The sequence below is a fragment of the Mytilus galloprovincialis genome, chromosome 6 (assembly GCF_965363235.1).
Source record: "Mytilus galloprovincialis chromosome 6, xbMytGall1.hap1.1, whole genome shotgun sequence".
NCBI lineage: Eukaryota > Metazoa > Mollusca > Bivalvia > Mytilida > Mytilidae > Mytilus > Mytilus galloprovincialis.
This window is the reverse complement of record NC_134843.1, coordinates 9,480,264-9,593,653: the sequence shown is the minus strand read 5'-3', so window position 1 is coordinate 9,593,653 and position 113,390 is coordinate 9,480,264. Positions and strand designations below refer to the sequence as shown.

Sequence of the window (113,390 nt, the reverse complement as noted above, 5' to 3'; positions counted from 1 at the left end):
GTACCCTCTTCTTTAGCTTATTGGATGACCTTTGTGGAACTTGGTTTTATAATTGTGTCAATGTGAAATTCAAAGAAGTGCAGTAAGAATTAAAACTAAAAATGACGGAAAGTTCCCTTGTACACTGAGTAATTATGTGTTACTTTTGGATGAGCAAAAGAACTATATTGTTTCAAAAAATAAAAATTACTGAATCCAGAACGAAAAAACTTGGTTCATCCTGATGAGTGGCTGAAACTTGTCCTTGCCTTAAGTGTCCGGAGGCAAAGTCCGGACTTTGACCATGATCTTCCAATAAATGTTGGGACAAAGGAAAGGGACCAATGGACAAACAAGTACACTTATTACCTCCTCCTCTTTTCAAGCAGGGATTTAACAGATCTATCAAGTATCAAAATTGCTCTGTAAAGTTAACACAAGCAAGCTGTTTCATGTGTTCAATACGGTAACTATTCAAAACAAATCTTCCTCATGGTTAATTAAAATTTGACAGACTAGTAAAAAAACCTAACTAACACCTGTAAAATTTGGATGACAGACATCTACAAACAACATTTTAAATAAGTCTTCTCCACTTTTAATTGATTGCAGCAAAAATAACTACAAATTTGTATGGAAAATAAATCATGAGATGTGAGTAAGTATAAAATGGATTTCATATTTATTAAGAATTGTCACGAAATACATTCATCCTATTCAAAATACAGCTTATACACAATGAGCAGTTCACATCAAAATACACAATACTCAACAATATAAAAAATCTCATGCTCAGCACTTCAAAACAAATTTTACAAACAAAAAACATTCATGAAACAGCTAAAATTAACACTATTGTACTAGTTTGAACTATTACTGGTATTTGCCTTTTTTAATTATCATAAAGCCCATATACTGTTCCTTGACCTTTAAAATAAGTACTGTCTATTGAAATATGGTTAAGTACCCGGTAGTTGCTTTCTATAACAGCAATGAACACTTTAATAATTCAGATATCTCTTATATTCCTCCTTAGCACGAAAACGGCATATACTTTTGAAGGAGTACTTAAACTTTCATTCAAAACATAGTTTATATATCAGTCAATGAAATATTTTATCAATAAATGCAATAAATGCTTTTGCAAATCATGAAGTTGACATTTAAAGTCCATTGATAAATTACAAAAGTACACTTAATTGGAGAGTATTTTAACAAATCTGGCAATATAACGTGACATAATGTTTTCATTCATATATAATTTTTAATAAATATACTATAAACTTATATTTGCCTAGATACTGATCGTTAAACCTGAGAATGTTGTGGCTGGTGACGATAAATATACTGTCAGTTAGTCAGAGTCTGTGAAAAGGGAGATATATTTTGACATCACTTAAAGAGCAATTTACATACATTTTTTACTCCTGACACAAACTTAATCTGGAATTTCTGAAGGGAAAAAAATGATAAATATTTCAAAATAAATTTCGTTTTATAGTGTTAAATTTTTCAGCTTTTACAAAAGATGAAAAATAATTTTCTAAAAAATATTGTCAAATAAACTTTATGTTTATTATTTCATATTTTATTTGTCTTCTACATTTAGAAGTGTGATTGATTTTCAAGTGGAAGCAGGACAAATCACCCCACTGGCAAATCGTCTCACTTTTCACCAACTAGCCTCAAACTGGTTTACCAACTCGACCCACTTTGTAAAAATCGCCCCACTTGTGGTAAGGGTTAAATCCTGTTTATTTTTCACCTGTCAACTCACCCCACTTAATAAAAAAAAGGTATATGAATATTTATTAACCAACTAAGTACATTATTGCCAAAAATGACTGGTTATTAAAAATAACATATTTTCTGTAATGGCCCTGTTTTTCTGTAATGGCCCTGTTTTTTTCTGTAATGGCCCTGTTTTTTTGTAATGGCCCTGTTTTTCTGTAATGGCCCTGTTTTTTTCTGTAATGGCCCTGTATTAATGCCCGGTTTGTCTGTATAAAGCACAGTAAGGGTTTTTAATAAAGTTAATAAAATTAAGTTGTAAAGAGTATAATACTTTTTTGTATTTTATTTAATTTAGTAACCAGTAACCAACATTAAAGAACCATATATAGGGATCACTGTTCCTCCTGTTTTTCAACACATAACTTCTGTCATCTTAATATCTTGAATATTTGGTATATTAACACATACACTGTTATTCAGTTGGTTAATAAATGTATTAAGAAATGGGTGTTTTTATAATGGCTCTGTTATATGTCCTTGGTCAGTAATAATGGCCTCGGATGTCTGTAATGGCCCTCGGCGTTGCCTCGGGCCATTACAGACTTCCTCGACCATTATAACAGACCTTGGACATATAACAGGGCCATTATAAAAACACCCATTCATTAATACTATAATAATTTCCAGGTTTGCCAACTCGCCCCACTTAAAAAATGAAAATTTATTAAATTACTTTTATTGACTATGAGGTGGCATGACACAATTCATAAGGATTTTTCTATTTTTCATAAGTGGGGTGAGTTGGCAAGACTCCATTCATCAGGATTATTCTATTTTTCACAAGTGGGGCTAGTTGGCATTCAGGTCACAAAAATACTGTTAATCACTTCTTTATGCTTTATTTCAACAAAAAAAAACAGAACTACAAAATAGATATAAGAAGATGTGGTGTGAGTGCCAATGAGACAACTCTCCATCGAAGTCACAATTTGTAAAAGAAAAACCTTTATAGTTCAAAGTACATTCTTCAACACGGAGCCTTGGCTCACACCAAGTAAGCTATAAAGGGCCCCATAAATGACTAGCTTAAAACCATTCAAACGGGAAAAACCTGTTTATCTAAGGTTTTCTTAGATTTTGATCTTATTTATAAGTGGGACAGGATCATAGATATACAACGGGATTGCATCTTTTGCATTAACTGGGGAGAGTTGGCATTACTAAATTCATCAGGATTTATCTATTATTCACAAGTGGGGGCAAACCTTATTTCAGAGGAACATTAGCCCTTCATACTTTATCCAACCTGCATGTATTTTCAATGGGATTTTACCCTTTTTCCTAAGAGGGGCGAGTTGGTAAACAAAAGATGGCCAATTTTTCATTAAGTGGGGTGATATGCCAGTTGGGTGATTTGTCATAGATTCTTTTCAAGTAAATGCCATCTTTTTAAAGTTATTAAAAAAAGACAATATAATAGATAACAACATAAATGTAACATTTCCATATAAACACATAAACATTAATTATATATATTTATGCCATGGTAGTTTTTTTTGGTCTCAGATGATTAATATCATTATGAATAAAATTGAGAATGGAAATGGGGAATGTGTCAAAGAGACAACAACCCGACCATAGAACAGACAACAGCAGAAGAATTCTTGAAAGCGGTTTAACTTCCCATACTGTGGATTCATTTAAATTTCATGGGTACCAATTTTTTCCTGGATTAAGGAAAAATTTGTATTTTTATGTAAATGTGATTTCTTGGTTTTTAAAAAGTGCATACAATCCTATAGAAGATTAGTACTTCATCATTTTAATGTTTTGCTGGTTTGCACACAGGAAATCCACAAATATTGGTATCCCACGGCTAATAATCCATACACAGTATCTTATTTGGCAAATTTTGTGGCAAAACTATTTTGCAAGTTTTTTTTATCTTGTTCTTGTTACTTATTCTAAAGTTAAAGAAATATTTTAGGGATTTCATTTGAATTGCAAAATAAGCAAAAATATATGGGTTAGAAAAATAAGCCACTTTTTGTACAGTATTCAAAAGGCCAAAAAATTAAAGAAACTATGTGATTTATTCTTATTTGAGGGATAACAAGTTTTGTGGGTTATGTGGGTAAAGCTGTCAACCACAAATTTAAAAACTCGATGAAGTATAAAGTTTCTAAAGCCTTAAATGCCAAAACAAAAAATCAAATATCTATGAAAAAACAATCTTTCCACAATCCAAAGAAAAAAGTAGCCACAAAAAAAAATTGAATTGATCCATAGTTACTCAAACTGTTTCTGAACAAAACATCAATGTTCATAGTTCATGATCTGGTTCTATTAAAATTGGTTTTAAGTTTGAAATTATTTCTTTTCTTAAACAAAATAGTGATTTAATTAACTCATTAACCTATTATTTTTGTTTCAAAATCAAACTCTTTAGATATTTTTTCCTGATCATTCTTATCTTAAAAACAATAATGAAAACAAGACAATACTGTAAATTCAGAAATAATTGTGATGTTTTTATTCTTGCAATAATTTAAACTGGCATTTTAATTTTTTTATGTAAACTAAACAAGATTTTCTCAATATCACAAAAATTAAAATTGCATTTTAGTCTAAAATGACAAAATTGCAATAATAAATGCATGCAATAATTTCTGAATCTACAGTAGTATATATCACAAAATCTCTAAGATATACATATTGATAAAGGCACAAGACAAGCAGAATTAAATATTGCACTTGTTATAGACAGTTCAGTCCTGAAAAATATAGTTGTCATATGAATTGCCTTCTTTCTCAAATAACTCGAATATCTTTTGAAGAAGATTCAAAATATGTACCTCCCTTGGTTTGTACAGTACACAGAGAAAGATATATCTTGACTCATTCAGGTAGATGGAATCCATATAAGGGATGGTTCAATGTTCATTCAGCTTTTTCATGACCTTTCACTGCTTGAGGAGTTTCTATAGAAGCTTGCTCATCATAAGCTGAAAAAAATATGGCATTGTTTAAAAAATATCATTATTAATGTATTGACTTATGCAAAACCAAAATATTTAATAGATTGATTGCTATTTGTTTAATTGCGGAATTTGCCCACAATATTTGTATTGACTGAATTTACAACTTCAATAACGGCGAGTTCTTGACTATTGTTCAATACAACAGTAAGTCCATTAGTCAAAACTGTTCAAAAACAAGACACTATAGACACTGAAAGGTAAATATTGCTTTCATTTATCAGTGGGAAGTAAAATTAATAAATATTGCATTGAATACAGCATTGGTTGTAGTTGTTTCAACTACAATTCACGATAATGGGAGATAACTCCAATTTTTAAAGATGACTATAAATAATGCCATCATTTATATTTTTGGAACAGATATAAGATTCATGCATCTTGTAAAAGTTATATAACTTTCTTGACAAGTGTTGCATTATTTTGTGCCTTGAATATCTGAGCCCATATTACATTGATAAATTTCTAAAAATGTTCATGGATATGATGTATAGACTGTTACAATCTATGCACTATATTTTGTGTATAAAAAAAGGTAGTGATAAGCCTTGCAAGATAATAATTTAGATATCAAGTCAGTTACATAGGGTTTCGATTGCATTTCATGTAATCTTTACCCAAAAATGAGAATGAAAATGGGGAATATGTCAAAAAGACGACAACCCGACAAACGAGTAGAACACAGAGGAATGACACCAATAGGTCTGCAACACAGTGAGAAAATCATGCAAACAGAGGAGGGCCTCAGCTGGCCCCTAAATAAAAATGTGTACTAGTTAAGTGAAAATAGACTTATTCTTGCTGAGTCGTCTTGAAATTTGGATTGATTCATAAATTTATTGGTGTTTAATATCATAGACTATTTCATGGCAGTCAGTTTTTATTGGTTGGGGACGTCAAAGCAACTAATGAGCTCTGATAGGAAAACTAGCAACATGCTGGTTCGACCTCAAAACCTCACTGTGGCCCTGAGGCACTATTAACATTTTCTTATATTCATATGAAATGTGTGTTGAAAGTGAAATAATTTTATCAAAGTATCAGGAAGATGGACATAGACTAGAAAAATTTAACAAGGGGTCATTTTCCCTGTAATTTATATAAAATGTAAATATCCTGCTTAAATTTCATCTTTCAAAGAATAATCAGAATCAGGGACAAGTAAAATGTGGAAATAAAATCTTCAAATAGGAATGGGACTACACATAGCAAATTTGAAACAGTAAAATAAATCTCATATTGACAGTTGGTAATAAGTGTGTCTGATTGTATCTCCTACTTAGAATAAATATTGAATCTGACAAGAATGAGAAAATTTTCACTTTACTGACGAATTCACAATTAGCTTATACAATGATTACTCTATCATAGTAAATCATGACTTCATAGGGAGCAATTAACATGCAATTCAAAGGTCTTTTACAATTATCACAAATAAAATGTCAGATTTTTAAACTAGAGGCTCTAAAGAGCCTGTGTCGCTCACCTTGGTCCATGTGCATATTAAACAAGGACACAGATGGATTCATGACAAAATTGTGTTTTAGTGTTGGTGATGTGTTTGAAGATCTTACTTTATTGAACAATCTTGCTGCTTACAATTATCTCTATCTATAATGAAATTGATCCAGAATTGACAGTGGAAAATATTTTGTAAAAATTTATGAAAATTGTTACAAATTGACTATAAAGGACAATAACTCCTTAACGGGTCAATTGACAACTTTGGTCAAGTTGACTTATTTGTAGATCCTACTTTGCTGTACATTATTGCTATTTACAGTTTATCTTTGTCTATAATAATATTCAAGATAATAACCAAAAGCTGCAAAATTTTCTTAAAATAACCAATTCAGTGGCAGCAGTCCAACAACTAGTTGCCTGATTGGTCTGAAAATTTCAGGGCAGATAGATCTTGACCTAATGAACAATTTTATCCACAGCAGATTTTCTCTAAATACTTTGGTGTCAGAGAAATGAGCCAAAAACTGCATTTTACCCTATGTACTACTTTTAGCCATGTCCGCCATCTTGGTTCACGGGCGAGGTCATCAGACACATTTTTTGAACTAAATACCATAATGATGATTGTGGACAAGTTTGGTTAAATTTGTCTTAGTAGCTTCAGAAGAAGAAGATTTTTGTAAAAGATTATAAAAATTTAGAAAAAATCGTTAAAAATTGACTTTAAAGGGCAATTACTCCTTAAGGGGTCAATTGACCATTTTGGTCATTTTGCCTTATTTGTAGATCTTACTTTCCTGAACATCATTGCTGTTTACAAGTTATCTCTATCTATAATAATATTCAAGATAATAACCAAAAACGACAAAATTTCCTTAAAATTACCAATTTAGGGGCAGCATCCAAACAACGGGTTCTCCGATTCATCTGAAAATTTCAGGGCAGATAGATCTTGACCTTTTAAAACTATATACCCCAATGATGATTGTGGCCAAGTTTTGTTTAATTTGGCCCAGTTGTTTCAGAGGAGAAGATTTTTGTAAAAGTTAACTACGATGGACGACGGACGCAAAGTGATGAGAAAAGCTCAATTGGCCCTATGGGGCCAGGTGAGCTAAAAATTGACAGCATGTATAGAGATGAAGCATTTGTATATAAACTCTTGAGGATTTACTTCCATGGGTATTTAGTTGATCAACTTCTTAACAGGTTTCTGAGACAATCTCTAACTTTCAGTCATGGTCTTTCTGTGTGACATTATCAGATATGGTCAACTTTTTCCATGATGTCATACATGTAGTATGGTATGTTTTGTTTTGCTCCATTTTTAGTTTTCTTTGTAGTATTTAGTAGACTATTTTTTTGTCTATTAATATTTTTCTTTAAGACATGGTGTATTCTGATTTTATTTTTGGCCTTGGCATATTATGTTTCTCTTCTACTAAATATGTTTGATTGCCGGATTGGTATCTTTTTCACCCCCCTTTTTAACACAAGTTTTGCCAAATTTTAAAATGTTTGTGTCAATATACTACCAGGTGGAAGGTCATCTCTGTTCTCTAAAAGGTATCCATCTTCATCCTCATCTTCATCAAACTCATCTGCATTTTCATCATCAATGGGTTCCATACAGCACAAACTGTAGCAGACGATACTAATCACTACCGTAGGGAGGCAGAACATTAACAGGAACAGCCATCTGGATGACTGCCAAACACTCTGAAAAAAAGTGGCATTTTTATCATTTTTAGACAATTTAAGACAGTTGATTTATAGCTTGACAAATTCTCATTTTATGACAGCAAAAGTCCAGTAACTTTACAATGGTAATTTGAACAAGAATTAAAAAATCAAAAGGAAACCCAATGTTAACGTTGAATGTACCAATTTGGAATAGCACTTTTTTTTACCCAAGTAAAATCTAAATAATAATATTTAATGTTTTTAAGAACTGGACAAACCGATAGCAAACAATTCATTGAAATGTTTACTTTTTTACAAACAATGTTTTTAACTCTGTAAAGTCAAAAGTTATGATTTCTAAAATGAATAGCTATGTTGTCTTTCTGGAACCCAAAGTTGTGAAAATGGCTGAAGCAAATCTAAGCATCTTTTGTCAATAAAATGGAATTTTATACGACTGTCATACAAGTGAGAGGTTTAGCTAGCTTTAAAATCAGGTTTAATCCACCATTTTGTACATAAGAAAATGCCTGTAGCAAGTCAGGAATATGACAGTTGTTATCAATTCGTTTGATGTGTTTGAGCTTTTGAATTTGCACTTTGATTAGGGACTTTCAATTTAGAATTTTCCTCATAGTTCAGTTTTTTTGTGATTTTACTTTTTAAATATCTAAATCTGTGATACTTACTACTACCATGACAAGTAAATCATAAAATAATCTCTTGACTCTCATAAAGAAACCAGTTCTAAATCTGGGATACTTACCACTACCATGACAAGTAAATCATAAAATAATCTCTTGACTCTCATAAAGAAACCAGTTCCACCATAGGCCTGAAAGTACAATCAAAGCACTGTAAGTGCTATAGGCAGTTAAAAACAACAATAGTAATCAAATGTTTTGTATCAAAAAAACTTAAGGAGACAGATTTATATAGCAAATTTGCTTGTTTCTGAATTTTTAATATCAATTTCATTTGTATAATGTTGTTAAATGTTGATTTATCTGAATTAATATTGTTTAAACTAAAATCTCATATGCTGACGTTTTGAAATCTTTGTCATGCTAGTTGGATTCTTATGTCTATTTCCTATATTTGGATTGTCATGATGTCATCTGATGAGTAACTGACAATATTGTGTTTGTTAAAAACTCAAATTTTACTTTATTCCTTTGTCTGAGTTACCCAATTTTGTCAATCAGAAGTTGGACCAATAATATTTGAGTTCATTTTGTTCAGTTTTAGGTCATTTTTTTTAATAAATTTTAGGTATATTGCAGTATGTTGCTGTTTTTATCTTATTTGTTGGGTTAAGGGGTTAAGTCATATCTTTTACTACTTGCAAAAGTTTGATAGGAAAACAGTTTAAAAAGAGTTTAAAAAGAGTCAAATATGGATGCCAGATTGTACAAGTTTTTGAAAGAATTTTAAAACTACCAAAAACAAAAATTAACGAAGGAATTAAATTGGAACAGAAAATGACAAAAACATATCTGTATGTCATTTTGTAGTTTCATGAAATAATTGATCTTAAGCAATAATTTCTAGTAGTGTATGTACAATTCAATTGTCTGCATTTTCACACATGTAATGCATTGATTAAAAGGGGACTACCGTTTCATTTGTTAACATTTTGTGTACTGTAAGACAAATAAACATTTTTTCTTCTTTTTCTTCTTTTTTTTCTTTTATCTTTCTATGAAACTGAACATTAAAATTACAATGAAAGTGTTTGAATGCTATATTGATCAGGAAAGGATAAATTGAATAAATAAATCTTGCAGTGTCCTTGTTAACATTATTTTGACATCATGTAAACAACTTTAAATAAACTGTCCTTCATACACATGGTTCTTAAAGTCATATATCAAATTTAAAAAATATGATGCATATGTTTTTTTTTAAACTAAATAGATAGTTTTCATCATAAAACCTATGTACATATACTTTTTTTTCTGAAGATTTTTTTTGATTTGTCAATATTTAGTTATATTTCCGTATGCAAAGTGACTTTAGCATGACCCGTCTCGTAAAAATCCAGTGATCGCTATGTGCATGGGTCTCTCAATGAAATAAACTGATTATCTGATTGTACATGTTATACATGTGCTTAATTCCATGCTTCTTTGTTGATTGTTTACTATAGGGTGACAGTCGGTAAACTTCGGCTTCAAAACACGACAATTAATTAGCCGCCATATTTTCACATCATGTTACAGACATAGAGAAAATAAATTGACGATTATGCCATATGTTTGGGTAAAATATGATAAAATCATGCACAGAAGACTAAGTTTATGATAAATACATGCATTGGTTCAAGAATTGAATAAACATTATTTTTCACCAGTCACTCGTTTCATATAACTTTAATACACAACTGACTTCAATTAACATTAGTTGCATGCTCATATTAGCTTTTATAAAAAGCTGCCCACTTTTTACTTACATCTTCTTTACCATGTTTTATACTTTCCAAGTAAGCTGCTAGATTTTCTGTAGTGATGTTCTCCAGCTTAAATGGTGGCATGTAAAAATAATGTGTCTCCGGGTCAAGAATAAGCATAACTGGAGCAGCGGCAAAAGACAACATGATACTATTAATAGTCTCAGCATCAGGCATCCATAGAAACTGGAACCGGCTGTAATAAAATTTACAAAAGATGTTTTGTGATTTCTAATTATTTGTTGGATACAAATTATTGTGGATTTCATTGTTACAGGTTAATCACAAAAATGAAAGTTCAACAATTAACAAATTGTCTATAGTCTTGTATGTATAGAATTCAACAAAACCATAAAATTAAATACATGTATCCACAAACATGCAAGTCTTAAATACATGTATCCACCATACCTGTCAACTGACCCGTATTCTGCGGGTGTGACCCGAGATTTTCACAATTCTGAGGGATCACCCGGAACACCCGCCGGGTCATTGAAATAACCCGGGAATTCCGAAAATGACCCGATTTCACCCGTATTTCTTAGCCTTGAGATTGATTTCTTAAGTAATATTCCTTTGAAATACCGGCAAATTCGTAATTCTTCCATGAACAGGAAGTTCATCTAGCTATGTAAACTGTCAAATTAAGTGACCCATTAAGTGCATGGCTTCACTTGACAGCTTTGGTGTCAAACACACTGTTAATTAACACCAATTACCTTAGCTTTAGGTCGTAAATAAATTGCACAATGGTTTACAAACTTAACTAGAGTTACTTCCCCTTATTTGTCACCATTCAAAACTATTCCTTATATTTACATTTTATGGGTGAAAAAGATTAAATCATAAAAATATAAAATTCAAATACATATTGAAAAATAACTTTTCATTATTTTTATACCTTTATACAATTTTTTAAAAAAAAGTTGAAAATTATTTTTTACATTTATACTTCCTTTAACTGTATTACTATATTTTATCATAGTCTAATTTCCTTGTTAAATGAAAGATTTGATGGTTAAAGGCTACATAGTCAATAGTCTCAAACATTTTAAAAGAATTACAATAAATTCTAGTGTTTGATGATTGTAGTATTTTTTCTCAAAAAGTAAAGTACATAAGACTGAGTTACACAAATTTCTAAAATCTTTGAAAGTGCAATGAAATAATATTTAATAAGATTTAAAATGACTTAACAAAGTGAACATGCATTGATGTTTTGGTATCTTTGATATACGTTATAAGAAAATGTACCATAAATACTGAAATTCAGCTCGAAAAAGTTCGTACGCGTTATGACCTGAGATTTGATTCTTCAATGCAGGTCATGACCTGCATTTTCATCGTCACAGGTTGACAGGTATGATCCACAAACATGCAAGTCTTAAATACATGTATCCACAAACATGCAAGTCTTAAATACATGTATCCACAAACATGCAAGTCTTAAATACATGTATCCACAAACATGCAAGTCTTAAATACATGTATCCACAAACATGCAAGTCTTAAAAAATCTGATGATAAAGTTTGATGCCGGAACAATATATTTATGACTGCATGGTATGTGCAAAAGACTATAGTCATTTTTGAGTAACAGTTGGGAGAAATGAAAACCTAGACATAAAAAAAAATGATTTTGTGTCCACAACTGCAGTTGAGAAATTTCTCTTTCAGGCAGGTAAAATTTCATTGTTACTATCCTGAAAGGGGAAATTGTTAAGAAAAATATTTTTCCAATTGAGACCTAATCTATATACAATTTTCAATTCAATCATCATCAAGTCAAATACAGCTGTATGGAAAGCAGTTTTCGTTAACCTTTCCACCATAGCTTTAATTAAAAGTATTCTTCACTAGTATCTATACTATTAAACGAGAAGACCTCATTTTGTGTGTCACATCTCCTCCTTCCACAATAAATTGATCATGATAAAGGCATCTGGATATTGTTTCCATCATCAGACTGACTTTTTGTCATAGATAAGACTTCCAGTTTAAACTTGCAGAGACTTGGAGAGAGGACAATTATTTTCGCGTTTAACTACATGTATACTATGATTATACTACTATAATTATAGCAGTGATCTCCGTGGAGAAGAAGCTTGGAATTAATAGTTTATAGTAAATACACATTATTTATTATAGAAGTATATTCATAGTATACAGAAGGCTTCAGACCACATTGTTCATGGTCTTGGAATATAGTATGAAGCGGTGCAATTTTTAAAATTTAATATGACTTTTACCAAAAAATGCATTGTATCAAAGGGGAAGAATAATTGTGTTCTGAGGCCAGAAATGGAAAATAATGGAATTTAACAGAAAGGAAACAAATAATGGACTTTGGAAAAAAGGGAGGGTGCTTTTGATACCTTTTCTAATATTCTCCAGACATAAAATCTTTTACCAAAATTCATCCTACAACAGTTTACATGCTGTAAATGCCTGTGATTTTTCGGGTGTGTTCTAGTATGTATTATAAGACTAACCACATTTGTTGTTGTTTTAATTTACCTTATATATGAATATCATTCTGATTTCTATTTTACTGAAGTTGGTCTAGGAACAGCTAGATACTATAAATTTACAATGTTTTACTTCAATCAATATCTATAGAAAAATATGAGTTATTTCCCTTTTAGTGTTTGTTTTTACCTGTGGAACTTGTCTTTCTGATGTTTCGCCAGTATAGTTATGACATCTTTGATCCTGAAATGTAAAAATCATTATAAAAATACATTCAAATATAACTATTAATACAGTTCTTTATTCTTTGTAACAAAATTCTCATACAAGCAAGAAAACTTCAAAGCTTGCAAAAAATGGGTGTATCTATAAACAATGAAGTATATATGTAAAACAGTTGATGAATACTCAATTCTCTATAATAGAACATTCAAACAAAGATTGTTTTGAAGTTTATAGAGGGAAGAATTTGACATGCTTTAATTCATAACCAATATTTCATTAGAATTGGCATGCATGGTACATTGTATAAAGTACTATGAAGTAATTATTAGCACTATGCTTTATTTACTAGTGCTACAGAACAGCGCTGAGCTATGGAAAGGAATACCAAACCAATATTTCATCCATAAGCACTATACTATGTTAACTAGTGCTACACAGCAGAGCTTTGGAAAGGAACCAGATCAATATTATATCCATTAGCACTATACTTTATTTACTAGTGCTACAGAACAGAGCTATGGAAAGGAATACCAAACCAATATTTCACCCATTAGCACTATACTACATTAACTAGTCTTTCAATGTAAATATCAGTCAAGTATTTACCCTATTTTAAAACTCAAACAGTGATTAAGTAAAGTATCTTGAAGATGAATATCATAATGTCAAAATTACAGCATTAATATCTAGATCAATCCATTCATATTTTTATGTCATTTTAATCAGTTAACAAATAGTTTTTTCAAGTATGTGTGAATTGAAATATATGTTTATATTTTTTATTTTTGTGATAATAATCACTCAAATATAAATATAAACTGAGTAACCATTAAGTTCTAATTTGATTATGACCAGGCTTTATAGAAAGAATTCTGCTAAATAGCACAAGCTTCTTTCTAACACTTTAATAAGATTACACACATACAATATAATCATTTCCATTAGACATTATCAATTCTCCTCAATGAAGTCATCAAGTTTTCATGTAAGAATGTTGCAGGGGTGGATTACTAAATGCAATTCTTTGAGTCTCTAAGTGCTTGTTCATTCATTTGATATGCATTGAAAAATGTTAAGCTGTCCTTTGGGTTGGTATAAAATGTGGAAACAACACATGGGAAATATTTAGTACATATTGTAACATACTTTTCACAAATTAGACTCACATAAATACAAAAAGTAGCTTTTAATCAATTACAGCTCTTATGTCTCATATGTCATTCTATCAAAGCCTACATGATAGCAAACACATTTTTTTTAACTTTCAACAATTTTCAATAATTCAAACTTTGGTTATTTTTTGGTTTCTACATATATACACAAGTTATGCATTTGACTTTGATTTTGGACATTTTTGGGCAGAATGTTTTTAAATTCTTAAGGTCCTATAATACCAGTATGTAACTACTGTAGATTCATTATCATCAGTTGTATACCAAATTTTATGGTTTTCATGGGTACAATGAAATCACAAATTCATATTTTATAGACTTTGACAAAATCTCGAAATCACAAATTCACTGAAACTAAAAGGCAAGTTTATCTCATTCAAAAACAAGAATGTGTTCATAGTACACGAATGCCCCACTCGCACTATCATTTTCTATTTTCAGTGGACCGTGAAATTGGGGTCAAAACTTTAATTTGGAATTAAAATTAGAAAGATCATATCATAGGGAACATGTGTACTAAGTTTCAAGTTGATGTAACTTTAACTTCATCAAAAACTACCTTGACCAAAAACTTTAACCTGAACTTCGCACTATCATTTTCTATGTTCAGTGGACCATGAAATTGGGGTCAAAACTATAATTTGGCATTAAAATTAGAAAGATCATATCATGGGGAACAAGTGTACTAAGTTTCAAGTTGATTGGACTTCAACTTCTTCAAAAACTACCTTGACCAAAAACTTTAACCTGAAGCGGACGGACGAACAGAGGCACAGACGGATGGACGATCGGACGCACAGATCAGAAAACATAATGCCCCTCTACTATCGTAGGTGGGGCATAAAAATTGGTACCAACGAAAATAAATGAATCAACAGTACTCACATTTAAACAGTTAAAAGAAATATACACTTTTTTTTATTCCTTTATAAAGTAGTATATAACTTATCATCATTGTAGATACTACATCATATACTGGTCCTTTCTCAACAATATTAATATAACAAGGGTGCACACACTGAAATGTCTTGCCTTCTTTTCTAATCATTGATATTATGATGATAGTCCTAAATATAAAGCTTTATTACAACTGTCACATAAACTCAACATTAACCAAGAAAACGTTTTCCTATTACTTATAATAAGAGAGAATTTAACATTACAAAAAATTTTAACTTTTTTTTCTGGTAGTCACTGAACCATGAAAATGAGGTAAAGGACATTGGTCATGTGACTTTGATGGAAAGTTCGTAACATGAGGCATCTATATACAAAGTATGAAGCATCCAGGTCTTCCACCTTCTAAAATATAAAGCTTTTAAGAAGTTAGCTAACGCTGCCGCCAGATCACTATCCCTATGTCAAGCTTTCTGCAACAAAAGTTGCAGGCTAGACAAAAATCAACTTAAGGTTTGATTCATAATTTAGGCCCTGGCATAATGTATTCATATCAATCAATCACATCTAACTATTGGTACATTTCATATAAAACTAAAAAATAAAAAAACATGTAATGTAAATACAATTTTTAAAATCTTAAAGTGAAATGTTATGTAACTATGCTAATATTTGAATTAAATCTAGACATGTAATTTTTTTATATCATAATATGACAAGTTAGAAAGGATAATCTTTTATATCAAATAAAAATCCTCATTTTATTGTCTGCAGATTTGCATTTCAGGTAAATTGAAAATACAGAAGACCCATAAATCTCCTTAAATTACTGGTAATTGAGTTGTATGACAATATAACTAGAGTTAATTACAACCTTATTTACACTATAATGTTGTTACATATAAATTTTAAAAGACTTGTTTTTTTTTATTTTTTATATGCTATATATCGTAAAATTCGATCAATTTCTTAAAGACCCCATTCTAAATTTGTGATGCAAGTCATTCTGTATTAACCATGAAATCATGTTGTAATATCATGGAAGTCACTAAGATTAATACATAATTGTTTGATTTTTATCATTGAAAATTGGCCTAAACATGAATGACTGAATCTTCAAGAATCAATTAGATTTAGTAACAATTAACAACTTAGAAATGTAAAATTTCCTCTTGCACAGAGTATAACAATAAGACAGTAACATATATGATGCTACACCTGTCCAATTAGTCATATGCTTGATTTTGTATAAAAATGCTTTGAGCTTTAGATACATAAATTTAGTGTCTTTGCATTTTCACGTTTTTAACAATAAACGTCAGCTGTGATTAGTTAACCTCTAACAACTATTTGAGTATAGTATATTATTTAATTACAAAATCTACATAAAAATTAACATAATATTTCTTGTCAACAGTATCATATGTAATTCTTTCATAATAAAATCGCATGAAAAATTACTACATCATTTTCATCATTTTAGATGTTTGCACTTTCTTTCAAGCCCTACACGATAACTCAGCATACATGAATTTCCAATGAATAACATCTGTGATTATATTCTAGACATAATAATAAGGTTTTATAAAAAGTCAGACTACAGAAGCAATACTTTGCTGTCAAAGACTCAAGCAAATTTAACTACAACATCATGAGACAACAGGTTAAAACTGAGTTAGTTTTCTATCAGAATATTAAGCCTCCGGGTGAGCTCTCCCTCCCTCCCTTCATCATCACACACATATATATACAACTTGCTTCTTTAAATTACTTTGGTAAACTATGATACTTGTTGTAGCATCTTGAAGTGACGTTAACATGCAGTTTTTGGAAATGAGGTTTTTGTTATAACTAGTTAAATTACTAGTAGCTGTGTTCACAACATCCTCAGGAAACAAGGGACACATGAATTATTTGTTGTTACTTACTAAACTAGCTGTTTTCACAACATCCTTTGACAACTGGGAAAAATGAATTATTTGTTGTTATATACTTACTAAACTAGTGGTTTTCACAACATCCTTTGACAACTGGGAAAACTGGGGTATTTGTTGTAACTGTCTACAAAAAACTGTTCTCACAACAAAATAATACTGGAGAAAACATGGGTATTTTTGAGTGTTCAGTACTAAAATATTTGATTACTTGTTGCCCATGCCAATCATTCTTTTAAAGTTTATTTTTTTTTAATTCAATATAAACAAGAATGTGTCCATAGTACATGAATGCCCCACTCGCACTATCATTTTCTATGTTCAGTGGACCACGAAATTGGGGTCAAAACTATAATTTGGCATTAAAATTAGAAAGATCATATCATGGGGAACAAGTGTACTAAGTTTCAAGTTGATTGGACTTCAACTTCTTCAAAAACTACCTTGACCAAAGACTTTAACCTGAAGCGGACGGACGAACGGAGGCACAGACCAGAAAACATAATGCCCCTCTACTATCGTAGGTGGGGCATAAAAATAAAGAAGATCGATTGGTTGATTGATGTTTGCTTAATGTCCAGTGACAAACATTTCATGCAAATTCAGGAAAATATAGTTTGATTGTCAATGAGGCAAGTTTCTACTAAGAAACAATTGATGTAGATGCTAGCAACTTTTTAGTCTAATTATTTTCCTTATTTTCAAGGTGAGACAACTGTCCAACCGACCAAAATGACACAGAAGTTAACATCTATAGGTTAATAATGGCCTTCAACAATGAGCAAAACCCATATTGCAAAATCAGCTATTAAAAGCCTTGAAATTACCATAATAAGAAGACGACAGGGATAAAACACAGTAATAAATGAAATAGAAAAATAATATAATGGAATATGTAGACAGCTCTCTCACAAGCAAACACACCCTAATTGTAAATTATAAAGGCCTTTACCACAGGCATATACTCATTTATCATTTTAAATTCAATTATAATACTTGATGAAAAGTACCCTTTCTTGGGAAGCAACAATACCTAATATGGAATAAATTATGGTTGAATAAAAGCTTTGAATATATTTCAGTATAAGTTTCAGAAATCAAAACAGGAAATGACAGGTAAAATCTGATTTGAACATCACTATTCAGTAAATCTATCAGTTGTTTATTTTGACTGAATCTGTCTAGTACTTATGTAAATTATTAAACCAAATGACTTGTAACTGTCCTTCGTTTGTCATCATTTTGAAAATTTACAGAGTACACTGTAAGGAGAGAGAGCATAAAATCTAGATACAGATCAACCATTGATTACTACATATCAAACCAGGTGCTCCGCAGGGCGCACCTTTATACGACCGCAGAGGTCGATCCCTGAACAGTTGGGGCAGGTATGGACAAAACATTTAAGCGTGATACAGCTCTGAATTTAGATTGGGATCAAATTTTTGACATTATAGGGGCTTTTTACACAAAACAAATGTCAAGCCACTCCATCATCATCATCATCTCAATTCAAATTTTAAATGGACTTTGCAACCATAAACACTCATTTAAATACATCAGAAAATTATAAAAATAGAAAATGACATGATAGTCATGTCTGGCAAAATTTCCAACATACATTATCTAAAAACATTTTAGAAAAGATAAGGAAAAAAAGCTTCATCAGCAACATTTTATATTGGCAAATTTCCAATGAAGTTATTTACATAAAGTTATTGGCAAATAAAAATAGAAAATGACATCATAGTCATGTCTGGCAAATTTCCAACATATATTATCTAAAAATATTTTAGATAAGATAAGGAAAAAAAAACTTCATCAGCAACATTTTATATTGGCAAATTTCCAATGAAGTTATTTACATAAAGTTATTGGCAAATAAAAATAGAAAATGACATCATAGTCATGTCTGGCAAATGTCCAACACACATTATCTAAAAAACATTTTAGATACGATAAGGAAAAAAAGCTTCATCAGCAAAATTTTATATTGGCAAATTTCCAATGAAGTTATTTACATAAAGTTATTGGCAAATAAAAATAGAAAATGACATCATAGTCATGTCTGGCAAATTTCCAACATATATTATCAACTACTATTCTATACAAAGAAAGATAACTCCAATTGAAAATTAATTGCTATTGCACAATATTGTGCAATTAGATATTTCTTGCTATTGTGCAATACTGTGCAATTGAAAATTTCTTGCTATTGCACAATACTTGATATGGAATCCTGATTTGGACCAACTTGAAAACTGGACCCATAATCAAAAATCAAAGTACATGTTTAGATAAAGCATATCAAATAAGCCCAAGAATTTAATTTTTGTTAAAATCAAACTTAGTTTAATTTTGGACCCTTTGGACCTTAATGTAGACCAATTTGAAAACTGGACCAAAAATTAAGAATCTACATACACAGTTAGATTTGGCATATTAAAGAACCCATTTATTCAATTTTTGATGAAATCAATCAAAGTTTAATTTTGGACCCCCATTTGGACCAACTTGAAAACTAGGCCAATAATAAAAAATCTAAGTACATTTTTAAATTCAGCATATCAAAGAACCCCAAGGATTCAATTTTTGTTAAAATCAAACTAAGTTTAATTTTGGACCCTTTGGACCTTAATGTAGACCAATTTGAAAACGGGACCAAAAATTAAGAATCTACATACATAGTTAGATTTGGCATATCAAAGAACCCCAATTATTCAATTTTTGATGAAATCACACAAAGTTCAATTTTGGACCCTTTGGGCCCTTATTCCTAAACTGTTGGGACCAAAACTCCCAAAATCAAACACAACCTTCCTTTTATGGTCATAAACCTTGTGTTTAAATTTCATAGATTTCTATTTACTTATACTAAAGTTATTGTACGAAAACCAAGAATAATGCTTATTTGGGCCCTTTTTTGGCCCTTAATTCCAAAACTGTTGGAACCAAAACTCCCAAAGACAATCCCAACCGTCCTTTTGTGGTCATAAACCTTGTGTCAAAATTTCATAGATTTCTATTCACTTAAACTAAAGTTATAGTGCGAAAACCAAGAAAATGCTTATTTGGGCCCTTTTTGGCCCCTTATTCCTAAAATGTTGGGACCAAAACTCCCAAAATCAATCCCAACCTTCCTTTTGTGGTCATAAACCTTGTGTTAAAATTTCATTGATTTCTATTCACTTTTACTAAAGTTAGAGTGCGAAAACTAAAAGTATTTGGACGACGACGACGACGACGTAGGACGACGACGCCAACGTGATAGCAATATACGACCAAAAAATTAAAATTTTTGCGGTCGTATAAAAATGTTATGGATAATAATAAGGTTTAAACTTAAAATTTTAAAGGTTTGGCTACTAAAGTAACTCATCTAACAACAGCTATACGTACACACCACCCAAGAAAATTAACAGAATAGAATGCAGACATACTACATCTTAGCCAAACCAATTAACTAGAAAAAACTGTCATTCCAGAAGAAGCTGTTTTATGAAGACAATATAGTATTGTACCTCATGTTTAATTAGACTAATGGCTGTCAGAGGTCTACAAAGATATGTGTCTCATTCAACAAGTCTGTCATCTTCTATAACATCAGTAAAATTAAAACAGTTTTTGTTTGGTTACATCATCCACATTGCAGTTTAAATGTCTGAAGATAACCAAAAAAACATAATTAATTAATATCCAATTTTACTAAAATAGATACTCAACCTTGAAAAAAGATAACTGGTATGAATAAACAAGATGCTATAGCTGGCCATGGCCATATGTTGGACAAAGTCCGACAGATTTAATGATAATCTAGACACTCAAAAAGGTCCAGTCCAGACCAGTTTAGGTTATACACTTTGCCCTCAAAAGAACCTGATTTATTCATCTAATATTTTTACATAAATATTAGCTTAATCTGAATGAATCTTAAATATATGTTTTCCAGCAAGTGGTTGGTCTAACCACTGAAACCAGACACTTGTGCTGACAAAAGATTGGTGAAATGCTTTAGTTGTATTGCAGTCTCCATCCACAATTGTAATAAATCAGGCAACCTATCATAAACATTCTACCAGTGAAATTGTGGGTATAGTTGGGGAAGCTTTTTTGTAAGTGACATATGTTTCCCTACTTATTGACTGCAGAATTGAAAAAGGTTTTTTTATATGGTGATTTTACATTTTTTTGAAGACCTTATATTGACCTCAAAATGACCTTTGTGTCTTTCTTTATTGTGACGTTACACTATTGTTTCAGGTAAGGGTGAAGGTTGATACCTATTAAAACACCTAAACCTGCTGCATTTGTATGCACATGTCCTAAGTCAGGAACCTGATGTTCAGTGGTTGTCATTTGTTGGTGTGGTTCATTAATGTTTCTTGGCTCTCTTTTTTTTATATAGATTAGACGGTTGGTTTTCTGGGGCACTTTATAGCTTGCTGTTTGGTGTGAGATAAGACTCTGTGTTGAAGACTGTACTTTTACCTGGGCCTGGGCCATGATATTTGAATGTAATCATTAGCGTTCAGTGAGGGATAAAATTAAAGAATATCACGGCCCAGGCCATGTGTTAAGGTGGTACCCAACACTTGTACTAAAATTAATTTGGCTCGTTTAATTTTCATAAAATTTTGTCAAAGTAAATCCTTTAACAAAAATATAAAAAAAATCAAAAATTTTTAACCAACCGTTTTTTACACTGGTTATGTAGCAGTTTGACAAAAACCTATTTTGATCATTGAGAAGCTTAATATTCCTTTTACAATACAACATAATTAAAATGTTTAGCTGACTTTACAGAGTTATCTCCCTGTAGTGTTAGGTACCACCTTAATTAACAACACATCTATGGCTTCCATAAATTATTTTGATTCTTATACTAACATTAAACTAGAGGCTCTTAAGAGCTCTGTGTGCTCCCCTTGGTCTGTGTGCATACTAAACAAAAGACACAGCTGGATTAATGACAAAATTGTGTTTTGGTGATGGTGATGTGTTTGTAGATCTGACTTAAGTGAACATTCTTGCTACTTACAATTATCTCTATCTATATTGAACTTGGCCCATTAGTTACAGAGGAAAACATTTTGTTTAAATTTACAAAAATTTACAAAATTTATGAAAATTGTTAAAAAATTGACTGTAAAAGGCAATAACTCCTTAAGGGGTCAACTGACCATTTTGAGCATGCTGACTTATTTGTAGATCTTACTTTGTTGAACATTATTGCTGTGTACAGTTTATCTCTATCGATAATAATATTCAAGATAATAACCAAAAACAGCAAAATTTCTTAAAAAATTACAAATTCAGGGGCAGCAACCCAACAACCAGTTGTCTAATTCATCGGAAAATTTTAGGATGATAGATCTTGACTTGATTAACAATTTAACCCCATGTCAGATATTCTCTAAATGCTTTGGTTTCAGAGTTATAAGCCAAAATATATATTAACCCCTATGTTCTATTTTTAGCCATGGTGGCCATCTTGGTTGGTTGGCCAGGTTATTTTTTAAACTAGATACCCCAATGATGATTGTGGCCAAGTTTTGTTAAATTTGGCCCAGTAGTTTCAGAACAGAAGATTTTTGTAAATGTTAATGACGACGGACGCCAAGTGATGAGAAAAACTCACCTTAGGGCCAGGTGAGCTAATAAAAAATATACCTTCATGTGCTACTTTTTGAGTAAAATGAGGTCAAAATTTTGTATAGTTGCTCAAAATTCAGATTTCTGGCCGTAATTTAATATTATATTTCTCTTTCGAAAGAAAGACATAACTGTTTTGTTTTAAAAGATAAACACAAATTGTTTTTTTGTTAAATATATAGTTTGTAATTTCTGTATTTTATAATTAGTATCCTAAAAATTTATACATTTTTTTATTCAGAAATAACTCATATTTATCACATGTTCATGAATGTAGAAAAAACGTCATTTTTTGCTGTATATTTATCAAATTAAAAAAAATTCCACTATTTATGTTTTCATGAAAATTGGCACACATAATCAACCCACTTAAACAAACCAATTGGCATTTTAAAAAAGAGGGGTCCATGAACTCTTTTTCAAGTTAAATAAGTTTGAATGATAAAAATCAGTCGAAAACTGAATCTTTTCCCAATGAGTTTGATGTCGCGATAAAAACAATTTACGTTAGCAATGTCATTACCTCCCCTGTAACTGTATTGTATGCCCTTAAGGGGTCAACTGGACATTTTGGTCATGTTGACTTACTTGTAGATCTTACTTTGCTGAACATTATTGCTGTTTACAGTATATCTCTATCTATACTATTATTCAAGATAACCAAAAACGTCAATTTTCCTTAAAATTGCCAATTCAGGGGCAGCAACCCAACAACCAGTTGTCCCTTTTGTCTGAAAATTTCAGGGCAGATAGATCTTGACTTGATAAACAATTAAACCCCATGTCAGATTTGCTCTTAATGCTTCGGTTTCAGAGTTATAAGTCAAAATCTACATTTTACCCCATGTTCTATTTTTAGCCATGGTGGCCATATTGGTTGGTTGGTCAGGTCATCAGACAATTTTTTTTAAACTAGATACCCCAATAATGATTGTGGCCAAGTTTGGTTAAATTTGGCCCAGTAGTTTCAGAGGAGAAGATTTTTGTAAAAGTTAACTACGCCGGACGCCGGACGCCAAGTGATGAGAAAAGCTCACTTGGTCTTTAAGGCCAGGTGAGCTAAAAACTGAAGATAGGGGTATGCCATGTGTGTGGCTGTTCTATTTTACAGACTGTTAGATAAATGTACAAAAAATCTAATGAATCTGTAGCTTGCTTTTCTTAAATAACCTTTTTAACAGAATTGTGCCTGATATTCATATGATGAAGACATAATCTTTCAATCAGTTTAACTGAGGTCTGGAGCTGGCATGTCAGTTAACTGCTAGTAGTCTGTTGTTATTTATGCTAGTAGTCTGTTGTTATTTATGTATCATTGTGATTTTATTTACTTCCTTTTGTTACATCTTCTGACATCTGATAACATCAGATTGTTATGCGTTTATTTTTCTACATTGGTTAGAGGTATAGGGAGAGGGTTGAGATCTCATAAACATGTATAACCCCACCGCAATTTTGCGCCTGTCCTAAGTCAGGAGCCTCTGGCCTTTGTTAGTCTTGCATGATTTTTAATTTTAGTTTTTTGTGTATAATTGGAAGTTTAGTATAAGGTCCATTATCACTGTACTTAAATATACATATTTTTTAAGGGGCCAGCTGAAGGACACCTATGGGTGCGGGAGTTTCTCGCTACATTGAAAACCCATTGGTGGCCTTCAGCTGTTGTCTGCTCTATGGTCGGGTTGTTGTCGCTTTGACATATTCCCCATTTCCTTTCTCAATTTTATTTTAATTCTCAAACCCTGAACATTTGCCATTTTTTATTTCGATTTTTTTTTTGTAAGCAAATTCACCGTTGACATTTTGTAATGAATAAGCCGCAATGTTGACTTGCTGAAATCAGTAAATGTGTGACTAATGCAATAAAATAGAAAAATAGTAACAACTACCTAAAAAAAATAATATTATCTGAGTTTAGAAACCTTCAGCTTTGTCGTTTTCATTCATATGAAGTATGACGTCATGTTTTACAATGATATTAATGTGCCACAAGAGTGCACACACTGAAATGTCTCGCCTTCTTTACTAATCATTGATATTATGTTGATACTCCTAAATATAAAGCTTTATTACGACTGTCACATTAACTTAACATGAACCATAAAAATGAGGTCAAGGTCAGTTGAACCATATGCCAGGCAGACATGTACAGCTAACAATGCTTCCATACAACAAATATAGTTGACCTATTGCTTATAGTTTAAGAAAATAGACCAAAACACAAAAACTTAACACTGAGCAATGAACCGTGAAAACCAGGTCAAGGTCAAATAAAACCTGCACGACTGACATATAGATCATAAAATATTTCCCTACACCAAATATAGTTGACCTATGACATATAGTATTAGATAAAAAGACCAAAACTCAAAAACTTAACTTTGACCATTGAACCATGAAAATGAGGTCAAGGTCAGATGACATCTGCCCGCTATACATGTACACCTTACAATCATTCCATACAACAAATATAGTAAAACTATTGCATAAAGTATGAGAAAAACAGACCAAAACACAAAAACTTAACTATAACCACTGAACCATGAAAATGAGGCCAAGGTCAGATGACATCTGCCCGCTAGACATGTACACCTTACAATCATTCCATACAACAAATATAGTAAACCTATTGCATAAAGAATGAGAAAAACAGACCAAAACACAAAAACTTAACTATAACCACTGAACCATGAAAAGGAGGTCAAGGTCAGATGACACCTGCCAGTTGGACATGTACACCTTACAGTCCTTCCATACACTGAATATACTAGACCTATTGCTTATAGTACCTGAGATATAAACTTGACCACCATAACTTAACCTTGTTCACTGATCCATGAAATGAGGTCGAGGTCAAGTGAAAACTGTCTGATGGGCATGAGGACCTTGCAAGGTACGCACATACTAAATATAGTTATCCAATTACTTTCAGTAAGAGAGAATTTAACATTACAAAAAATCTGAACTTTTTTTTCAAGTGGTCACTGAACCATGAAAATGAGGTCAAGGACAATGGACATGTGACTGACGGAAACTTCGTAACATGAGGCATCTATATACAAAATATGAAGCATCCAGGTCTTCCACCTTCTAAAATATATAGCTTTTAAGAAGTGAGCTAACACCGCCGCCGCCGCCGCCGCCGCCGGATCACAATCCCTATGTCGAGCTTTCTGCAACAAAAGTTGCAGGCTCGACAACAACCATAAATGAAATTTTGCGGAATTTTACTTTTTCTATATGAAGGTATATATATATATATATATATATGTGCCGCTGGAATGGGTCCCTTTTTTGACACATCAAATATATCAATGGGTTGCGATTTCACCAAGATAATGTGTCAATGGGTCAAATATTTTCATCTTTTGACTAGATTTTTGTAAATATGAAAAACACAACTGTTTAAACATTTCACAAGTTTTAGTAAGTTAAGGACATAAAGCACCTCTTTACAAACATTCAAAGACCATAATGTCTTCTGAATGGAAAATGTCAAAAATGTTTTAATTTCAAACTTGACTTCCATTTTGTGATGAGAAACAACAATACAAGGTTAAATGAATTGTTTGAATAGTTAATGCAAAGAAACACAAAGGAAAATCAGGAGCAAAAAAACACTCTTCTGTATGAGACAAAAAAAAACATAGCTTAGCATTGATTCGTCTAAAATCATGTGACTATAATCTTCTATCAGAGAATGAATATGAACAGCTGCTGTGGGATATACTGACATGTTTTCATAGAGTTGAGAATATTTTAATGAATCTAAATGAACCAAATAATAAAGTGTTTCATATAAGCCAGCAGTTTCTTTTTATCGCTCTGCACAAAGCCCATAAGTTGCAAGGCTGTCTCAAGATGGTTAAATAGTCTGAATCTTCAAAATATTGAAGACTCAGACCCCATTTACACTGACAAAAATGACTGATCTTTTTAAGATCGATCTTCAATCGGATTTAAAAAGTCTACCTCTAGAAGTGGTTTTAAAAAGATCGATCTTATTTGAATCAATCTTTTTTTTTGGTGTAAATGCTTAGATCGATCACGACCTATCTTTTTCAGGTATTTGTTATATTTAAAAATAAAGGTCAGACTGGTTCTTTTTATGTTGTAGTGTAAAGGCACTGGATTAAATAAGATGGATATCGATCGATCTTACTTGTGCAATGTAAACTCGAACTCGATTCAAATAAAGATCGATTCAATTTCGTTGCCAGTGTAAACGGGGTCTTGGTGCTCTGTGTTATCAAAAGTACTATTAACTGGATCTCACCGATATTCACTAAATATATGGGACTCAAAACATGTTATCTATGGCTGTAACTAAAGGACAAATGCTTTATCCTAATTGCACATATTTAGAAAATCTCATCACGAAAACATTGTTATACAATTACATAATTCTGTTGATATATAAGTAATTATACAACTTAGATATAGATAAATGTTAACAAAACATCTGCCAGTTTAAAACAATTAACTCTTTACTTCAAATAAAGGAATTTAATCTATTCCAGTATTTTGCTTTATTTTTTTTTTTACATCTTTATAAAAGGCTCCATAAATACATATAAGAAGCTTATTTTCAATGGTTTTTTTTAGATCTTTTTCATATATATGTAGCATTTGAAAACCTGTGTTGTATCTTCTCAGAAACAGTTTGAAGGAATATGAACCTAACATCATGCTATTTATCTAACTATTGGTGAATCCAAAGTATTGGTGGAATCTCAGTTAGTTGTCGTAAATGAGAATTTCTCTAGGCAGTTTAAAGCTTTTAATGTTGTATAGACACCTGTTTATTATTTAAAGACTCTCTCATGATCTCTAGATGTCTTTTGCTTATTTTGTTGTTAGGTTGCTGTGATGTTTTATTAATATCAGTTAAAATTTGTACATTAGACATATTTCATATTTTTAATACTGCCATGCATGATCATAGATCATCATACTCACTTTAACTTACATATAGTTTTGGTGCTATACACAAAACAATTCAAACATTTCATACTCCTTTGAATTGTTTTACATTGTCATTTGGAGGCCTTTTATAGCTGACTATGCGATATGGGCTTTGCACATTGTTGAAGGCCATATAGTAACCTATAATTGTTAATTTTTGAGTCATTTTGGTCTCTTGATGAAAGTTCTCTCATTGGCAATCATACCACATCTTCATTTTATATTTATACAAAAACTGAATAAATGCATGCAACCGATTTTCTTCCAGGCTGTTTATTATGTAATGTTAAGACTAGACATGGTATTTTATTTATGAATGAAAACATATGAATAAACAAATTAGCATGTGTATGGTAATATTTAGCCTGAATCATAAAGATGTCAGATAACTGATGAGACTTAATGATTAAACACCCACTTTCACTGATGGATTATAATTGACCTTTTAAATAATTCCTGATAATTCATTCTCTCCATTAATGAAGACAATCAGATGAATGCAGGAGTTTAAATCTTACTATTTATTTGGATCCTCAGTCGGTGTGATAGGGAATTTTATCAGGATTGCAGGATTTAATAGTTACACCATTATGTTATTTAATATGCATTTAGCATGCTCTATCCTCAAATAAGGTCATTTTCCAGAGTTATCGAAATCTATTATTTTACATTTACTAAAATATCATGGTGTAAATTTTGAGTGATCGGACCCCCATATGACTTACAGACACCCTCATACGATATGTACTGTAAAAAAAGAAATTATTGCCAGAGTTTTATTGATGCAAATAATACACCTTATTTTTGTTCCGGCTTGACACATTAATCTGTTGTGCTTGTAAATTTTGATGTCATACAACAATCACTTTTTCAATGTGGCATCAGATATTTTCTATTATGACATCAAAATTTTACGGGAACTTGTGTGATGTCCAGTAATGGCGGACAAATAGTGATAAGGTGTATGGGACTGGGTGCGTATTGAAATAATAAAAATTCATATTTTGAAATCTATTACACATATATCTGTTTCTCGTCTTTCCCAAAATTCCCAAAATTAATCTCACAATTTGGTTCATAATCCAAAAATTAAAATAATAAATGCATGCAATAATTTCTGAATTTAAAGTATGTCTTAAAAAATCCATATAAACTATTCCTATGATTGAAGATTGTAATCAAATTTTGAAACTAGGTATTCAATAGTACAAACTTTCTTGTGAAACTAAAAGTCCATCAGTATGATCAATGGAATTGGAATTTTAGAAAGTTTTTATTACACGGCACTTGTTTTATACCACAACCTTATCCCGATAACTTGGCTAAAAAAAATTGCAGGTCAATCAGTTTGAACACACAATTTGAAAATTGCAAACCGATGCCATACAATAGACCACAGATGCCCTCTACATCACCCCTAGTTTTTTGGTGGGGTTCCTGTTGTTTATTCTTTAGTTTTCTATGTTGTGTCGTGTGTGCTGTTGTTTGTTTGTCTTTTTCATTTTTAGCCATGGCGTTGTCAGTTTGTTTTAAATTTATGAGTTTGACTGTCCCTTTGGTATCTTTCCTCCCTCTTTTATACAAATACAGGAGTAGCATCACTTAGTTCTAATGGAAAGGGATAGGCCTAAAATAATAAAGCTTGGTTTGGGTAATAAATGCATACTAAAACGTTACATGAACCAGCCTACTTCATCTTAGTAACCTGCATAACACCTATTAATGATTCACATACTGAGTGAAATTGCTCAAACTCAATCTCAATATCATTAGTGTTTTAAGTTGTCCAATATAAATTTCTTAATTTCAAATGAATTAGTGGAGACCTGCTATCAAGTTGTCATTTGGAAACCAAATATTTTACTATTTATCACTTTATCAAGGCACATTATCTCTTGAAAGAATTTTTTATCTGTTACTTTTCTGTAAACTTTCATACTTTTGATTTATAAATTATTCTATATCAAAATATATGCTTTCCCTCTATAACACTATTTCTGTTGGTATTCTAAAAGATGAAATATCTGTCTATTATTGGCAACAGTCAAATTCAACCTGCCTGGATTTATTTATGATGTATTTATAACAGCAATTTAATATCCCATTTGTCAAAATATGCATCAAATGTAGGTCAGAACTAAAACTAGAGGCTTCAAAGAGCCTGTGTAGCTCACCTGATTCTTAGTAACTTGGTATGGAAATCATGTTAATAGATTAAAACCAAAAGACCAAATTTGGTTTAAATAGTAAACAGTAATTTAATCAAAAACAAAACACTAATGACTTTTGTAAAGTTTACAGAAATTACCAATAAATTCATTGAAATTATTGAAAATGACTTTAAGAGGACAATGACAAAGGAGTAGGGGCATTAAGGCCTGGTTTTGGCCCAAGAAAATAAAATGTTTGATAACTTTTTCAAATTGGCACATAATCTTTAGAAATGCATAGGGTCAAGGAATATAAATGAAAAACATTAAGATTCCTATGTGATGACGTCACAATTACGTCATAATATGTACTGTTTTCACAAAAACGATGAAAATTCAGAATTTATGCAGTTTTCTATCTTTATTTCTGTTGTGGAAACATCGTGCGCAGCCAAGAAACAACAAAATAATTCAACTGAAGCTTTATTATTACTATTGACAAAATCTCACGAAATATAAAATTGTTTCTTGGGTGCGCACATACTTTTCCAATCGAAAATATACTTAAAAATTTGATGAAAAACAAGGAAAAACACAAAATTTTACAAAATATGCAAATTAAGGCATGATTTGTTGCCATGGTAACTTGTTCAATGTCCAAAATTATTTATTTTTTCTGAATACCTTCTACCTGAGATTCTTTTCAGTAATTTAAAAATATGTATGATAACTTTTAAATTTGCAGTAAAATTTGGGCCAAATAAGGGCCTTATTGCCCCTACTCCTTTGCTACAAAGTTACAACACTTGGTCAGCACATCAATAAAAACATTCACACCATGTTTGGGTTTCATCCATTAACCGGTAGAAGAAGACATTTGTATATATTTCCCATAGGGTCCGATGTTAAACTAAGTCCCCCGTTGGCAGCCATCTAGGTTGGTGGAATAGCTACAAAGTAAAAACAATTGGTCAGCACCTCAAAAGGAACATTCTTACCATTTCTGGTGTCATTCCATTCAGTGGTTCTCTAAAAGAAGACGTTTGTATGTATTGTCTATAGGGTCCTATGTTAACTGAATTACCCTGCTTGTGGCCATCTTGGATGATGGATCAGCTTCAAAGTAACAACACTTAGTAAAGACAAAATAAGGAACATTCATGCCATGTTTGGTTTCATTCCATTTACTGGTTCTCCACAAGAAGTTCAAAATGTAAAAAGTTAATAACAAAGACAGACGCCAAGTGATGAGAAAACTTCACTTGGTCCTTAGGGCCAGGTGAGCTAAGAAGCTGTTCCTCCTGTAACCAAACATTAATACATTTGTACATGTATCACGCTTCTATCAGGTTGTAACCACTTCCTATTTGTGTGTGATGATGTATGAGTCCACATAATCTGTTCTGTCACATGGCTTGCAGTCCATGAAGCCAGAAGAATCTGGCTTGAAACCAGGTTTCTACAGGTATCAAAGTGCAATGGTACCAGATTTATGATGTTACACAACAGTTAGGGCAGTGAAAACATCAACTGGATTGAACTTTATACAATTATTAATAAATTTATAAAATTACAAAACCAGATTTTGATTTGAATCAGATCTCATTTATCATAAATCTTGATTATGAAAACAGAAGAATTTACAGGAACTTCAAGAAACTAATTCTGTCATATGTAAAGAATTTTTACATTTATCACATGTTTACTGCAGGGATTAAATCAAAGAATGTTGTGGGTTGAGTTATCAGCAGTCAAAAAATATTCTATGCTCAATTTGAAAGATAAAAAGAAACACCCAATTTATAATAAAAATAAAGTCAAACTCCATAGGATTACGTACCGATTATGACTTAATATTCTTGCCCATTGTTTTAGAAATTCTACCCTACATGTCAAATTAATTACAAAATAACATTGGCGTGCTTAGCCCTATAATATAGGGATATAATCATATTTATTGGATCTGTTAATCAACATGTATTTTCATTGGCAACTGTTTGTCGTCAAATCCAGGCAGAGTTGACAGATCATAGCTAAGAGGGAAATGATTACTTTTGCTTAAGCATTAGAATGAGAATAACAGAACTGTATTTGAAGAATTGCATCTGTCAATTGGGGGTTTGATGGTCACAAATATTGACAGTTCTATTGGCATAAGAATTGCATCTGTCAATTGGGGGTTTTATGGTCACAAATATTGACAGTTCTATTGACATAAGTATAAAACTGCAATCACCAAATGACTATGGCAACTTTTCAAAAACAATACTGTTAACTGTTAACATTGCTGTAACCAAGGAATTATAAAAAAGAAGATGTGGTATGATTGCCAATGAGGCAACTATCCACAAAAGACCAAAATAACACAGACATTAACAACTATAGGTCGTATATTTAAAGGAATGGAAACGCGGTTCGAGATCAATCGGGATACCCGCAGAGCACCCGCAGAGCTATAATTCATGTCTGACTCATGCGGAAGTTATGATGAATAATATCAAAAATCATGACGGAGGTCCATTTCCTGTCATATAGATCGGTCTTTTAATTCATGGGGTCATCTTGCTTGAGACGATATAAATGAGAGATAAAGCCGACATTAAGAATAAACTTTTATTCCTTGAAAAAGGAAAGGCCTTAGGTATCATTTTAATGCCTCATTAAACATAGGTTTGTAATATTGTATTGAGTAAATTCTCATTAGAATAGACCTCTATACTACCTGTTGGTGACATTCTGCTGTTGTCTGCTCTATGGTTGGGTAGTTGTCTCTTTGGCACATTCCCCATTTCCATTCTCAATTTTATGTGTTTTGATTTTTTACTAAAAACTCGACAACTACTACAATTCCTTGCTGTAACGTAATGAACTGAGGGAGACAAACAAAATGAACATAGTCTACCACAAACATTCCATATATAAGCAAGCTAACTGTCTATCATCTCAATGAGATTGCCAATGATAATCTGTTTATCACTATTATACCTGTGATGATGTTGTCAATTTTATTACAATTTCATTAGCAACGCCATGTGCCTCCTTAGTTTTCTAGCGATAATTTTCCATCTCAAGCTAGTAGCATGATATGAAAATTATCACAAAAACAGATCAAAGGAAAAATGCACAAAATAGTGATAAAAATAGTTACATGTATTCTATACTCTCATTCTAAAATATGACTTTGATCAACTCAATTCTATCTTTTTGTAAATGAAATTAACCAAACTGATTTTTTCATCAGGAATGCTCAAACCAATAATGTATATAAGACCTAAAGATGTGAAGGGCTATATGTGACCAAATGTTATTAATATTTAAAAAGAGAAGGTACGATTGCCAATGAGACAACTTCAAACCAGAAACAAAATGACAACTGTAAGCCACTTTACAGCCTTCAATAATGAGCAAAACCAATACCTCCAAACCAATACCTCATAGTCAGCTATAATTTAAGGCCCCGAAATGACAAATGTAAAACAATTTAAACCTGAAAACTATAAGTCAGTAAAGGTTACTATAAATATATTGATACTTGAAACTTTTATTTATTTGTTTTATACTACACTATTTTCTTTTCCAGTGCTCTATAATTAATTTGTTATAAATGTAATTTCATCATCAAATAAACATTTCCAAGAAATACCTTCCCAAAAGAGCAATTTCTCTTACATATTGAACAATTGTTAGACAGCTTATTATTCTGAAATTCCCAAAATAGTACACTATTCAATCATCTAGTTATTCTGGGGAGTTTTGTAAGAGTAAGTCAAGCTAAGCGGTCTATTCAAACTGACAAACACACAACAACATCTTTATATACTATAGTCATACAATATTCTGATGTGAATGACACTGAAGAAGTTACAATCTCGTTCTAAGACAAGAGAATTAACAGATTGGTTCTCCGCAGTTCGTTTTCCTAAATCAATTAGTCGCTCATTTTACAATTCTAAATTTAGAAAATGAACCTTGGGAATCATGTTTTGTAATGTTTCATTACAGGGAGAAATACATGTATATAATCAAATAACGTCTACATTCCAACTAATCAAAATTTCAATAAATTAGAGACCGGAATTCAAAATTACTTAGCAGTATCTAAATTATAAGAAGCAGATATTTAAAAATTAGCAATATCTTAAAACCACAAATACTATCAGACAGATACATCTATTGTCAGGTGATACAGGCAATTATGAATAATATGATATCAACTTGAATTTAGATAAACAATATTTTTGTATTACATAACATTATGCGTTCTTTCCTTTGATTTTATATCTCAAATATGTTTATAAAATACAATATACTTTAGTAGTGTTTTAACATAATTATGTAATAAGCAGGTGTTAATTAGCATACCATTAAAGTTTATCTGCAAAGGAATTCCTTTGCTTAAGTTAGATACACATAAAATGACAGTCAATTAAAAATTATATAATTCTTTGCTTTGTCAAATGCCATAAGGTAGCAATACACAGTTAGGAAAAAAACTTAAAATTGACACTCATAATTTTTAAACACCCTCTTTCCCCTCCTGTCTAACAAAGAAGGCTTTATATGTGTGTTATGCATGTATATACGTATAGAAAGAGAATCTTCCATAGATTTTGTGATTGAACCACAAACTTTGTACTTAGTTTTTGTTAAAGTACTAAATTTGAACAATTTTTGTAAAGGGACTTTGAATTTTTTCCTGAGTTTTGTAAAGGGACCTTAAATTTTGTACTGATTTTACATAAGGTACCTTTTAGACTAAGATTGCTTTTAAACACCAAGCAATAATTTAATAGCCATTAAAACAGCTGTTAAGAACTGTTTTCGTCTCAAAGATAAAATGCTATTACAATAAGGGTACTCACTGTTTGTGTCCTCTAGCAGTTTGACAGTTGTTCATTATGATTGGATGTATAATAACAATTTAACCTTCTTTACTATAATCATTGATATTATGTTGATAGTCCTAAATATATAGCTTAAATTAAAACTGTCACATAAACTTAACCAAGAAAACTAAACATTGACCAATGAACCATGAAAATGAGGTCAAGGTCAGATGAACCATGCCAAGCAGGCATGTACAGCTAATAATTCTTCCATACAACAAATATAGTTGACCTATATTGCTTATTATTATAAAGTTTAAGAAAAACAGACCAAAACACAAAAACTTAACACTGAGTAATGAACTGTGATAATGAGGTCAAGGTCAAATAAAACCTGCGCGACTGACATATAGATCATAAAATATTTCCATACACCAAATAAAGTTGACCTATTGCAATTAGTATTCGAAAAAAAGACCGAAACTCAAAAACTTACCTTTTACCACTGAACCATGAAAATGAGGTCAAGGTCAAATGACACCTGACAGCTAGACATTTACACCTTACATTTTTTCAGGGTCAGTAGACCTTGTTAAAAGTTTATCCTTTTTGTTATTTACAATTTAAAACTAGCTCTTATATGGTTTACAATAACACCTAAAAAATACAAAAAAATATTATTTCAGGGGCAAAAACTTCAATTTCAAAGGGAGATAATAATAACCCTTCCCTAGATCTTCCATCAATTTCTTCATTTTCCATCAACACTTGATGGACAATTAATTGATGGAAATTTGATGGTACTTGATGGAATTCCATCCCAAACCAAAAAAATCCATCAAAGGATGATGGAAATTAGGAATATTATTTCCATCAGCATTCTTTTGATGGAAAATTTGATTGCATCTTTAACCCCTGATGGAAAATTGGATAACATTTTAACCCTCTGACGGGAAAACTGGATGGCATTTTTACCCCCTGATGCAAAGTATGATGACATTTATTCCATCTGATGGTAAATAGGATGGAAATGATCGAAGTTTGATGTAAATTGGACTTATACATTTTCTTTGATGGAGAGTGGGATGGAATTTGGACTTAGAATATTTTATGGAATTGAGACTCTGATGGTAATTTGGACTTAGAAATTTTTTCCATCAACTACTTGAACTAAAAATATGAGCTGGTGATAGAAACATTTGTCAGGTGCCAATCTGTTTTCCTTTAACCTTTATGTACAGGATGTGACTTCATAAATGGACAAAGAGTCAGTTTGAGGCCAAATGAGGGGAGTACATGTTTTTATGCATTTTCTGCAATATCTAATAACTTATAACATAAAGATAAACTACAAACAATAAATCAAAATTTCTTATATAATATATATAGCAATTATTCAAGATCTAGATAATTAACAGAATTTATTAGGGGCACAATTTAAAGGAATCAAATTGTCACAACACCCTACACAACCTCAACAAATCAACAAATTCAAATTTGAACTTTCATGAACATGCACACAAGAAGCAAAGATGTCTTCTATCATTAACAAAATATGAATTTTACAATGGATGTAGATTAATTCTATTGACATTGAATAGTGCAGATGTATTCTTCTGATGACATAATTGTCTCTTTTTAATACAGTGGAGTCCCGGCTGTCCGCGAGGCCGGTGATACCGTGCATAAGCTGATTTCGTTACATCAACAAGGTTACGCAAATTAAATTGTTCTTGTTATTGTTTTAACATTCCAAAGGGATAAAAAAGAATAAAATTGATAAGTTCCAGATTGAAATAATAACTGCAATCCCATGATTTACGGTATTTGGCCAATGTCCATTAAAAAAGCATCAGATAAAATTTGTTTTACTTAAGTCAAATTTTTATCAGATTGAAATAATTTTTGCTCTGCATCCTTGGCAGTGTGTTTGGTTTGAGTTTAGCTACCTTTCGTAGCAGCTAATCTTTCCTCTATTCAAAATAAGTTCTTTTTGGTAGGCATACGAGAAATCACAGGACATTGGAAGAATTTTCAGAACAGGGGTTTCCCCAATTTTGGACACACATTACACAAAATCTTGAGGGTGAAACCCCACAAATTGATAATTTTATGAAATAAAAGTTTGTTATGAATGTATTTACACAATTATCCAATGATTGGTTTTATCAGTTGAATGAAGTGGTCAAAAGTCTTAGGTGCGCGGATACACCGGACTGCACCGTAAGTACAATGTATTAGAATTTCCACCATTTTGAATATATGTGCATGCTCTTTTAGTTCAAAGTAAAGTGACATTTAAAATGTTTTATTAGCTTTTAAGAGTCAAGAGAAAAAACTAGACTATAGATTTATAATAATTATTAATAAAGAAGATGTGGTGTACATGGTATAATTATTATTGCCAAGGAGACAACTATCCACAAGAGACCAAATGACACAAAAAAATGTGCATATATACATATCATAAAATTGTGTTCGACAGGAGTCATATTTTGTATCATTTTAAATCATTATTTGATTTATAAAATAGTACTTAATTCTAATAAAATAATTTTGTTATAAAATTAGAGATCTGTGGTATAACTGACAATAAGACATTTATATATCCAAAAACGACAAGTAACTAACTAACTTTATATCATTACAATGTTAACTTATTCTAATTTATCATGTTTAAATGCTAGATTCTTTTACTTTTATTTTGCAGAATTTGCCATCAACTAATTCAACTTTCAAGATTTCAATGGGACACTGAACTAAAAGATACACACATGTAACTGGACTACCTATAGACCACAGAGAACAAATATTGTTTTATTAAATCACAGAAAATGCCATATATGGAAAGATTTTCTATAGACATTCTCCTTGCTCATCCATTAAATTCCATCTAATGGTGGTCAATTCTCAATCAAGTTTCCATGCATTTTACATGTAATGGAAAATATTCCATCGGTTAAAATGTTCCATCAATTATCCATCAGATGGCAAAAATACCATCAATTATCCATCAGATGGAAATTATGCCATCAGTTTTCAATCATCATAAACACAAATTCCATCAAACAATTTCCATCAACAATTTTCCAGCATTGATGGAAAGTTGATGGAAAGTTGTTCCAATACTCCATCAACTGATGGAATTTGGTGGCATTTGTTCCATCACAAAAATCCATCATGTTTGATGGAAAATCTAGGGAAGGGTCATGTCGCCCTTTTAGCAAGAATTTACACTTCTCAAATCTAGGTCCTATAGTTTTCACAACTCTAATTGATAACCTACTCATTGACAATCAGGGTCCACATCTCAATATTTTATAGTACTAAATTGGCTTAGTAGTTTCAGAAAAGATGATCAAAAAGCGACAAAATTTACAGACTAAAAGGTTTTGCAAAATGTATCTTACAGAGCCAATATAGGAGACATGTTGTCCATTTTTTTCTCTCAAATATCTACAAGCTGTACTTTTATTGCAAGTATGATAGCACATACCAAGCATAGTATCTGGTAGACACAGGGAACCAGCTATCAGTTTCCTTGACTGACAGCTCTACATGTTATTTTTAAATGAGAAAGTATTATTGTTACAATGTTAACATTATAAATCACCAGGTAGTTACTTCTTCAAGGTAAGTGTTTTGTATCAACAGGATAATGATACATTTGTATGGTGAGGGTATTGTGCAGGGAAATTCGTTTTTTCTGGCCTTTAGTCATAATAGTTATCAAAGGTACCATGCTTATAATTTAATATGCCAGACACACTTTACGTCTACATAAGACTCATCAGTGATGTTCAGATCAACCAGAAAACCAAACAAGTGCATTGAAGAGCCAACATTCCAAAAAATTGTACCAAAGGTTATCTTTGCCTGGGATTATGACTGAAACTCATAAAACTTTTAAAAATGACTATCTTACTCAGACTCAAAAATCAACCAATCAAAATATTTGATTACATGTTTTGTGCACATATTTTGTACTCTAAGTACTGAGTAAAATTTATGACCAAAGAACCAGCTGATGAATATTTTGAGAAATGAAGAGGAAAATCTTCAGCTTGATCTTGAATTTATAATAGAGGTTAATTATCACTTCCTTATACTGAATTTTATATAAATTATGTCTGGTAAAGACTTATGAATTTTAACTATAGATTCAGTGACCTTAATTTTTCCTTGCTTTTAATCATTTTCTTTGCTTTATATAAATGGTCGGCAATTCATTGTTATTTTGCAAATCTTTGACAGTGATATGTCAATCATTGGTCATCCTATTTTTTACATAAGATAGAACTTTGAATTTTCCAATGTCTAAGTTAAATAGACCTATTTGTTTAGTTTATATTGCCTTGATAATAAGAAGTCCCAGTTCTTTAACAGCAGTTGGAAGCTTGTCCTCAACATTTGTACTATACAGTTGGACATCTTTACAACAGGAATTATTTCTGTAATTTCACGATTATAATAAATCCTGAAACTATCTCCTAAATTTAATCTTAATAAAATGCATATCAGAATTAATCACATGCAAAATTAAAACCTCAAAAACATGTTTGGTATTTGAAACCCTGAAATATAAACCTGCAAAAATTAAACCATTTAGAGTTATTAGAACTCTCTCCTTATTGCCATGAAGTCATATAAGTCAAAGTCTATTAGACTAATTTTATATCTGTCTGCAGTACATCAAAACCTGATGGATCTCTCTATATTAAACCTGCTTTTTTATGCACTTCACTGCATCATATTACATTAATTACATCCCCTTCTTTACAATGTGCTCCTAAGAAATTATAAGATCCTGATTGATAATACCATCACAACACCATTCCCAATCTGTTCCCCTGTAACCAAGATATCCTACTACAGGCTTAACAAGTAGATTAATTCAATTCTACCCACAAAAAATAGTATCAGTTTCAAAACCCTCCAAATTTGTTTGTCAATACAATAGTAGAATTACACTAAACATAAAAGAATGATGTACGTCCTGTCTGTAGAGTTTATAAGACATGTGAAAATAGCCCACACAATAAGTTTTAACGGAGATTAATTTATATTTTGACACAGAAGTGTCTCAAAAAATTTGTCATTCATTTTCAAGAAAGGGGTCTTTAGATGTAACCTTATGATAGAAATTTAATATCTTGCATTTAATGGAAAACTGGTAAAAAAAAAAATCAATGCATAACATACTATTCTGAAAGTTATTACCTAAATAAGTATGCACTGAAATGCATTATATATTATTAAGTAGCATAAATTGTATTTGTACAATAGTACTTTTAGTTCTTCAGCCTCTTTATGACCAAAACAGCAGTACTCTAACAAAAGAAAACAATCATGTGACTGATTCATTATGAATCATTCACAGAATAATGATAATCAAAAATTTAAATATTATATTTTATAGATAAAAATTAATAATGCTGAATAGGGCAAAATAATAATTAAAAAGAAAACAGGTTTTTGTTAAAGTTAAAATCAAGAGTTAAATAAAGTAAAATACAAATGAAATATGTCAATGTTAAAAGAAGCCCATATGTTCAAAGGAATAGATTTTTTTATATATCTGAATCATCACTGCAAGTGCATTAAATTTACAGAAAATGTTGAGTGCTCAGTTATTAAGTCTAGTTGTTCTGCCTGCAAACAGAACCTTTATATACAAATAAGATGTGGTATAATTGCCAATGAAACATCTTTCCATTATTTAGTCCAAACTATGATGTAGATATATATCATAAATTAAAGGTCACCATACAGCCTTCATCAGAAAACCCCATACCATACATACCATAAATTCAACTACATGTATAATAGGCCCTGACATGAAAAATGTAAAACAATTCATCAATAAAAAAACAGCCTTGTCATACATAATTAAAAATCTAACACAGCTACCTAACAAAAAAAGAAGAAGAATCTGGAAAAAAAGTGATACGTTAAGATAAATAATAGATTATTTAAGTGTCACATATTGATCTATTGTAAGATTACAAAACAAGATCATAGAAAAGGTTCTTTACCAAGGTCGTACCTTGACCACCTTGACTGATAATGGTTTACTTTTATAAATTGTTACTTGGATGAGAGAGTTGTCTCATTGGCACTCAAACCACAACATCCTATATCTATATATAGACTTTTGAGATAATCTGAACAAAACAAAACAACTTTTTTCACCATGGTCAAGCATAACTGTTAATCAATCTCAAGACTGATTGGCATTTAATTTGCCTCTGAGTGTGCAGCATATTTAAGTACAAGGAGTGTGTCTTCTGTAACATTTTAACTATTTCTTTTGTAAAGCTATGCATCACTAGTAAATAGTGATGTTAAATTTGTAACTTCCAAACACACTAATTGATCTCTTTATATGCAGAGCACTGACACTGTACTAAAAAGAAATGTTTGTCAGTAGCTAATTTTAAGTCTAATAAATTCTGGTAAGTGTATTAATCATCAAACTGAACAGAGGCCAATATAAAAAAGTGGTAACCATGACTGACAAGTACTCAGGATTCATTTATTTTCCTGGGTATCAATTTTCATGGATTAAGGAAAATTTGATTTTCCTGGTTTTGCCGATTTCTGTGTACAAAGCCTATAGAAAATGTGTAGTTCGTTAAACATTTGAGTTCATATTTTAGGTACTTATAATGACTGACAAGGCATCTGCTATTCCTAGTTCTCCATTCTTGTTTAATTATTTAATCTGACAGGGTGACTGCATGCTGACCATAACTTAGATGGTGACTAATAAATATGTCTTTTGATCATGGCTGAAACTGGAGTGTACTGATCTTTATAGATGGGAATTTTTGAGTCTTTTGATCATGGCTGAAACTGGAGTGTACTGATCCTTATTGATGGGAAAGTCTTTTGATCATGGCTGAAACTGGAGTGTACTGATCCTTATTGATGGGAAAGTCTATTGATCATGGCTGAAACTGGAGTGTACTGATCCTTATTGATGGGAAAGTCTATTGATCATGACTGAAAGTGACTGTACTGATCCTGATTGACAGGAAAGTCTATTGATCATGACTGAAAGGGATTGTACTGATTCTGATTGACAGGAAAAGCTATTGATCATGACTGAAAGGGACTGTACTGATTCTGATTGACATGAAAATCTATGGATCATGACTGAAGTGACTGTACTGATCCTGATTGACAGGAAAATTTATTGATCAGGACTGAAAGGGATTGTACTGGACCTGATTGACAGAAAAGTCTATTGATCATGACTGAAAGGGACTGCACTGATCCTGATTGACAGGAAAGTCTATTGCCCATGACTGAAAGGGACTGTACTGATTCTGACAGAAAGATGTCTGTTCATAATGACTGAAAGGGACTGTACTGATCCTGACAGAAAGACGTTTGTTGATAATGACTGAAAGGGACTGTACTGATCCTGATTGATAGGAAAATCAATTGATCATGATTGAAAGGGATTGAACTGGACCTGATTGACGGGAAAGTCTATTGGTCATAACTGAAAGGGACTGTACTGATCCTGATTGACAGGAAAGTCTATTGATCATGACTGAAAGGGACTGTACTGATTCTAATTGACAGAAATGTCTATTGATCATGACTGAAAGGGACTGTACTGATCCTGATTGACAGGGAAGTCTATTGGTCGTCTAGACTGAAAGGGACTGTACTGGTCCTGACATGAAAGTCTATTGATCATGACTGAAAGGGACTGTACTGATCCTGATTGACAGGAAAGTTTATTGATCAGGACTGAAAGGGATTGTACTGGACCTGATTGACAGGAAAGTCTATTGGTCATAACTGAAAGGGACTGTACTGATCCTGATTGACAGGAAAGTCTATTGATCATGACTGAAAGAGACTGTACTGATCCTGATTGACAGAAAAGTCTATTGATCATGACTGAAAGGGACTGTACTGGTCCTGATTGACAGAAAAGTCTATTGATCACGACTGAAAGGGACTGTGCTGATCCTGATTGACAGGAAAGTCTATTGATCATGACTGAAAGGGACTGTACTGATCCTGATTGACAGAAAAGTCTATTGATCATGACTGAAAGGGACTTTGCTGATCCTGATTGACAGGAAAGTCTATTGATCATGACTGAAAGGGACTGTACTGATCCTGATTGACAGAAAAGTCTATTGATCACGACTGAAAGGGACTGTACTGATCCTGATTGACAGAAAAGTCTATTGATCACGACTGAAAGGGACTGTGCTGATACTGATTGACAGGAAAGTCTATTGATCATGACTGAAAGGGACTGTACTGATCCTGATTGACAGGAAAGTTTATTGATCATACTGAAAGGGACTGTACTGATCCTGATTGACAGAAAAGTCTATTGATCATGACTGAAAGGAACTGTACTGATCCTGATTGACAGAAAAGTCTATTGATCATGACTGAAAGGGACTGTACTGGTCCTGACAGGAAAGTCTATTGATCACGACTGAAAGGGACTGTTCTGGTCCTGACAGGAAAGTCTATTGATCTAGACTGAAAGGGACTGTTCTGGTCCTGACAGGAAAGTCTATTGATCTAGACTGAAAGGGATGTACTGATCCTGAAACTGAGAAGATCTCTCTCAACTGATCATGTAATGGAATTAAGTTAATCATTATCTGAACTTTTTTAGACGTCTGGTGTTGTTGGATTCAGTTCCAATCTGTCAATAATTAAGTGAGTTTGAGTAATTACTCACAAAATACAACTGCTTTAATTATTCTGACAATAAATACAAGAAAGGTATTCACTGTTGAACATTAATGTAATGTATATGACTAAACAAAATAATTAATTGCTTTTCTGATTAATTTCAAACCATGTGCCGATATACACTATACACTAAGACAATTGTTTGTTTCTTTACTCTAGGCCACACACAGTTTTTACCACACAATTTATGTTGTTTCTGATTAATGCATAACAGATAAATTGTAAAATAAAAGTCAAATAAACTTCCTACTACTTAAAATTTCATTCTGTTGGGTTTGGTTTATTCAGTTCTTACCAAACTATAGAATGTAACCAAGTTTTTGCAACTTTGATTTTTTTTAAAGTCTACAAAAATGACTCAGTTTTATAATATGAAAAATTTAAACTGTTTTTAAGTCACTTAATAAGAATGCAAGATGTATGTACGTGTAAAAGTTTTACAAAAAGCTGACAAAATTGATGAAGGGTGTATAAAGTCTGAAATAATCATCATAAATTTCTTAACAAAGGGAAATTGTGCAATATATGCAAGAATATTTGTTAACCTCCCTATAAATGTTTTACATCATACTAAAGATAGTCCTGAAAGATTTGTTTTTAGAAAGAAAGTCAACAATTATAAATTTTCAATTAATGGTATGATAAGGGATTTACAAGTACTATTGATAATTTATGAATGGAATTTTATTATCTCCGAAACCAGTGTATCATGTTGATTCAATTAATATCTAAGACAATAATAAGTAAACTGTTATTTGTCTTGACAAACTATAAGTACTGTTATTTGGTAATATATGATACTACAATTAATTTCCATTGTTAAATTTTTTATTAACTTGTGGTATGACAAAAAATAATATTAACCAACAGTCAACAGCTCGTGATGTTACCCAGGCAGTTATTAAGAATGCATTATTGTCGTTTTAACTATTCGTCTACCTGAAGTATTAAGGAGGGTCATTCATATTTATTGCATAAGTAAAATTGTTTATTTAAAACCCCTTTAAAAAGTATTTCAGAAGCTCAGTTAGGTTACCTTTAAGTATATATTAAGTATGATCAAAATTTTAACATAAATTGTTATCAACATCATCAAAAATAACTCAAGGATGTATAATTTTATGATTAAGTGTAAAGTGATAGTAGTATTGGTAGTTAGATGTGTAAACCAATGATATGCTTACTCAGCAGCTACTGAGCTGTGGTGTCACTTTATATTTTAAAAATGGGTTGTAACATATAGAAAAGATGGGGGCAGAGAGACCAATGATGAATACATCATATAATTCTTCATGCTAATCTTCATCCATGTGTGTGATACATTCAATGCTGTTCTAGAGTGCAAGTCGTTTGGTATTGTTAGACAATGGCTACAGAATGTGGGGACATCAGGAAATAATTGAAAGATTACAAACTGTCGTCTGCCAATAGAAAGATTTCAGAAGTTGGACATCTGTTTAGTATTTTATAATTGGATACTGTAAAGGACCATTGAAAGTGCATATTGGGAAATTTTTAGTGTTTATAATTAAAGCATGTTGTTTAATCAAAGGAATTATTTTTCATTCATTTTTAGTCGAGGTAGGTTTTAAGTTGACTTAGCATCGCAGAGAAAACTATCAACTACAACAGAACTACAGACTATGCCGACTTTAACAGACTACATCAGACAGCAATATTTTTTTTTATTCTAATGTAACATTTACATTTCTATAGTGATAAGAACAACAAATTTATACAATAATTTCACTGCATTACGGTAGATCCTATAATAGGAGAAGCTTCAACAAAATATTGGATTCAACTCAAACAAAGTTATATATAGATAGATATGAGAACCTGCTAGCCTTGCAATATTTAAAGTTCATTCCACAGATTTTATTGTCATTTATTTTTCGTACTTTTTGAAAATATCACAATGAAATTCAGTCAACTTATTTTTATCACACAATTATGTGTAGTACTATATATGAAAGTGAACAGAGTTAGTTCACTAAAATCAAAGAAAACAATTAAAACAAAGCGATGTAGATATGTATTTGTGGTCAAAGAAATGGACACGTCTAGTTGTCCGAATGAAATTACTAGCCAACGTCCAATGGACAATGAGGTTATTACCGAGGACTTTAGAAATGACATGCATCCTCGTATTAAACCTCTTTTCAAAGGAAATTCAAATGATATGGAGGATTTAAATACTCGTCTCCAAAGTATGGAACAAGAACTGGATCATGAAAAACAGAAGAATAGCAATTTGAACGTGACAATTTCTAAACAAGAAATGTTATTACAAAATATGTACAGATTTATTAACAATATGAAAATCGATCAACATAAACAAAAACAAAAATATAATGAACTGGAAAAGAAATTCATTGGCATGGAATTAGACGTTGCAGAAGTGAATAATGTACTCACTAAAAGGGGAACCTTATCAGAAGTTTCTACGGGAGAAACACAGAAAGAAATTCCCGTACAAAGTGCAGCAAAAACACACAGCTGTGCTACATCTAATCCAGATGCAACATTCAAAGGTAAGCCTTGATATTTTTTATATTTCAATTTCAAATCGACTGAAACATTTCACAGATTAAATTGCACAAAAAACTGCAAATTTATCAGTTATATTACCACTGATTCTACAGTCAATTGTTGTACACTCAGCAATCATTTTTCTGATAAAAACAGGATGAGATTATGATATGATATAATATACTTGATACAACTATTACATATTTGAATGAAAAATTGTTGTTACAAGTTAAGTGCTATTTTTGGATATCATCAAAGAAGAAAATATATATGTTTTCATAAATCATAAAAGAAAAGAAAAAAAAACATAAAGATTTATTACTCACAGCTAAAAAAAACAAACGCAAAAGAGTGAAATCTTTTATAATTTCATTATTATAAGTTAATATTCTCCTACAAGTAAAAAGTGCTTAATCAGTAATTGTCAGTAGAAGTGAAGGCAGAGTGTGTTATTGCATTTTGTGCAGATTTTACGATGAGGAAGTGATGAGTTTAGTCTATCATGATGGATATAAAGTATGAATGATTACATAATATCTCTGTTTATATCATCATTGATCTATTGACGACTACAGAGTCAGAACACAGGTGTATTTGTATAATGGATCCACCTCACGTTGCCAAGGTCATGTTTTAATTGTATTTTCATTAAAATCAAAGGGAAGAAATTTCACTAATTTTTTCTTAAAATTAATTCATTCTGAAAATCAAATTTCAGTGACTTTTCTAGATAAAATAGACTTGAGGATGATGCTACCAAGGAATTAATAAAACTCAGTTGACCTTCAACAATGATCATTTAAGAAAATCAATCATTATCATTGATTCAGTCTGATTGTTCTTAAAATATCTAGTGGCAAATATAAGCACATGTGCAGTGGCCAATATAAGGAAACTACCAGTGGCAATTAAAGGCATCTGAGTGAGTGTCAGTGAGGAAACATAAATATGTAACTTGTCCAGTTGCATGCAAACATTAATTAGCATGTCTACAATTTGTTAAGAGGTAAATACTAGCATCTGTCCTAGACAGTGGCATCCAAACTTGATTGTATGATTTTTGTTGATAGTTGGTTGCTTTGATATGCAGCCAATATTACAGACAATCATAGACCTATAGAGGTCTAAATCTCATCTTATATGCAAATTTAAAGTAACTTTTAGGTAAAACTGTTAGCGTGATAGAGGACATAAACTAGGTTCCCTATATAACATTAATCAAGGAGAAAAATTATCAATATTGGCTCATATTAGGTACATAAATTATGAACTAAGATGACCTTATATATTTGCTGACTTAAGAAAACCTGTCATTGTTATTGTAAATTATTCAAATAATAATTAACCTACCTTTTTTTTCAATTTAAATAGCAGTAATTAAAACTGCAATAAAAAACAGAAAAGTCATAAAAAAATAATTGAAATGTTAGTAAAGTGTCATGCCCAGCCGATATGCTATGGTAAACCTATTATTTCATTGTCCTTAAAAGGAGTGTTCAACAGTTTCTGGCTAACGACTGAGTAACACTGAGTTTGGTACAGAAATCAGAGGTTTCCTTATTCATGCACCTTGGCATAGTTTGTATGTGTCTTAAAAACACTACTTCCGTTGCAGTCATTGCCTTATGTGGCATCAGTTTTCATTGGTGAAGGAAGCTGGAGTGCCCTTGTCAGGAAAGCTGACAATGATAGTCAATTAAGATTGAAGTTGAGCTCACCACAAGAAGTAGAGAGATGGATATTTTGGTAATGGCTGATGTTAAAAACAAAAGTAACTAAGTACAAAATATCAGATGACCACCTACACAAAATGTGCCACAAATTATCCCTTTGGTATCTGTTCATTATCTTTCCTTTATGTATAAACATCTAAGTGCAGAAACACTATATTGAGGTTAAGCAGTCTACATATTTTTGAAACAGCAAACATATACCATTATCTGTTATTTTTACCTCAATTTGTTTATTTTTCTTAATGCATGCAATTCTATACATAGATATATATTTGAAACATGCAAGGTTGTCAAATTGTGTCGGTTCATATTATATGTTTGAACTCATTTTTAAGAAGATATTATCGAATAAACTAAATATACTTTTTTTCCAAGACATCAAATGCTTAATTAACAGCTTGAAATCACAGAAATTATAATCCATCTTATAATGTGGTCAGACATAAAAATCATTTCTTTTTACTTGAATGACTGTAAATAAAATTTCTCTTTGGAAGGAAGCTTGACTTTGTAATTTTAATTTTTCGGTCATGATTTGTACATTATCATAATTTGTCACTAAGTTACGAAAAGTTATCATTTAATGGTTGTGGTTTGTGATAATTAAAGGACAGTATGAAAGATCATTATTAATATTTTAAGATAACTTTATTAAGTCTTCAAAGGGTAAATTTATAAGAAGTTTGATTTTATCAACCATCTAACGTAAAAATTGCAGACTCAGGGCATATGCACCTAATGTGCTTTGAGTAGGCATGGGGAATCTCTACGATCTCGATCTCAACGATCTCTATGATCGGTAAAAATTCCACGAGTAAGCATTCTTATAAGAAATATTCCTATCTTAACCCAGTTATCAACAATTGGAACATAAAACTATTTGTTTTCTTCTTCCCTAGACATTCTTCTGGTGTGTTCAGAAAAATACTAATTGGACTGGCATACATATACCATTTCAAACAGTCTGAGTGTTATAACATAGAATTTCAGCTAAGCTCTAACTATGTTTTAATTTCACTTCTGAAAAAAGTCTAACATTCAGATCAACCATGATAAATATGTATTAAAATTCTTCAAGATTTTTAATTTTTTTTGAGAAACAAGAACTTTATTGAGAATATGTTTTTGCTCTTACTTTGCAGTAAGTAAAGCTGATCGCGCCATCACTTAAAAATGCACTAATGTCACAACTCATATTTCTTAACTAAAGTATATATACTGCTTGTCCAAATAATTATGACGTCTTGAAAGGCTATTATAATTTTCCTTTCAAGACGTCATAATTATTTGGACTGTAAGGGTCAAAGAAAAAAATTATAATAGCCTTTCAAGACGTCATAATTATTTGGACTAATATACTGCATGTATGATGCTCATTTCAATAAATGCATTCTTATAAATCAAAGCTAAATAATGTACAGTAATGAAAAGGAAAAACATTTTTTTTTAAATAACATGATTATTTTACACAATTTGAGTTATCATATTAATGATATAGTATTCATAATCTAATGCCAATGTGCACAAAAAACTGAATTTGCCACATTTATGAGCTATAACTTTCTCTTAAAAAATAAAGTAGGATTTTGAAAATAAATAAAAAGGAGACCATATAGTTAAATTATTATGATAAAGATAAACATCTAGTGCAATAAACCTTGAGTTTTCTATAAGTCTAAGTGCTATTCTGATATTTGACATATCTTGAAATTGTCATATTTGACATGTCTTGATCCTTTGGATTTGATTTTTTTTTGTGGCATACCAATTAATTGTCATGGATTTTACAATTTTTTGGGATTAGTACAAGTGAACCACAAACTTAAATGTTCAACTACCTTAAAATTGTCTATAGGCTTGTATGAAGACTTCATAAAATTCACCAATTCAGATATTGACTCAAATACATTTTTCCTCGATCATCAATGAAAAATGGGAACCAATGAAAATAACTGAATTCACAGTAAGCTGATTTTAATGCGTCTTGACATTCTTAATTTGACATGTCTTGATATCCTGATAGTTGACATGTCTTGATATCCAGATAGTTGACATGTCTTGATCGATATATACTGATAGTTGACATGTCTTGATATCCAGATAGTTGACATGTTTTCATATACTGATAGTTGACATGTTTTTATATACTGATAGTTGACATGTTTTCATATACTGATAGTTGACATGATTTCATATACTGATATAGTTGACATGTCTTGAATCTGATATTTGAATTTATGTCTTGAAGCTGATATTTGACATGTCTTTATATTCTAAGAAGTCACATCTGTCATGGTTCAGATATTCAGGATCAGGTATATGACAAGTCCTTATTACTTACCCAATATGAAGCAAGTGATCATAGTCAAAATTTTGATAATTTATTTTTTTGGTCTGATAACTCAACTGTTTTGTAAATATGTCTGGAAATTCTATATATGACTGACAGGCATTTACAGCTTCTGTGCAAATATCAGTCATTCCAACCAAGCAATTTTCTTTGTAAGTCTATAGTTAAATTGTTTAGTTTGAGTCTCAGTAAAGGTGTTTGTCAGGTAGCATTACAGTTCTATGTACCTGTAGCTAGGTATCTGACAATTTAATGGTTCTGTATGGATACCTGCAACAGGTGTCTACCATCTGTATTGTTCTGTTACCCTCCGTGAAGATATACAGGGAAAATACAAGGCTCTCCATCTACTGGTCTGTATTGTTCTGTTACTCTCCGTGAAGATATACAGGGAAAATACAAGGCGCTCCATCTACTGGTCTATGCAAGGGGTTTCTACATTATTTTGCAATATATATGTTCTTTGAAAAAACCTTGTAACTGTAAGTTGTTTATTCATGAAAATGTATCAACCAAATAGTATGTTTTCACAAGTACATGCAATTTTAGGCTTGTCACCATTTTATATGCAATGTCAGGAATTTAAAAAAGGTTTGTGGTAATCTACTTGTGTGTTTTAAGTGTTAAAGTTTTTAAAGTTAAAGGTTTTGTGTTTGGTAAGTTAAGCTTACCCTTCTGGACCCCATGAGATCATCCCCAGTTTTTGGTGGGGTTTGTGTTCACCGTCTTAAGTTTTCACTGTAGATTAATCTTTTGCCATAGTGATGTCAATTTGGTGACTTTTATTAAAGTTTTAGATATCTCTAGGATTCTAACTCTTTTTATAAATCTTTCTGTACAGTTGTGTTTAATAATTCTGCTAGCTTTCAGCTGGTACCAGATATTTTCCTTCTTGTTATAGAATTATATATATTAGATAGAAATGTATGATCTAATGTTATATGGAGTAACATGTGAAGTTCATGATTCTGTTCAGGAATCTGATAAATTTGATTTTCTGTGTAGGTGTGCCAAGTTTGTTGTTCTATGCAGGAGTCTGTTAAAGTTATGTGCAGGCGTGTGCACAGGTTAAGGTTCTGTGCAGACACATGTCAAGTTTATGGTCCTTTATGAGTAACTGCATGTATGCTTCATGAATAGACCTGAGGAATTTCTGATTTTTGTCAAGTTAATAGTTTTATATGTAGAGAACATATTGTTACCACACAGTGAAGTTTCCAATTAACAGTTTTGCTAATGTAGCTAAAGATCTGATATAGCTATTGGACAATAAGGCAATAGGTATAGGTATCAGTGGCGGATCCAGAACATTTTGTAAAGGGGGCCGCTGTCTGACATAAGTGGGGCCTGCTTCAGTTTGGCTTCAGTGATTCCCTATATAATTAACCAAATTTTTCCCACAAAAGGGGGGCGGCCCCTCAGGTATTTTTTAAAGCATATGTTTATCTTTCCATTTTCCTGTGTCTGGTTCTGTTTACAACTTGTCATTTACAACTAGAGTAAAGAGGTGTAAAACTTCTGTTACCAAATTTATTTATACTTTGCAGCATAACTTTGATGAAAAAAATTCTTCATTGCCGGAATTTCTGCATTATAAATACTTGCAAACTCAGCAACTAAGAATAATTACAAAATTGTTTATTATAGTTTGTTTATGTGTTGCATCATTGAAGCAATCTGTTTAATCAATTACTATAAGTGTCTAGACCAGATAAGATAAAGTTGTTTTTCACCATGTAACGTTCTGTTAGGTAGATATTTAATAATAAACCTATAATAATTATAGAAGTACTTTGGCAAAGAATTAAAAAAATTACAGGAAAACAGTATGATTTTGATGTGGAGATGACAGCTGTCAACATTGAAAAAGCTTTTGGGGTATAAGGTCGGGGCGTTTTAACAGCATGAAAGAAAGTTAGGGTGAAAAGATCAGACAATTCATAGAATAAGTGATATGTGTGTTAACAGTATGAAAGGATTTAGAAAGCAAAGATCAGTGGATTTCAATGTAATAAAGATATGTGGTTTACACAGCAAGTAATATCAGAGAAGATCATGTAGAATAGGTGATAGGTGTTTAAACAGCAAGAAAGGATTACTGGAGTATGTGATAGCAACTAAAATTACAACTAAACAGCAAGAAAGTAAGGAAAGGAAATGGTGTGATTCCTATACAGAAAAGAAAATCAGTACAATGCAGATTAAAGAACATAAAGGCAGCAGTAAGAAAAAATAAGCGAGAGTAGGAGAGTAAAGGATGTTAAAATTATATCCCAGAACAAACTAGAGGCTCTAAAGAGCCTGTGTCGCTCACCTTGGTCTTTGTGACTATTTAACAAAGGAAGCAGATGGATTCATGACAAAATTGTATTTTGGTGATGGTGATGTGTTTGTACATCTTACTTATGAACTTGGCCCAGTAGTTTCAGTGGAAAATGTTAGTAAAAATTTACAAATTTTATAAAAATTGTTGAAAATTGACTATAAAGGACAATAACTCCTTAGGGAGTCAATTGACCATTTCGGTCATGTTGACTTATTTGTAAATCTTACTTTGCTGAACATTATTGCTGTTTACAGTTTATCTCTATCTATAATAATATTCAAGACAATAACCAAAAACAGCAAAAATTCCTTAAAATTACCAATTCAGGGGCAGCAACCCAACAACGGAATGTCCGATTCATCTGAAAATTTCAGAGCAGATAGATCTTGACCTGATAAACAATTTAACCCTGTCAGATTTGCTCTAAACGCTTTGGTTTTTGAGTTATAAGCCAAAAACTGCATTTTATCCCTATGTTCTATTTTTAGCCATGGCAGCCATCTTGGTTGGTTGGGCGGGGCACCGGACACATTTTTTAAACTAGATACCCCAATGATGATTGTGGCCAAGTTTGGTTAAATTTGGCCCAGTAGTTTCAGAGGAGAAGATTTTTGTAAAAGTTAACGCAGGACGACGACGACGACGGACGACGGACGATGACGGAAGCCGGACGGACGCCAAGTGATGAGAAAAGCTCACTTGGCCTTTCAGTCAGGTGAGCTAATAAAATGAATAGACATTGAGATACACACATAATATGGAGAAAAGAAGAAAAAGGAATGAGGAATATTTAACAGCAGAGGAGAAGACAGTGTACACCGTCTAAATGAAGAGCTGTTATGGAAATAATTAACCAAGTTTTTCCACTGATTGATGACCAACAACTGATCGATTGATTGTTGATTAACATCCAGTGACAAATATTTCCTGCATGTTCAGGACAAATGACCAATTACTTGTTAGTGTAATAGGTCTAATTTTGTAAAGTGTGGACACAGTTCCTACTTCAAGAGTAAAACATATATATAAAACAGGCTATTATTTGATACATGTATCCAGTATTGGGTGATGCAAAACCACCATCAGATTAATGTGGTGAAAGGTTTTATCAAAATGGAAATCTAAACAACAAATTAAACCATTATCATTTCTTACTCAATAAAATAAGTATTCCATGAAGTTTTGTAACCGATTTAAAAGTGTTTAATGTAACCTAGCTAGTATGATGTTAAATTTTAAAGTATAATGAAAGCTTTACTAAGAATAGACACACATTGTTAGCTACCTCTTAGGACACTTAAACAGCTATAAATTAAATCTTTCACAATAAAATAGTTAGGCAATAAAATATTTATACATACTTCAATATTGGCTGGATTTCATTCATCATATTAACACTAGTTTATGTAAAGTTAAAAGAGAAACCAAATCTTTACAAGTTTTAGCTTTCTAAAAAGCTTTGGACTGCTTGGCTGTATCTGATTCTTTAAAGTAAGAAGTAGTCTATGTGGTTGTCTAAATATGGTAAAGGTGTTAATATTTACATCTCATCAGTGTGATATTATAAACCCTTTTCAATTCAATGTTGACGTCCTACTTGAAGTCATAGAATTATCTACAGATTTTCAAACTTCTTATAACATTAACTGAGGTAAAATGGAGAGAAGGAGGGGGGGGGGGGGGGGGGGGATTTTGCCTTTGAATAAAATGATTCTATTGATAGCCTTGAAGAACTAAATAAAATTCTTACTCTGTAAAAGAAACATACCCCCCCCCCCCCCCCCAACTCCACCTTTGAAATAGTTGCTCTTTATTTGACAATTTTGATTCTTTCAATTTTTTGGTGCATACAATCTCCAAATTTCATCTTTTTAAAAAAAGAGATTTTTTGCTGATCAAGATCGAAGAAAAAGCATCTGATTTTAGTATTAGTTTTACTTTGATTAATGACACTTCTGTCAACATTATTCTTTCTTATTGAGGTTATCTAAGGAAATGTGAAGTGGTGTTGTTTTGTGATTATATTAAAATTTTCATTCAGTTTAATCTGATTAATCATATATCATCCCATACAAAATGCTCAAGATCCTTATAAAAAATATATAACACCATTCACATTATGTAAACAATGCAAAAAAAATCAGACAAAATAATTCATCATTTTAGATTATCTTTCTTATCTGATAAGATATAAATAATATAAAAATAAAGAGAAAAAGGGTGATTGCCAATAAGACAACTATCCACCAGAGACCAATGAGAGAGAAAGTAAACAACTATAGGGTTCTGTACGACCTTCAACTATCAGTATATCCCATACAATATATACAGCTACCAGCATAAAAGGCCCCACATGACCAAACAATTCAAACCAGAAAAAAAGTGGCCTGTCTTATTTATGTTAAAAACAATAAGCCAAAAACAGAATATGGAAGATAATAGTAGCCAACTACTTTGGATTTATTAATATTCATTGGAAACCAATAATAGTCAGGCACTTACAAATGTGGTCTGGTTAACAGTGTTTGTGAGCACTCATCATATTTTGTAAAACAAAAAGAATATCCAAGGTTTTACAACCAAAATGATCGAGTTGCGATACTCTGCTTATTTCTCATGTGAATTCTTTAAAAAAATATATATAATTACCAAAATTAATGCTAAAAGAATATATTAAATTCATAATGAAGATCATACAATATTTTTCTTTAAATTGCAGATGTACTAGCTGTTTAAAAAGATATCAAATACATAACCACAAGCAATCTAGTCAAAAAGTCAAATCTTTTGAAATTGTGTACCTTTATTAATATTTCAATGAATAAAAAGATAACATCTTATATGCCTTTAGCCTTTTTAGATGTATCCAATGACTTAGGTGTTAAAAGGTGAAAAGGGTAAATTTATTTGTACTGTCCAAAACAAAGTCTGTTTTAACTAACAGATCAGTATTCCAGACAAAACAAGTTTTCTCATCTTCGTGTGTAAATTATGTTTATTGAAATAACAACTTTGATGAAAGGGGTTGATATCTGATGAAATATGATTATTTTATTTATCATGATCCCTGTAGTTCTATTATAAAGTAAAATAAACATATCAATGTAGATCAGTATGATTTATGGGGTATTTTATATCAGTAGTTCAGGTCTATGAGATGTGGTTTTACATACAAATTACACTGACATTTTTTTGTATAAGCACTTTATTTAAAAGGTCGACAAGTGAACCTAAATGTCGGTCAAATTCTTTAAAAAAATAATCAAAATGACTATGTGCTACTTTTTGTTCCAAATATTTTGCAATCTTGAGACTGATACTCCAAAATATTCAGGTGGCTAATGCCTTTTAGATGCAGGTAATGAGATGACACGAAAGTATCATTGTCAAATGAATCGACACAAACATATTATTGTCAATCTAATACAAATAAATATATAATACATTTATCCTAATGCATTAAGTGGTATTTATAAGGACTATCTCCAATGCACAATAGTTAATCAAAAGCATCAAATAATGCAAAATAAATGACTAAAGTCAATGTGAAAGTGCATTTTTGCATTGATATATTCTTGCTTCCGCCAACCTTTAGACATCTGTGGTTAGATATGAATCTTAAATTATTGTGACTTTTACAAAAGTACACATGTACAGGGCTCATATTAACATTTAGACTAAATATGGCATTACACAATAATACATAAGATCAAATGATATATATCTTTTTACTTACTCCTAAGTCTATACCATCTACTTCTTTACATTTAGATGTAACAGTTGCCATAAATATGAAATGTCATGATTTTTTAAATGTAGAAGCATTAGAAATACATTTGTATTCATAGAGTTTCTTTAATTGAAAGTGTTTTAAATTCATTAAAATTAAACATTATGTATATGATACAGACTAACTGATTTCTGCATGCAATAAACCACTCAATAACGACTATAACTTGTCTGTCCTTCTTACAGACGAACCTTAGACGAACCTTACACTTCTGGCAAGACCTCTACTTTCAGTGCGTCATACACAGGACAATGTGATATATCTAGGTAACATAGTGTTCTGACTCGTCAACTGACAACACAGTTCTGTCATTATACCCTAAAATATCGGGTTATATTTGGCTGTAACACATTCTTTGATGAGTTATAAGACAAATTCTAGGAGATAGACTCAGGGTGGTAAGGAAAGACAACTTTTCCTTGAAGGCTGCTATACACTGTAATAAGCATTCTTAAACAAAGCAGTAAAATTAAAAATGTCCCTTAATTTCTGAGACATAAAATAGGACATACAACTTAATTGAAATCCATGTACAGCTTACAATTTAGGTCACAGAGAAATCATAAGCTGTCATACTTAATTGTAGATGCATTCGCACCCAAAATAACATGGTAGCAGGTCAACAATCTAAAGCCACTGAATCAAGAGATATGGGTATTGGGAATGTAATTTAGGACCTTCTAATGGCATAAAATCCAAGATAAACCTACAAACCCAATTTTATAAATCTCACAACTATGACTGCTGATGTTCATACTATTGACACTTCTTTAATGATATCCCCTTAACTGGGTTAGAGAAAAATTAAAAATATGTTTACCAATCCTGACATAATAATAGTGCTTTAAACTGGTTACAACTTACAATACTAGAATTCACTATAAACAAGTCATTAGAATTACAGAGCCTACAATTCGCTGAAACGGAATATGTTTTGTCTACTAAAGGCATTCCTGCTAATCTCCTCCCACTCTAACTCAGTAACAAACATCAACATTGTTAGAAGGTCACTAGGTATAAAAAAATCTCTTCAAATTCTAATATAGTTGCATATATTCCTTTTCAGATATGTTAATCTGGAAAAGCAATTGTAAGATGTTTTTGTCTACAATTGTATATCTATACCTCCCAAGTGATTTTCAAGATGAGAAAGCAATGTATCAACAATATTCCCAATGTTATTGAGGTGTAGAACTCAAGGTTAAAGATTATACTTTTCATCTAATTTACAATTTAAAATTGTGCTTTCAATCATACAGAACAAATTTCTCAGTCAGGTATGAAATAGGTAGCCATACTGAGTTCTTGCACTTAAGATATATCTATCAAACAAGATATTTGAAGATTTATATATGAATCCGTACAATGATTTTATCATTGTTCAGAGTTTTTTGGTATGTAACTGCTCTCTGGTGCTGTCAACTTCATGCAAATAAAATACAAATAATTCAGAACTTAAGAAAGCATCATTGTTTTGGCTTTTTCATATGTATTCCTTTTTATTTGAAATTCTTATCGTTTTTAACAACATGCTGAACTAAAGGTGAAGTTTTCATTAAATTAAAGCCTTCTATTCAGGTCAGTCTCCATTTGAGGAACTGACCAGACCTGCCTATACTTGACCTGGATAAACATCATTAAACTTCAACCAGTATATTTTGGAAGTTTTAATCAGGTTTTCAAAGTTTAACTACTTTAAAACATTGATTTTGTCCAAAATAATATAATTTAATTATCTTATAAAAATATGAAATATTTGATGATGATTTTGGTGATGTAGATCCAAGATTGATTGATTGATTGATTGATTGCTGTTTAACACCACTTTCAGCACTTTCGTCTATATCATGGTGACATTTTTTAAATAAGCGTAGGAGTAAGCATGAGTTCTTGAAGAGAACAAAAGGGGTCTCAGTTAAAAAAATTTCTCTGATTATAAGTTCAAACTCAATGTGCTCAAAACATACAGTATTTTAATTAGCTGCTTTCTGAGTCTGCTCAAAAGTTTTTTCACCTCAAGGCCAGGTTTATGGTAGGAAAACTGGTATTCCTATCAATTAAGATTGGAGGTGTACAAACCTCAGCCACGAGCAGGGTTCAAACTCACAACCACAATGTAGACAATATTGATCACTTTAGATGAACTATTCCCCGAACTCCCCCAACTGAGGCCCTTCAAGATAACTGATTTCTCATTATATACTCACTTAGTTAATACTATTACAACTGATTTCTCATAATATACCCACTTAGTTAATACTATTACAACTTATTGAAACAAAAAACGTTTTGCTGACAATAACAAGATTAAAGGTGCAATAAGAGGAATTTGTTGATTTAACCTCGAGCTCAGATACATAATACCATCGTAGATGGAATCTAAGCTCCTATGATGAATTCACTGACAAATATGCTTTAATGCCATCTTCACTTTTATCCAAGTATTATATAATCCTTCAGAATTATAAAGTAAAGACATACCACAAACAGCAATAAATTCTTCACTTTGTCATAATCCTAAGTCTTCTTTATTGTGTCTCGGTCATGTTGCCAAATGCTTTTGTATAAGAATTTTTGGTGTATGCTAACGCATTGTATTAATTATATACACCAGACTTAAAATATTCTTGTAAGCTGAAGTTGGAATGACACTTGATAAAATAATTTCATTCGAAAAAACTTTTCTTTTTTTTTTTAAGAAAAAGCTCAGATTCAATAAAAAACTGTATAAAATTAAATCTATTAAAATATGAATAAATAAAGGGCAAACATATTTCTGAGGTTTGGTAAAAACTAAGGTTAGATGTGCTATTTAAAAAAACATCAGTTTTAATATTTAGCTTTAATTATGGTTGTTCAATCTCGAATGACTATAAATATCTTTTCAAATTTAGTGCAGGAAATGCTTACCCTTCCGGAGCACCTGATTTCACTCCCTGTTTAAATGGAGTTCGTGTTGTTTCTTATTTCTTATTTATAACTGTTGATGTAAATGTCTTTTGGTTTTGTGAGTCTTTGTTTACTCCTTGGTTTGATTGTAATTGACTTAGAAAAATGTGGCTTTTTTGTGAAAGGGAAAAAATCAAATCACTTATGCATTTATATATAATAATAATTCTATAGCATATGAGGATTGGTCCTTTGTAATACTGTAACATAATTGCTGAAATTGAACACCAATTTGCCTCTGTTCATTGTTTTTTGAGGGGAAACAAATAACCTGTGCAGGTGTAAGTACACATGTAATAGGTTACCACAGAAGTCAAAGTATGTTGTGGGATGATATGTAATTATGTCAGAACAAATTGGTACCTTTCAACCTGTCTTCAATGTGGTGCTATGAACTGACTGACTTCTTAAACAGATATAAATTGGTACATTCTTGATTGACTCACTGATTATTTTATGTAATACTACCCCCTCTCACAGGTGACTATTAATAACCACTTCTTTTATTACCAATGACAGATGCAGTTCCCAATTACAAGCCTGCATCAATATTGCATAGAAATACAGCACACATCATTTCCTATGAGAAATCACATTATTATTGAGGTTAGACAAAAGAATTTTAAAAATAAACTATGATGCACACAAAATCCAGTCACCTGTAGTGAGCTTATTAAAATTAGAGTCATTAACCAGAAGTCATTCTTACATAATCTTACAAGAAGCGAAATACCCAGACTATTTACAATATAAACATTGTGTTATCATGCCACACCAACAAGAAATTCTTAACTTCTTTGTAATACTTTTTCTTAAAGGATTTGTAAAACTTCTCTGTAACAGTGATATTTCCAGGGGGTGGAGCAGCTAGGGGACTGGGGGGGTTGGAACCCCCCCTTTTTTTTGGGACGATCAATGCATTTGAATGGGGACATATAGTTTGAACCACCCTTTACCCTGGGTTGGGAACCCTTCTTTTTAAAAATGGCTGAATTTATCCCTTTAGGAATGCATTGCTGTTGACCAGTGTTGATAGATGCCTAGCAATGTTTTATGTTTAAGGAATGAATAAATAACGAAATATATAGAAAACGTAAAACCATATTTAATATAATAAGGAAATGTGTCGTGTGGTATGTCAGTGCCAAACAAGACCAAAGCCAAAATGACATTGATGTAAGCAATTGTAGGTTACGATCTTCAACAATGAGCAAAAAAAATACAGTATAGTCATTTATAAAGTCCAAAAATTTGATAGTTCATTATATTCATTCAATGGACTTCAGGTAAAGAACAAATTATTGGCAAGTTTCGTTCTTTAAAAGTAATACAGCACTAAATTATGACTGCATAAAATGATACTTATCTTTGCAAAGACAGTAATAAGTTTAAAAAATTATATCAGTAAATTAGGATATAAGGGTAAATAGGCCAAAGCCAAAGGTAAAAGGTAAAAAAATATGTTAAATATCCAATTTATTTTGACTTCTCTAAATATTTTTCAAATAAGATTTCTAGAATTTTAATGTAATTGATACTGATCTTTGCCACTTCAATTATAGAGAAAAAAACATTCATTAGCTAATAAACATGTCAATTATAACAGAAAACTTACTAAACAATAAAAATAAACAGTTTTCCTTTACAGATTACAACAAAATACATAATACTAATTGATAAAAATACAACAATCTGGCTTATCTGTTTCTGATGTTACTTCCAATTTGTTAAGATCAAAGGTTAAACCAATATAATCTAAAACACTTAACCCTAATAAATAACTAAGACCTTTGTGTGGCATTACCAATAAACCTTTCAGTACCTCGTCAAACACTCAATTATAGCAAAATTGTATAATTTAAAATGAAAAATGGAGACTGCATTATATTAAAGACCAATTATCTTGTCTCTAAAAAACAGTTTTAGCCAGTTAGGATAGAGATCAGAAGATAAACATGACAAGGTAACTTAATTTGTGGTGGGCAAGAGATTCCATGGAAACTCCAATCATATCATACATCTCTAAGGAAGACAGAAAGAGTTGCATTATGGATGGTTTAAATATTAAAGTACTGTTCTCTCATTCTAAAATCTTGAATTTATTCAAAATTGGATCTTTTTTATTTTCTGAGGAATACTGAAATACATTGTTATCACAGAGATATGTCTCTCTTTTTTGTAATTTCGATAATGCAAATGTTGAAATAAAAAATAGCAATTAACACTTTAACATGTAAGTTTAGCAAATATTCAAAGTCAATGAACTACGACTGAAGGTACATGGCTAAACAATCTCCATGGAAATGAGATGTGCCAATGCTATTACAACTGCATACCAAATACCATTGACTTATCATAAGTAGTTCTCTTTAAATAAACCTATACACAAACTAATCCATGTAAACTAAACAAAATTTCAAAGTCAATAAACCATAACTGAGGGAGAGGGTAAAAAAAATTTCCATGGTAATGAGATGTGCCAATGTTAATACAACTGCATACCAAGTATCATTGACTTATCACTACTGGTTCCCCATAAACTGACCTAATAACAAACTTATACATGAAAACTAAGCAAAAGTTTCAAAGTCAATAGACCATGACTGAGGGAGCAGGGCCAAATAATCTCCATGGAAATGAGATATGCTGATGCTTATACAACTGCATACCAATTATCATTAAACTACGACTAGTCAGGTTCTCCATAAACTGACCTAATTACAAACTAATACATTAAAACTAAGCAAAAATTTCAGTCAATAGACTATGAATGAGGGGGCAGGGCCAAATAATCTCCATGGAAATGAGGTTTGTCAATGCTTATACAACTGCATACCAATTATCATTACTTTACCACTAGTGGTTCCCCATAAATTGACCTAATCACAAACTAATACATGAAAACTAGCAAAAGTTTCAAAGTCAATAGACCATAACTGAGGGGCGGGGTCAAATAATCTACATGGTAATGAGATGTGCCAATACTTATACAACTGCATACCAAATATCTTTGACTTACCACTAATAGTTCGCCATAAACTAGACCTAATCACAAACTAATACATTGTTGACACCGCAGACGCTGGAAACAGCATACCTATGTCTCGCTTTTTTGACTCCATCAAGTGAGACAAAAACAACCATGAAAAAACATATTTCTTTACAGATAGACATAATAAGAGGGTGTCAGTCAAAACTTTGGGACCCATAGAACTACACTATTATATGTTATTCAGGTCTCAGACAGGGTATATACTGTGACATTCCCGGCTTAGAGTTTATATCCCCTGAGCCGAAGGCGAAGGGGATATAAGCCCTAAGCCGGGAATGTCACAGTATATACCCTTTCTGAGACCTGAATTACACATATATTACGGATTACCCCTGACTTAATGTTATTTTTCAGTGCAGGTATTTGTTGACAACACATATATATTGAAAAACCCAACCTGATATGTTCGGCATACGTGAAGGATTTTCTAATTTACTGTGAACATAATTTTATCGTGTATGTAATAATTTATAATAACACTTTTAACATCAAATTAAAGTATTAAAAGTGTTAATTGCGTGATTTTGTATCAAAAATGTATTATTGACTGAAGCACGTCATTATTTTCCCTCTGTGAACCTCTGACAGTCTGATAGCTTATGACTACGTCACATAGTAACCAGTGTTATGATGACGTTTTTGAGGTTCCAATTGGGGATAAAAACGTCGTATATACCCCGGCAGTTTCCTGAATATATACTGACATCTCTGTGTTGTTATCCAATCAGAAACCTCGACACATTTGTAATCCGTAATATAATGGAATATACTGCCACTTCATCAGATTTATTCTGCTAAGATTTTTCCAGAAAAATTGGCTCATTTTCTTAAATGAATATTTTCAAGACTCATGGTCTCTGATTCATAAGAATCTTAAATATTGTGTAGGCTGTTTAACATGACTGACCAACCTTAAAAATAAATGCCAGAAATATACAGACAGAGTCATAAGGAAGCAACCATGCATTATAAAGTTCTCCATAGTCGAGATTTCTCTTCACAGCCTCTTAAAATATTCTAGCTTACTGAATAACTTTATCAAGCAATATCTGAAAAAAAGAGCATCAAGTTTCATACTTAAATATTATTTAATTCATAATATCACTTTTCATCCGTGAAATGTGAAAATAATTTAATTAGTCTTTAAAGTATAGTATCTTTATATTCAGTATTTGAAGCACGCTTAATTTTACATGATGTTAATAAATAATAAAATAATAAAAAGATTGGTGACTTATAACATGTTTTTAACTGTAACCTTATATTATGTGTGACAGTATCACAAGCATGAAAGTATTATGATAATTTTCTATTATACAAATATTTCATTCAAACTTGTGGCATACTAACATTTGACTTACAAATGTATAACAAGTCAGCTTTGATTGATCATCCGGAAAAACAACATATGTTTAAAACTGCCCTTAAATAAACATATTTGAAAGCATGTATACCTTGAGAAAATATGCATAGAAAATATGAACCTTGAGAAATTTGAAGTTTTAAATACGTACTGTGAAAAAAACTTATCTATTTTTGAAGACCTTTCACTCAGTTCCTGGTATGAATAAAAGAAGATATCGAGCAGACACAACACGTTATAATTCATCTGGAGGTTAAAATTAGCTATTTGTAGCTGTCAGAGTGTTTAGATATATTATTTAAAAATATCTAAAAAAAATAAAAATTAATGATAATAAAAAATAAAAAAGGTAAAACAAATTAGGCTAAAAAATTAGGTTTGTTATTTGCAACGTTTAGAAGTTCTACCCTTTACTCTAGTTCAGTCATTTGTTAGTGAATCAGTTCCAATTATAAAGATTGATAGTAAATGCATTACATGTACAATAATGTCACTGCAGCAAGATCTATTTTTGATCAATTCTGAAGGTTTTGATTCCAACAAAATTAAAAGTAAACAACTATGTTAATTAGATGTCAGTCATTTCTTAATAACAAGTGTTAGTTTTACTCCTTATATGTCAGTCATTTCTTAATAACAAGTGTTAGTTTTACTCCTAATGTACAAACTTTTAATGAAGATAAAACAACCAAGCAATGAAAAAGCATTTTCTATACTTATCTTTGTATAGATATCTATCAATGTACCAATTTGTTTTTTTGTGTAAACAAGATCTGTTTGATAATGTGTCTGACAGGGAACATCAATAGTTACTGTCAGTTATACAAATATCTTACTCAAAGATCAGTCATAAAGTTGAAAAATAATACCACCAACCTTAGGATCAAAATAAGAATTGTTTCTTTCAATATCGAAATAGATTAAATCAGGAATGAGTTTTCTCCTATTTTAGGAAACAATTGCATTCAAGATGTGTAATTATAAGCATAGGTTATCCAGATCAACATTACACTTGTTTCTTTTACTATCAAAGTCTATTACAACTAGAATGAATTCTCTCCTATTTTTGGAAGCAATTTCATTTGATTGAAGATGTTTAAGCAAAGGTTATGGGGATGGGTAAGGAACACAATGACATAATTACATATTGTCTATACAACATTCAAAACAAAAACTTAAGTCCCTGTTTGAATGTTCATTTGTGCAGAGGAATTGCATGAGTATTGGTATTTTTTTTTAATTGAAATTTAGATGTTTACTTTGCATTTTTACCTCCTATTTGTAATTTCAAGATTGTTTGCTTTATAGTTTCTGAGTTCAGAAACAGCTGAGCAAAGAAATAAAAGATTTATTCTGCAATACACTGGCTGCTAACTGGCATTTACCACTCATAAACTGACAGGTAAAAGAAGCAGAAAACTTTCCACTAAATGCTCAGCTGATTTTGAATTCTTGTCTGTTCTTCAATGATATCTTATCAAGGAACAAGTCCTTGGCATTAGACAAACAAGATTGCTGAAGCTGACATGGGTAATTTTATGGTATTTGTTAGGCTATAAAATGTAATTTGGTTGTTCAACATCAATCAAAGGTATCAGTTGTTGAATAAAGCTCTCTAAAAGCCATAAACTGGGTGTTTTTAACCTTTTTATTGCAGTTTTATGTGGAGGTTACTCATCTAGTATTGTAAAGTACATTGACATTTTACCCTGTATAAGACCTAACAGGTTATTCAACCAAAATGTGAAGCACTGAGGCCAACACTTCAGATGGTCAATCTGTGACAGATGACCCTTTGAAGAAACTACTCAGGTGAAGAATATACTAGGAGTGAAATTTATGATGGTCCTTGGAAGATGATCAATAAGCCACCAACATGGAAACCAAATGACCCTCTGAAAATTGCCACAAAGGTCAATATTTGGGTCAACATTTAATGGTCAACCAATATGATGGTCCTCTGAAGATGACAAGGTCAAGGTCATGTTGAGGCCAATAATAAACCGTGGAATACAATTGGCTGCTGCCGGCTTTCATTGATATTGCAAGAACTCAGCTTATTTTCAGAAAGAGTATAGAAAGAATATATAGTTTTGAGGAACATGCTTTGTTAGCTTTTTGTTTAGTTAAGGGGAGTTGTTGGTTTCTTCTCTTTTCACTGTAAATTGGCCAAAGACAAATTAAAATTGAATTAAGTAGAAAACACGTCACACTGGATTCTGTAATTCTTTAAAATTATCCACACCATTAAGTATGAGTGATGATTTGCACTATAATGGCATGTACCTTGTCTTAATTATTTTTTAAATGCAAAATTGATATTGTAAATTTTCAGTAATATAAGCCCATGAAACATCAGTATAACAAGTTTGGCATTTTCTATGAATATTTTATATGGTTTCATTCTTATTGGTACTGCGAATAATTAGACATAAAAAAAAATTGTTCATGCATAAAAATTAAGGAAAGTAGTGGAGGCAATCTTGACTACTGGTATGACAAAGAAGTACCAGAATGACTACAGACAGACAGAGTGATACTAAAGGTACTAAAAACAAGTCCATGGACTATAATTTTCATCTAAACACGGCTACTCTGACACAAACAAAAAATTTAAAACATTTGGAATGCATCGTAGCAATGTCCTGAACAATTATAAAGAAGCACTTGCTTAGAAAAAACCACAGAAGTATGTGAAAATATTATTGCAGTATAATATGTTTTATTGCTTCAACTGGCAGCAACTGCACTTTAAAACACATTGTTATACTCAGCAGACATAGATAAAATTGCACCAAAGACTCAAATTGTAACTAAAATGAATCAAGGACAAACTCATTTACCTACAAAAACAAAAATAAAATTCAGAAAAATTACAGAACAAAAAATCTGCAATACCAGAAATTCTCCATTTTGTATAAAATTCAGAAATGCAGCAAATTCTATGCTAATCCTGACAATCCTTAGATGTTTTCCAATTAGCTTATGAGTTATTTTACCATAAAATCAGCATGATCTAATGATATTTTTCACTTAGTCTCTCAGTGATTCATTACCAGTAGATAAGATAAAGAGCTTCGTTAATATCAAATACATACAATTTTTTTTGTGTCTCTGCTCACAAATATTTCACCTCTAGCTTTTCCAGTAATAATACTTTCTTATAATCTAACTATGCTTTTTTATATTTACAGAGTTCCTCATCTCTAGATTTATTTTAGTGCCCACCCTTTCTCCCTTGACTTGCTTTCACCATAAAATGTTTTTAACATTTCCCCTTTCCCCATATGCATGATATCTTCATAGTGGAACTTCAAGATAAGTTCTACTTTTTTTTTTTTTTAATTTAAATGACTTCCAGTAATGAATCCAAGTACAACATGGGATGAATATGTGCTCAGGGAATGTTATCAACTAACCACAACTTATAGATGATAATGGTAATTTATTTTCACTGGCATTGGAGCTCAGAAAATAAATCCCCCCACACTTTTTTTGGCAAAAACAAATATTGAATAAGACTTTAGGACTATACAGAAGTTCCATCCTCTCCCTTTATCCCATTTTTCAGTTCACCACTTATTTTTTGGTAGGTGCTCTAAGCAATTTATCTGACACTTATTAGACAGCTGGGTCTCTGAAAACCAAAACTGTCAGAAACTTTCAAAATACACTGACTCAAAGTTTACTACGCCTACTGCTATGAATGAAATGCTATTTTTTTTAGATTCAACTTATCTCTATTGAGTACACCCTCACAAAAGTTGATTACATTCATTCATAAATGTTTCATGTTAATCTGTTATATAATTTTGTTTAATAACTGATTTCAAATATGCAGTCAACACTTGAATGTAAATGCAGCTATCTTTGCAGTCAGATAAACAAAAATCTACATGACATATTGTAATATCTTACCAAACTTATGATGTGTGAGTGCTTGATTAAAACTCAGGCATATTCCAAAAATCTGACAAATTAGGTTTTATTTCTATCTTTGATTGTTATGAATGACCAACAGTATTTGATTATGTAAGTAAACAAATATATGGAAAAATTATTCAATGCACAAATAACATTGTCACACAATTGAAATGACATTTGTCAGTACACATGTAATATGCTATCATCTGTTATTCAAGTTATAGAAATTATTTCCCTTGTGGAAAGCAGGAGTGTATTTCTACCAATTTTGAATTCTATTTTACTCATATTTATTCAGTATTCTCCAAAAGTGATGGTCCCAAGGTTTAAACCACCAAACTTTTACATGGACTTTTTTTAGTATTTTAGTATTTTGAAATCGAAATAATAGCGATGATTTAAGCAGGTTTTTTTCAAGCACCACCAGGGAACTAACTTATTAAGTTCAGCTACCAGCCAACGTTTAGATAAAGCATATCTACTATACATTATCATGCCTTACCACTGTTGCTAATATATCATGGAGCAGGGTTGCGTTCAATATCGTAGCGGCTACGTAGTGCTACATAGATTCATGACTATTGAACGAGTAGCTAGTAGCTGCTATCAATATCTATGTAGCAGCTAGGCTAGCTACAGGTTCAATAGTCACAAATCTACGTATCACTACGTACCCTCTACGATATTGAACGGAACTAAACTAGTTCGTATATAGACAAATTGAATAAATCGATTAAAGAAAAAAAGGGACAAGTTTTTAAAAGTTGAAAAAGCATTTAAATTCAATTAATGAAGATTCTACAGCTTTTATGCTTTATCTTATGTAAGTAAAAGAAACAAATGTTTAAACACCTGGGTTGATGACATTAAACAGCACCTATAAATCTGATAAACTTTACACCTTGATCTTGAGTTCAAAGAGAGGGAAAGCAATTAAAAATATATCTTAGCATGTTATAGACAAAAACAAGAATTCAAACAAGCAGCTATACACTGAATTATAGGTTTGAACGAGAAATAAAATTACACTCTGTATAACTTAAAAAGTACAAATAATCTTCCTCAATAGTGGAAACTATAATCTATAACAAACAACAGTCAGAAAGCACTTCCTACTTAAATTGTTTGATTAAACTTGTAAGCCCTTACCAGAAGAATTTCTTCACTTGTAAAATATAACGAATGATTAATAAAAATTAACCAAGGTGCATTGCATTTATACAATTATTCATGAAAATTTAAGGATTTTTCAAGAAGTAGTAGGTACAGAATCTACTAATACATTTCACAACTGTAGTGCAATGGATTTAACTTTAAGACTCAAAAGGTCTAGGAATGTGAACAGCAGATTGTTTGTGACTTTTTTTTTTTTTAATCTTTTTCTCAATTTTTATTATTTTGAACCGGATACTATCGAATTTTTTTACATTAATAAAAACATCCCAATGATATTTGTGAATTTACAGTATTTAATTTAGCTTAAAACATCTATGTTTTTGAGTCTGATTTCAGTTCAAAAAGCCATATCCAGAAAACGTATAACAATTACATACATCAAAACTGAGTCATCAGACTCAAAAATAATTTTGCTATTAAACAGATAAACAAAACTAAGACAAATTGATGCAGCTCTGAGGTTCTTTAAACTATTTCATGACACACCTTTCAAAAAGACATCATAAAATCCATACTCAGTACCTTTGCCTATGGCAATATCTCTAACACATCTTAAAGATAAGAAGAAAATAAACACAAAGATCTGCTGATATTGAATATCACTGAAATTCCTCAAAATAATGTCAAGTGTATTACAATACTAGAAGCAGAAATGTCTATCTTAGCTTGAATAAAATTCTGATAATAATTTTTCAATTTCTAACTTATTATTTCCCACTGAAAAAATGAAATGAAAATTCCTTTCTTTAATGGTAGAAATTTTTACCAGTCTCAGTGTTGTAACAGTTCAAGCACTGTGTCAACCACAGGCGATGTCAAGTATATATCATAAAGAAATGGTCCTTATATATAATACGTACAAATATGATAAAATAATATTTCAAGTATTAAAGGAAATTGCTGCACAGTAGCAAATAAGATAAATATTTATGTAAGTGTTAGCGGAAATGCATATTACTACTGACACATAATAACTGCATATTAATTAGTACGTTTGTTTACATGTGTTATGTGTTGATACTGCATGATCAAGCACTTCCCAAACATGTAATTAATTAATAATTACTCAGATCCTGTTATACTAATCATTATGCTAAACATTCTGTGGTTACTGTGGTTAAAAGATACCAAAATTTCTAACAGAAAAAAAAGTCTGAAAAATATAATGCTTCGTGACTTATCAGAAATCCATGAAACATGTAATTAATTGGCAATTTGTAATCAAAGTGTCTGTACTTATAAGTGGTTTTGGATTACAATGCTCAAAGATATAAGAAGATGTGGTATGAGTGCCAATGAGACAACTCTCCATCCAAGTCACAGTTTGTAAAAGGCAAACCATTATAGGTCTTTTTAAGTACAGGCTTCAAAACAGAGCCTTGGATCACACAGAAACAACAAGCTATAAAAGGCCCTAAAAATGACTAATGTAAAACCACTCATGGACAACCAACGGTCTAATCTATATAATAAAAACAGAAGCAAGAAACACTTATGAACCACATCAACAAACGCCAACTACTGACCAACAGTTTACTGACTTAGAAGCGGTGCTAACAAATGCAGCAGGTTTAAACATTTTAACAGGTACCAACTTTCACCCTAACTTGAAATAATAGTGAAACATCACAACATAGAAAGACACACTATAAAATATCAATTGAAATGGCTAAACACAATCAAAGGACATCTTAAAACATATTAACTCATGTTCATTTATGTTAAAATACTTTTACAACTATCATTTGACTGGCTAATCAAGTACTGAATTATTCCCATGACATCATACATGTATCTCCCCCTATATCTTTTGTCAAATATCATTTGGTTTCCTTCTATGTTCCATGTGATGTTATCCAAATCACTTAATCTAACATATCATTACTCTAGAGGTTGGGAGGATCAATGTAAGGTTTCAATCATATGGTTAATTTATAAGTTTTTCCCAAATTTCAAAAATCGGTGACACTAAAAATGTACTATAACATGTAACTATGGAGTACTAAATACGTGGAAAAAAATCCCTGTTGATTTACAAACATTCTGAAAATTCTGTAAAAGTTCCAATGGAAGAAACTTAGTGTAACTAAATTAAACATACATTTCTTTGTTCAGCATTCTTTGAAGTCTATAAAAATAAATATATCATAGTATTGCATAATCGAAAAACTGCCTACCTTAGCATTTTACTGATTTTCAATTTACCATCAAAGACATAATATGAAAATGTGATATGGTACATGATATACTACATGTTTACTTTATTCAAAATAAATTAGTTTGGCACTTCTTGATATGACACAATTCTTCTGTTATATATTAGATAATACTCTTAAGACATGAAAAAGAATCACTTTGTTCTATTAAATTATGTCATTCTAAAAGTAAAGTAATATATCTTCTTGAAATGTTTTATGCCACTTATACGCTCTGTATGAAACATTGTATTGTTTCCTGAATTCTCAACTGCTTGGCACATAGTTTTCGGTCATGCTACCCCTCTATCTGACATTTGTAATTTCTTGGCACATTACAATGCAATATTTTTCATATAATGTCCTATTGCATTAAAATCAAGAACTTATGTGCCTGAAATGGTAAAAAAAATCCTTATATCCCCAGAAAAATGATTTCCGTGTTGAAAGCCCTACTTTGACCTATAATGGTTTACTTTTATGAATTGTGACTTGGATGGAGAGTTGTCTCATTAGCACTCATTCCACATCTTCTTATTCTATATAACAATTTACATTTTTTGTAATCCATTTATATTAACTGTGAATAACCCCCATCTGCTATTCAATACACAGGTGCAGCGTCTTCAAAATTTAGCACTGAATTCTACATAAATTTGTGTGAGTGGTGCCCTCTTGAACTTGAAAAGAAGTTTGATCTTTTACTTAAGAATTGAATGCTTCTTTTAGTAAATTTATTGGGGTGTAAAAGCGTTGACCGAATTACATTTTGTATAAAGCATGGAAGCGCTTCATTCTAAAAATGTGCGCACGGTCAACGCTTTTACAAACCTATAAAGTTACAAAAAGAAGCATTCAATACTTATAATTACATTTTTTTACTATGATCATGAAAACACGAATTTTACATATTTTTTTTATTTAATTCACCTGTGCACTTTATTGTTGGCCCACATGTTATCATGAATGAAAAGTTGTATTGAGCAATGCAACTGCTTACGGAATAACACGTGATGTGCAGTTAGCCAATCAGAATAAAGTATTATAATGAAACATACATCTAATGTTATTATCATGATTTGATTTCCTGACACAGTCCTTCTGATGAAGAACATCAATTAAGGTTTTGAGTTCTGTCAAAAAGAGAAGTGATTTTGTGTCATGAATTTATTTACCATATATTCTTTTTTTTCTTTTAAATTTCAGGTGGAAAATTAACTGGGGCCCTGGAAGCCCAGTCTATTTAAGTTTAGCCAGGTCCCCTTTATATGAGTTGAAAATCTCCATATAGTGGTTTTGTTAATCATTCTTATTATGGTATGCTTAACCCTGAGATGAAACTATTAGTCTTTTTCCCTAAATAAACATGCAAGTTTTCATGAAATTCTGCAAGTCTCTGAAAAGAGAGTCGAAAGATACCAAAAGGACATTCAAACTCACAAGTTGAAAATTAACTAACAACAACATAGAAAACTGAAGTCTGAACAACACAAACCCAACCAAAAACTGGGTTTGATCTCAGGCCCTTTTGAAGGGTACCAGGATAGGCATATCCTGCTCCACATGTGGCATCCATCGTCTTGCTCATGTACAAACCTGGTATAAAGTCTAATGCTAAGTAAAATCTGAAGCTATATGTATGTCTTTTAATGTTAAACTGCTGTCTAGATGATGTTTATCTCATACTTTATTTAATTCATTGCATCTATAATAAATATTGCTTATATATTTGTATTGCAGATTGTCAGGAGGTTTATGAGAAAGGTTATAAGACGAGTGGAATCTACCATATAACACCGCTTTATTCTTCATGTTCCATTCCCGTCTGGTGTGATATGGACACCCCCCCTGGAGGATGGTTAGTTATACAAAAACGATTTAACGGAAAAGTAGATTTCAACTTGTTTTGGAAAGAATATCGCGAGGGTTTTGGCAATATTGCATCTGAATACTGGATTGGATTAGATAATATGTTTCTACTTACAAATCAAGGGCATTATGAACTTCGAATAGACCTATGGGACTTTGAAGACAACAAAGTTTATGCATCTTATGAAAGTTTTAAAATAGACGGAGAACGTGATCAGTATCGATTGGAAGTGAGAGGATTTAAGGGCAGTGCTAGGGATAGCTTAATTAACCATAACAATATGAAATTTAGTACCGTTGACAAAGACAATGATAATTATCATAATTATAGCTGTGCTAGAGAATGGCAGTGTGGATGGTGGTTTAACGCATGCTACTTTACGATACTGAATGGAAAATATACTAATGATTCTAATCCATCAGATAGAACTATTTCTTGGAATGAGTGGAAACCAAAGCAGTTAGCTAAAACTGAAATGAAAATAAGACCAAGTAGAACATATTATAAGAACCACAATAGCCGTGGATAAACAAATAAATGCTCAATATTTTTGTACTATTATTTATTACTGCTAACTTTTTACAATATTTTTTTTTCAATTTATACATGTACATTTTTTCAATGAATTGAGCTTAATCAAAATAAGTAAGGAAATAGCTTACTGTTATACAATGGGAGCAGCTAAATGTAGATTTAGGTGGAAAACAAGGCCAGTTTATATAACAACTCAATATTTAGGTTAACAGGTACACTACATTTAGATATGAAGCATTTCCGGAACTGCAGACAAAAATTATAATGTTATATAAAATCTAATCTCTCACTAAATATTCCAACATACTAATATCATGATATCTTAATTCATAATTTCTATTTGTATTATTATTGTTTTATGTTGTAATCTTGTATAGAATTTGTCTATAATACTAAGACTGATTATGAGTCTGCAATCTATTTTTATAATTGTCAAGCTGTGATTTTCATGATAAGGGATTAGAAAGGTTTTAATCACTTAAAATTCCTCTTACATAATTTTTCAAGGTTTTCTTTATGTAACAAAAATTTACAGAATGAGCAAAAATGCAGACTTTTAGCTGTAACTCTTTCTTTGCTTATCTGATTAAAATGGTCACTCTATTTTAGGGGATGGCTATTTATTTTTGAGTCTTTTAATATATATATATATATATATATATTCAATAGTTTTTAACATGTATAGGGCAACCAGTTGGATATTTTGTTTCAGTATTTAGGACCATTTTCAGGACGTCGGGATCAGGTGTTTTAAAGCTTGGGATTTCAAGATTGATCATTTCAGGATCCAGGAATTCTTTTTTCAAATTTCGGGATGTCGGGATATAGATTTCTTTAAATTTATAGGGACCTCAGGATTTCATGTTTTTAAGCCTGGGATTTCGGGATCAGGACCCCTCTGACCTCCCCTCATAAATGACCCCAAACAACATTTCTGAAGTCAAGGTCGTTATAAACTCCTATCATCATCATCATCATCATCATCATCATCTGAAGGCAGTAATGCAAATCAAATGGAACATCTATCAAATCTAGGACTGATTTTCAAAACATGCATTCCTTCTTTCTTTGTCTTTATTAAGGTAAGCAGCTATTATAGTTGCCTATTATCCAATTAATTATTGTAAACAATGTACTCTGAAGATGTCACTTTGCAAGGTGTTTATAAACTGATAACTTTTATAACTGTAAAATAGTTTATTCCAAAAACCTCCAGAACATAAAAATACACCAATGTTTTGATCTAGACTTTTATAAAACTATCTGCTCTGGACAAAATGAACGATTTTGTCCAGATCTGGCTTTTATCCTCACAATTCTAAATTTCTTCAAAAAATAATTAAAAATTGTTTTACCTAGAATGTTCTGGTATCATTATAGTGTCATAAGGGTATAAAACCTTACAGAACAAAAACAATTCAAGAGGAGATAAGCTATGCTATATTCTTTTTTTAAAATGTAGAGAGAAAGAGAGGTATTAAAATAAATGTGTTCCTTTGTTTCAAATTACATTTAATATAGAATATTATATTATGAATTTTCACAGACTATCATTCATTGCTTTTCATAAATAATTAGTTTCTTTGCAACTATGTTTTCCACTGTACTAAAAAATTAGGAGAAAAAAAGTCAATCCATTCTTTCTGCCATTTAGGTATGTTTGGAAGCCAGGGATTTGTTTCACAAGAATAATTAATCTTTATTATTTGCTATAATAAAATAGGCATAATGTATAAGCTATAGCTGTGAATTTACATTAACATCAATTTTCAAATGCTTCAATATAATTTATTTCAAATTATTTCGATTTTACTTCAAATTACTTTTTTTTTAACTTTATGGTTGTAATTGAAAACAACATGGATGAGATTTTCATAGAGATATCTTGATTATGTCATTCAAAGCCAGTAAATGTCTGAAAGTTTCTTTTCATGCAGAAGGTACTAAAAGGTGAAGAAATAAAGATAACAAATCTCATTTAACAGATTATCAATTTTGTTTCATCTTTCAACTCTTCATTTATTTGAAATCATCTTCATAATTATATGGATATACCATTATAAACTTGATTAAAATCTTACACCAAACTTTTAAATTCTGACATTAATTTTCATATTATCGCTTTAGATGTAAAAGCTTATTTAAAGTATTATGGCAACTTTTTAAAACTCAGATTTTTCTTTATATTTTTATTGTGATAAAGAAGATGCTGACATAACAACAAATAAAAGTTGCCAGTAATAAAATGTTATTTACTACAAGTATTGTTGAGTTTTTATTACTCTTGCAATTACAAAAACACAACATAGTACAAATCACTTTACAATTTTGTTTGTTCATCTGTCTGATAATATATTCAATCAATCTTATTTTTGCCAGTTGATATTAATCAAATAACGATCAATCAATCAAACTGTAGAATAATAGAGTTCAACTTTTTAAAAAACAAAAACAGGGTAGAAAATAAACCAAATGATGGATTTCCATGAGAACAACATAATTGTTTTAGAATAATTTCTTGACCAATTTTTTGAGAGTTAAAATTATAAAACCTTTGAGACAATAAAAACAAGAAAATGATAAATAGTGAAGTCAGTAGGACAATTAATTAGCAATTTTTACACTGTTCTTCAGATTATTTTTGGATGATAAATTAATCCCTTAGCACCTGAATCACTGAAGTCTTATGCACATAAAACTATTTATATTTACAATTTCTCATAAGCGACTATTAATACAGAAAAGCCTGTCAATTCATGGGTGAATCAGTAAAACTATTTATACAGAAAAGCCTGTACCAGTAATTCATCAGTATACAATGTTAAACTATTTATCGCTATTTTGTGCATTTTTCCTTTGATCTTTTTTTGTGATAATTTTTCATATCATGCTACTGGCTTGAGATGGAAAATTATCCCTCGAGATGGAAAATTATCGCTAAAAACTAAGCAGGCATGCGGCGTTGAAATTGACATGAAATTGACAACTTCGTCACAGGTAAAATAGTGATAAACAAATTATCATTGGTCATCTCAACGATAATCTATAATTATATTTACATTTTCTAATAAGTGACTATTTATACAGAAAAGTCAGTCAATTCATCAGTTTTCATCAAGTACTGATTTTTATTTCGCTCTCACCCCATATGGAATTTACTGACACCATATAATACTGTATAAGGTCATTAGCACACTATGTAACTAATATTGATATGCACATGGATAAATTTAAAGCATCACTATGTGCATTGTAACAAAAACACAATAGTGGTAGATGTATGACACTTATCAGAGAGTCAGAGATCATCAGAGAGCAAACTAAGTTCTTATATAAATGGCCATTTAGTAGAGATTAAGTGGATACATTGGAGAGAACAAACAATTCAAAGTACAGTTATAGTTAATTTCTTTATCAAGATGCTATCAGAGAGGGGGAAATTTATTAGAGAGAGAGAGATAGGCCCCCATAAAGAGAAAATTAACAGTTTACATGATGGCCATTTGGCAGGATTTAAGTAAGTGTTTAATACATACTGAAAATAAGCAATATATAAGTAGTAAATTACAGGAGACAAAGTGTTGAAGTGTTATCAGAAAGTTGAATGAAAATACCAGGGGTAAAAAAAATCATAATTCATTGAAATAAAGACAACTTCATGGCCAGAAAAGCATAGACAAACAACAGTTTATAGAACACCATGTTGAAAACTTAGGACTGAGTAGCACAAACTCTAACAAAACTAGAAGTAATGTTAAGTGGTCAAGAAGGGTCAACAATTCCTGCTCCATATGCCACATCCCGTTACTTCTTTTTATAAAGTCAGGGCCTCCGTGACTAAATGTTCTCTTTAGTCTATCTACTGTATCAATAGAGGTTGTGAATTTTGACTGAAATCTGAATTGACTAGGAATGTCAGTTTGCCTATCAAAGGTTAGTTGTTCTCTCTGAGCACTTTGGCTTTCTCAATAAAAAAAAATGACTGCAACAAAATAGCACACAGAGCTGAAAATTACGTTAAACACCAATCAATCAATCTTTTTACACATAAAAAAAAGAAGATGTGGTATGATTACCAATGAGACAACTCTCCACAAGAGACCAAATGACATATAATTAACAACTATAGGTCACCATATGGCCTTTTACAATGAGCAAAGCCCATACAGCACAGTCAGCTATAAAAGTCCCCGAAATGACAAAAGTAAATCAATTTAAGCGTGAAAACTAACAACCTAATTTATGTACAAAATAAAGAACTAAAAAAAATTGTTACACAGCAACAAACGACAACCACTAAATTACAGGCTCCTGACTTAGGACAGGTACATACAAAATGTGGCAGGGTTAAACTAGTTTGTTTAGCAAAACTGTCCCCTAACCTGGGATAGTGGTGTAACAGTACAATAAAAAGAACAAACTATAAAAATCAGTTGAAAACAAGTGAAACTGCGAGCTACTGCTCACTGATGATACCCCCGCCGCAAGTGGATAATATTAACAGTGTAAAAATATGCAAGTGTTCGGTAAACAGGAAGTTATTGAGTGAAGACTCTGAAAACACATCACACGGTATAGCTGACTTATATAAACCTTGAAACCAAATTTCAGAAATCCTTGTATTGTTGTTCCTGAGAAAATTGTGACGAAAATTTTTAACTTGGCTATCTTGGGTAAAATCATACAAGTGTTCGGTAAACAGGAAGTTGTCAAGTGATGAATCTGAAAACGCATCACACGGTATAGCTGACTTATATAAACCCTGAAACCAAATTTCAGAAATCCTTGTATTGTAGTTCCTGAAAAAATTGTGACGAAAATTTTCAACTTGGCTATCATGTGTAAAATCATACAAGTGTTCGGTAAACAGGAAGTTGTCAAGTGATGAATCTGAAAACGCATCACACGGTATAGCTGACTTATATTAACCCTGAAACCAAATTTCAGAAATCCTTGTATTGTAGTTCCTGAGAAAAATGTGACGAAAATTTTCAACTTGGCTATCATGTGTAAAATCATACAAGTGTTCGGTAAACAGGAAGTTGTCGAGTGATGAATCTGAAAATGCATCACACAGTATAGCTGACTTATATCAAGCCTGAAACCAAATTTCAGAAATCCTGGTAGTGTAGTTCCTAAGAAAAATGTGACGAAAAATATTCATGGGAGGGACGGACTGACTGACAGACTGACGGACTGATGGACTGATGGACTGATGGACTGACGGACTGACGGAAGGACAGACAGAGGTAAAACAGTATACCCCCCTTTTTTTCAAAGCGGGGGTATAATGATTAACTTGAAGATGGATACAAATAAAAATACCTCTAACAAATCATAGCAGTCATGGATGGTTACTTTAATATACATCCACACAACAGAAAGACACTAATTACAAATATGACAGTACTAGCAGTAACTTTAAGCTAGTTCAAAGCTAACAACAACTAATGAAGAAAATCATGCATATAAGACTAAAAGATAGATTAGAGGATTCAGAAATGTGTCTTGTCTTGCCCTAAGACCAATTTATAATCTATCAATGAATTTCAATTCACTTACCCTAATACATTCATGATTAAATACTAAAGAATGAACAAAAAACAAATTTCTGAAGAAGGAATTGACAATATAAAAAAGAAGATGTGGTATGATTGCCATTGAGACAACTCTCCACAAGAGAACAATGACATAAAAAATTAACAACTATATGTCACTGTACAGCCTTCAATCTGTTAAGGGCTGAAAAAGCAGAGACATTTAAAAAAAATATTCAACAGATACAATATAGAAGACTAAAGCAAAAGACTACAAACCCTTCGAAAAACCTGGCTCCAGAAGGATAACCAGTTCCTGATTAACTGAAGGTGCTTGTTATGTTGTTCTTTGTAAGTACATGATAATTTAATCCAGTGACACATAAAAAGGAGGGAGCTGGAAATGGTCCCATTTGATATGTCAAATATATCAATGGGTTACAATGGTATTTTCAGAAAGACATCATGTAATAAACACAGACCAAATAAGAGTCTTTGAGTTGTATATGCGTACGAACTGACTTCAAAATCAAAAACATATAGAATGAAGCAGATTGAATCAACAGCCTGCAAACTTCACCATGCATTTAATATCAAGATAATGACATGCTTAAATTACATATCTAAAGAGGCTTCAGAGAGTATTAATTCTAATTCTATCTTCTTTGAAGGATTTGAAGTAAATAAAGATTTTCCACTTAGATCTTTTATTTGATTGTGTCTCAAAGTTAATCTGTTTTCTATAGTAACCTTGAATAACTGACATATTGTGTTGAAATCTTGAACTTATTCACTTCCAATTATTTGTGTTAACCTATCTGACAATGTTGTGTTGAAATCTTGAACTTCTACAGTTCCAATTATTTTTCCTAATTGAAAATTTGTACATCAAACACCAAAAAGCTTTATACTACTTTTAGTTTTTTTAGTTCTGTCTGAAATTCTTTCTCTGTTTTATTACATTTATTGTGGAAGATTTATAATTGGATGTGAAGCATGGCAATGATTCAGCTTCATTAGTTGGCTTTTTTCCTGCTTAATTTCATACTTTTATTCTTCATACATCAATAAGACACCAATATCATAACTCAGTACAATTTATCTTGAGCTTGTATTGGTATATGACAGGAATTTATCAAAGCTAGAAATACTATCCTCTCAAAATTTCCTATGCAAAGTGCCTTTTTTAAATACAATTGTATATACGTAAATTACACTGAGAACACTGGTAAACTTCCAAAATAAATGTAGGTTCACGAAGGCTTTCAATGATTTTCTATATTAGTATTTCAAAGGGAGATAACTCAAAACAATTATTTGATTAATTCAATTATTTAAACTCACCGAATGAATGCAGATTTCAACCTTTATTTATTATAAACATGGATTTCATAAAATTTCAATGAGAAATGAAGATGATAGAGAGCTTGATCCTTCAAATTATTAACATTTCCAGCAAAAATAATATATCAGCAATGACTGTTTCACTCATACAAGATATTGTTGATGTAACCCTCAACATAAAGTTCGATAAACAAAGAGTTGTGTTGGCTTAAGAGTGTGTCCAATGTTGTGTTTTTTAATGATTCAGCTAGCAATGCTAATCTAATATGATGTTAACCCATACATAAATTCCATCTTACCCCAATAAGAACTGCATACTATGTTGATATTTTCATTTTATTAACATTTCAAAAGGGAGATAACTTTTCAAAAATAAATGCAATTCATAAAGATTTCTAAATTTATTGGAGAAATTACATTCACATATATCTATACTACTAAAGGATGAGACTGATCTCCTCTTAAACCATACAAAGTGCGAAATATTTGTGATATGACATAAATGTAGTGTTTTTCCCATGTTATAACAGGAGATCTTAACATCGTTCAAGACCGAGAGTTAAAATCATTCCTCAGTAAAGGACCTAAATATCGTCCCCCGTCAATTATTAATTGGAATGAGTGTCGTAATATCATCCATGACTCACTCCATACTTACTGTATGAAATGGATAAAACGGGAAAAAGCTGACAAAAAATCTTTGGACTCTTTTTTTAAGTCAGTAATGAAGATAGTTGATATACATATTCAACATTTTAAAGAACATTTTACTATTAACAATAACCACAAAAAACCTATTTCTTGTATCAAACATAAACTAAAAGAACTAGCCAAGAAATTTGTTTTTGTCCTGGCCGATAAAGCTGCTAATAACATTATTATTGTTTGACGTAAATTTTACATTGAGGTTCTGAAAAAAGAAATCACCAATTCACCAACATTCCAACTGAATCCATTTTCAGAAAACGACATCTGTAACAAACATAAACTTTTAGCTACCGCTTTACAAGCAGAGCCAAATACAATGAAGTCCCAACTATGTACTGGCTTCCGAAGCTACACAAAACACCTTACAAATATAGATTTATTTCGTCTTCAAGCCGTTGTTCCACTACTAAATTGTCTATTCTTCTTACCAGCACACTTGGTACAATTAACAAGAGTGCACACGCTGAAATGTCTCGCCTTCTATACTAATCATTGATATTATGTAGATAGTCCTAAGTATAAAGCTTTATTACAACTGTCTCATAAACTTAACATTAACCAAGATAACTAGATATCATTGAGATGGGAGCCATCTCTGTGGGCCCCGCTGTGAATAATGTGCATTAAAAAATTGTATCTTTACCATAGGACATGGGTTTGTCAACTGAAATCAAAGTTTTTGACCTTGACCTTTGACCTATGAAGTTGTAAATAAATTATGACACACCCTTTGGTGTTGGTTTATAAACATGTCAAGTATAAACTTTAAAATCATAACGGTTCTCAAGATATAGAGCGGACACGATCTTCACCACAGGACACAGGGTTGTCAACTGAAACCAAAGTTTTTGACCTTGAACTTTGCCCTAGGCAGTCGTTCATAAATTATGACACACCCTCTGGTGTTGGTTCATATACATGTCAAGTATAAACTTTGAAATCATAACGGTTCTCAAGATATAAAGCGGACACGCTCTTCACCACAGGACATGGGGTTGTCAACTGAAACCAAAGTTTTTGACCTTGAACTTTGCCCTAGGCAGTCGTTTATAAATTATGACACACCCTCTGGTGTTGGTTCATATACATGTCAAGTATAAACTTTGAAATCATAACGGTTCTCAAGATATAGAGCGGACACGATCTTCACCACAGGACACAGGGTTGTCAACTGAAACCAAAGTTTTTTGTTTTGACCTTGACCTTTGACCTAGGAAGTTGTACATACATCATGACACGCCCTCTGGTGGTGGTTAATAAACATGTAAAGTATAAAGTATGAAATCATAATGGTTCTCTAGATATGGAGCGGACACAAAGTGTTACGGACGGACGGACAGACGGACGGACGGACGGTACGACGGACGGACGGATGGACGGACGGACGGACGGACGGACGGACGGATCACTATAGGGCGACCCGCCTTTGGCGGGGCCCTAACTAAACAAAGACCAATGAACCATGAAAATGAGGTCAAGGTCAGATGAACCATGCCAGGCAGACATGTACAGCTAACAATGCTTCTATACAACATTATATAAATAACACATAGCTGAGAGGGTGATAGAGCAGATTGGTACCCCGAGAAAACATTGTCAACCGCGGCGAAGCCAAGGTTGACAATGCTTTTTCAAGGGGTACCAATCTGCTCTATCACCCTCTCAGCTATGTGTTATTTAATTTATTATACTAAACGTCCTACCGTTTTTGTCTTTTACAGATAAATTTTATTTCAAAAAGATTTTCTATGACGTCACGTACATAACAACGTTACGAGTATTAGAAATGTAAACAACAAGATGTTGGTTTTTTTTATTTTGACAGTTAAATAATAAAATTTGATCCAAAACGTCAAACTTAAGCATTGTATTCAACTACTTGATGTAAATTCAATCCATTGTCCTTTAAATTGTCGATTTTTGATTGGTTGAGACGAGAGGGTAACATTCAAAAAAATTATCACCCTCTCAGCTATGTGATAGAGTAAAATGACACCCTCGTATTAGCCAATCAAAATATGGCATTTTAACGTGAAGTATAATAAATATAGTTGACCTATTACTTATAGTTTAAGAAAAATAGACCAAAACACAAAAACTTAACACTGTGCAATGAACCGTGAAAATGAGGTCAGGGTCAAAAGAAACCTGCGCTACTGACATAAAGATCATAAAATATTTCCATACACCAAATATATAAGTTAACCTATGGCATATAGTATTAGATAAAAAGACCAAAACTCAAAAACTTAACTTTGACCACTGAACCATGAAAATGAGGTCAACGTCACATAACATCTGCCCGCTAGACATGTACACCTTACAATCATTCCATACAACAAATATAGTAGACCTATTGCATATATATAGTATAAAAAAAAAACAGACCAAAACACAAAAATTTAACTATAACCACTGAACCATGAAAATGAGGTCAAGGTCGCATGACATCTGCCCGCTAGACATGTACACCTTACAATCATTCCATATAACAAATATAGTAGACCTATTGCATATAGTATGAAAAAAACAGACCAAAACACAAAAATTTAACTATAACCACTGAACCATGAAAATGAGGTCAAGGTCAGATGACACCTGCCAGTTGGACATGTACACCTTACAGTCCTTCCATACACCGAATATACTAGCCCTATTGCTTATAGTATCTGAGATATGGACTTGACCACCAAAACTTAACCTTGTTCACTGATCCATGAAATGAGGCCGAGGTCAAGTGAAAACTGTCTGACAGACATGAGGACCTTGCAAGGTACGCACATATCAAATATAGTTATCCTATTACTTATAATAAGAGAGAATTCAACATTACAAAAAATTTGAACTTTTTTTTCAAGTGGTCACTGAACCATGAAAATGAGGTCAAGGACATTGGACATGTGACTGACGGAAACTTCGTAACATGAGGCATCTATATACAAAGTATGAAGCATCCAGGTCTTCCACCTTCTAAAATATAAAGCTTTTAAGAAGTTAGCTAACACCGCCGCCGCCGCCGTAGAGGAAAATAGAGGAATTAATTACTTTTGGAGTGTCAAGAACTCGTTGGAAGTACTTGATAAATTGCATGCTTATATTGGTGATTTTGAATCTGTTCAAAGTTTTGATTTTTCTACCCTGTATACCACATTGCCTCACATTCTCATTAAGGAAAACCACCTAATTAAATGGGCATTTAAAAAGTCAGAATGTGAATATATATGTTCAAACTCTTTTAGGTCATTTTTAAGTAGCAATAAACAAACAAGAGTGCACACACTGAAATGTCTCGCCTTCTTTACTAATCATTGATATTATGTTGATAGTCCTAAGTATAAAGCGTTATTACAACTGTCACATAAACTTAACATTAAAAAGATAGTTAAACAAAGACCAATGAACCATGAAAATGAGGTCAAGGTCAGATGAACCATGCCAGGCAGACATGTACGGCTAACAATGCTTCCATACAACAAATATAGTTGACCTATTACTTATAGTTTAAGAAAAATAGACCAAAACACAAAAACTTAACACTGTCCAATGAACCGTGCAATTGAGGTCATGGTCAAATAAAACCTGCGGGACTGACATATAGGTCATAATATATTTCCATACACCAAATATAGTTGACCTTTGGCATATAATATTAGATAAAAAGATCAAAACTTAAAAACTTAACTTTGACCACTGAACCATGAAAATGAGGTCAAGGTCAGATGACATCTGCCCGCTAGACATGTACACCTTACAATCATTCCATACAACAAATATAGTAGACCTATTGCATAAAGTATGAGAAAAACAGACCAAAACACAAAAACTTAACTATAACCACTGAACCATGAAAATGAGGTCAAGGTCAGATGACACCTGCCAGTTGGACATGTACACCTTCCAGTCCTTCCATACACCAAATATACTAGCTCTATTGCTTATAGTATCTGAGATATGGACTTGACCACCAAAACTTAACCTTGTTCACTGATCCATGAAATGAGGTCGAGGTCAAGTGAAAACTGTCTGACGGGCATGAGGACCTTGCAAGGTACGCACATACCAAATATAGTTATCCTATTACTTATAATAAGAAAGAATTCAACGTTATAAAAATTCTGAACTTTTTTTTCAAGTGGTCACTGAACCATGAAAATGAGGTCAAGGACATTGGACATGTGACTGACGGAAACTTCGTAACATGAGGCATCTATATACAAAATATGAAGCATCCAGGTCTTCCACCTTCTAAAATATATAGCTTTAAGAAGTGAGCTAACACCGCCGCCGCCGCCGCCGCCGCCGTAGCCGCCGCCGCCGGATCACTATCCCTATGTCGAGCTTTCTGCAACAAAAGTTGCAGGCTCGACAAAAAACTATGTCAATTGGACATGCTTTGATACTATATGTAACAATGTTTTAGATTTTAACGAGAGAAATTTATGTATTACTGAAAAATCATTACACCAGGGTTTTCGATATCACAAACTAGTCAAAACATTTACTAAATTTTATCATCGGTATAAGGACATCATTCGAAAATATAGCTCAACATGCAGACTTCTTATACGTTCAGGTATTTCACATCCAATTTTTTTATGGAAATATTCTTTATAAAGCACAAAGGTGTCAGTATTCACCTCAAAAACTAACAAAACCTTTGAATAGACTTATTAAGAAGGGATATAGTTACGATACTGTTGTCAGGTCATTAAAGATTGAATATTTTGGCGTTAATATTGATTCACTTATGAGTCTTTGCATCGAAACTAAACACATTTATTCAAAAACCAGTTGTTGGCATGACACGGGTTATGTTCTTCTCATATATGTTATGATGGTATGCTACTAAACCCCTAACGGGAAGGATTGTGCCTGATGTTCATAAGATGAAATCATAATCTTTCAGTCAGTTTAATTGAAGTCTGGAGCTGGCATGTCAGTTAACTGCTAGTAGTCTGTTGTTATTTATGTATTATTGTCATTTTGTTTATTTTCTTTGGTTAAATCTTCTGACATCAGACTCAGACTTCTCATGAACTGAATTTTAATGAGCGTATTGTTATGCGTTTACTTTTCTACATTGGCTAGAGGTATAGGGGGAGGGTTGAGATCTCACAAACATGTTTAACCCCGCCGCATTTTTGCGCCTGTCCCAAGTCAGGAGCCTCTGGCCTTTGTTAGTCTTGTATTATTTTAATTTTAGTTTCTTGTGTACAATTTGGAAATTAGTATGGCGTTCATTATCATTGAACTAGTATATATTTGTTTAGGGGCCAGCTGAAGGACGCCTCCGGGTGCGGGAATTTCTCGCTACATTGAAGACCTGTTGGTGACCTTCTGCTGGTCGGGATGTTGTCTCTTTGGCACATTCCCCATTTCCATTCTAAATTTTATTTTGTTCTTCCTAAATTTGTCTTTGAAACAATCTTTTCGACCACAAAAATGCCAAATTTTGAGAAAGTAACCCACCTAAGAGACAATTTTTGATCCATATCTTATACATTAACGTGCATGCCTGCAAAATTATAAAAACTCTTTAATTCAATCCTTAACCAATTGTATCGCAATTTCGCGGGCATCTTCCAGTTTCATTAAACTCCAAAGAGTACTATAGGTATGAGAGCACTTACACTGAATTTCCAACAGTGATAAGTCCATAAAAATTTGTCCATTAAGTGTCATTTTTTAGCTCATCAAACATATTTCATCTTTAAACCTTAAACATAAAAAACCCTTTGACATGCATTCCATAAAACTGCAATAAAGGTCGGCACAAAAGTGCTTGCATTATAACTCATTTCTATGATTGGTAACTTAACCATATCGTCTTATTTTCAACCTTACTTTTGTCTAGGATTTTTTACAGAAATGGAGTGGTGATTATATGGTTATTCAAATAATCAACATATTCTGACCTACTGATATCCAAGCTCTTAAATTCTGTATTTTCACTTATATACTTTGAAAAAAGCAATTCAAACTTATACATACTTTGAATAAATGAATTTTGAATGAATGCTAATAAAACGATTTTAATGATTCAGTGATTGGCATTTGTGTAAATATTTTTGAAGCATTAAAGCAATGTAAATATATTACATAATCTGGAGCTGTATGTTTATGAGTGCCAGCAATAAAATCAAGACAATGTTAAATTTTCTACATCCTCAGCAATTATTGAAATGTCAGAACATTAATCACATTTTAACCATGTAAATCAAACCCTTATTACAAGCATTATACTATACAAAAGGTTTAAAATTGTCACGTTTGTCAGTCAATAAAAGTGTCATCACTTTAGTACTTAGAATGTTATACCTTAAAGTTTTATAGCAAAAACCTCAAGTGGTGCATTAACCTAACAAATTTAATAAATAAGATATATATTAAAAAGATGCTAAGAGTGTTTTGTACTCTCAGTTTATAGTTCAGTATTAACTAAAACACACCCGTGAAATCGCAGGCATTCAGAGGTGGTTGAAAGTATGTAAAGCGTTGTAGGAAGATTTAATGACTTGAGAATTTCAGGAATAGGTACTTGGGGACAGGAAAATATCTTTATTATCCCTTCTTCTTTATTTCAAAAATTCCCATTTTTTTGTTTTCTATTAATTACAGTGTGAACATATATTTAGTATATTATGAACATGCAAGTCAGGAGCCTGTAAATAGTGGTTGTCGTTTGTTAACGTGTTACATATTTGTTTTTCGTTCATATTTTGAACATAAATAAGGCTGTTAGTTTTCTCATTTGAATTGTTTACACTGTAATTTCGGGGCCATTTATAGCTGACTATGCGGTATTGGCTTTGCTCATTGTTGAAGGCCATACGGTGACCTATAGTTGTTAATTTCTGTGTCATTTTTGTATTTTGTGGAGAACTGTCTCTTTGGCAATCCTACCACACATCTTCTTTTTTTGTAATCAATGAAATTTTGTAAAAGATTTAATGACTGGAGAATTTCAGAAAAGGTATCAAAAGTCAAAGGTACCTTGGGACAGGACTCTTGTTTTCTATCCCGGCTCATCCTTTATTTCCAAAAATTACCCCTTTTTTATTTTCTATTAATTTTAATAACACATGGATAATTTTAGCGCTTAAATGTATATTATGTACATTCATTACTATAAATTGCATATTTGTTTTTCGTTCATATTTTGTACATATAGATAAGGCCATTAGTTTTCTCGTTGTAATTGTTTTACATTGTCATTTCGGGGCCTTTTATAGCTGACTATGGGGTATGGGCTTTGCTCATTGTTGAGGGCCGTACGGTGACCTACAGTTGTTAATTTCTGTGTCATTTTTGTATCTTGTGGAGAGCTGTCTCTTTGGCAAACATACCACATCTACTTTTATTGATATAAAAAATTTTGGTAAAAAATTTAATGAATTTCAGAAAAGGTATCAAAAGTCATAGGTACATATTGGGACATGACAGTTGTTTTTCTATCCCGGCTCCTCCTTTTTTCCCAAAAAATTCCCCTTTGGTTTCTATTAATTTTAATAACACATGGATAATTTTAGCGCTTATCTGTATAGTATGTACATTCATTACTATAAATAAAGTGTATTTGTTTTTTACTTTCAATTCTCACTTTACTAATCGATCCACGGGCCAGCGGTCATTGATATATTATACAGACTCTCTCAATTAATAAACTCTGTGACCGCCATGGATAATTAAATTGAAAATGATATCAGATAGAAAATACTCTTTATTCGTAGTAAATGCATGTTCAAAGTATAAAGAAAACGCAAACCAGAAGTCTAATCTGACTTAAAATTTCGTCCAATGTCGGAATAATATCCGTACCCTTTTTACTCGTTTTTCTCCCAAAATAACTCAGTCTGAATAATCATATTAATGGATGACAAATGCGACTATGCCATGTACCTATAGGACATAGAGGCATGATGATTAATTTATTGTGGAAAGAAGAGAAGCGACACATAAAATGAGGTCTTCTCATTTAATAGTATAGAAGATGTAATAAATGCAAATTGTTATATAGCTAGTTCATGTTGAACAACCTTTATTTACACTTGGGGTATTTTCGAATATATGCGTTTATTCCTTCAAATGTTTAACTATGTTCGTTGGTGTACTTGGTATTGTAATTTCAATATGTGACATTCTCACAATTTAGTCTAACAATAGCGATAATAAGCCCAAACATACATTTCTAAGTTTATTACTAAACTGCTGAGAATTTGGTTCAGAGAGATGAAATACAATAAGAAGATGTGAAATAATTACTGATGAGACACCTCTGCACCAGAGATCAAACACATAAAAGTTTAGAACTATACTAGTCATTGTAAGGCCTTCAACAATGAGCAATACCTGTGCTGCATAGTAAGCTCTAAAAGGCATAACATGACAATTGTAAAACAATTAAAACAAGAATACTAATTAACAGCTAGATGTATGTTCAAAACAATAGACAAAAAAAACTATTTTATATTAGCAACAAACCACAGATCACTAAATTACAGGCTCTTGACTAGTGGAACAGGTTCATACAGAATGTGGGGGTTTAAAATGTTTGCTGGGGTGACACTCCCCCTCATGATATAGGGACATGAAGACATAGTTTAACGGTGTTTTTTCATTGAAGTTCTGTGTTAATTGGTTAGTAGAGTTCATAGGTCGTATTTTAAAGATTTTCACATTTATAACAAACCTATAGTGCCTGAGTATTGAAATTATTTCTAGTTTTTTTTAAAATGAATAAATGGACTGAGTCAATTATGTCTGAATATACAGGTTCTGAGAAGATGACTTTAAAATAACATGTTTTAATTATAGACTACATACAAGCAATGCAAAAAAGGACAACTAACACAAATTTAAAGTTAAAGCAACATCTATGTTTGTCCATTTGTAAACTTTTTTCGGTCATAACCACAGAAAATCAAGAAGTGGGTGAACATTTAAGTAACTATTTTGACACTTAACATCACCCGTAATAACTCAACCTTAACCACAAGGATGATACCTATATTAAGAAAGACAGCAAGAACATGAATGTAACTTCTTCAAAATTCCTCAAAAAAGAACATGCATGTCATTATTTTAATTCCAGCAGCAGCCATGATTAGGGGGTAAATTAATTGAACTGATAGGATAGTTAGTTTGAAAAGCATTGAGTTTTTTTATAAACAGACTCTATGATAATAAATTAAAAAAAAAATAGTCCCTTTTCCCTCCAAATAAAAAACATGTTTAAGTTACTTTTGGAACAGGATCTATAATAACATATTTGTGCTTCAATTATTTAGCCTAAGCAAGCCTTGTGGTTAAGACAGAGAGCTGATAATACTAAAAAAAAGTAAATGATAAAAATCTAATTTTCAGGGGAAGGACATTTACAATATGTTAAGCCACACTAATGATTTCAATTCAGTCTCTAAATTAAATCAAGGTCCCTTTTTTTAATCCCATCCAAGCAAATAAATTGCAAGTGATCCTCTACTTATGTAGTCAATGCTAGTAACTGCTAACTTCTGCGACTACATTCTATTTCATCTTAAAGCCCAAAGTCAAGGTCAGTTGAAAGTAAAAATTATGCAAATAAAATATGGTGATGTAAATAAATTCCCTAAGATTAACTACAAAGCAGGTACAGAAATATAGTTTCCATATCATCTCCTGTGTGACAACACTACTCCATCTAGGAAGCATCTGATTGGCTGAAATTCAGTTTCCATGTTAAGTTCAATGGGAAGGTTATATCTAGTTCAAGGTGAGAAAGTTTTACACTCTCTTCTTAAAACAAATTACTGTCATAATAATAGGGTTGTTATTCTCATGGTAATAAAACAATAATAAATGTAAATTTTCATCAAAAGGTACATTATGCATTTAAATACTTTGAAGCTATAACACTTATATCAAGCCTATTATTGGCATCTAAATTAACAATTTCAAAGTTATTCTCACAAAAAAAATAAATAACACAGGAATTTTCAAGTTACTTACATTTACATAAGATATTAATATGTTGCTATTGATTATTAAAAACGACTTGTTTATTTCACAGAAGAAACTTAACATTTCCTCTTTATTAAGACTGCTAGATTTCTATTTGGTTTAATATGTAAAGATAAGGATAAAGATGATAAGGAGCTTAAAATTGAAGAAAGTTCAAAGGTTAAAATGTCTGATTGAGACAGTCGTAAATAATTGAACAGAAACCTAAACTTTGGTAAATTTAAAATAACAAATAGGACTGAGAGCTATTACTCACCACTAATACCACTAATACCTCCACTTTAAGGAATTGGTAGACAAGAAGTTGATGAGCCATGGAAATGAAAATGCATTACAAGGTATAGTATACTCACAAAAAGCCTAATAACAAATTCCAAGAAGCAGCCCTGAAGCCTCTTGTAAACTTGTGATAAAAATTTTATACATGCCATGGCCATTAATTGAATATATACAGGTATTTGGTTAACCAGAAATTGATGAGCAGTGAATTCAAAACAGCATAGCACAGAAAAGTAAATTGCCATGAAGCCTGAAAATAAATTTCTGATGGCATACATGTGTTGTTTCATAGAAAAATGTCAAACATGGCCATAAAGCCTTGGAATAAGTAATTAGTTAAAAGGAAGCTGATTAGCATTGAGTTTGACAAAGCAATAGTACAGTAAAGTATGTTAACATGGTAACAGTTGAATAAAATTGAGAATGAAAATGGTGAATGTGTCAAAGAGACAACAACCTAACCAAAGAGCAGAAAACAGCCGAAGGCCACCAATGACGTCAAAATTTTACAGAAATCTTTGTGATGTCCAGTAATGGCAGACAAAGCAATAGGTGTATTGTTAAAGCCTGTATGTTAACTGTGGTGTCAATTTTAGGATATTTTGTTGCTGTCTTATTGACATTTACCTGGTATCTCCTTTTATAAATAACATATCTTTTGTCCATAGATAAATGAAGTTATGTTTACTTTAATAGAATAGAAGGATATGGTATTTCACTTCATGACAGGATATTACTACATGCATATGAAACAACCACCTAAAGGAAGGGGAACAGTGCTTTTATTGCTTGTTTCTTAATGTATAACTAGGTTAGGGCGAAGTATAGTATTATGTAATTGGGCAGTATTTCAGATATTATGAAATTTAGTATGCAGCAAAAAAGTCATCTTTTGATCCCATTATATTTTCATATCATTAAAACAAAAATGCAAACTTGAAATAGGAAATCATCCAAAACAGATTGGAGTTCTTATTACCAAACTTTTCTTCTTCAAAATTAGTAACTTTTATCTGAAATAAATGAAAATAGTAAAATATTTCATCAATTCGGTCATTGCATAAGAATTATCAGATGGTAGACAAATCAATGTTGATTTATTTGTATAATAACTTTTAACAAAATACTGGAGAAAAACTGAAAATTAGAAGAAAGAAACTTATAATCATCAATCTGATTTAAAATATCCTATTTTACAACATTAATGTTTTTGTACTAATTCACCTATTTAAAAATCCTGCACATATGGCTATTGTGGTCTCTACAAGCATTGAGTGCTGGATGTTGTAGGTTCATCCCTCAAAGATTTGAAAACTAGTATTTGATGCTTCTCCTCAAAGCAAACTGTATTTAGGGTAGGAGTAAAGTAACTGGTTAGCTTGTAATATGCCAATGTATGATTATGTGTCTTCCTGCATGCAGTAACCTTATGAAATACCTTAGAAAACTGACTTAGAATGTTGATCTTGTAAGTATAAAGCTGGATTCATGCTCTTGTCCTGAAAATGCATTTAAATGGCTACTGGGTGTTAACAGTATCATAATCATCTCCATAAAGAGGAAGCTGTAAAGAGCAACATCTATCTTTGAAATTAGATTAAAATCCAGGGCAAACTTGATTTATCTTAAAATCTTAAATATGTAGGTATACCAACATACTGAACATAGGTATACAATAACATAATGATGGACATAATAAAATCATGAAATAATTTTGTCATATTGATATCACTATCAACCCCTCAAGACTCACAAGGTTAGTCAAGGTTGTTAATTAATCCTGTAGTAGCAGAATGCCCTGAACCTCGAGCCCTGAACAGTTTCATTCAAGACATTTTAAAAACGTTATGTAACTTCCTGTGTTTTAATATTATTGTATACTCGAGATTGTATAAACCATATGCCAAAAGATTTTCACCTATTCATCTAAATTATCATACCAGGACCACAAAAATCCTTTCTGTAATTTAATTTAACATTCTTACTTGAATTACTGTTTTGTTTTATATAAAATGCACATGATTGATGTGAACAATCTTGGTCTGTGCATATTTGAATGTCTACACCTCATCTAAACAAACATATATAGTGATTAAATTTCTGCTAGTCTTTGGTTTTTTTCTACCTTTAAAAGATAACAAATAATAGCTGACGAATTATTTCCTCTAGTATTGCTTAAGTTATCTTCCATTCAAAAAGGTTATCACAACACTTTTCCATCATTTTATTTTGTTTAAATTTTCTTAACACTGCTAACTCAGTGTTATTCACAGTTTTATAAATCTTTATAGATGCAGATTTATATCAAATCTATAACTTTTCTTGTTTTGAAAATCTACAGAATTGAATAAGTTTTTCTTTTCTAAGCACTACCAACCCCAAACATGATAATTGATAGGATGTATATTTATCAAACATTCTTGTAGATCAACCTGTAGGTGGCACTTTGTAAATACAGCTATTTCATAAACCACACCTCTTTTGGGCAGATCTATAATATTCATAGATACATGCAAGTTTTCCTTAATCCACAAAAATAAGAAATAAATTAATCCACAGTATATGGAAGTCAATCATTAAGATTTAAAGAATATTTTTATGACCCAATCAACAAATAAATTGTAGAAATCAATATTTTTGTCCTTGTGTGCTATGGACACATTGCAGTGGCGGATCTGGAAATTTTCATAAGAGGGGACCCACTGGCTGCCCACTCTTGTCATGCTATAGTGGTTCCCTATACAAGAGTGCACACGCTGAAATGTCTCGCCTTCTATACTAATCATTGATATTATGTTGATAGTCCTAAGTATAAAGCTAAGCTTTATCCCAACTGTCACATAAACTTAACATTAACCAAGATAACTAAACAAAGACCAATGAACCTTGAAAAAGAGGTCAAGGTCAGATGAACCATGCCAGGCAGACAGGTACAGCTAACAATGCTTCTATACAACATATATAGTTGACACATTACTTATAGTTTAAGAAAAATAGACCAAAACACAAAAACTTAACACAGTGCAATGAACCGTGAAAATGAGGTCACGGTTAAATAAAACCTGCTCGACTGACATAAAGATCATAAAATATTTCCATACACCAAATATAGTTGACCTATGGCATATAGCATTAGATAAAAAGACCAAAACTCAAAAACTTAACTTTGACCACTGAACCATGAAAATGAGGTCAAGGTCACATGACATCTGCCCGCTAGACAAGTTCACTTAACAATCATTCCATACAACAAATATAGTAGACCTATTGCATATGGTATGAGAAAAACAGACCAAAACACAAAAATTTAACTATAACCACTGAACCATGAAAATGAGGTCAAGGTCAGATGACACCTGCCAGTTGGACATGTACACCTTACAGTCCTTCCATACACCGAATATACTAGCCCTATTGTTTATAGTATCTGAGATATGGACTTGACCACCAAAACTTAACCTTGTTCACTGATCCATGAAATGAGGTCGAGGTCAAGTGAAAACTGTCTGACAGACACGAGGACCTTGCAAGGTACGCACATATCAAATATAGTTATCCTATTACTTATAATAAGAGAGAATTCAACATTACAAAAAATTTGAACTTTTTTTTCAAGTGGTCACTGAACCATGAAAATGAGGTCAAGGACATTGGACATGTGACTGACGGAAACTTCGTAACATGAAGCATCTATATACAAAGTATGAAGCATCCAGGTCTTCCACCTTCTAAAATATAAAGCTTTTAAGAACTGAGCTAATGCCGCCGCCGTAGCCGCCGCCGCTGCCACCGGATCACTATCCCTATGTCGAGCTTTCTGCAACAAAAGTTGCAGGCTCGACAATAACCAACCAAATTTTTCCCAAAAAAGGGGGGCCCGGGCTCCATGAAAAACCTTCAAAATCCGCCCCTGCATTGCAATTTTAAACTTATTTGTGTTTTTAGACGCTCTCTCTAAATCAGTCAGTTGGCTTTCCCATTTAAATGGTTTTAAAATAGTAATTTTTTGGGCCCTATATACCTTACTGTTCAGTGTAGGCCAAGTCACTGTGTTGAAGACCAAACTTTGACCTATAATAGTTTTTTTTTAACTAATTGTGACTTGGATGGAGAGTTGTCTCATTGGCACTCATACCACATCTTCTTATATCAAAGTATAAATATGTATTATATGCATTAATTCGATAGATACAACTCCAACTCACACAGCATAATATGAGCTTCAAATTGATGTTATTGGTTTCTTCTTTTATCTTTTTAATTTTAGTTTCATTCAATTCAAGATAATTATATTTTTATAGCTTTGTACATTACTAAAAATATCTATGAAAATTAAACTGCATATGTCCAAAACTTTGTCAGCAGAACACATTTTCCAAAAATTAGTTAAGGAGCAAGTTTTTTTGTTTATTTTTCTGGCAAAACATTGCATGTGATGCTTTCAAAGTTCAAAGGATTACTTTTTATTCCGTTATATTAGTGAAATCCACTGATTGCTAACAAGACAACTATCCACCAAAGTTCAAATGAAGTGGATGTAAGTAATTATTACTCAGGAGTAACATTATAAAGGAGTAAGTTATTAATTCCTGTAAATCCAGATGGTTACATAATATAACTTTGTTGTAATCTGCTAGCTATATATAGAAAACTAGCATTTTACATTCACGAAACAAATGATATTAGTTTTCAATGGCAAGTCTCAGAACAAAATCTACATTTTAAATTCAAATAGCTGTTTTTTCAGAAAATTTCAAGGGAAAATTTTACATGTCAGATATAATATCATATTCTTGAATACTTCTTCAAAATATTTCCATGTATGTATTCAAAATGTGTTATTTTCTACTTTTTTTAATCTATCAATTTTCTACTAGTATCAATAATTTACAATTCATTAGAGTAATAAATGATCACTAATCTATCGGGGGCGAATCCAGTCATTTTAAAAAGGAGGGGTTCATAACCCAGGACAAAGGGGGGTTTCAACTATATGTCCCCATTCAAATGCATTGATCGTCCCAAAGAAAGGGGTGGGAGTTCCAACCCCCGGAACCTTCCCCCTGGATCCTTCTTTTTACAGTCATACTACAATTAATCTTACTAAGTTATCCATGATAGAATCATTCAATTTATAAAACAGCTTTACTTAGATTTACCATAAACCACTGAAGCAATTTTGATGCCAGCTGCAATCTACAATTGTTACATAGCTTTTAAATCATTATCAAAAAAGAATTACCCAAAATTGCAATAAAATGGGTTACCTCAAGAATGATTTAAATCATCCATTGAAGGTGAAACCAATTAAGTACACATGCCATTTGCAAAAGATTGTAATCTGTACCTACATTCATTATTAGATGTGTCAAAACTTCAAAATCATGTTCCCTATTGACCTATAATTGTTTACATAGAAATGTCAAGGTCAAAACATGCATCCTTTATTAAACAATGTCAGTGAAAACATGAATTGTTATGTAGGTTATATAAAAGTTTCTGTTTTCTTTATGCTTTATCCTCGCATCAAAGTGAATATATAGTGAATATATAGCTATTAGTTCAATTCAGTGTCAAGGCCATCTTGAAATTATTACACAATGAATATTGATTCTGATTGGTTGTCTTAACTTCAAGTTTATTATTTTTCTATTCCATTCAAGTTTTAAAAATTAATGTAGTATTCAAAGAATTTAAAGTGGTTCTTTTGATTTAACCAGCCATCATAGTTTTAGACATTGCACTTTTAAGGTTCAAATATAATTGTCGTTTTGAAGTTAATTATAGCAGACGACAAAATTTAAATTAGTTTACTGTTTGTTTTACCCCCTTTTATCCACTTGAACACATATGTTACATTAAATTAAAGATTAAATTGGAATATATATTGTAACAGCTTCATTCCAGTGAAACATTTCATGCATTTCTTTTGATTATTTTTGTCTGTCAACTTTTTGAGAGACTTCTACTTACACTGGATGTTTATGTATGTTAGGTTTTTTATATTCGTCGAGGGGAATATTTTGCTGAAAAAGCATGTCTGATATTTAATGAAAACATCCGGCTGCGTTTAAATGCAGGCTCCAGAAAATTTCTATGTGCTATATACAATTGTTCAATCATTCAGAAAAAAATAAGTTTGGCTATTGCAAAACATGTCAACCATTTTGATGAAAGAAACAAACAAAAATAGAGGAATAATTTATATAGATGTGTTGGGGTGACAGTAATGGCCCTTAGAGCTGCCAAAATACAAAGGGCTGTAATTACATGAAAAAGGTCATCCAAAAATACAACACAACTTGATCTACAACTCTACTCAGGGCTGTAATCACATGGAGAAGGTCATCCACAAATAAACCACAACTTGATCTGCAACTATATACATTAGTAAAACAAGAACAGCTCAACATCTATAGTCATAACAGTGAAATTGTTTAATTTTGGAAACACAGAAGAATGGAAAGAAAAAAAAGGTAACACAAGATTTTTCAGTAGCCTAAAGGATGACCGTTCGTTGCAGCTACAACTTGTACACATACCGAAAATAAATCAGATGTTTGTGACAAAGAGCTGATTGCTGCATGTCTACATAGAATTACAAAAGGAGACACTTCAAAAAATGTTCTTTCATGCTCTATGCAAGTTTGAATTGAACACCTTACATTTATATATCAATGTCTAGTAATACTCTGGTATATCAACGTCTAGTAATACTCTGTTATGTCAATGTCTACTTCATGATGAAATCCAGCAACATTTGAAGTATTAATATTTTTAGGGATTTCTCAAGGGATTTATTTCAGTACCCTAAAGGATAACACATCTTTGTAATAACAATGTGTACACATACCTAAAATAAATCTGATTTTTGTGACAAGAAGATGATGGCTACAGTAGGAAGGGAGACAATTCCAATTATTTTGAATGAAAATCTATATATTAGAGAATATAATAAAACATGCTTGACAAACCTAGAATTAACTTTCTCATTTTCTTTATCATTTTCATCAATGGCCACCATTACCAGTATCTTGCCCATTTCTGCCACATCATTGATGTTACCTCCTGCCACCTTGGGAAAGGCCTGATATCTTTCAGTATTTACCCAGAATTCTAATGAGGACTTAGTTGGTATACCATCTGGAGCTATCATATAAATTATATACATTTTAAAAGACTCAATATTTATAATAGGGTTTCAAGCTAGGATTTTGAGGTCTTATTTAGTCAATTTTGCTTAAATGACAATTAAATGTGTACAAAAAATTGGGTGATAACAGAAAACTTTATGACATCTAATAAACTACTCTTATAAAAATTATTTTCATTGAAAAGTGAATTTTCAGAAAAGGCAATCAGATGAACAACAACAGGGTTTTTCAATTCAGTCTGCAGACCATATTGTCGTGGGCAAGGCCTGAAAATAATCATAGAACTGATAGAAATGCAACTGCACATTAAATAGCAATGATCTATTTCATGTAGTTCCTATCAAACTAACTTAAGAAGAAAAAGTAACAAATTTTTACGCTGCAGCCAGAAAAGCAAACAATGTCTCACTTTCTGCTATTTTTGTCGCAGGCGATATAAAAACTGTTATGAAATTCCTTTTCAATGAAGCAGATAATAACCCATAAAAAGTTAGTATTGGCATGAAAATTAAGTTGTTAAACATGTTTTAAGTTTGTTTGATCTGTGACAACTTATTAAACAATACATCTTAGAGATGCATCTATAGTAAAAGAACATTATTCTGTGCTGGGATCTGCACCATGACTCTAAAGCCCTTCTAAGCCTGCATGTTTAAATCAAAAGCTTACCATTTCTTTCTCCCTTGAAGTGGGGGGGGGGAGAGAAATCTGATAATCCAGGACTATACTTACCTTCATATTCAAAATATTCTGAATCTTTGAAAACTAGCACTGTTGGATAGCTTTTAAGCTTAATATCCTAAAAAAACAAATGTTAAAAACAAATTTAGAAACATTTGGTTCAATTGATATTTGATATGTTATGTAACTATATATCAATATATCAATGTTACCAATCAAAACAGTTTTAAACACTGACTATTGCAAATAAATTAGGAGATGGTATACATAAAATGAAGTTAAATTTATATCACTGATGTCAAATTACTGTTTTATTTTCTGAACCAATATTTTTTCATTGGCAATGATTTTGTTAGCAAGTCATATATTAAAACATCAGTGATGTCAAACAACCTATATACATTATACAAAATCAAAGCGCTGTAAGCGCTGAAGGCAGTTAACCAAAAACCAAGGCAACCGTAATTATGAAAACTGTGGCAATGTTGCCTCAACATTAAACAGTCATATATATTACATTCATGTTTATCTAATGATTTATTTATTAAGGCAAATAATTTATATGTTATCAAGGTTTCAAAAGCAATGCATATATCAATGTATATTTTTCATGGTGAGTCTGCAGTGGTACAAGTTCCCAATGATTGCAGTTGTTCTACTTGGTAGTTAACCTTGGTTTTATTTGACTGCTAGAAGTTCAATTTGACGTAGTATGAACATGTAATAGTATGAATGGACTGGTTTCCCTGGAAAGAAAACTGAGTTTGTGTTCTATAGTACAAAAGTTATGAGACACGAATCAGACAAATGTTCACTACAACAGGGATCAAAGATGAGGTCTGACTGACTTGCCCATAGTAAATGTAAATGATTTGTTATTTTGTCCCATACATATGAATATATATAATTTAGGGGTGGGGATCTCAATGGTTTTCAAGTTCTCAAACAGGTAGGGGTAGGCAGAGGATTTAGGGAAAAAATTTGGTAGTTTATATAGGGAATCACTGAAGCGTGACTGGAGCAGGCCCCTCTTAGGTCAGTCAGTGGGCCCCACTTATGAAAATTTCTGGATCCCCCACTGGGGGTAGGGTGACCCTAGGGACTTCCCCTACATTTCATTTTATTTGTTATTTTGTCCCATACATGAATATATATGGTTTAGGGGTGGGGATCTCATTGGTTTCCAAGTTCTCAAACAGGAAGGGTAGGGTGACCCAAGGGACTCCCCCTATATTTCATTTAATTAGTTATATTGATCCATACATGAATATATATTGTTTTGGTGTGGGGATGTCGACCGTTTCCAAGTTCTCAAACAGGAGGGTTGGGATGACCACAGGGACTTCCCTTATATTTCATTTGATTTGTTATATTGTCCCATACATGAGTATATATGGTTTAGGGGTAAGGATCTTGACCATTTCCAAGTTCTCAAACAGGAGGGTGAACAGTGACCTCAGGGACTCCCCCTATCTTTATCTGATTTGTTATATTGTCCCATACATGAAAATATATGGTTTAGGGATGGGGATCTCAACCATTTTTAAATTCTAAAACAGGAGGGGTGGGGTGACCCCTAGCGACTCTTCCTATATTTCATTTGATTTTTCATATTGTCACAAACATGAATATATATGGTTAAGGGGTGTGGATCTCGACCGTTTCCAAGTTCTCAAACAGGAGGGGGTGGGGTAACTCCAGGGACTCCCCCTATATTTCATTTTTTATTTATTATATTGTCCTATACTTGAATATATGCAGGGGCGGATTCAGACGGGGGAGGGTTGCGGGCTTGCACCCCCCTTAAATTTGCAAAGCATGGGTTGTTCTCGGCTTAATAAAGAAAATTCCGAAAAATTTTACCTCAATTTTTTTTTTAGCCTCGCTCTGCTCGGCGAAAATTTAAGTTTGCACCCCTCCTAACCTAAAATCCTGGTTCTGCCCCTCATATGGTTTAGGGGTGGGGACCTCGACCGTTTCCAAGTTATCAAACAGGAGGGGGTAGAGTGGCCCAAAAAATGCCACCTATATATCATATGATTTACTTACATTAAGGTATATATAATATAGTTGCATAATTTGTGAAAATAAAGAATGAAACTTTCAGCTACTTTAATTGACCCTTCAAAATTGAGAAAAAAACAAATAACCCCTCGAAATTGCAGTAATATGTTTACACTTTAAAAGCATCTCACATGCATTATCATCATTTATCATTTATAAAGAAAATTTAGACTGTGACCATGAACATGTATATTGTTAGATATACTGTTCCCAGCTGTCACGTTGTATTGGATTTTTAAATTAAAATTTATCAAAAAGTAATTTTTAGTTTCCGAATAAAATATTTTTCTGCTTTTTCTTTCTTTTACATATATCTTTCGGTTTACAATACTAGTGTTTTTATTCATTTACCATGCATAGATGTATTTTTTCACCTGCTTGGATTTATTTTGTAAATGATCGTCAAACCCGGAATTACCCTTATCCGCTTCCGGAATCGGATCTGATTTTGTAAAATTTTGTCCTCACGGCCGCCATTGTTATGTGTTTACAATGTTGTTTTTGTCAATCAGATACGATTTTACTCGAATTTATACAATATTTGTCGGCGATTTTCTGTATAAAGCTAGCGGTTGAACAAAATGAACATCGCCGTCATGAATAATAATGATAAAAATAAGTTTTTAGCTCGTTTAATTGGAGACTTTGGTGAACATGGTGAAAAGGTTTGCAAAGTAATTTCTTATTTTCTTTCAAATGTAAGGAGACTACGTCGGGCGTAGCTAGAAACCAACTATCCTAGTCGAAATTCCGCTTCCAAAAGTGGAAGGTCTCGGACCACCCCTTATTTGCACACCTGCCTCCAAATTGAAAAGCTACGAAAATTTCTTTTTCTAATTTGAAATTGCCGCCAACAGCATGAACAGTTGAATTATATAATAGACTACTGACGTAGTTGTACTACGTATTGATGACAAACAATATTCCTACGACTTTTGTCATTTGGGAAATCTAAACTGCTTGTCTTAAGAGATTTTCGGCGATTAAATATTTCATATAATTGTTCTTTGACATCTTAGCTAAAAGCACAAGTCATAATGAACTACACAAGGATTTTTAATAAGCACTACTTCCTATGTGTAACTTTAAAACTTTTGGATAAATCGACGATCATTTAAGGTTTTTCTGGTCATTTTTTTTGTAATCCAGAATAAAAAGTATTAAAAAAGTGTTAAATTAGTTATATATAACATAGTAACAAACTAGATAATAACAATGGCAAGTATTTCAGGATTTATTGGGTAGAACACAAATCCAGGGTGCTCGCATAATGCAGCTTAACTGCATAAAAACACTATTAGTTTTGCTCAATAAATGATTTATTGCAATTGATTGTTTGTGTTTACAGCCTCTTTCAGCACAATAGGCAGCTGTCATTTATTATTGGTGGAAGAAGCTGGAGTGCCTTGAGAGAACAACTGTCAAGTTAGATTGAAGTTTAACACAACTGCCCCTTGAAGAGTTCAAACTCAAAACTTCAGTAATGACAGGCTAGTGATACAGTGATTGAACTACTAAGACCACTCGCATGGCCCTTTATTGTTAGTGACCAAATAGTTAGTGATCTATTCATGTTTCAGTGTACCTAATCAAGGGTTATTTTGTTAACATAAACATTTACTTAGTTTAATATTCTTTTTAAAAAAAGTCAAATTATTTAACCAGTATATTTTCTTAGACTAAAACACAAACCTTTGGTAAAATATTTTTCTTCCCTGAGTAAAAATACATCTGTACAATAAATTTGTCTGCTACTTCACTATACTTTACCTACAAAAGGAAAATATTATTTAGATCTAAAATAAATTATAGTGTGATTTACAAAGACATATTTTTGGGATTTTCAGCCAACCATATGTTTACTGCTTAGTACGGATTGGATGAGTCAAGCTCTATCCAAATAGATTGAAAGTTTGTTTGTATATTGTGTTGTATTACCACTGGCTCTGATAAGAGGGAGGATTGAGCACTCATAAACATGTTCAACCCTGCCATTTTGTGTGTGTCCAAAGCCAGGAACTTTATCAATCAACTGATTGTTGTTGGAATTAAATTGCAATAATTGAGATATTAAGGCCTCTTAAAGCTAACTCTATCACATGATATTTGGTTTGCTAATTGTTGAAGGCCATATGGTTGCATGTAATTTTTCATATCTTTGGTGGGTTTTTTTGAACAATTAGTATTTTGTCTAATCAGCAATCATACCACAATCATGTGCTTATCTTTTAAATCAATTCCTCACAATATTTTTTAACCAGGTGCTCCGCAGGGCGCAGCTTTATACGACCGCAGAGGTCGAACCCTGAACAGTTGGGGCAAGTATGGACAAAACATTCAAGCATGATACAGCTCTGAATTTGGATTGTGATCAAATTTTTGACATTACATGGTTTTTTTTTTTACACAAAACAAATGCCAAGATTTTACAAATCAATTAAAGATTTCTTCTTCAAACTTTTTAAATCTAAAATTAAATAGTTGACACAGCATAGGTTTCTGACACAGAATGAATGTGGTCTAATGAACTTAAAAGGTTTTTTTTGCCTTTGAGCAATTCACTATGCTGTTGAATATTAATCCTCTCAAAAAAATGTTTGAAGAAATTTTCTTTTTATTTATGAAATCTGAAATGAGAAAAATTTAACCCCCCCCCCTTTTTTTTCACATCCCCGTTTCCCTTTATCAAAACTGATATCAATTCAAATTTCTAATGGAGTTTGCAACAATAACTACTCATTTAAATACATCATAAAATATTAAGATGTAAAAAAACTGCTTGTTATCACTGAATGGTAAAGATTATTTAAATTTATCAGTTGGTAGTAAAAAGTGTATATACATTGTATATTGTATATAACAAAGATTTAAGTTGATTCTGGACAAAGAAAGATAACTCCAATTAAAAAAAATTCTTGCTATTGCACAATATTGTGCAATAGGATATTTCTTGCTTACTATTCTGGACAAAGAAAGATAACTCTAATTAAAAAAAAATTTGCTATTTCACAATATTGTGCAATTAGATATTTCTTGCCATTGCACAATACTGTGCAATTGAAAAGACTTGCTATTGCACAATACTTAATATAATAATTTTAGATCCTGATTTGGACCAACTTGAAAACTGGGCCCATAATCAAAAATATAAGTACATGTTTAGATTCAGCATATCAAAGAGGCCCAAGAATTCAATTTTTGTTAAAATCAAACTTAGTTTAATTTTGTACCCTTTGGACTTTAATGTAGAATTTGAAATTTGAAAACAGGACCAAAAATGAAGAATCTACATACACAGTTAGATTTGGCATATCAAAGAACCCCAAGGATTCAATTTTTGATGAAATCAAACAAAGTTTAATTTTGGACCCTTTGGACCTTAATGTAGACCAATTTGAAAACTGGACCAAAAAACTTCAATAATCAAGAATCTAAGTACATTTTTAGATTCAACATATCAAAGAACCCAACCGATTCATTTTTTGTCAAAATCAAACTAAGTTTAATTTTGGACCCTTTGGACCTTAATGTAGACCAATTTGAAAACGGGACCAAAAGTTGAGAATCTACATATGCAGTTAGATTCGGCATATCAAAGAACCCTAATTATTCAATTTTGATGAAATCAAACAAAGTTTAATTTTGGACCCTTTGGGCCCCTTTTTCCTAAACTGTTGGGACCAAAACTCCCAAAATCAATACCAACTTTCCTTTTATGGTCATAAGCCTTGTGTTTAAATTTCATAGATTTCTATTTACTTAAACTAAAGTTATTGTGCAAAAACCAAGAAAAATGCTTATTTGGGCCCTTTATTGGCCCCTTATTCCTAAACTATTGAAACCAAAACTCCCAAAATCAATCCCAATCTTTCTTTTGTGGTCATAAACCTTGTGTCAAAATTTCATAGATTTCTATTAACTTAAACTAAAGTTATGGTGCGAAAACCAAGAAAATGCTTATTTGGGCCCTTTTTGGCCCCTAATTCCTAAAATGTTGGGACCAAAACTCCCAAAATCAATACCAACCTTCCTTTTATGGTCATAAACCTTGTGTTAAAATTTCATAGATTTCTATTCACTTTTACTAAAGTTAGAGTGCGAAAACTAAAAGTATTCGGACGACGACGACGACGACGCCAACGTGATAGCAATATACGACGAAAATTTTTTCAAAATTTGCGGTCGTATAAAAACAGTAAAACAGTTTAAAACCTGTTAAAAAGGAGTTTCAAGCACTGATGTGTCATTCTATTTGTTTAATTTAAAAACCAAAGTTTAAGCAATCAATTGCTCCTATGACCTGTATCTTAGCTTTAGTGACCTCAAATATTTAAGGTTCCTATATGTTCCATCATGCAATATTGTCTTTGAAACCAAACCCATTACATTTTAAAAACAGTTAGATACCTGGATGATTTTCAACTTATCATTACATACTTCTGACAATGGCTTGTTTTTTTTTTTTGTTTTTTTAATATAAACTCAAATTTTAATGTTATTCAAAATTTGTGTTTTGACAAAAAGTCTTTAGAGCAAAGCTGAAGTCACACCAGATGGTAATGTTTGTCATAGTAATTTAAGAAATATATAGTACAGATAGTTCCATAAAAATAATAATATTAAAAAAAGATAGTTCATTTCACTACAATACTACAATACTGTAGATTTTACAAATTATTTTGTATGTTTGTTATTGCAATTGTTGAACATCAAACAAAAATGTGAGATCAATTATTGCAACATCAGCAAATGGTGAATATCATCAAGTTTAAAATCAGTTCTTGTGCTTGGAATACTATATCCCACTGCAATTAGTTTTGAATTTACAGTAAATGAAATATAACCATTGCACCTGTCCTTAGTTAGAAACCTGTTGTTCAGTAGTTGTCATTTGTTGATGTGGTTCATAAATGTTTCAATGATATAGATTAGACCTTTGGTTCTCCCATTTGAATTGTCACTTTTTGGGGCCCTTTACAGCTTGTGATTCGGTGTGAGCCAAGGCTCCATGTTAAAGACTGTTCTTGACCTATAATTGTTAACTTTTTACAAATTGTGACTTCAATGGAGAGTTGTCTCATTGGCACTCATACCACATCTTCTTATATCTATATAGAAATACAGATCTTACAAGCAAGTCATCATGAGGATCTTCATCTCCGATATAAAGGAAAAATACTTGGTCACTGTGATCACTTTTTACATTATAATATTTTCCTATACTGGCAATCTTTCTAACTGCTGGTCTACAAGAATAACAAAAAATATTTCAAAACTAACTATCACAAAGATAACTTTTCTAAGCCGACTGGTCAAAACTTGTTATCATTCATTCTGACCAAAGTACAGGATATTTGTCTTTAGGTGAATTCCAGTATTAAGGGAGGTAACTCTACTTTATTGCTTACCAAAAGAATGTGTAGGTAGTAATTTCCCCTTATAAAAAATTTAGTTCCTGAAACCCTGGAAAATTTACCAAAAAGGTTAACTTTTTTCTATCATTAATTTTGAAAAAAAGACACACCGTAAAATGAAGTTATTCATAACATTAGTATGCCATACCAGACCATGATGTAGGAGCAGACATCAGTATATCATCAACCTGTCACACAATTTAAAGTAGGAAGGAGGGCAGACATTTAGTTGGAACTGTTTCACATGGCTTGAAATTTATTTGCCAAATGTGTAATTGCCCCCCAAATCTAATTGATACTTTAGGTGAACAAAAATATGGATTTGGGAACGTTCTAACCATCGCTTGTGGAATTGTACCACCGGTAACAGTGTAGAAACAGGCAAGAGGAACACTAATCAAGTCTTTGTAGTGAATTCCGAGCCTGCTGTTGGTAAGATGTCTAATTGAACTTGATTTTTTCATTAGATAAAGTGTAGTTTAATATCAGTTGTATTTGTGCTTTAAACTTTTTTAATTTGAACTTGTTTACCATTTGTTCTTAAATATAACTGCAAACAATACTTTCAGTATAAATTATGTTGATTATTAAATATTGCTGTAGTGATCCAATAATAAGGTTTTAACAGCTAAAGGAAAGCCTTAGAAAACAAAAAATAATTTATTCAAGTGTTTTTTAAGGGATGACAACCATACAAAAACTCTACATTTGCTGTGATCATGTTTCTCTACTTGGACACATAATTCAAAGCTGACCAGTCTTTGCATTTACTCCATAAAGCTATGCAGATAGAACAGAAGAAGCAAATACTAATTATCTATTCTATTTTTTTTTACCTAGCCTGAGATTAAACACACAACCTCTTGTCCTCAATCAAATATGCTACCATGAGACCACCTTTGCATTCTTATTTATATTTAAACTGTGTAATTTTGTTTTATTTAGAAAAGCCATGATATAATTTTTGGTCTTATTGTGTAGTCGGGTGCTATCTCCTTTATTTATCATCAAACTCTATCTACTCATACATCAATTATCAATACTTACCCCTGAGCTTTATTTACAAATTCTAAGATATCTTCTTTGGATCTTTCACCACGGAATGTGTACATTTTCTCCCCTTCAGAACTGAAAATAACAACAAGAATAAATAATTAATTTCAATTATTTAAGTATTTAACGCTTTTAACAGTTCTCATTGTAGAAATTATCTTTTAGCCAACTAATCCATTCAATGTAAATTCAGAAATTATTGTGTGCATTTATTATTGCGAAATTTTTAAGAACGGACAAAAATGCGAGATTTATTATTATATCATGAAAATCTGCATACAGATATATGTTACAGATTTCAGACTGTGAGTTCTTATTATTGTGATCTAGTCATTCAGTCGCATTATTCGCATTACTTAAAACCTCCAAATAATTTCTGAATTTTCAGTAGATAATAACTACATACTCAATATTAAATTAAAATAGTTTGATAAATATTTATAGATTATTACATGGCATTTTCCATATTGGCCCTGGTATCAGCCCTAGACTCCCATATCAAGACAGAGGGCTTGATATGGGTCGTGGGCTGATACAACTGACCATATGGAAAATGACATGTAATTATCGATTTATAACATATTTTCAAACAAGAGGCAAAAGATAGCATATACATTTTGCACCTAATTATGTTTGATATTTTCAACAAAAATTTAAAAAAAAACATTTTACAAAAAAAAAAAAAAAATGTATCACAGTAAGTTAACAAAGTTCGTATCACAGTGAGTAAACAAAGTTTTGTGAAAAGCTAATTGTTTTACATTGTCTTCTCAGGGCCTTTTATAGCTGGCTATGCGGTATGGGCTTTGCTCATTGTTGAAGGCCATACAGTTACCTATAGTTGTTAATGTCTGTGGGATTTCGGTCTTTTGTGGATAGTTGTCTCATTGGCAATCATACCACATCTTCTTTTTTATATTAACAAATAATTTTCCCTTAATATATTAATTCTCAGAACTGTAACTATTAAATGACTTAAAGTGTTATATTTCCAAATAATGCTGAGGAAGAATACACCATATCTCTACTATGATTTGAAAATATATTCCGCTTGAACTTTCAATGTCATACAACAATCACTTTTCCATTGTGGCGTCATATATTTTCTAAATTCTTTATGACGTCAAAATTTTACAGGAACTTTTGTGATTTCCACTGTTGATTTTTACTCTTTTTTCTACTACAGCAGATTTGTAACCTTCTAAATTTCTTTTCATTGTGTTCCCATTTTTCATTTTTTTGTATGAATTTATATGCATCGTCATTTGATCTGTGAGAAATCTCTCCTGATCGTCTAACTGCTTCGAATGACAACTTGTTTACAAATAGTTTTTGATTGACAGGTTACCGGAAGTTAAACTCGGAGGCTTGATATGGATTTCCAGGGCTGATAACCAACCTTGACTTCCGTCTATTATTGGCCATGCAAAAATGTACATATCAGTACAAAATATGTGATAATATAAAATAAATGACATAAACTGCATTTTGATGTGGTGCAATTATGTTTTTCTATATATATACATGTAGTGCAGGATTTATGGACAAATCCTTTTTCCAGCAATCTGATTAAAGTGAGTTTTTTCATCATCAAAAGTTTTAATAATTATATATTTGCGATCAGGATGACAAAATCAGAAAGGAAATTTGACATCATAACTGATAAATGTCAGCTGCTGTTTTGTCTGAGAGAAAAAAAATCACAAGTCATATGATAAAAAAACATGGTAAATGTTATAAACCAGTAAATAAGAAAAGTAATGATCTACCATTTGCTTGTGTGTTTAGATGACAGACATGTGCTTGTGTGTTCAGATGACAGACATTTGCATGTGTGTTCAGATGACAGACATCTGCCTATGTGTTCAGATGACAGACACCTACTTCTGTGTTTAGATGACAGACATCTACTTCTGTGTTTAGATGACAGACATCTTCTTCTGTGTTTAGATGACAGACATGTGCTTGTGTGTTCAGATGACAAACATCAGCTTGTGTGTTCAGATGACAGACATCTGCTTCTGTGTTCAGATGACAGACATCTGCTTTTGTGTTTAGATGACAGACATCTGCTTGTGTGTTTAGATGACAGACATCTGCTTGTGTGTTTAGATGACAGACATCTGCTTGTGTGTTTAGATGACAGACATCTGCTTGTGTGTTCAGATGACAGACACCTACTTCTGTGTTCAGATGACAGACATCTACTTCTGTGTTTAGATGACAGACATATGCTTGTGTGTTTAGATGACAGACATTTGATTGTGTGTTCAGATGACAGACATCTGCTTGTGTGTTCAGATGACAGACATGTGCTTGTGTGTTTAGATGACAGACATCTGCTTGTGTGTTCAGATGACAGACATCTGCTTGTGTGTTTAGATGACAGACATCTGATTGTGTGTTTAGATGACAGACATCTACTTCTGTGTTCAGATGACAGACATCTGCTTGTGTGTTCAGATGACATACATCTGCTTGTGTGTTCAGATGACAGACATGTGCTTGTGTGTTCAGATGACAGACATGTGCTTCTGTGTTCAGATGACAAACATCTGCTTGTGTGTTCAGATGACAGACATTTGCATGTGTGTTTAGATGACAGACATTTGATTGTGTGTTCAGATGACAGACATCTGCTTGTGTGTTCAGATGACAGACATGTGCTTGTGTGTTTAGATGACAGACTTCTGCTTGTGTGTTCAGATGACAGACATCTGCTTGTGTGTTCAGATGACAGACACCTACTTCTGTGTTCAGATGACAGACATCAGCTTGTGTGTTCATATGACAGACATCTTCTTCTGTGTTCAGATGACAGACATCTGCTTTTGTGTTCAGATGACATACATCTGCTTGTGTGTTCAGATGACAGACATGTGCTTGTGTGTTCAGATGACAGACATGTGCTTCTGTGTTCAGATGACAAACATCTGCTTGTGTGTTCAGATGACAGACATTTGCATGTGTGTTCAGATGACAGACATCTGCCTGTGTGTTCAGATGACAGACACCTACTTCTGTGTTTAGATGACAGACATCTACTTCTGTGTTTAGATGACAGAAATCTGCTTGTGTGTTTGGATGACAGACATCTGCTTTTGTGTTTACATCTGCTTGTGTGTTCAGATGACAGACATCTGCTTCTGTGTTCGGATGACAGACGCTAGTGTGTTCAGATGACAGACTTCTGCTTGTGTGTTAATTAGATGACAGACATTTGCTTGTGTGTTTAGGTGACAGACATCTGCTTGTGTGTTCAGTTGACAGACATCTGCTTGTGTGTTCAGATGACAGATATATGCGTGTTTGTTCAGATGACAGTTTCAGTCTGCACGGTTAGCCACTAGTCTGATGCCCCAGACTAGTGAAATTTCATTCGGACTAGCAACTTTTTGCAAAACTTTGTTTGGATTAATAAGAAAAATGTCAGAATATTGGTCTTCAGACTAGGAGTTGAAAAAGTTTTTGTTGCAGACTGCCAGTGAGTTTCATGCATGTAAAGATGCTGACCATATATGTGTACAGATGCCACCTAAATGTTCATTATTTATAAGATGTTTATTAAATGTGAGTACTATTGTCAATTGAAAATATGTGCTGCTGTCACTTGAAACATAAGTAAAAATTTTAGTTTTATATTTGTTCATTTACTGTTACATATGTAAATTAAAACATATATTTTTGGTAATCAAATGTCCACTACAACTAACTGCCATGCTTCATGTACAAATGTATCTTATAGTGAAGAAAAATTAAAGAACAAATTATATAATACCAAAATAGCATTAACATAAATTACATACTTCATTTTTTAATATATATATAAATATATATCATTGTATATCATACTATAATAGATCTTACTATTTGATTGTGGGGTATCCCCTGACATCAAATTCTGATGCCACATGTGTATATCTTGTAGCATCAATTTTCCCAACTTTAACATCACTTGACCTGAGTGCTGCTCCTACTTGGTGATAGATTGGTTCTAACTTTTTACAATGTCCACACCATGGTGCATAGAACTGTAAGATGACAAAAAAAAGTCATTGCAAAAAATCATCAAACATAATGCCAAAAACAATCATCATTTTAAGTTAGTAAAATAAATTGTAAAGATGAGCATAGCATGTCACTGTCACATAATTATCAGACATAAATAATAAAAATCCATGATAATATAATATAAGTTGTTTTTTCCTCATATCTTATAAGGCTCATATTTATCAGCTTTCAAAAATACTAATGTATACAGTATACTATATATTTAAGAGCCAAAGTCATTTGAATTTGGCTTCATTTGTCTTTTTATCTTACCTTACAGCTTTAGGGCCTTTGATTATGATGGAGAAAAAAATATGGTTGTCTTAGAAACTTGAACCACAGCTTAATATAATTTTACCAAATTATAGACAACATGGATCCTTCAAAATATACTGGATACTTACTTCTAATAACCATTTTCCATTTTTTCTGTGATCTAGTATTCTGCTCAAAAAAGAAAATTGCTATTGAATGATACATATATATGCTACATAATTGGCATAAAACTTTAACTGATAAATGTAGGGGAATAGTTAATAAATGAAGATCTCTTAATTGTATAGAAAAATAAATAATCATGTACAGGATTGATTTATATTTTTTCAGTTTGAGACAGAAACTGGCCATCTGTGTCAGCACCTATTTTCAATAGACAATATTTATTAGCACAAACACATTTATGTAATCATCTGATGACAGATGTGGATGAAATATTGCCAATGTATAGCAAGAGAAAAAGATGCAATTTCATTTTTTTTTCTAGTATCAGCTGCACTACACATTATCGCTATTTGTTAGTCATTACTTGCATGGACATCACAAAGGTTCCTGATTTTTTGTTTACCTCATAAAAAAGTATATGATATAACAATGTTGAGCAATTGTTACATGAAGTCAATATTTCAACTGGCACAGACTCTGGGTTAACTGACATATTTCCAAATAGAGATAAGGTGTCTTGACATCCCATGGCTAAAGTCATGAAAAAAAGGTTAGACCATAGAATCTATTAGAGAATAGAGGAAATTATGGAAAAAATTATATATAAGGTGATCTACACTGATCTGTGCACTACTGGTCAATGGTGACTTGTCCAAAAGAATTCAATGTAAAATTTCAACAATTTCAAAGTGCTAGTACCTAAAAAAAGATTAACACTTGATATATTATTACTTTGTTATATTTCCGGGAAAATGCGAAAAAAATATCTCACCTTTCATCCAACTCTAAGACTTGCCCAACAATTTTTCCTATTTGGACTGAAAAAAAAATAAAATGAAAAATATATATTGTAATTTTGCAAACAGGACAACATGAGCTCAAAGAATGCGTTGTCTTATAAAACATTTAAAATATATTTTACCAAGCAGACAGAAATAAGCCGGTGTTTTCATTTTGTATAGTACAATATTGTTGTTTCCGGTTGAAAAACTAACCGAAGACCATAGTCGGATACAGACAAGATATTTTCCCGTAATATTCTAAAATGGAAAACAATATTGACAAAGTACTTATTTCGATGATTTATTGTGGAACATCAATTGAGACTCTGTACATCTGCCTACGCATAGCTAGAAAATAAATCATCATTGATGACTTTTAAATTTTTAACTAGCTCTAGGCTCTAAAAAAACACAGGGTGGAGGATTTCATCAATAATTGAAAGTTACAGCTGTTTTTATTATATTGTTTATGAAATTTATGAACAGGCCAGTTTTTGAAGTCAACTTGGTGATGTTATTTAACTTATTTTTCATCCTTATCTGTGTGCTTTTAGACGTGGTCATGGGTGTCAGACCACACTTTTACGACTGCTTGAAGATTGGCGTACAGCATTAGATAAACAGTATACAACTGCTGTTTTAATGGACCTTTCAAAGTCTTTTGATTGCTCAAATTTTGGGCACAATGATTACCGGGCTAATAGAATATTATCC

At 31.8% G+C, this 113,390-nt stretch overlaps 2 protein-coding genes across 2 annotated transcripts; one reads left to right on the top strand and one right to left on the bottom strand.

Annotated features, from left to right (window-relative positions):
- Nucleotides 1-640: 640 nt before the first annotated feature.
- LOC143078883 (protein disulfide-isomerase TMX3-like) lies at nucleotides 641-112,863 on the bottom strand. The gene is made up of 14 exons (XM_076253909.1): nucleotides 112,817-112,863; nucleotides 112,667-112,712; nucleotides 111,858-111,897; nucleotides 111,271-111,434; nucleotides 107,398-107,478; nucleotides 106,068-106,182; nucleotides 102,629-102,706; nucleotides 98,924-98,990; nucleotides 98,012-98,186; nucleotides 13,006-13,059; nucleotides 10,351-10,543; nucleotides 8,665-8,733; nucleotides 7,751-7,934; nucleotides 641-4,718 (listed from the first exon to the last, which is right to left on the bottom strand). The coding sequence occupies exons 1-14, from the start codon at nucleotides 112,845-112,847 to the stop codon at nucleotides 4,654-4,656; spliced, it is 1,362 nt and encodes a 453-aa protein (XP_076110024.1). The 5' UTR covers nucleotides 112,848-112,863; the 3' UTR covers nucleotides 641-4,653.
- On the top strand, nucleotides 44,479-75,431 carry LOC143078884 (angiopoietin-related protein 2-like). The gene is made up of 2 exons (XM_076253910.1): nucleotides 44,479-45,910; nucleotides 72,507-75,431. Exons 1-2 carry the CDS (start codon nucleotides 45,295-45,297, stop codon nucleotides 73,163-73,165), a joined length of 1,275 nt encoding a protein of 424 aa, XP_076110025.1. The 5' UTR covers nucleotides 44,479-45,294; the 3' UTR covers nucleotides 73,166-75,431.
- Nucleotides 112,864-113,390: the final 527 nt, after the last annotated feature.

What these genes read in the sequence shown, in the direction of transcription:
- LOC143078884 (XM_076253910.1), top strand. Translation starts at nt 45,295, where the DNA reads ATGAAATTCAGTCAACTTATTTTTATCACACAATTATGTGTAGTACTA. An exon ending in TCCAGATGCAACATTCAAAG is followed by an intron (nt 45,911 to 72,506) that starts GTAAGCCTTGAT and finishes TTTGTATTGCAG; the next exon opens with ATTGTCAGGAGGTTTATGAG.
- LOC143078883 (XM_076253909.1), bottom strand. Translation starts at nt 112,847, where the DNA reads ATGAAAACACCGGCTTATTTCTGTCTGCTTG. An exon ending in CAGAAAGACAAGTTCCACAG is followed by an intron (nt 10,544 to 13,005) that starts GTAAAAACAAAC and finishes ATTTTATTACAG; the next exon opens with CCGGTTCCAGTTTCTATGGA. An exon ending in TAAAACATGGTAAAGAAGAT is followed by an intron (nt 8,734 to 10,350) that starts GTAAGTAAAAAG and finishes TTGTACTTTCAG; the next exon opens with GCCTATGGTGGAACTGGTTT.